We start from the raw sequence: 144179 nt of genomic DNA on the forward strand, positions 1-144179 counted from the left end.
GTTTAGAAAAGCGTTTTTGTCAACACTTCCCAAATCCCCTATATTTATAGGCCCAGTAGATATGGTTACGGATGTCCCTAAAATTGCATTTTCTGAGCTTTCTTCGATTGTAATGACATTGCCAGCTGCTGCTCCTGGCCCTGATGGAGCAACGTCAAAAATGTTAAAGATCCTGTTTGAGGTGTCTCCAAATTCATTGTTAGAGTTAGTAAATTACTCAATTATTCATTCTTGGATACCTGGTGACTGGACACTAGCCAAAGTGATTCCTTTGCTGAAGCATAATGGTGGTGGCTATACTTTGTACAATATCAGGCCAATATCTTTAACATCAAACTTGGTAAAATTAATTGAAAGGGTCGTACTCCAACGGGTTACACAGTTTGTGGAACAAGAACATATTCTTAGTCCCTGTCAAATCGGATTTCGCGCAAAATGTTCAATATGGAATGCGCATACTGACCTTGAGAGTCGAACTCTTCTTGCACGGCGCAAGAAAATGCATGCTGCACTGGTGACTCTCGATATAGAGAAGGCTTATGATAGTGTAGAGCCCCGAATTTTATTGCAAAGATTACAAACTCTACGTTTTCCACAATATTTATTTGAGTGGATATCTACATTCCTACAAAACAGACAATTTTACTGTTCATTGAACGGTGTGCATTCTGGCAGATATCAACACACCAGCGGTGTTCCTCAAGGGGCAGTTCTCTCGCCCGTGCTCTTTAACATTTTAATGAGTTCTATTCCCATTCATCAAGACGTTCGCACGTATGTCTATGCGGATGACATCGCGTTCTTTACGGCTGCTCCTGACATTCAATCCCTCAATAGGCGCCTGCAATCGTACCTAAGCTTTCTTCAGAATTGGTTATGTCACTTAAGATTTGCATTAAACGTAAAAAAGTGCGCTTTCTTTGTTTTCCAAATTAAGCATCCGGTAAATCTTTCTCTGAGGTTAAGAAGTTCGCAGGGGTCAAGTGGATGCAGCTAGCACAGAACCGGGTAATTGGAGAAAAATTTGGAGGACGCTTTAGCTTCGCCTTCAAGAGTGGAACGCGATAGCGTTATTGCACCTCGTCGAGAAAACATATTAAACGCAAGGGTATTGGGGCATCCCCGCACCGGTACCCGCGCGGCCCGAAGGGGAGAAGCGGGTGAGCGAAGATAGTGATCTAAAGAAAGGAAAGCCGCTTGATTCTACAACCCGTGAGGGTGCACGACGAAACGTCAGGGGCGAGTGGCGCGCCACGTGTCGGGGCAGCGCCGCACATTGCGAGGAGGGGTTCTTCTGTGTTTGCCGCAAGATGGCTCTGCATGTGCGCAGAGCGCAGAAGAAATGTAGCGGAAACGTACTTCGCTACTCGTGTAACTGCGACTTCTGTAAGTAACATGCTCATAATTACCGATATACACCGCAGTATAACGTTCTACGGCAAGTTTCTAAGGCAACACCGCATTTACTAGAAGCGCTTTTGTACCGCTTTCAAGCACCGAACTCGTGGCTGAATGGTAGCGTCTCCGTCTCACACTCCGGAGGCCCTGGTTCGGTTCCCACCCAGCCCATCCTGGAAGTTGCTTTTTATTTATGAAGTGCATGTTTATTTATGAAGTGCATGCCGGGATTTATCGCTCACGGCCAACGCCGCCGACGGCACCGGCTTTTCTGCGACACGAGCTCCTTAACGCTACCGCGTTAATATGGGAAAGGCCTTCGCCTGCAGTGTGTATAGTCAGGCTGCTGCAGCTGCAGCTTACAAAATTCGTCTGCTTGTTCTTGTAGAGCTGGAAGCGCTTAGATCATGCCTTCGGCTCCCCAAATTTGTGGATAACAATGTATTATACCTTGAAGCCAGAATACCGCCGTTCTTAGCTAGATTGCAATTCTTGACTGTCCAGACATATCTAAAAATATATGAATCACAATTTCATCGCTCCCTATCAATATTTTGTAGCGAGCCAGACTCGTTTTTTGGAGTCAGATGGCCTCGGTTTCATACCCCGCAGGTAATACTAGTGCAAAATATGTTACAACCTTTGCACGTAGTCCTTTCTAACATCCTTCCAACAAAAGTAAGTGGATCTTCGGCACAAATTGTCTATGATGACATTTCCCCAAATAATGCAAAACACTTATCACCTCGAATTTTAAATGGATTGTTAGAAAATCATTTACAAAGTCTTCACGTTAGCATAATGGGAGCAATTCTGATGCTTCTCAATTTCATGAAAAAGCCGGCGTTGGAATATACTGTCCGCTTTTAGACTGGGCTTTTTCAGTCCGTCTCCCGGATTTTACCCCAATTTTCCAGGCAGAGTTGGCGGTGGTGCTTGCTTTGCATAAACTAGACCCTCCATACTCAACAGTAGCTGTAATTACAGACTCTTATTCCTAGTGCTTGTCGCTTTCTTCGAATATGGATTCGCCAATATTAAACACCTTTCTTTCATTGTTCCCCTCACATTTGAGCCTTATACATATAGTGTGGGTGCCAGGCCACAGTAATGTGACAGCCAATGAGGTAGCTGATAGACTAGCTAAAGAATCTATCCTGCCGGCAACAGCGTACATAACCGCAGCACGATTTCGCAGGCTTCTTTTTTAAGCACGCAATCTGGATCTATTTTATCATCGGATGACTACCTGCATCTCAAGTATTCCTGTAGTAGGAAATCATGTCATTCAAGGCAGACTGAGGTCTCTCAACCAGGCTGCGCTATCGTATTCTATATGCACAGATCTGGTTTGGCGTTTTCTCCCGTCTGCGCATTCTGCGGGGCACCGGAAACAACAGACCATTTGTTATTTTGCCGCCGTTTTACTAGGATGAGAAAACGGTATTTGGAAAAGCCGTTACAACAGCTGGGTCTTAATTTGAGCAGCCAGATTTTATTATCGTTCGGTGCCACCATGCTTGGGTACAGCCACAGGTCTGTTGTTAACGCCATTCAAAATTTCTTAATAGAAACAAAAGGTCCGCCTTGCTAATATGCTTTGAATTTTTAATCTCTACATTTAAATCTCAGTATTCTCCTACTGCGTGCGTTAGTAATTACCTCTTCTTATTTTGGTTTTTAATACTTAAATTTCCTTCTTTATATTTCCTATCATTAATTTCTACTTTTTGTTTGGCGATGTAATTATGCATCTCAAAATCTAATATCTCTGCACCCCAATTCTTGGCCTATCCCCCTGTGTGGGTATGTGACATCAAATTAGAGGAGAACAACAACAACAACGATGATTCCGGATGAACCTTGGTCCAGGACACTCTCAGGCCACACGTTGCCACGACTCGATGGCGGAGGCCAAGGCACGCACCGCATATATATAGGCAGGGGAGGATGCCTACAAGTGTAGCGGTGTTTTGGGGTCTTTGGTCGGTACATTTGGTCTGTGGGGTCACATATGGTCGTTAATTCGGGCCTCTCCTTGTGTCTTGTGGTCATGTGCGGCGTCTCAGGTCGGTCTCTCCTTGGTCGTGTCTTGTGATCGGGGCGGGGGGACGGGGCGGAGGAACGGCAAGGTCTTGCTGGGTCCGGCAGGCTCGGGAACAGCGATGCGATGCCTCCTAACCTTCAGCTGACGGCGCAAGACGTCGCAGGGCGCCGAAGCTCTGGATCAGGATGAGGGGGTGAGGTTGAAGAACCCCGCACCTCCAACCAAATGTTCATCATCATCATCATCATCATCATCATCACCATCAGCAGCAGCAGCAGCAGCAGCAGCAGCAGCAGCAGCAGCAGCAGCAGCAGCAGCAGCCTGACTATACCCACTGCAGGACGAAGGCCTCTCCCATATTTCTCCCCTTAACCCGGTTATGTGCTAGCTGCATCCACTTGACCCCTGCGAACTTCTTAACCTCATCCGCCCACCTAACTTTCTGCCGCCCCCTGCTACGCTTTCCTTCCCTTGGAATCCAGTTTGATACCCTAAGCGACCATCGGTTATCCTCTCTTCGCACTACATGTCCTGCCCATGCCCATTTCTTCTTCTTAATTTCCACTACAATCTCGGTAACTTGAGTTATTTCTCTGACCCACTCTGCACGCAATTCCTATCTCTTAATGTTACCCCTACCATTTTTCGTTTCATAGCCCTCTGCGTTGTCCTCAACTTAAGTAGAACTCTCTTGGTTAGCCTCCACGTTTCAGCCCCATAGGTGAGTACAGGTAAGATGCAACTGTTGTATACTTTCCTCTTGAGCGATACCGGTAAGCTGCTAGTCATAATCTGCGAGTGCTTGCCAAATGCGCTCCATCCCAATCTCATTCTTCTTGTTATTTCCTTTTCATGGTCCTGATCTGCGGTTACTACCTGTCCTAAGGAGATATATTCGCCTACTACTTCCAGTACTTCGCTACCTAATGTAAACTGCTGTTCCTTCCCGAGGCTGTTGAACATTACCTTAGTCTAAGTAGTCAAGGGTTCGACGAAAGTTCGTCTGGTCAGGCATGGTAGTTGAGTAAAAAGAGTTTCAGTCACTGACCAAGTCAATATGAAAAAAGAATACGTTTCGGAACCCCTACGGGTTCCTTGATCACAATGAGGCGGACAAGGCGAGGGAATTACCTTAGTCTTCTGCATATTGATTTTCAAGCCTACCTTTCTACTTTTTCTGTCTAGATCATCAATCATTATTTGCAGCTCATCCCCCGAGTTGCTTAGCAAGGCAATGTCATCAGCAAATCGCAGATTACTGAGTCATTCTCCATCAACTCTTATCCCTAACTGCTCCCATTCCAAGTTTCTGAATACTTCCTCTAAGCAAGTTGTGAATAGTACTAGGGAGATAGCGTCTCCTTGCCTAGCACCTTTCTTTATGGGAATTTTGTTGCTTTTTTTATGCAGAACTATGGTTGCTGTGCAGCCACTATATATATCTTCCAGCACTTTCACGTACGGCTCGTCTACCCCCTGATTTCGCAATGCCTGCATCACCGCCGATGTTTCAACTGAGTCAAAGGCTTTTTTGTAATCAATGAATGCTATGTATAAGGGCTGGTTATATTCCGAGCATTTTTCTATCACCTGATTGATGGTATGGATATGATCGATAGTAGAGTACCGTTTCCGAAAACCTGCTTGATCCTTTGCTTGATTGCAGTCTAAGGTTGTCCTAATTCTATTAGCGATTACCTTAGTAAATACCTTATACGTAACAGACAGTAGGCTGATTGGTCTGTAATTTTTAAGGTCCTTAGAGTCCCCTTTCTTATGAATGAGGTTAATGTTTGCATTCTTCCATGATTCCGGTACCGTCGATGACACCAGGCACTGCGTATACAAGGTGGCCAGTTTTTCTAACACGATATCCCCCCCGTCCTTGAGCATTATTTAGAATCAATTAATTAGCTAATTAGGTTTTATTATTCTCAATTACCGAATATTCACTTTAGAAAATAAATTGAATATGCAAAGTTAGAGAGAACCTTCTGAGGCTTGCATTATCTGCGATAAGGAAAACCTTGTGTGCAACTTTTTCCCCATTTCTGAAAAAACCCGCTAAATATAAAAGAAATCACGTGACTGCCGCCTTCGCGCGTCAAGACTGCTCTGCTCTCAACTGTGGTTTGAGCAAACGAAATCAGCGGCGGCCGTGACTCGACGGCCCGGTTGCAACGGCAGGCCGATATATGTGGCGATGGTGTCCTCGCCTGCGTAGTCAGCCAAGCTGGCCAAGCCACGAAACGTAGATATATTTTATTGCTTTGTTTACAGCTGACAGACGAAGCTTCTCTCATTTCTATCCTTGAAACACCGTGCCTTGAAGCTTAGTCGTCTTTAGCGTGACCAAAGCATGGCACGCTCGCTGCAATTTTCATCCGTCACGCGCTCTAACTGGCTGACGCGGGTGAAGAAACCATCGCCAGCTTATTGGCCATGCTACTGCAAGTGGCCATCGACTGATGGCCGTTGCTAATTTCATACGCTCCAACCACAGTTTGAGCATCACGATCGTGGCGCGCGAATGCGCTAGCGTCGTGATGTTCTTTTTTATTATTATTATTATTTCGCGCGCTTTGTTTTGAGCAAAGAGAAAAGATGCATGCATGTACCATGTCGCAAATGATGAAACAGGGGTTCTTGACGTTGCTTTCCAACTTTGCAAATCACATTTCTTGCCTGAAGTCAATATTTAATAATTTAAATAAATTTAATATTAAATAAAATAAATGAGAAAGTAAAAATAATCTGTGGTGCACAAAACGGCTACCAGAATTACGCAAATTGGTTTCCCTCACTTGCCTTAATTTTATGTTTAGCCCTTGGCTCAAGGGAACTGGGACACCCGGCATACGCGAGGTTACTCCGTATACTCAAGACATTGGTAAGCGAAAGACATGGCTCATCACACCAGGCAGGTAACCCAGACAACCATCGATAGTATTCCCTGACGTTCTCTCCATTTTTAGCTTTGCGAACTATCGAAATTTTGGTAGCTGTCAGAGCATTATTTTGTGTTAGCAGTACAGTATAAGATTTGGCAGCAAAAGGTTCCGTGCCTTAGACCGATGATCGCAGCAACAACGGAACATAGCTGCAACAATTTTACTGAATAAGTAAAGTTCGGGAGCCTACTGCGGTTCCTTACGGAAAGTAATTTACACGAGTTTCTATATATGCCTTAAGCCAAGCTTACGCAAAAAAAAAAAAAAAGTACGGTTCGATAAGGCAACGTTCATGGTTCCGGCGTGATTTGTTCTGGGTTGCACAAACGCTGTAAGTAAACGTCAACAAAACAAAGTACGTTATATCTAAACCAACCCTCTACCCTTATCCCTAACTGCTCCCATTCCAAGTCTCTGAATACTTCCTGGCAAGCTGTGAATAGTACTGGGGAGATTGTGTCTTCCAGTATTATTGTGACTCCAGTCTTAGTTTTACGTTAATCGTCAGTGTATCATGAGATATCAGTGGCGCGGCGATCGATGTCTTTCTCGAAATGCTCGAAACGACCTATCGAAACATGGAAACTCTAGAAAAAAAGATATTGCCTTTGTTTTGTCACAGGTGCGCAGCGACTTCGTAGTAAAAATGTGCTTACTTGAACCATATTTTTCATATGCGCATCATTTCTCGCCTCCCAGTTTTCGGACTTCCGACTATTTCCAAAGCGATACTGGGACCAGTGCGGCCTCAGCGCACATACAGCACTTCTCCCAGTTCATCGCGAATACCAGCGACACCGTCAAAAGGTTAATTCGAGCACGTAGTATGCAAATTCAGCAACATAGCATGCAGGTTTTGTCCACCGAGCCAGAAACACATTCTCTGCACCTGAGACGCGCGACGAAAGAGGCGGGAAGGGAGACCAGGGATCAAGTGAACAGTTCGTCTTCCCGTTCCTCCTCTTTTTCGAACCAGGACTAAACATCAATCCTCCAAATTGCACACGGCACGCTTCTCGCCGCAGTTGCTCTTCTCGCAGAGAAATTAACAGCCCTCTTTGAGGTCCAATGTGGACGTTACTCCCCACTTCAGCCGGTTTTTTCTTAGAGTGTATATCAGTTCAGTTCAGTCGTTCAGTCGTGTCCGACTCTTCGTGACCCTATTGACCATGTCACGCCACGCTTTCCGGTCTCTCACTATCTTCCTAACATCACATAACTTCATCTGCAGTGCCTCGAGGATGCCATCTAACCATCGCGTTCGCTGCCTACCTCTTCTCCGGCGACCCTCAACCTTTCCCAACATCAAATCTTTCTCCAGCGACTCCTCTCTTCTCATCAGATGACCAAAGTTAGAGTGTATATAGTAGACATATATGTTTTATAGCATTCGATGCAAAGTTCTTGCATACACCAAGTGTCCTTGCTAAATGTAACCAAGGTTTAAAAATAAAACTCTCCTATCACAATGAAACTGCTTGAGGCCGTTTGGGAGCTGCATGGCCTAGTCTAGGTGTCGTATATCTTTTTTTTTTTCCAAGCTCCATTGATTAATAAGCAAGAATTCGCTACATCTTCTTAATTTCTGGCTTCAAAACAAATTGTCAGTACAGAAGTTGCACATCGTCTTGATGAACAGATGACTGGAGTATTTGCATCAAGCTACTGTTGACGTGAACTTGATTTTTTTTTTACCTGCCTAAAATGATAACTGGCATGATAAAAACACCTTCCGCGTGACAGCCGGGTCACTTCAGCATCAGGCCTTGATCCGTCTCAGGAAGTAACAGCCGTTTTCTGGAGCTCGTTTCTCGCTGGGGCTTTGCGTGTGCAGTGGGCGAAAGAAATGCGCCCGCACTTTGCGACTTTGTAATTGACAGTTTCTTCCTCAAGTTAAAATTGCACATAGGCTAATTAGTCTACTTATTATACGCTTTTATGAGCGAAAATACTACAGACTAGGCCAGGCGACTCTCAACAGTTTGTTTCACTGGGCTAGGACACGCTGGCCTTCTTTTTTTTTTTTTTTTACTTCTTGGTTGCGTTTAGTATATGCGGGCATGAATGTCCAAGTGGTCAGTAAGTAATCATACAGTACTCAACTTAGATCTATAAAATTTCTGTTTATCGAATTTAACCTTTTTTTTTTCAGAGGTTTTACATACTGGGAATTAATATTTGTCACCACATTTAGTCACAACCCTGCCGTTGAGGTGCAGTAAAAAAAAAAAAAAAAAAAAAAAGAAAAAAAAAAAAAAAAAAACGCCGTGATGGAGGCGAAAACAAGGCGTCCATGTGCTGCGCAATGTCAGTGTACGCTGAAGAACCCCAAGTGGTCGAAAATTCCGGAGCCCTCCACTACGGCGTCTTTCATAGCCTGAGTCGCTTTGAGACGTAGAACCCCACAAACCAAAACCAACAATTAGACAAACGTTGTTTTCGCAGCAAATTTATTGGAGGACTCATTTCTACATCCGCGAAGGTATACAGGCAGCATTACGTGTTTTCTTCTTCTTTTTATTAGGATTACAGTCATCAACTCCAAAAGTGAGTTTGATGAGTTTTCATAATTAACGCGATCAGCACTTTATACGGAAGCCTTTTACGTCGATCGTTCACTCTTTCGCACCGACTATAGGCATAGAATCTAGGAAGCAGTCAATGAACAAGTACTCTGTTTGCCTATACTCTTGCGAATTTCTTCTTGACGCCGCTGCATGGCTTCTCTATCCCTCGGACGACGCGTGAAGCCTATTTAAAGATCACCAAATCGAATAAACCTAGTGCACCGATTTGGCCACTCCATTAAGTAAACCCATCACTTTTTCCACCAATATCTGACAGGCGTAGAAGAGTGATTCGTGTCATCGCTCTGCTTAAAAACATAACAATAATAATTGGTTCGCTGGAAAGAAAAGACGCAGTATTTGTCACACTTGTCCCGTGGACACCTGAACCGCGCCGTAAGGGAAGGGAGGAAGGGCAGTGAAAGTGGATAGAGAGAAAGAGAAGCCGTATTGGAGGGCAATTTCGACCACCTGGGGATCTTTAACGCGCGCTGACATCGCACAGCACACGGACGCCTCTTCGTTTCGCCTCCATCGAAACGCAACCGCCGGCGGTTGGGATCAAACCCGGGAACTCCGACACAGTAGTCGGCCGTCTTACCACTGCACAACCGCGGCTGGGCTGAAAACATATCCAAAGCTCGAATTCTTGCGCGTCTATGGAAATATAGCTTTTCCAACAATTTCCTGACCATCGTCCATGCTTATTTTATCTCGATTTCGGCGGCACACACCAACTTCATGAGAATATACTCAGCCGCTTGCCGTAACGAATCCTATAATTTCCACGAGGAAAGAACTTCGATTCCTCCATCGAAATCGCTCTTTTCCATTCGTTCCCTACCCGCACCAAGTGTTCATTTTCCTGTATCATCCTGAAAGCTGGCTTTTTTTTTCTCGTGTACACTGATATCGAGCTGCAGGCTCCAGTTATTTAGCTCAACTAACGGCACATGACTTTGCGCAGTAAGTGGGACCAATTAGATGTTTATACCAAAGAAAACCCGCCATAGATGTCGATAACAGTAATTCGAGTGTTTTTTCGACTCGCGCGAACAATCTTCTATTTATCGACATCTTGCCTTGCTGATCAGGCCCCTCCAGGTGTGCATCTAATTCAAAGCCTCCTCTGAATAGGCTCCGTACTGTGAAATTTGCGAGCGACGCCTGCGCCACCTACCGCAGCTCCAACGAAACTCCAAGGCGGCGCTGCGGCTCCAGCGCATGCTTTCAGACGCAGTTCAAAGACGGCAAGCAGTAGTGGTTGTGGTAGTTTCGGCAAAAAATGCTAGCAGAACAAAAGGAAATTGTGAATATTGATGTGCCATGGATTTTCATGGATTGCATTAGGCGCGAAGGGTAGTTGGGCATTGAATTCTTGATTCTCATGCAGGCCGTACGAGAGACGGCACTGCCTTCAGGAGGTCTTTCCCATCAAAGTACGGATGAATGTTGGCTGAACGAAAATATGCAGGCGCATTAGCAGAATTAAAGCTGCAGATGGAGCACAATTTGTAGGACCTTTAAATGGAAAGTACAAAACTTATCTTTCTACCTCCGATTACCTTATAGATTACATGAGAAAAATTATTTCCTTAGCCATTACACCGCAAAATGCTAGGCAATAGGTAGCATCGCGATCAAAACCTTGCGCTTCGCGAGTCCACTGAAAATCTTATTTACGGCGGAGTTACGCAATCTAGTCGTCTGAAATACGTCAGAATTAAAGAGAGGTTCATTTTTTTCCGCTAGTAGAACTACCACATCTCTCGGTCAGTCGAGATTGGACCTGCAATAAGCAGTTTTTTTTTTTTTTTTTTTTTTGAGAACACGCGTCCCGTAAGCACACATTTGTTCAGCGTCGAACACCTTTCTGCTCGTCAGAGATTATTCAACTCTTCTTCAAGGATCTCAAATACGCGATGCGTGGTCCCTGGAGCTGCGTGCTGCAGACCAGCGCCTCTAAACATTTTAGCCTATAGGCTAAAATGTTGGTGGTTGGTGGTACTGCTTTCGAAACATATATGTTTCTAAAGCAGTACCACCAGCCTTGATCTGCAACTAAAATAAACTCAAAGGCTTTGGACCCAGCCGGCAAACTTTTTTTTTTTTTTTTCATGAAAAGAGCCATTCACCGCTTAATAGCAGTGAACTTTCGATGGCACATCACTCATGCCTCAAAGAGCAAGGCACCAGACTAACTGCCCTTTCTTCCATTTTCAACTAGGTATTTTTTTTTTTTCTTGTTGAGGGTAAGTGCAGTATTTATTAGCTGGTGTATCATTAGTACCTGTCATCGAGTGACGCGGAAACGGCTTTTGTCCGGCTTTCAAACTAGCCTGAGAATCGCGCCGCTTTTCTTTTCCACTAAAAATGGGAGGGCGTGTTATGGCAACAAGTAGTTTTTTTTTTTTATTATTATATTTATTGTACTTAGCTTCCTGTTATGTTTTTTTTTTCTTATTTTCTTATTTTTCGTCTCCAGGCCTGCGAAGATTCTTATGCTTATACTGTTGCCGCAGTTGCGGAATCGGAGCTGTATCAAGGCTAAACTAGCCTCTAAAAAACGCGCAATAAATGATATGCTGCAGCGTTCCATGGCCTGCAGTGGACGCAGGGAAAAGGCAACGCAGCGTTGTGAATTTACCGCCAGCTTTACCACATATAGCTTCATTTTTGCGCCTTCTTTTTTACGTTCATTTTTCTTTTGTCGTAACTACTCTGATTTTACGCGTGTTACCCACATGCGTTCCGTTCCGAAATATAAATTCCGTTGTTATTGAGCGCTTGTGTCCCTCTCTTCGTTCGGGTTTGGTGCTTGTTCCTGGCGCTGTTTCCTTATATGCGGCCTTAACTTGCCACCTCGCTCTTGCGTCCATAATTCACTTTTATTCGCCGCTAAAATTATTATCGCTGTTCATCTATTTGTCTCTTACCGTATAAGCAGCTTAATTACGACGACGCAGTGGATACTGTCGCAAGTCTTACCTTTCTTCTTTTTGTTAAGTATACCAGGGAAGAACAAAAGAAGCGAAAATAAAGAAAGGTAATTCGGCCACTTCACTGACATAATATATAAGTATTAGTAGCCCACACTGTGCACATACATAGAGCATATAAGATAGGAAGCATAGCTCTACCACGTATAGTATTTACACATTTTAGAAGTTACAGCGCCAATAGCATTCTCTCAAGGTTCAAGAAGTGCTTCATAGCATAATGGGGGTTAGCGAAGGTGTGTCTACTTAAAACGCCTGCTATATCGATAAGAAGCGACCCGGCACATCCGCTGCGACGTTAGGTCTAAAAGAAAGAAAAATGGTTCAAACGCATAAAAAAGAAATATCAAAATTGCGCCAATGTTTCACCATGGCCTAACTTTTAAAGCATTTACACGCTAAGACTCGCGGGATCACGAGCTAAAACAACTCAACATAGCCGCTCCCGAGCGCCAGTTTAATCGCGATCGGGATGTGCTTCGGAGCAACGCGGCGTTCTTGACGCGGTGCAGGTGGGTGTCCCGCAATCTCGGCGAGGAGCTTTCGCCATGTGCGCGGTGGGGCATTAAAACGTTATTAACTTATTACACTGTCTCGCAGCGGAGTGCTTTCGATTCACGCTGGCCGCGTAGCTGTTGAGGACGACAGGAGAGCGCGCCGTTGTCATCGGTAGCCGTCTAAATCTGGGACCTGCTGCGCTGACCCCTCATGCGTGCCGCAGTGGGCGTTGTGCACAGCGAAGAGCGCGGGTCGCAGCGCGCGCGTGACGCACACGCGAGGCTTCGATCGCGGACCGCATGCGGTGATTTCTTGCGCCTGTCGGCATCTCTCCGTCGGATCGCTGTTCCAGAAGGCGAAATCGAAGAAAAAAAAAATAAAATAAAGCAGCGGTGGAAGGCGAGCACGGCGGCGGACGCTATACCAGTCGCTACAGCTCCCCGAGGCCGGCCTGTATGGTATTGATAAAGTGAAACGGAAACTGGCTACCTTACACGACATGCAAACACAGCCTCGCGATCTGGGTCGGCCGCCGCCACCGTCCCAGCGCACTGTGGCGCATGCAGATGAGGGCCGCTAGTGGCGTGCTCGGCTTCGCCCATGGAAAAGGCCCCTCGGTGACAGCGATAAAAGCGCGCCGCTCGACCCAAGGCTGCGGATGCGACCTGCGCGCCCAGCCACAGAAAAAGAAAGCGCCCCCGGCGCACCGCAGGCGCTTAGACCATAGGCTACCCGTGACGGATGCGCCCTTTCACGGAATTTCACGGCGAGCGACAGCGCCCCGCTCGCCACCGGATACCAGCGGTTGTCTCCCTTTTGTCCCGCGCGCCACGAGCAGGGAGCTTCGCCGCTACTGTGCGCGACGGACCGGAGGAAAGAGAGCGAGGAGGACACTTGACGAGGACAGAAAAGTTACGAATCGTACTTAAAAACCGAACGGTATGCGCTCCTTGGAAATACTTTATGCCGCAATTGGAGACAGTCGCTTGGTCTCCATTTCTCTCTAGGTCGCGGCCTTGAGAAAGAAAGTTCAGTCGGCACTACAGCCTGCGCTTAGCAACAAGGTTCCAGGCGGTGGTCGTGAAAAGTCAATGTGCCGCAGAGATTTTACTGTGCCCGGGCGTATGCGATCGTGCCAGCATCCGCTTTTCCCTCGTCTAGTTTCCGCCGGACAACATCGAAATGCAATTGCCGCTTTGGAGCTAAAAAGGGGTGTGTGTGTGTTTGTTTGCTCGACATATTATTTGCTACCTGGCCACTCTACAAGATCGTCTGAGTCAGTCGCAGTTTCGTTTACTTCTGCTTTTCTCTCCTCGCGGAAGCTGCATTGCGAAATCGTGCGGTGTCAGCGTCGTACCCACTCTCAACCTCTCCTGGCTTCCGTCTTTTTGAAAGCTTCGCGTCCTCTACCGCCACTGCTTTCTTTCCCCCTTAAATCTGCCTCTTTCAACGCTTTGAAAAACTGCGTAATGTGTCGCTTGTTTTTCAATTCGAACCTTCGTTACAAATGCATAAAGCCACAAAAAACTTAATCTCATTTTAAATACCTATTGGTGTGTTTAATTGGGTCACCCTTTGCAAGCTCATTGTTGGCGGCCAAAGAGTCCTTGAGATGCATATATAATGCCATTTATTCAGCTTCGAAGTTCATTGTCTTCACGAAGTAAAAACGTGGGTCTTTAACGCTTCACTGTGTAAAATTGAGCAAATTAATGTAATTCCTTTAGCGTGGAACGTTATAAATACAATTTCGTATCAAAGTATCGTTCTCTGTGGATGTTGACTAAATATATAAAACGTTTAGTGTTAAAGCAATTACTGCGTGATGCACGATTGCATTACAATCCAAGTAGTTGCGGCCTATACGTTATACGTTTTAAAGATTATGCATGCGAAATATATTCTTAATGTGACTAGAATCAATGATGCAATATGCACCAAAGCCATGTTGAGTCCAAAGCAAAAAGTTCAAAATTCTATTAAAGTTGTGAGAAGTTTCAGTGAAGGGCCTTGACTTTGGTGGTAAAAATTTGTATTTTTGTTACTATGTTTTATAGGGAACGTGAAGCGGCGAAGCTAGCCTCGGGGAGAAAAAGCATAGAACTACCGCGGCTTGCACAAGGCCGATAGCGGGCGATGACAAGATTTGAAACTTCACGCGTTTGAAAATCGGTCAGACCTGCGCCGCTCATAACCGCCAGGAGAGATTTAACACAGCCCATAATTATTTCACGATAATTCCTGGCCCTAATTTATCAATGCAATGAAGAGGAATGATCAAGGTGGCTTAAATTTTCAATATACCAAAGCTCTATTTAAAACAAAAACGACTTTTTAGGCGTACGCCTCCGTAACAAAGTCACCTAAACCATACAGGCTTGCAGCTAACCGGTTATTAAGTTAGGCGGATGTTTTTGCCACATTGTTTGCCACCTGTGGACAACACCCTCGCGGGACTGAACGCTGCAGTGACTGTGCGACATTTCTGCTTCCCTCACATCGCAGAAGGATAATGAATTGATTAAAACGACTTCTTTTTGGGCGACTAGATAAAGATAACGATCGAAACGGGGTCAGCTTCAGCTTGCGCGTCAACTGTAGTTTTTAGAGTTCATATTTGTGAGCACTGTCATTTGATTTCTTTGGCGTTTATAAAAATTCTCTGCAAACATAATGGTTTTTATGGTGTCGTTACGCGGATTAGAAGAGCTTTATGCGTTACAAGAAATGAGAATTCAAAATTCAACAACAGATGAAGACGGATTACAAATCTCTTCGCTCTTTTTTCATGCGCATCACAGGGTGGTCTTTTTGCATCTCTTTAAAATGGTCGAATTCAGAATCTATCAGAGAGAAGCATTGAGGCACTTTCTTTTTATGGTGTTCTTGCGCGGGTTCTGCACAAAAGACAGGAAGTAAAAATAAGCACACCCCGCGTCACTTGCCGCCTTCCCGGTTACTTCATTGTAGTTACCAGCTTTGGCAGAGTTTCGCAGTACGTGGAGCGTGAACGTCCGGCTGGTCTGATTCGAAGGTCATCGATTGTTTCCTGCCACTTGGAGACACCGCGCTTTTGTTGTTGTTGTGCTGCTCTCTCTTTTTGTGCTTGTGTGCGTATCATGGGGGCGGAAAGGGCGAGGGTGAAATACTGCTTTAAAACTTTTGGAACACTCAGAGTGCGCTGTTTCTATGCCTTGGTGGGATGAGAAGGTGTGCTGGCGAAAAAGAATGGCCTTCCCTACCATTCTGCGCTTGAGTGGGAGAAAAAAAAAAAAAGACAGTCGGTACAAAGATAGATGCAGGCATTAAATTCTATCGCATTCGCATCAAACAGTGTTTACGTTGGAAAACATAGCATGAGCTGCAAAGTATGAAGAGGAAAATGTCGAGCTGGAAGAGAAAAAGGAAATGCAAATAAAAACGACTGACTCGGAAAGTTCGGCTGTTTTCGGCTTTCCTTCTTGCGCCCTTTTTTAACGAGTACTGTAACCTGGTAGCGAGGGAAAAAAAAATAAAAGAGGGGGGGGGGGGGGGGGGTCTAAGAGATAGTGCAAATTGAGCATTCATAAAGTTGATAATGACGTGCCGAATTGCTTAAAATGTAAATGATAATCGGAATTGAAGAACAAAGGGAAAGGAAACTCACTGCTCATTCGAGCCACGACGAGCTGCTTCGCAAGAGCGCCGCCCACGCCTTCTGAATGGCGATCGATAGCGCGCATGCACGATGAAAGAGCAGCGCAACGAGTAAACAGCGAAACTGCGACATTACGCGCCGTCGCGCACATACATATGGACTCTTGGCGAAGCATTACCGAAGAGATACACGCCACTGCTGCGCAGCATTTGTTTCGGGCCCCGCCGGGGTGGCGCAGTGGTTACGGCGCTCGACTACTGTTCCCAAGGACGCGGGATCGAATCCCGGCCTCGGCGGCAGCTTTTCGGTGGAGGCGAAAAGCAAGACGCCCGTGTGCTGTGCGATGTCAGTGCACGTTAAAGAACCCCAGGTGGTAGAAATTACCGGAGTCCTCCACTACGGCGTCTCTCATAGCCTGAGTTGCTTTGGGACGTTAAACCCCACAAACCAAAACCAAACCAACCATTTGTTTCGGGCGAGCGGAACTACAGGATTCATGACACAAAATCTTTAGTGAATGGGTCGCGCATTGGCCTAAGTCACTGCTTTTGAGGTTTTCCTTCTTCAAGGAACCGCAGCGCAAGCGTAATTTGGAAGCATCTTAACATTGTCAATTCCAACATTGTGTGCAAGTCCACAGTAAACATGAATATAAAATCAGTATTCATGCCGACTGCTCTTGAAGATACGTGATAGGTATTTGATGAGCTCGGGAATTTCCTGGAAAGGGCACTTTTTTTTTTTTTTTGTCTCATCTATTGACGACTGAAAAGCAGCAATTGCAACGAACAGGCAAAAGAAAATTAAAGACGGAAAGAAACGTTAATAGGATACCTCTGAACTCGACTAGCACGCTTAGAATTAAATTATGATAGCCTGCACGACGCTCGAAAAAAGACATTTGATTGAATATTTTTCAGTAACAAACATCGGAGAAAAAAAGCATGTTTTCGCTTTCGGATGGCCACACAAAGGTACGGCGCAGACACGCTCTCATTCGGTTATAATGCTTCGCTCTAACTTAATAGGTCTTTGTACGCTGAAAGGAACGGCCACGGCAAGCCGCTACGTGGATTCGCTAGGGCGTAGTGTATCACAGTTCTGAAAAACGTTTTATTGCAAGGCACGGAGCAAACAACCGGAAAGGCGGCCATCTTTCTCTGTCCGAGACATCGTGATGGACTGCCGCATAGATTTTTCCATTCATTGTGGTTGTTGTGGCTCGTATGCCTGTGCATGAGCGCCGAAAAGGACGTTGCACACTGGCACAACGCTGCGTACTTGGCGACCATTCCGCTAACTGAGGAAACAGAGAAGTGTACCGTTCTTCTCTTTGCCCCAGTGACACCAAAAATACCGATAACTGGGATCGGGCTACACCTCGACCGGAAATTGGATGCTTTGCTTCTGACTTGCTGCATGCCAGCGTCTGTACGCAAAATACTGACGTGAGTGACATCGTTCATGTCTATGGATGGATTATTCAAAGTGTTTTTACCGCGTGGCAACACGAGATAAGGAAACTCAAGCCGTGCGCCGTACCGCGGTTATTCGACAGCCTCCCGACGTGTCTTCGAAATCCCGACGTGTCTTCGAAATCCCGACGTGTTTGTCGAAATCGAAATGAGGCCAGGACCTCGGACGAAAACACAACTAAAGTGTGAAAAATGTCGCCGTTATGTGTTATGGGACAAGAAGTCATACGGTGTCTCCTGTGTTTCCTGCTCGCCGTCACAGCTAGCGGCTGCTGAAAAGGGTGCCACAGTTGAAGATACGTATCCTGCATGGCACCTGATCATTTTACACGTGATTATTGCCCAACGAAGGTCATCGGGAAAACATGCAAACTCAACGAGCTGGATATTTGCCTCTTAAGTTTTTATCTTCCGCAGATACTGAGATGATTGCAAGGAAACATTTAGAAGCCTATGTCAAACGTTAAGAGCTCTCTATGTTACGCTTCTAAATTAGACTTAAAATAGACTATGGGGACTCTTATTGCAACAGTATTACAAGCGCAGCGTTGCTGCTACAAGTTGGTCGTTGCAAGGTTACGTCCTCGTTGACGCTCCTTTTATTGCTTTTCTTCCATTTTCTTAGCAATTACAGTAGGTTATCGATCCAACCTACTAGCACAGCTCTCGTCAATATCACGTGGCCAGCGAATCTGGCAACTGGTAGAGCTCCTGTCACGTGTTCTCTGGCGACCAATCAGCGCTGGGGCCATGTTTCGTGACCTTCTGATGTCATCAATCTCTCGACCAGTCAGCCGGGTTTCCGCTCATGTGGATTCTAATGCTATCGCAATAATGTAGAAGGGACGCTTTGACAAGCTTTGCGACAGAGCGCATGCCCGTCCTTCATAGAACAGAAATAACATTGCTACATATGCTGCTGTAATTAGCAGCGGCCAGTCATGCGACCAACGCCAACAAGAAGTCAACAAAGCTAATAATAAAGCGACAGTCATGTGACAACACTTGACTCTTATGGACGCTACAGACAGCAGCTTAGTTGCTGTTTAATACGAGGTAAGAATTAGGAAGTAGGGAATGAAGGCGGAAGGGCCAGAGCAGTATATATATTCATAAAATCGCTTTCGCCGGGGTGGCGCAGCGGTTACGGCGCTCGACTACTGCTCCCAAGGACGCGGGATCGGATCCCGGCCTCGGCGGCCGCTTTTCGGTGGAGGCGAAAAGCAAGGCACCCGTGTGCTGTGCGATGTCAGTGCACGTTAAAGAACCCCCCAGGTGGTCGAAATTTCCGGAGTCCTCCACTACGGCGTCTCTCATAGCCTGAGTTGCTTTGGGACGTTAAACCCCACAAACAAACAAACAAACTTTCAACGAAAGCTGGTGCGATGCTTACTGGCACACACACACACACACACACACACACACACACACACACACACACACACACACACACACACACACACACACACACACACACACACACACACACACACACACACACACACACACACACACACACACATTATAAATATATATATATATATATATATATATATATATATATATATATATATATATATATATATATGAAGGAAAGAAGTCTACAGTCGGCGAGGCCAAGGGAAGCATTGCCTTTTTTTTTAATGTTTACTTGGATAATCACAGAAATTAGTAATGTAGACTGTTTAGGGGAAATATAATTAAACAAAAAGCAGAAGAAAAGACAACGTGCCGATCGTGCCTCGTTCTGCGATCGCCTTGTGTCAACAGTCGCCGTCTCCATTCCTCTGAATAACTCCCAATATACCCATCTGCACATATATATATATATATATATATATATATATATATATATATATATATATATATATATATATATATATATATATATATATATATATATATATATATATATATATATATATATATATATATATATATATATATATATAAACAGGATGTCACACAACAGCAGTTAATTAGGTCGTATCAGTGACTACCTGCATGGCCAGACTAAACGGTGAAAGCAAATGCATCAAAGCCCGCGAGGATAAAGTCCACTGATGTTACGTCTAAAGCGGTACTAGTGAACTGTCGGACGTAGCCCTGCCCACAGGACAGAGAAACAGAGCACAATGGCGCCGCGAAGCCGTGCACTATACTCGAGGCAGGTAACGCAACAGTTAATTATGATTGACATCCTGCTATACCTATCGCTTCAGAAATGCCCGCTTTGAAAAGCGACGGGTGTGGTATTTGGTTTCACGAATTACGACCGCTGTGTTCCCATGCAGCATATAGAGTATACGTCACACGTTTGCATCTTCGATGCGAGCCTCGTAATTTTCTCGATTGCCAAGCTGAAACGAAATTTGCAGCATGTCACAAACTGCTTTCTGACTGCAGTTTCTTGTTGACCATATTTTTTTTTATAGGATGTTTCATCTGCTCATTCTTGCGCGAATGTAGAACAGCACCGAGGCAGCTGTCGAACGCCGTATTTGAGCGTGGGCGCTGAGGCTTCAAGTTTAACTCGGGCGCCTCAAAATTATCTGGCGAAATCTCTTGTAAAAAGAAAAAAGCCGGAAGGAAGTTATTTTGCTACCGCCACTATATATTGTACTGGAACCTTGCGTCTATTCACTGCAACCAAGCGTTCTTGGAAGTTTTTATTTTGCCATGTACTCATACTGAAATATCTGCTCTCCACAAAAGCCTTGAAAATAACCTTGTCGTAAAACGCTATCATTCCCTGCAGATAAAAGTAAGAAGCTTGTCTCGCATCGACGTGTGTCCTAAAGTGGGAGTGCCAGCGCCGCTCCGAAGTCCTTAGACGGCTAGTAAAGCCCCAACTGCAGCTCCTGTCGCCACACATACCATTCTCTACATGAAACTTGGGGGAAATCTTCATTACCACGATTCTGAGATGAGGGACGGGGCACGTTCGTTAAGTAGCGAAACGTGCGCTTATGCCCAACGCACGCTGTTTTGCACATCAAGCAATGGCAGAGAAAATCCCCAAACAATTATGTGTAGCTCGTATTAGCAGTCACTCTGCAGCAGGACAGACGGTTGCCCAAGTTTGCAGCAATAACCTGACGAGCTCGTTTAATCTTCGGCTAGTTGCATCTTGACTATAGTGCTTGACTATAACTCTTGTCGGAGGCCCCACAAGTGTGAGCGCGTAATTTGAATTTTGCACTTGTGCGCTACTACGTGCTTGCAATGTGCCAATGCCGCTTCGGTATTGTCTTCGCAGTCTCAGAGAGCATCTGGCAACGTTCCTTTTGCCGTTGCACCGTGTCATGCAAGACCCTTGCGTTAGTTTCCGGCGAACGTGGATTCATTCGCTACGGGGTGGCTGCACGCTGTGAATCACTTTCTTTTTTCTGTCATGAACTCTTATAGGCACACGTTTGCGAGCAAGTTCTTATATATATGGTTCGTCCATGTTTGGTGGATGCTATAGTGAACTAGAGGATGCCGACGAATGCGTATAACATTTAACAGTGAAAAGCTAAAAATAGAACATTTAAATATGTGGGAAGCGATTAAATTTAAAGACATTTTGAGAAATTTTCCTATTCACAATGTTGTTGTTCTCGTGTTACGGAAAGTTTTCTTACGCTTAGCAACGGGAGCTAATGTCGGTTTCTTTGTCCAATAACGTAGACAAGACCACGCTTCTAAAATTGAGTTTGCTGAAAATGGCGCGTTTAAATTTGCACTATTCGCTGGTTAGCGATGATGACGTGGAACAGCTCTTAGCTAAAATCAATAAGCCTTGCAGCTTAGGACTTCATTGGGAGAAACCATGCTATTTAGAATAACTAGTCTGGAAGATAACAAACTGCGCTTACTATTGCCCAGAACTTATGTCCCATGGGATCTCCCGCACATGTGAATGACAGTGAAGTGAAATGTGTTACAAAAGTAGGCAAACTTTAAATAAGCGACGTATATGGAAATGATGAAACTTTAGAGCCGTTTGGGTGAAAAACAAAATAATGTTTCAGGATATAAAGCCGCAATAGCTTTTGTTTCAGTAAGCTTCAAGTTGTAGAGCGCCGTTGAGAGAAAGGCCGGATTCGTCAAATGTAGACTAAACCAAAGGTTTTTTTTTTCTTTTTACTTTTTTAAGAGACAATTGCTCAATTTCTCAACTTGTGCAACACTGGCTAATCATTGAGAATGCTTCATTGTCCGCGTTGAAGATTCTCCGTGGCTGAACTTGGATTCTAGTTTAAGAATACCTGATATTTAAAGACTAAAGCAATTATTCACGTCGACCTGAGCGCAGCCATGCGGCTGCTATGAAAAGCTGCCTTAGCCTTACATACGCACTCATTCGCCCACACGTCTACACCAGCCCAGTATCACCAAAAGCTATGCTCTAAAGACTCCTTTATGCAATGTCAGTCGCAAGATCATGTTTAAAAATCGGATCCATCGTGGTCTGCAAACCTCAACTGATGTCAAGTAGACTTCCTTCCATCGTAAGGAATTGGCACACGGCGTAGAATGACAACTCACTGCCCTTGCACACCTCCACTCCCCCGCCTTTGTTATGGAGAATTGAAGAGATTACATTTATAAAGTGAATTTATCATTCACTCGAGAAAGAAATATCCTTTATAAGGTGGAATGTGCAATATTTAGCAGGCTTATGCTAAAGAAACACAAGGATACCATCGTAAATAAGCCATTTTATAGTGGCGATGATAATCGAGGTCTTGATTTTCCAGGGCACTCTCGATGATTAACCTCCTGGATTATCAGGGAAGTTCTACGTGTAGGAAGGTGAAAAACTTTTCTTTTGAGTGGGGAAAAAAAACTCGGAAGTTGAGCGCCTACAGTGCAGAGAAAGAGAGAAAGAGAGACAGGGGAAGATTTACTAACTGAAAACGCTACCATGTTTCGCAGAAGCTTTATCGCTAGTTCTGATTAGGTAGACAACCCCGAGCCCTTGGCAGCCTTCAATATATTACAACAGCCCTTCGAGTGCAACTTATGACATTTTGCGGTATGGAATCCAGAGCAACTTTCTTGCTCAACGAAACCGAAGAGCATTTTCAATTGGTGATTTAGACGTACTGGTTGGACCGCGACAATAAAGTCCTTAGACTCCTTCGAGAATTCCGAGGGCTGTTCCCTGGTCGCCGACTGCGATCCGTCATTGGTGATTTAGCATTGCTAAGTTTGTAAATGTGTTCGTCTTATGCGGTGCTACGTTATGCCCAAAGGCAGTGATTCTTCTAATGAAATTGTGCAAGTAGAAGCAAATACATAGCAATAGAGGTCTTGCTGGCAATTGGAGAATATCGATTCTTGCTCCTTGCTTCGAGAGGGACAAAATGGCCCTAGGAAAGGCTTTATTCATCTAAATGTTCCGAGGCGCGTCCCTTCCGAGTAGGGAAAGCAGAGCTTGGTGCTTTTATTGCGAAAGCAATACTACGACCGCCAAAGCGACACCTCGGGTGGCCGCTGCTACGACTTCAAGAGGCTTAGCTACGGTCTCCTCATTAAAAAATCAGCCTGCCATGACATTTGAATTCACGTTACCCCTATGCCACGGGCAGGAGCTGCCAACTCGGGTCGCTCCTTTCATATGGGAGGGTGATATCACAATCAGCCTGACAGAAACGTTTGTATTCTCGTCACCCCTACTATACGCAGGCACGTCCATACGGCTTAGTTGAAGTGTGACTTTTTATGTGGCCTGGTAGATTACGCTCTCTCACCTTACACTGATAGAGCGTGATAGGAGAATAATGTAGCAGGCAAAAGAAGCTTCCGCCGTTGCTCAACTAGGGTTAACTAGAGCTAAACCGCAACTATTTTTTTTTTAATTATGCATGCGATGTACCTGGGGGAACAGCATTACACACAACGACGGTTTATGAAACCGTGCCGATTTGGTATTGCGTGCTGAATCGCTCACATGTTGCACGTATAGGCACTGTGTGTGCACCTTCCAGGTGACATTGCGCCCCGACTAGAGTCACTATACTGGCACGCCCCATTCTCGCGCCAGGCCGAGGTGATTCTTGTGCCACGCTCGCACGCTGGTCAGTACTGGGAAAGCCTATTAAACGAGCATAGAATTTAGATCAGTGCCCTTTCTAGTACATCCTTGGTTCGTTTTTTGCCCTCACTGCCAAGAAAATTCTGGCATGAGGTGGCACATCGCGTGCCCTTTGCTCCGCCTCGACTGGCACAGTGAACGCGAGTTCGTTGGAACGAACCTTCGACCTCCTAGCGCTCTTTCAGAAACCTGAGCCTCCGGATGCACGATTTCCAAGTAACACGCAAGCCCTCGCTTTGTATGCTATCGGTAGCGTAGTGGCAGCAATTCTTCTATCTGATTTCATGCATTTAGCGAGGCTTCCTTCCTTGCATAGGTTATAACGAAATCCCTCATCTGCGACCTTTCGCTCTACTGGAGCGCTCTTTTCAAAGCACTTCAGCACCGAGAGCGAACCATTTTGCATGGCTTAAGATTAGCCCTGCGGCGACATTCGAGCTCCAGCAGCCATACGCTCGTTGTTGATATGAGAGAGAAATTAGACCCCTTGAAAGACTGCTCTCCAGCGTAGTCTCATGTACACTTCCTGGGATCATGGTGAATGGGAGGAAAATCAATGTAGGGTCCCCTGTATAACGAAGTAATTATTTGCTAAGCTTCGAACTTCATCCTGGCTTTCTGATATAGTTTTGTCCTCCCGCACTGTGGATAATGAGGCACCACTAAATCGGACCGTTTGCCTAACTGGTGATTTTGATTAAACATCGAAAATAATTTAACATTTCGCGACTGTGAAGTCGTGGCTTCGAGCAGACAAAAACGGCGAAGCCGCTTTTTTTTTTTTTTTCACTAAAACGTGCAAATTTGCGTGAATTAGCCCAGGTTTCAAGTAACTCGTAGCCACCTTCACGAGGTCTACAATAAAAAACTGGGAGTCTGAAGGCATTGCCTCGCTCTCCAAGACGCGCTGTTCTATCAAGCATCTAGATAGCGCAAGACGCACAGGCGATATCGAACTGTGATGTGGTGCAAGGATGGCAACACTTCAGCGAATATTCGAAATCTTCAAATACCGAGCCTTATACTGCCCTTCCGACTCCCTGAAATAATAAAAAGGGCAGGCTCAAAAACTTAGGCAGGTTTAATCCAAGTTAACCCAATGGAAGAGCGAACACTAGGCTCGCAGCTCGTTATTTTGTGGTGTTTCCGCAGATCGTGGCACCTTCAGCCTCTATACTCTCTTCAGCTGTTCTTGTCGCTTAGCTTTTTCATATCCAGAGTTGACTGTTTTCATTACCTGCGTCGTCATTGTCATCGCTACTGTCATCATCATTATCAACTAGATGTGTCGTCATTGTCACCTCTGCTATCATTATCACGTTAGACAAGCAGAATTAAGATCTGTTTACCTCGAGGATCTTATGATGTGGGTTTCCCGCTTTCTATTCCGGGCACACAATATTAATACCCAAAAGCAAAGATACTAATCGGTTGAAAACTGTTGAAGGATATCGTCCCATTTTCCTCTGTAATGTTGATTACAAAAAAAAAAATTGTCAAGGTTCTTTGCTGTCGTCTGCAGCTGGTCATTATGAACTTGATAGATTCGCATCAGGTATGTGGCATTAGAGGCCGCAGTATTCAAGCACAGATCCATATTGCACGTTCAGTATTGGAAACAGTATCAGATGAGACGGGCCAAGTATCTCTGATTCAAATTGACCTGGCGAAGGCGTTTTATAAAGTTCGACACGATTTCTGGTTCGCGGTCTTGGAGGATGTAAATATTTGTGACATTTTGCTCAAGGGCATAAGGATGTGCTATAAGAACTCCTATACAAGGCTAATTGTTAATCAGGAGTTAACGAAACCAATACCACTGGAATCATCTGTTCGTCAATGATGTCCACTGTCTCCATTGTTTGCCCTATATCTGGAACCCCTCTGTCTTAGTATAATTAGTAGCGCAGCTATCCGTGGTTTCTCTCTGGCTCAATGTGAAGTTAAGATTTTAGCCTACGCTGATGATGTCGCACTCTTTTGTTCAGACAAAAAGAGTGTACTTGAGGCATTACATTTTACAAAAATGTTCTGCGATGTATCAGACGCGGCCCTTAATTTAAATAAATCCGAAGACGTTTGGTTGGGTCATTGGGGCACTAGGTAAAGCCAGTTTGGTGGCATATGAAGGGACTGTAGCACTCTTCAGTACCATAGGGGTTCCGCTACACCAAGTTCGCAACAGTGCAGTCTACTGGGATTCACAAATCGTACCTATGCGGCGACAAATACAGGCTTGGATGGGTAGGGAACTCTCAGAGTTTGTTAGGGCGCAAGTCTGTAACATATTTTTGATTGCAAACCAGTGCGTATGTCCTTCAAGTACGGCATTGTGCGAGGAGGAAGGTGCAAGTAATAAACAGAATATTTGCAACATTCGTGTGGCGCTCTCATTGGGAGCCCATGCGGCGTGACAGCTTGTTCCTTCCCTTAGAGTCTGGTGAAGTGGGCCTTCTTGTTTCACCTGTTTGTGCATCAACTTGTCTCTGGTTTTTTTCTTTTTCAAATCGGCAAAACACCTGTTTCTTGTAACTGTGCTCATTAGGCGTCTCAGTCGTCATTTTCCTGACTTACTCGCACCGACTGAGCGGACTTGTGAGGGGGCTTTATGGGGATTCCTTAAGGAGGTTGCTGACACTTTCAATTTCCTGACTGTGAGCTTCTTTTGAAATCACCTGCATAGCCTCTCGAGAACGCAGTTGACCCAGGTTCTCACTGAGTCTTTGTTCCCTACACCGTTGTATCGGCAGCCTTATCTGGGGTTTTTGGGTACCAGTGTTCCAAAGCGTGTTAGGTGAATGTGCATTCAGGCAGCCGCAAAAAAGTTCTTTTACACATTACACACAGCCACACTGGCTGTCAAGGCATTTCTTCATGATAAAGAAATGTTTGTGCCCTGGACGGTAATTGACGTCTGTGTAACTTGCCTGAGACAATTTATCATTGCTTTATTCTGTGCCGAGATGCTATGTTCTTTTGGCACATACTACAATGAACTTTTAAGAAGAACATTGAAATTACACCATATACTATCAGATTTTTGCCTGTTGACAAAAAATCTGTTGTGCCTTATGATCTGTTTGCGTTGATGGGACTATTCAAATTTTATAAAATGCAGCACGATGAACAGACATGCCGAGCTCCCAAAGTCGTCCGAATCCGTGTTTCGTGAGTAGTATGCTTTGGTGAGGAGTGTGTAACTAGCTGCCGTACCTAGATGCATGTGTGTGCATCCCTGAATTATGATGTTTTGATGGTGGTGGAGTGTCGGATTAGGGATATGGCAGGCTCGTATTAAGCAGCCCGGTAACTTCAGGCATGAACAAGTTTGGCTTAATAAAGTTTCTCTTTTACGCAAGTTTTCCCATGCAATAAAGAAAAAAGAACGCCCGGCGTGGATTAGTGGTTTGCGCGCTCAGCTGCGGATCGGAAGCATAATGGTTCAATTCTCGACGGAAACCGATTTTCTTTCTTATAGCCAAACTTTCTTCGCTGGCTCCTTGAAGGTCAAAAGTGAACTGTTGCTGAGCTTGGCCCGAGGTGTCGTAGTGAAGCTTTCGCTTAAAATTATAGAGGACAATTAAGTTCCGCCTTTAAAGGTACACTGCAGCACTTTTACCAAAAATCGGGCTTTCAGCAGAAACCCATAGTTTTTCATGCTGCGAACTCGAATATCAGGTTAATATTAGACATAAAAATGTAGAAAAATACTTTTTTCTGCAGAAATACGCAGCCTGTGCGACGGGGCTCACCGTGAGTCGCGCCGCCGGCTGTGATTAGCCAAGACGCCGCATGACGACATTTTAAAGACAGGGGAAGCTGCCGATGTGGCTCCGTCGTTGCGCTGCGCGGGACAGCAGCTTTCTGCGGCTTTGTGAATGTCACTATGGCCATTTCCACTCGAATGGTCATCGGGTTTTTCACCGCATGCATCCGACGCACCCACAAACGGTCAGCACTTCTGTTGTGGGGAGCGTAGGGTTCGCATGAAAACTTTCTGTGGTATAGAGTAAGGCATTTTGAAAACTGCGTGTGTGTGTTTGTGTTTGTGTGTGTGTTTGTGTGTGTGTGTCTGTGTGTGTGTCTGTGTGTGCGCGCGTGTGTTTGTGTGTGTATGTGTGTGTGTGTGTGTTTGTGTTTGTGTGTGTTTGTTTGTTTGTGTGTGTGTGTGCGCGCGCGCGCGTGTGTGTGTGTGTGTGTGTGTGTGTGTGTGTGTGTGTGTGTGTGTGTGTGTGTGTGTGTGTGTGTGTGTGTGTGTGTGTGTGTGTGTGTGTGTGTGTGTGTGTGTGTGTGTGTGTGTGTGTGTGTGTGTGTGTGTGTGTGTGTGTGTGTGTGTGTGTGTGTGTGTGTGTGTGTGTGTGTGTGTGTGTGTGTGTGTGTGTGTGTGTGTGTGTGTGTGTGTGTGTGTGTGTGTGTGTGTGTGTGTGTGTGTGTGTGTGTGTGTGTGTGTGTGTGTGTGTGTGTGTGTGTGTGTGTGTGTGTGTGTGGCAACGTGAAATAACCAAGCAATCATAGAGATAATAGAGAACACATTTAAAGTATTACGAGGCATGCCTGTTTTCGAATGGTCGGTGCGAATTTGAATAAGGCGCGCATATAGCCTTCGACGGATGTCTGAAAAAAAAAGAAAAAAAAAAGAGCCCCCTCCGACGCCACACATCATGCTTCCGTGACCCGACTGCGAGGGATGGAGGTTGCTGCTTCTCGACGCGTTCGATTCGTACAGCGTCGTCTGTAGCTCACACGCAGCCTCCGTGGCGACGCGGCAGTCCTCAAGCAGGCTTAGCAGCTACGCCGTGAAGCACTACCTCGGAGACCAATGCCTGCGTATACGTCGACGTCGTCTCCCTCGTCTTATGATGATGATTATGATTAGCGATGTTTATTGGCACAAGGGCATCTGAGGCCAAAGAGCACCGGAGACTGATATTGGATGATTGCTATCTGAAAGAGCAAAACGTCATGAAATCCTGGGAATGTGAAAAAAAAGAAAAAAAAATGCACTGTAATTGGCTGGAAATATAATGAGAAATCTAAATGTGATAGACATAAAACGATGTAATCTCCCGGTGAAGGAAGAGGTCACATGATTAAATTGTAGGAAGTTATTGTCATGAGCCAGAAGGTTTGGTTTGGTTTGTGGGGTTTAACTTCCCAAAGCAACTGAACTCAGCAAAGAAACTCATGAGCAAGAGGGCGGAGAAATTCTCACCTTGCACGGTTAAGGAGCCCGAGCTCTTGTCTATGCAAAGGTACTCTCGCCTACTGATATGTTGGTTGGTTGGTTGGTTGGTTTGTGAGGTTTAACGTCCCAAACCGACTCAGGCTATGAGGCACGCCGTAGTGGAGGGCTCCGGAAATGACGACCACCTGGGGTTCTTTAACGTGCACTAACATCGCACAGCACACGGGCGCCTTGCGTTTCGCTGCTATCGAGAAGCGGCCACCAAGGCCGGGATTCGACCCGCGTCCTTGGGAACAGTAGCCGAGCGCCGTCACCACTGCGCCACCCCGGCGGGGTGCCTACAGATATGTTGCTCCGCGTCACTTTATCCGCTGCCATCATCAGCAGGAGGAAATGTCAATTTTCCTCTAAGTATAACATGGCAGTCATGCAATTAACACACTGACTTAGTGTCGCAATCACATGGCGGATATCAATTTCGAATGTTTTGAGACCAATATATAGCTCTACTCCATAAGATATGGGGCCGTATCAAGCGTCATCGATATTTCTTCGCTTATTTCCCGTTTTACATAAAGATATTCATTAGTAGCGAGTAAAAGTAAATATGTTCATTCCATTCGTATTCGATTCAATCTTACAAATCCTACAATACGCACACCTAAGAAGAACTTCCTGCTCGGCCTCTTTACTCGTCGTCCGCGCGCGTGTTGTCATCGTGATAAGACGATGGTCACCATGAACACATTGTGCTGTACTTTTGTGCCCATTACGGCTAATGACAAATTGCGGAAAGCCAAAGAAAAGCAACCAGATTGCGCACGATCAGCACCTCCTTTCTAGCATATCACATGAAAGTGAAAACGAAGGCTTAAAAATACGGTCTACTGGTCGGCTGTTTTGCACTTATTGGTACTTAACCAGGTGAAGCATGTATAAGCGACCTCGACTACCTGGTGGTGACACTGCTTGAAATACGTATTTGCAAAGTATTGATACAAGGTTAGTGGTAGTGTGTGCACTTGCCCCGCACATTCATCCGTGATATAACCCGCAAAAATGTACGTTTAGAGAGACTTGTGAGTGGTTACGTGAAAGCTACATTTATGCTTAAAGACGACGTCAGGTACAGGCGTGAGCAAACGTGGTATACAACACTAAGCCGGTGACGGAGCTCGGAAAAACGGCATAAAAATGTCATATAGAGTACGACAGGGACAGCGACTGTGACATGAACATGTGGATAAAATGGGGCACCGCACTACTGTCTCGAGCCCAGATAGCTGTTGTTAAATGAAGTAGCAATGCAGTTTTCCCGAGCTGTGCCACCGGCTCTGTGTTGAATACCACTTTTGCTCACAACTGTATACTAGGGAGCATGTACTATTATCACAAGTCAGCAATATTTTGATACTGCCAATAACTGTGCAGAAACTAGAGAGAGAAAAAAAAGCTTCCATGCAATTACAGTTAAAAGAGTAGTTCTTTCTACGCTAAACACAGGAATATAACTTGCAGCCTTTGTGGTGACTTCAGCGAAGCGCTTACGGCTGATGTCTTGGTTGTTGAGACTATGGAACAATATGCATTTTTGGAAACCGAAGAAGAATCTTGAGAAAAAAAAACGCCATCTCCCTAACTGTCATGAACTTCTAGCAGTACTTTGTTCACTTACTTGCGAAACCAAGAAAGTTTCCTTTTAACACTCAGCAGAACACGGGAAAATGCGACTTATAGTTTAGCCGAGTGGTGTTTGCCAACGACGGGTTTTTTTCCTCCGCAAAAAAACTAAAACCGAAACCCTCGATTTCGCATTGCGGAGGTGCTACTTTTGTATTCTGAAGTCGCGAAAACTGCTTTCCATTCGTGAAGGCTCGTACGCCCACATTGCTTGATAAGCCGGCCGATCGAGGACGTGATGGCGTAACGTTTCTCTTACGCGGGGTCAAAAAAAGATTGCGTGCGTACGGCACACACACACAAAAAGAACTATGCAGGCAGGAGGTTAACCGGGCCAGACTTCGGTTAGGTTCCGTTCCCTCTACAGAGAAAGGGAAGGAAACGTACGCAGGATATCGAAAAATTCCTTGGTGAAAAAAGTTAAGGGGCGCACGCCCCTCCGTGCTCCGTGGGCTCTTGGAAGCGCGGATAGAACCACGATGTAAGTCCCGCGCTACACTCGCGAGAAACTGTCCGATGCGTGCGCCTCCTGTGCTACTCACGGCCGAGTGCGCGAACTGCTCTCTCTAAGCGACAGCGGTTTGATATCTTGGTACGGCGAACGAAGTGCCGTCGTGGCGCTCGATGACCTCGGCATCAGAGAGAAAACAATTCCTCCGCCTTTTTTTTTTTTTTTTTTATGCAGCTCAAAGAGCCCTTGCTGAAATGGGAACGCCGACATCGTGGATACGGCGCGTTAAGTCAGTTATCTTTGATCGTAGGCCCGTTACTCCCACTACAGACCGGTGACACTTCATTGTCGTGATAGTTAGCGTTCACTCGACGTATAGAGAAGTGGTGTCTCGCGATGGATCGAGATTGAACTGAGGCGTTGTGGTCCTTTGATGCCATTTGAACGGAGTTACGCCGGAGGTCGATCAAAGAGAGGCAGTCATCGTAGCAAGATCGACAGACGGCCGTTACTGCAGTTTACTAACATGATCGATGCGCAGGCCAGCCACTCAAGCCTTCTTCATTCGTTCCCCGGCCTAGTGTCTCTTTGTTCATTTATTTCACTTTTTTTTTCACATAATTTCGTCAGACCGAGGCTGTGCTTACTCTGAAAGCAGAAGGGACTAAACCGTATACCGCGCGCTCCCCAGACAGTCGTTAGGATTACGTTTCGTTCTAGTCTTGCAGGTCCTCATAATGCGTGGCACTCTAATGGTCTTGGAATGGCTGCATGACGGTGGCCCTCAGCAATCTTCCATCGACATGCGGGTCATCCGACTTTCTGCGCGATGTGGATTTCACAGCGGCTCAGTTTCCCGTGTTCTCTCGGTTTGTCCCAAATTGTGGGCGCTCGCGCGGAGCGACTTGAATGTTCAGCAGCTATTTTGCTCGTACCTCTAATTGGCATGTCTAATGGCTTCCTCTTAAGTGGGCCGCCTTTCGTATCGCCGGTGGTCCTTGGGCTTCATGTCGATCCCAGGGCTGACCTCTGCGAATGACAACACAGCCTTCGGCCCTGTCAAATTGAAACCGGTCATGGCTGGAATCACGCTAGCCGGAATGTCCAGGGCCGCGTGCATGGCGTGACAGCAGTCTAGTATACACATTGCTCGGCGGTGACCGGATGCCCGGTTCGAGGGCTGCATACCACGGTGCCTCAGTGCATGTGACATTTTGCTGGGTACCGAGCACGCTGCCCCGGTTACACTGCAGAGGAAATGCAAAAAGCGCTAACGCACTCAGATCTCAAGGGTCGTCAAAAGCACTGGGTAGTCGGCATTCACCCAGAACCATTTGCGGTGTGTCTCATACCAGCTTCTCTGGCTGCTGTGACACGCAAAAAAAAAAAAAGCGATAAATGTCAAGTATGCAGGAAGTCGCAGACCGAACACACGTCGAAGTTGCGGTCCCATCACGTTTCTAATCCCTCTAAAGGAAGAAGTATTCTTTTATGTGGCATTGGTGTTATTTGGGACCCGTACTTGGGACTGTGAGCGTAATCTCTCGGTCCAGAGACTACACTCTGGGACTTGCGGCTGTGTTTCCTTTCCATCAACAGAGCAAGACTCTCAACTCTACTTCTTCTGTCATCCTTGCATTGCCTGTCTCGTTGCATTGTTTCGCACTAGAAAGCGTCGTATCTGCACCTCTGCGCTGGGTGAATTTAGGGCTATAGTACAATTTTGGGGAATTGCACTCAATGATCGTTTTAACGCGTCCGCAGCAAATGGCCCTCGCTGGTTTTGAGCATTCTTCGCTATAAGCGAGCAAAGACGTATCTAATTCCAACAAAGAAAGTGTTCGTAAAGCAATGATCAAGTTTTCAATAAACACTGTTCAAACTTATACTGGCTGATGTCTGTCTTTCACACCCTTTGTCTTTTCACGGCTTTAATGGCCGAGAATACGTAAACGGGTAAACTGCGTACATATCGGCGTTAAAGAAGGAGTAATATATTGCGAGCAGCATATATATGCCGTTAGCCACCAAAATTGCATAGTTGTGGTTAGTGAAAAAAAAAAAATAATAAACTGACCAGCGTAAATCTCATTCATAAACACATGAGCACCTGAAATAAATACATAAAATATAAATACAAAAATAAATGTCCGCACTCGTGCCACTCGTCCCGAAAGCGAACAATCGTCACACGGGACGTCACAGTCACCCTTTCCTTGTGCATAAATTAAATCTATAATAAGGCCGCCATAACTGCAGAAATTGCCCTTCAGATGTATATGCCTAGAGACATGGAGTCCCGCTGAAGAAATAATAAACGTGCATTCAAAGGTAAGGCGGAAGAAAACTAATATACGACGTTTGAGCACGGGCTGTAAGCGCCTGTAGAGACAATCGCATGAAATTTTTCCGCTCTTAATGCAAGCTGATTAACTTTAAGGAGCCTGCTCTAAATCGCAGAATCACCTTAGTATGGGACGCGTTCTTTCAGTTTGTGTAACGTCTTCGCGCATAAGACTGAAAAGATTAGAGTCCACCAGCCTTTCATATGTCATTCATGTATACTTGAATAGTGCACGGGCACTGACTGACGTGTAGCTGCTTGTAGAATGCCAATAACTTTATATCCGAGAGAGCATTTTGGCAAGCTAGTTGGGCGGGCTAGTTGGTGCATAATAGAGGTGAAGAAAAACAGCACGAAAACGAAGACGAGACCACACAACACAACCACGCAACACAGCGCCTGTGTTGTGTGGTCTCGTCTTCGTTTTCGTGCTGTTTTTCTTCACCTCTAACTTTATAGCAGTATTAAATTCTAAGTGAATTAGAAGTAGCATCCTCTCGCCAGCTAATTTTGTACAGAGCAAGCTGTTTCATATATGTACAGCTACGAATGTCTCGGAGACTGTGTGCGCAAAATGCGAGGCCCCACTCGTTATAAACTGGGAAGAACTAATCATTGTTAGTTCCTCTTGGTAGCGCTTATTCGTTCTCGTCTTCTCATTACGCACTGGAAGAAGAAAAAAAGCAGCTGCTCAGAAAACCCTGCACGCACAAAACACGTCTCAAAGCGGATGTGTCAACATGTTTTCATTGTGTCTTTTTCTCTTTCGTCGCTCTCCCTAGTTATGTGTTCTGTTGGGAGCATCGCTGTTCTGATGGAAATAGGGCTTGTGCCGCGCATAAATTAAACGGTGGCATTCAATAAGTCATCAGTTGAAGTCAAGCCTTCATCTCGTGCGCCTGTTGTTCTCCCTCTACTTTTTGTGTGCTGCGCGTGTGCATGCGCCCGTAATCGCCATGCACGCTACGCGTAAACTGCGGAAACTAAAATAGAGTGAAGCTAAACGTACGACTCTAAAGGAAACTCTAACAAACGGGCGAAGCGCAGTCAGCAAACATTAGGCTTGAAAGTGCGCGCAGGCAGGCGCGCGACGCAGCGAACCCCAGTCACGATAGCTCGTGAGGAAATAATTTAAATTAGGCCATGAGAAAAGAGAAGGCGCGACTGAAAATAAAACACGAAGAAATAGTGCTCTCCTTTTTCAGGAGCGCAGTTTTTTTTTTTTCTTTCATTTCGGTACAACCAATTTGCCGCTGCGTACCGCACTGAACCGTGATCTCCCGGGTCTCCGCCTGCTGACCTGCGCAACTTCGCTCGCTTTCACACGGCCACTCTTGTTCCGAGCCCTTTTACCTCTAGGTCAATTTGCAACCGTCTAGAGGATCTCCATCCGAACAGCGTTTTTACGACTTTGTCGTTGCAACGATCGCGCGTAGTATTGCGCGAGGGACGCTCCACGCGCCTGATGTGACGCCCTTGGCCCCATGTTAACGAGTGCAAGGCTATGCGGGTTTTTACCGATATTATTTGACGCTTGCGGAAGATTCCGCACGCTCTCTTTTTATTTCGCTTTTGCCGGAGGAAACATTTGTCTATACGTAGCTAGGTAAGGCTAACTGAAGGAGATTTCATCCAGGATCGTATGCACGAACGGAACTAATGCACTCGAGCGACACTAATGCACGAGCGTGGTCTTATATGCTATGGGGAGCTACTTCTTCATGTTATCAAGATTTGATGATGTGTGATAGCTCAGGAATAACGTTGGGAACGATGATTGTTTTACGCTGCTGCTCATATGACAAAGATGTCAGTATACTTGTCATTTTAGTTCTCGTGTTTAATAATTGAAGGCAACCCAAGTAAAAAAAAAAAAAAAAAAGGTTTATACTGACGATTAACGGCTTCGTTTACCTGGCTGGAATGAGACGCGCATTTGTCAGTAAGCAAATATCCTACATCACTGACTGGCTGCGCGACTTGGCTCGGCACCCTGTTGCTATGCAGCTGTTATGCAGTTGCTTGGCATAGCAACGCACTGTTATGCAAACTACTCACCAATCGCAGCTGCTCCACTAGCAAGACAAGATTTCGCCAGGGGTCTAATCCCACGGATTAGTATTTTTGCCCTCATAAGAATATAGTTCCAGATGAAAAATTGAAAGCGTAGCCACCTCTATTATAAAGAAAAATCTGGCGCTCGATCTCAACCATTAACAGTTAGACCCTAACTCTCGTTTTTGCAACGTGCAGAAAGGTGCCCAGAAAGGTATCCAGTTCAGTTTCGATCGTGCCTTTAGCCGATTGCAACCCTCTTTCGTACCCACTCAAACGTCATTCGGTCGGTTGGTATATTTTATTGAATTAAATTTTTTTCCAACATATTCACTATTTTTAACAAGCCAGGAAGACTCTTGAACGCTTATCTCAAGCCCAGTGCACGGCGTTCGCGGCCTGCTTCCTCCCCCTTTTTGTTTATATTTTTAATAGGGCTTTTTTCTATGTATGCAGTCTTCTGTTCGCTATAAAAGGCTAATCTCTTAAAATGCTTCTATGTTTTGATTTCTATCACCTTCTGGCAAGAAAAAAGAAAAACAAAAAATCTGCGGCTTAGCTCGGCTAAGCCCGGTTATGCAAAGAAAACAAAAACTCGCCGACGGCGTTGCCGAAAATGGATCGCGAAGCATGAATAATTTTATCATCCGTGTTAGGCAAAGCAATGCGTGCCAGCTGTATTTGCTTTTCCCTTTCCAGTATGACTCCTCAGAGGGCAACAAATTCATGTCACGTTGTCAGGTTAAGACATAAACAAAGACAGAAACGAGAGTTGAGCTCTCCTAATGAATACTCAGAGCGGGACCTATCTACATCTCTCAACCGTCTGGCAGTGTACCGTGACCGGCTGGGTAAAGCACTGTGTAGGGAGGATTTGTACAGCTTTCTCCGCACACCTTATTCTCTTAGCTGCTAAACTTATCAGAGCCAAGGTTGCCCCGGTCAAGGCAACAACCCTCCCAGTGGCATAGAGATTAGCCGCACGGGCACTGTGCTCACCTGCGGCTTCCGATCTTCAAGATGCGAAACCTCGTTCCCAGGGAGGCTGTTTAGGTTTAGGCGGATTCAGTGCGCTTTGCCCGACTGTAGCGAGACTGCGGCACTCGCGTGGGAGCTCCTGACGGCGTTGACAGCCCTGCTATCAACAGGCCTATAGAAGACGCGCTCTGCGAGGTTCGCAAAAAAGGGTCACCGTCGTTGGGACAACTTTCGCTTCAGCTCCCCGACACGGCCCTGAAATACAATGAGAGTCGGCGTGTGCGTCCTTTCTCGTCGTTCGACTCGCCTCGCGAAAGGCACCATACAATCAAATACTGAAGCAGTTACACCAAACTGTTACAGATTCGTTTCTTTCTTTCTTTACAATTATTTTTTTGCTCGCCTTTGGGAAACGAGTTTCCTGAAAGTTTTCTGCACGGCCGAGTCCGCTCCAATCGGTCCCTCTGTTTTGACGGCGCGGGCTTATATTGACGGTTGCTGCATCCGCAGAGGTTGCAGGTGTGGTGTCGAAGGCGAAAGCCTACGTGGCATTTGAAGAAGCACACAGACACGTACGTGCCCTGCCTGCCAACAACGGCCGCATTTCACCTCTTACGTTCCCAGTAAGTGTGGTGTCGAGCCACCCGTTAACGGACTTCGATTGGGCTATCGCATACCAGAACGCGTTTTTTCTCATATAATGCCTGTGCGCAGCATAAGCGGTGGTGCAGAGCCGGCCCACGTTACTGCAGCTTGAAAGAGCAGCAGCACCATAAGCGCAGGGACAAAGCAGGGCTAGCTCGGCTTTTGATCCTATCCAAAGATCTCGCTGTCCCCTGGTCTAGCGCGGCAACCGGTACTCGCTCTGATACTTCAGTTTTTGTTGTCTCAGTCCATCACACGATCATACGTCACTGCATCATAGAAGAGTAATTCTCGCGGCCTCTAAAAATCACAAGCATCCGCTTCTCTGACCACAAAACTATGATTATCCCACAGAGCTCGGGACGTTCACCTGACAAAAAAAAAAGAAATGTGGACGGCAGCAGGACATCCCATGCGCTCTAATCCAACTAAAAGGAAATTGCCGCAGCACGATACATGATTGAAAAAGGAACAAGCCCCCACTATTCCTTTACATGGGATTATGTTAACATAATCCCATAGCATGATGTGAAAACACAACGCTCGCATGTATACCCTGCCACATATGAATATTATTGATCGTCGGTGAATTATCGCCTACCCCGGACCTCAACTGGCGGATAGGAGTCGGTTATCTCAAGTGCCTATACTAACGGCGAGGCTGTATAAGGCGGCCTCCCGTGCAGCGTCTATGCTCCCTGCCTCTCCTTGAATGAGCCTCTTGGTGCAAACAGCCTTGAACTAATCAGCTACGTCGAGGACAGCTCCCTCTTTCACTACCCCATTTTAATTTGTTTCGCGTACACTTGATTAGTAACCGATTGCTTGATTAAACTCAGGATATTGATTCATTTCCTGTAAGTGCTTTTAATTCCTCGAAACTAACAACCAGGGAAGCATTCTAGGCCCTTTATTATTTAATATATACATAAACGATATAGTAAAAATAGGCCCTGAGGTATATTTTGTTATTTACGCAGATGACACTCTTTTTCTTTCAGGCACTGATGTTAACAGTTTTGTCCAGAGGACTAATGAACCTCTGGAGAAACTTTATTCGTGGTCTCGTAGAAATGTATTACCAATCAACACGAAGAAGACTAAGACTGTGATTTTAGGGCAAAAAAGGTGCAGGTCTCCTATTGTACGAGTTTACTTTAGGTGGTAATCGAACTGAAATGCAGTGAAGACGCTGGGAGTTATTTTCAATGAGCATATGCGTTGGGATGACCATACAAACTTACTACGAACTAAATTAGCTCGATCGATAGATATTATCAGGAGATGCCAATGGATGCTTCCTGCCAAAGTAAAGCTTATCCTTTATAATGCTCTATTTCAATCGCATGCCAGATATTGCCACCTGGTGAGGGGTAACACTACATAAAATATTATCCGGAAACATTTTAGTTTACAAAAAAAAAAAGGCCCTCAGAGCTGTAGCTAATGCAGATTACTTATACCCTACGCATACAATATTTTTCAGGTACAGGATTATGCTAATAACCAGTCTACACGAGTTTCGAGTTTTACATACTTTTAAATCACAGCTTCACGACCAAGCCAATCATTTAATAAATATGACACACCTACACGTTAACCCAGTGCCTCGGATAATTACAAGACACCATGAATATTGGTATGTGCCATGTCCGAGAACCAATTAAGGACTTCACTCTATAAGTTATGTGTTGCCATCTCGACTGAATAAATTTGGATATACAAATGATTCCATTCGCTCTGTAACCACCCATTACATCCGAAACCTCTTCCTTTAGTGTGTTGTTTGGCGTGTCTCTGCAGTGCATTTTGTGAAAAGCTTTGCTGTTTATTCACTATCAGATGTCGATTTGTTCTTTTTTTTTTACAATTCATTGAAATCAGTTGTTTGTTTATGAATGGTCCTCGAGTCTGTGCATTGTAAGGAGCATGCTGACTTTTATTTGTTGCGCAATGTCTATTTTTTATTTTATTTAATTTTTTTTTTTCACCCAACCGCTAGCCGAAACAATATAGGGGTCGGGAGCTTCGTCAAGCCGCAATTGTGGCCTTTTTTTTTTTCCCCTTCTCCTAAGCCATGTATTTGACTGGAAGATAAACCTTACTTAACATTACCAAGGTCATAGGATCAGTTTCGCAAAACTTGACTGAGGGCAAAATTCATGGACAGGTCCAGGAAAGGCAGGTAAGGTGGGAAATATTAACAGATGGCCATAAACATTCGAATCAATAGCTATCAAAACAAAAAAAAAAAGACGATGTCACTGCAGCTTTTGTTTCCGCAGCAAATATTTTGCGGCAGGCGAAATGCAGTAAAAATGTCGCCTTCTAGCCTACCCGCTCTAAGCTGCACCCGTTCCTGGAACGACCTTCCAGCTTTGTTCAAACAGGCTTTCACTGCAATAAAGTTTTTCTCCTTTTCTATTAGTCCTGGTTTCATCTTCTCACTACAAAAGCCGTAGAACACGCTTGTCTGATAATGTTGTTTGGTCTACCAAATACTGAGTAAAAGGTCTTTAAATCAGGTGAAGCCCATCGCACATGTCAGTGGACAGCGCTCTCCACTTCTATGCGTGGAATTAAGAAACATCTCGAAATTCACATACTAAGGCTTGCTTGACATTCTCGTTAGCCGCGCAGTATTGTAGTCGTAGAGCACCTTTATATTTCTGTACAATCAAGAGAATCGCTGTGCTAGACTTTCAGTATTTTTTTTTTTTAGTCTTTAGGTAGCCCGTAAGTGCTGGCTACATTGTTCAAAAGGGAACAGTGTGGCCTGAACGCTTTTTACCAAATGTGCTCGCGCTCCTCTTCACGTATTTCATTGGATGAAAAATTAGCAGGGGTTTAGCTTTTTTTAAGCCCGCTGTTCTTTCTTCTTCTTCTTCTTTAGCTGTATCTTTATCTTTTTCTTTTTCCTTCTCTTTTTCTTCTTCTTCTCTTCCTTTTTCTTTCTCCTTTTCTTCTTCCTCTCCATCTCCTTCTTTTTCTTCTTGTTCTTTTTTTTTTCTTCTTCTTCTTCTGCGGCGCGGCTTAGCTACTGACCGGATTTTACCCGACGGCTTAAAGAGGGGCCCCATTTGCGGTCGCTCTAAAGGTCAAACGTGGCTACCGGCCGGGTTTACGCGATGGGATGAAGCGTGGCGCAGTATTGCTTACGCAACAAAAATATTCTCCCCGTTAGTTCCGACTTAAACTTGCAGCTCGCCAGTGACAGAGCTAAACGTCACGGTTCTGAAGCGATGTAAATAATGCTATGCAGAGTTTAGATGTCTTCTTCTTTGCAGTGTATAGCATAAACAGAGAAGTGACCTATAGAGTATAGGGAGCGATTTATTCAGCGTGTAAGGAAACCCTGGGCTACACGATCGGCATCAACGAAGAGATTTAGGTCCTTCTACCGAACTCAGAGTAGCAAGGCCGCTCTGCTATGCATAAATCGTGGGAATGCAAAGGTGACTCGAGATTTAATACTTTAAATTTTACCGCAGGTTTTAAAAATGCATTAATGAGAGCACCCGTAAAAAGCTGAGTGATTTATAATGCGTTAGCACTGATCTCATTTCCGATATTTGCTCTTGTGTATATATGTCAGTCATCTGTGATGGGGAGAATTACACCGCACTTTTAATAGGGTCTTCATCAGTGCTGTTCAAGTCTTGTGCGTTTTCACAGGCTTTCTATCCAGTAAAGCGCGTAATAATGAAATACGAGGCTGAAGGTGAGTCTGAATGTCATTTTACTTTCTTGGAAAGTGCTCTTGCAAATAGGTAAAAAAAAGGAGAGGGGGGGGGGGGGGCTTGCTCAATATGAATAGGAACGATGAGTTTGCACCAAAACTCAAGTATCTTCAAATTTATCTCAAATTAACTCGATGAAGACTTTTGAGCATTAGGCAATATGATTGGTTTGGTTTACAGGTTTATCGTCCCAAAGCGAATCAGGCTATGAGAGATGCTGTAGGGGAGGGCTCCGAAAATTTCGACCACCTGGAGCCCCTTAACATGCACCTACATCTCACAGCACAAGGGCGCCTTGCTTTTCGCCTCCATCGAAAAGCGGCCGCCACGGCCGGGATTCGATCTCACATCTTTGGGCATGGTCAGTGCACGTTAAAGAACCCCAGGTAGTGTCGAAATTTCTAGAGTCCTCTCCTACGGCGTCTCTCATAGCCTGAGTTGCTTTGGGACATTAAACCCCCAAAACCAAACCAATCTTTGGGCATGGTAATCAAGCGCCGTAACCACTGCACCAACGCGGCGGGGCCATTAGGCGTCATCAAGAAGTCTAGTTAGGAAAAACTGAAAAAGTGCGCTTTTGTCATATAATTCCGGATTAATTATTTATTGAATGCTTAAAATTTGTTCTCTTTCGTATTGAGCAATTGTGTAACAAGATGAGCCCGTGCGTCGACGTCAAAACAATTAATGAGCAGAAATACTGGGGATTAAATTGGGCGAGCAGAGCAATCAGGTAAGAGAAAACCTTTCAGCAAAGGAATTGTGTAAATGTCAGGCATGGTAAAAGGTGGCGCTTTTGTCTGCGCAGGTCGGCCGTCATCGTACCCTCTAGGACAGCTAATCGTTTCCTGTGCACAGGGCATTGGGCAGCTGAATCCCGTGATTACTTTTCCCTTGTGTTCGCTCACTAGCACGACAAGCTGTCCTTTTCCCCGGCCATAGCGCCGACTGCAAGGAAGAAGAAATATTTGATTGCCTCTTGCACAGAGCCTCCGTATAAGATCGCGACAAGCGAAGCCCTTGTGTTCGAAGTCCAAAAAAGCCATCACACAGAATTTGCTCGAACAACGCACACTGGCTTGAAGATTCAAGAACTTGCTGGCATTGCAAGGATTACTAATAATATAATTAATTGTCTTTATTCCCAGAACTGGAAGATACAGTACAGAGAGAGAGCATTTAAGTCAAAGACAAAATGGTTTGCCTGGCTGCACGTGACAGCCGTGGCAGGCGACATGAACATAAATGAACAGTACAGTACGACGATGCAGTTTTCTGTGTCAAGTTAATTAATAATCGTAAAATTCACTCCCAATATTTTTTGAATGCTTGTTTTGTCGACATGGAAAAGACATGCCCATCACGAGGAGAGTAAAAAATTAGAAATGAAGAAATCCCTCGCAAAATGACCATAACGTGTGTAACATCATGGAGTTACAACCCTCGTTCATACTTGAATGAACCTACTGCAATTTAAGTAATCCAAAATTCAGGTTCCCAGTTTTTCATCGGTGAGCACGGACACTGTTTGAAAAAAAAAAAAAAAAAGTAGGAAGGGGGGAGGGGGGGGGGGGACATAAACTGTAGTTAAATGAAGAACGCCAAAACAATCTGTAAATATCTGGTTGGGTTTTTATATTGTACAACAGAGATCCAAGGATTTGCTTTAAAATTGAAATTGATTTTGAAATGCCCCGCAAGGGAACAACGCTAAAATAAAGTAATGTCATACCGGGGAATGCTTAAGCAGAACATTCTCAATATGATTTCTGCGCAGAAAACGGGAAGAGAAACCGAGACTTGAACTGAAATGGATATGTCAATACATGTCACTATATTAATCTAAAATATTATACCCTTATTCGAAAAGGATAGGAGCGCAGGAACAAATGCTGCAATAAGAATTATGGAGAAAGAATGGAAGGAGAACAACGTTCTTGTGATAAGTGAGGAAACGTATTAGTTCTCCTTTTGTTTATTAATTGAAATCAGGTTTCCTTACTATAGTCAAAGATAGCCGATGAAACACCCAATTTAAGAAATTGATTAATTTAATCACAAAGCACAGGATGGCCGATAGCGAAAAGTGGCCGATATAAGGAAGTATAACATGGAGAAAATAGAGCATGCTGTAAAGAACGGCGGAAGCCTTAAAGCGGTGAAGAAGAAATTAGGCATAGGAAAAAATCAGATGCATGCGCTAAAGGACCAGGCGGGCAACGTCATCACGAATATGGACAAGATAGTCAACGTAGCCGAGGAGTTCTGTACTGATCTCTACAGTAGCCAAAGTAGTCAGGACCGTAATGAGATTGGCGGCAGGGAAAAACAGTCAGACGTTCCACCAGTGACGAAGGACGAGGTTAAGAAAGCAATAAAAGCTATGAAAAGGAGGAAAGCAGCTGGAGAGGATCAAATAACTATATATTTGTTGAAGGACGGGGGGGGGGGGGGGGGGGGGGGGGATATCGTGCTAGAAAAACTGGCTACCCTATATACGCAGTGCCTGGTGTCATCGACGGTACCGGAACCATGGAAGAACGCAAACATTATCCTCATTCATAAGAAAAGGCCGCAGCTCAAGTGCTTCAGTTTGTTAGATAGCAGTTGCCGCGGCCGGCAATACTCTTTTCCTTCTTTTTGATTATTTAAAAAAAATAATAAATCAACCACTACCACCACCCACGCTAAGGACCTTAAAAATTACAGACCAAACAGCTTACTATCTGTTACGCATAAGGTGTTTACTCAGGTAATTGCTAATAGAATCAGGACAACCTTAGACTTCAATCAAGCAAAGGATCAAGCATGGTTTCGGAAACGGTACTCTACTATCGATCATATCCATACCATCAACCAGGTGATAGAAAAATGCTCGGACTATAACCAGCCCTTATACATAGCATTCATTGATTACGAAAAAACATTTGACTCAGTTGAAACATCGGCGGTGATGCAGGCATTGCGAAATCAGGGGGTAGACGAGCCATACGGGAAAGTGCTGAAAGATATATATAGTGGCTGCTCAGCAACCATAGTTCTGCATAATGAAAGTAACAAAATTCCCATAAAGAAAGGTGTCAGGCAAGGAGAAACGATTTCCCCAGTACTATTCACAGCTTGCTTAGAGAAAGTATTCAGAGACTTGGAATGGGAGCAGTTAGGGATAAGGGTAGATGGAGAATACCTCAGTAATCTGCGATTTGCTGATGATATTGCTCAGGAGGTGAATTGCAAATAATGGTTGGTTATCTAGACAGGAAAAGCAGAACAGTGGACTTGAAAATCAATATGCAGAAGCCTAAGGTAATGCTCAACAGCCTCGGGAAGGAACAGCAGTTTACGTTAGGTAGTGAAGCACTGGAAGTAGTAGGCGAATATGTCTACTTAGGACAGGTAGTAACCGCATATCCAGACCATGAAAAGGTAATAACAAGAAGAATAAGATTGGGATGGAGCGCATTTGGCAAGCACTCGCAGATTATGACTAGCAGCTTACCGGTATCGCTCAAGAGGAAAGTATACAACAATTGCATCTTACCTGTACTCACCTATGAGGCTGAAACATGGAGGCTAACCAAGAGGGTTCTACCTAAGTTGAGGACAACGCAGAGGGCTATATGGAGCAAAAAATGGTAAGGGTAACATTAAGAGATAGGAAGCGTGCAGAGTGATAACTCAAGTTACTGACATTCTAGTGGAAATCAAAAAGAAGGAATGGGCATGGGCAGGACATGTAGTGCGAAGAGAGGATAACCGATAGTTGCTTAGGGTAACAAACTGGATTCCAAGGGAAGGAAAGCGTAGCAGGGGGCGGCAGAAAGTTAGGTGGGTGGATGAGGTTAATTAGTTCGCAAGGGTCAAGTGGATGCAGCTAGCACAGAACCGGATTAATTGGAGAGCTATGAGAGAGGCCTTCGCCCTGCAGTGGGTATAGTCAGGCTGGTGCTGATGATGAGATATATCTATGTTTATATCACCCGTTAAGCAAAGAAGGCAACTGGACGTAAACTGCTGAAGAAATCAGGCTCGCTAAGAAAAGCCTAATAATTTTCAGGTCATGACCTATAAACTGTTAAAAGTGTAACTTTGTTGTGAGACAAATTTTCAAAATTATATTTTTAGCGGGAAAAATTTAATTGCTATGGAATCAACTGAATACCAGTTAAGTATAAATACTGATGCTCCATCACTTGTTCCTAATGGCCGCGTAAAGTAGGAAGTACTGCATCTCAGGATACTTAAAACAGGGACGAAAGCATTATGAACGTTCCTTTCAGACAGCATGAAGTCATCTACTGTATTCCTATAATGTCCGACAAGAGGCGAAAGTTCATTGAAGGATTCTCTAATACTGCTGATATTCATACAAAGAGCCGTGAACGATGTTTCAGCACTAGAGAGTGAGTTGGAGAAATCCCGAATTCCCGTGCATTCTGGGAAAGTTTTACTTTTACACGGCTGTGCTAACATTCCCCGCTACAAGTTGTCTGCTACGGGGGAGAGACGGCGTGCTACCGCTACAGACCAATCCAGTATAGCTGCCAGTCTGTTACAATAAGGCAGGCCACAAAGCGGACGTCTGTCCAGCCCCGGACAGCAAGGTTTGCCGCAACTACGGCTTTCAAGGTGCGCAAAAAAACCAGGAGAGACAATCTCACGGGAGACAAGGCCTGCAAGTAAGCAAAGCCTCTGTGCAAACACCGGATCCAACAACAACAACAACAAAAATAAATATCGAACACAATAGGAGCCTTCCAAAAAACGCGTCAGCAGGAGAAAACAGCAGATCAAGCCGATAGAGAACCTTTGGTTCGCCACAGGGAATAGGGGAGCCAGCTGACGGGGAAACCGGGGCCGAATCCTGGTCGAGTTTTAAGCTCAGATCCAAGGGCAAATTCAGTTCCAAACGCCTGAGGGGACCAGGGCTTCCTGTCTCAACAAAAGAAACATGAGATTAAGTTCGAGGGGCGCCACCATGCCACCTGGGGCGAGGCTACAAAAAGGTAAACTGGGCCGAGGTTGTCTCGACCTACCGCTACTCTAACAGGTATTGCTTCCCTTGTCAGGATTACGCTAAGATCAAAGAGCACTAAAAAAAAAAAAAAAAAAGTAATAAAAAATCTATCAAAAAATTGAAACGCATTGATAAGGTAGAACAACGACTCTTACAAGCGGGTTAGAAGCAGACCATCCTCACAATCTCACCAATAGTATCGATACAGCCAAAAGCAGTACAAAATATAGTCAACAACTATACACTTTCGCCTGAACAGGTCCGTACAGTCGAAGCGCAACGGCAGAAAACCAGAAAACCAACATCCGTACTTTCAACTCAGGGAAGCACACAAAACATTTTTAGTAACATCAAGCAGGTGGTGAATGAAATACAACGGCCCAAAACACAACTCAAAATCTCCAAGACCAGCAGAGGGCCACAGGGGCTCAATATACGGCTGTTCAAGGAAACTTCAGTTCGGAATTACAAATGACAACTCAAGAGGCGCGGGGATGCACAGAAATCACCCCAAGCCCTCTCGTAAAAGCCCAACGAAGGTCCGGTGGCATAACAGATCACAGCGACTGAGAATCAGCGGTTACGGAAACGCTAATGGCTACCTCCTCTAACATTACGGCAGCCAGATCACCCTACAAATATTGCGGTGAAACTGCCGCACTTTCAAGACTAAAAGGAGCTTCCTTCAGCCGTTTACTGGAAACCAACCAGTACGCCAGACGTCATCTGCCACCGAGAAGCGGGATGCTCGCCGTACGTGGAGGAACAGCTCAGTACAATTAAGACACTAGCTACACTATTGCCCCCCGTCAGTAATCATGCCACACGATTTCACCTCCGTGAGATAAATCAGGTCCTCATCAAGACCATCTCGCAAGAAAAAAAAAAAAAAAAAAGAAGGAAGCAGAGTGTGTTCACCCTTAACCTTTACAGTCTTCCGAGCCACACGCATGAAGGTTTTTTTCTATAATGCATACGCATAGCGGGAGACAACTGCCTAATTGTTATGTGGGACTGAAACGCTGGGTGCGCAGTATCGTTTTTAGTCGTGTGTTCCTTGGATGTCGTTTCTTCTTTGCTGCAGTTTATAATAATACACTACAAATTAACTCAACGATTCAGCTTATCAAACGCTGAACACACGGCATGGGGCTATCCAAGAACATCCCGAAGGAAACCAACTTGTTGGAAGCCGTGGAGCAGCTCGATTTTGCCTAATGACGGACACCATGTCTCTCACTAGGGCAAGAGACATTTTTAACATAGACATCTGCCAATGATTATCTTTCCCCAAAAACATGAAACGCTGAAAGTTGGTGAGTCTGAAAAAACAACAGGCAGTGATAACAAAAATTTTACCTTACCCAAGCGAAAGCCCGCATACGGCGGAATATTGCATCTATCAAAATAAAGTGCCGAGGAAAATTCAGGAATAGGTCGCCAAAGTACAGCATTAAAAAAAAAAAAAAAAAAAACATGGAGCATTACGTTAAACCAAAAAAGATGCTCACTCAAAAACGACCAAAGTCATTCAAGCAATGATAGAAAGACTAGAAGCACGCAAACCATTTATATTGGTTGGATGACACAAAAGGCGTATTAAGACTACTAAGCTTCATATGAGGGCCAACCAAACCCCTGTCTGGGCTCTCTGATAGCATTGGTCGATGTCTACGCAGCAGCATGTATCCACACAACAAACGCTGCCCCGGAAGGAGACAAGACTACCAACGCCATAATCAGGAACCTAAGCACCGACCTCTTGTATAAAGGGACCAGGAAAAGATATTACTAAAACTAGAAAACGCGAAAGAACGAATTGTGTTGCACCATGCAGTCTCCCTCACAACGCACACCTTTTTAAGCTAGTTTCACTATCATCAAGGGTACTGGCGATCAAAAACGGTCATTCTCTTCTTCGTCATACAAAATAAGGAAACAGGTCATGACGGCGCCCCACCATGCCCCGTCCTGAACGCGTTAGCTGTGAGCGCCCGGTGGGAGTTGGAACACCCAGAAATTCCAGCTGGTGCCAACGAGGAGGGACGACTGCGAACGCGCGCTTAGGTGTCACCCTAGTCGCCAGGAGCACTGTGTTAATATTTTTTTTTTATTTTTTAAATAAAGGGTTCACGAAGAGCTCACATGATTCGAATACTTACAAAGACCACCTCTAAAGATATGTTGCATTGAAATATTACCATAAATATAGTTTCAGGGTGCTTAACCAAATGCAGTCATTATCAAAAAGATACGGCTCATGGGGTTTGCTTCGAAGCTTTATAATTGACTACCGAAAGCACTCCTGGAATACTTAAGACCCAGAAAGGGTGAAGATAACATTTTCTCATCATCTAATAGATTTCGAAGCTCGAGATGCGAACGGGGTCTTGTTACAGGTTTAGAAGCAAACCCCTCAGACTGTATATTTCGACAAAGTCTGTACATCAACGAAAAATGTTGTGATTAGGGCCAGGTCATGCCAGCTTGCGAACATGCGGACATCATCCCCAAAATCGAAGGCTGGAAAGCGACGGGAGATGGAGTCTCCATATTATGGCCATCCTCTCGCTTTTCTTACCTAGGAAAGATGTATTAAAGAGTAGCCTACCTCTTGATCCAAAATTGCATAAACTGAACAACCTTTTTCTTTCTTCGGTTCATGGTGGGCTGCCACAAAAAACATTCAGGCAAGATGCCTCCTTCTAGATTAGATAAGAGATCATAAACGCCATCCCACAAGACGGCGAAAACCTCCTTCTAGCCCTTGACCTGAAATGAGCAGTGGATAATGTCGGCCGCTGTGCAAAGCGTGCTTCAGTAATTAATCAGACTCAGCGGCCGGGAGAAGTTATTCAACTACGTGAAGACCTTCATCTCGTATCGCAAAATCGGAGAGGTCCGGTCACTCAGAATACCAATGCCCATCAAAGGCACCCCGCATGGCTGCACAGACTCTACAGTCATATTCAACGTAGTAACACAAATCCTAGGCGTACAGATCTTAGCCAGCGAAGACGCCGGCTTCACCTTCTACGTAACGTCACTAAATTGATTACGCAAATTCTTGAGATAAAAGGAAGAAGCGTTGCAAGCACCTATAAAGCTGGTCAACGATTTCGTCGAAGAGGGTGGTTTGCTCCCCGGAGAAATCCGGAGTTTCCCATTACAAATCCTCGGGAGAGATCTGGAACGAAAATTCAAGAAAAATACAAGATCAGAGATTCGAGGGTGTTATTATAAAAAAAATTGAGAACGAATTATACGATCAAGATACCCAAAGACACAGTCAACCAAATTTCAAGAATTATATTAGAAGGGTAACTCCATATCGAAAACGGAAAAGGGATTCCTCCGCTAGGCGTAAGCATAATTACTTACGGGCCACCCTATCAAATGTTTAGAATATTGATGGAAGGGCCGTTGACATCATCATAAGGTGAGCCTGTAAAAGGGCCCTAAACCTCCCATCAACCACATCAACGGAACGTCGGTGGCCGGTCAGGGTACACAACACCTTTGAGGAGCACAGGGAGATGGTTTTGAAGACCCAAAACAACACTTAACGCAAGCGTGTAGGCATAGGTTGTCAAGATTGATTAGGCTATGGCAGGAACTAAGTGCTAGTGAGAGCAACTCACTAATATCGGAAACCTCCAGAAAGGAGTAACACGTAAACCCAATACCCAGATATATGCACTACGAGTAACAGAAAGGTATAGAAGGCTAGCAAGGTCCTTCAACCAGTGGCAAAACAACTACTTAAAGACTCTGATGCGGTCTGCGTGGGCATCAGGGCATATGCCAAGCCAGCAAGTTCTTGATAGCTGCGGTAGACAACTTGAAGAGGTCAATTATAAAAGCTTCGATTTATGTCAAGGATCCTTCGAGGAGGAATCGCTGGTCAAAGTTCAAACCCTCGCCATCAAGACCTAATAACAAGGGAGGAAGACATCGACTTCAAATCAGATCAAATCTTTATACCCACTATGATTTCAACAGATGGAGGATATATACATATAAGGCGTCTGGAAAGCACCAAAGGATACACAATGGTGATAAACAATTAAAGACAATCAATGCAGAAGAAATGCGAAAAGCACCGGCCAGATTAAACAAACACCACGATAAAAAAAAAAAAAAAAAAAACAGGGTTTATGTATATTGAGCAGTACAACAACTAAATAAATCAGAATTAGCTGACTAATAATAGTTTAAAAGTAATGGCAAAGAATAACACAAACGCTCCATGCCAGAATTCAAGAGTGGTATAGCGATCCAGTTTTCTCCACGTCTAGTAGCACAGTAATGCCAATTCTTCTCTAAATGTTCCAGTGCATTCAGGCTGTATATATTCCTTTTCACTTCATATTTAAATCTTGAACACAGACGGTAGCGGTAGAGTTTGTGGGCTGTAATAATACGAGCACTGTGAAAAAAAGTATGTTGCTGTTGCGTTATAACCAGCATTGTGTGCATGGCGTAGATATCGTTTTTTTACATAACAAATATTTTCGTATGTTAGAAAATGTAGTTGTGCCCCAGACAAGTTGGCAGTAATTAACGTGCGAAGAGAAAAGGGAGTTATAGACCAGTATTTTAGTTTTAGCAGAAACAGACGCAGCTACGGCCACTTAACAAGCCAGCAGGGAAGACCTTGCTGGAAGGCGAGCACAACAGTAATTATCTCTCCCTCTGACACATGCTTGAACACCTGGATGAGAAAATTGGGAAGGAAACGAGGGGGCGAATGATTTCGAACCAGCTCTCACAAACCTGGGGAATCCCCTTCACAACCTCCACATTTCCTTGGACCACACGGTGACAGGCTTAGGCTAGGAAGAAGATATTTCTGACCACCACACAACCAACTATCCTCCGTGGACACCATAGACGTGGAGTAGAATACAAAATATATTTTTTTTATCTTCGTATATTACGGAAAATTATTCCCACAAAATACCCAAGCTACTGCCCTTGCTGCAGATCCAGGTTCTATATTATACATGTTGGGGATGGCAGTAAAAACCAGGCAAAAAAATTTAAATCTGCCATACTCGACACACAAGCAGCTGGCGGCGCTTACCAGCGACCACCTGGATTGGCAAGCCGGATCATCGAGCTAGTCCGCAAGTAAGCTGCCACCAGCTAATCCTCGTACTAGTGCAACCAAGCACCAAGTTCCTGACAACTCTCAGCTATATAAAAACTTCCTTAAAAACATGGTAAAAGCATATATGTTCACCTGCAGCTGCGAAGCACTTATGCTCCGTCTCGCGTAAGATATTTTTAGTCCCATGCTGAGGGTGATCTGGGCTAGTCAGGGTAGCGCGCACTACATGTTTCTGCTCAAACCCTCCGTTTCCCAAAGGCAGAAGCAAAGTAGTCACAGCGGCTCGATTTCGTTAGATTTGATCGTCTTGTCTACGGTAGGGACCAGAAAACCTCAAGTGGATTAATTATTTTAGAAAAGCTCCGTTTCTTCTCCTTCTTCAACAGACTAGCACGTGTGTGCTTTCTAGCCAAATCTGAACGCCTTTCTTTAGCGAATAATTTGTTTTATCATTAGGTATCTTCAGGGCATCAAGAATATGCAGCTGCGACCGTTCCTTAATGACTATAGAATAGCTTGCCTTTGTTTAAAGGGGAGCATCACAAAGGCTTCAGTGCTTCCAGGAGATGCTGGTGCGGAAAATTGACAGCTGTCTTTCAAACTCATATACTTGAAAAGCGAAAAGACTGAAACAGCCGCGAACACCCGGGTCAAAAGAAAAATAAAATGGTGCTTTTGCGTTACACCTGACCTCGGTTCTTCAGTGGTTGTGCTTCGGAGCCCTCGCTTCGGTAACCATGCCTGTTACGTCCGCGCGGCCTTCCGAATTGGGATCTGGTTCAAAACGTGGCCTATGCAAAAGCGCTTGTATTCCTCAGCACGTAACTAAATGAACGAATGAGCGATACAGTGAATGCGCCAGGCTGATGCGAGATACACCAATCGTTTCTGGACCGCAATAATTTCGGTGAATTTTTTTCATAGACTTCAGCATGAGTACTAATTGTCATCATATGCGAGTAGCCGGCAAACATTTGAATCAGCCTGGAATAAGTAGTACGAGACACTTAGAATGTGCATGGGTTATACTCGATAAATGTTTGCCGAAATAACTGCCGAAATTCGGCTTAAACCGAAAAAGATCCGTATCCTTGTCATACTCGACAGAGTTAGACCGAGTTAGCTAACTGTCGAGTAAACGTTGCATTGAATGAAATAAGAAAATTGACAAATTACGGGAGCCAGATCAGTGGTAAAGATAATGGCAGCGCCAGGTTAGCGCACTTCTACGCAGTAGGGCATTACATGCGGAACATGTCTTGTTCTCACTATGACCTGTGTGCCGTCGTCTAATGCAAAATGAGCCTACAACCATCCCTAAACAGTGCCAAGTGCCAACAGACAAACCACAAAGCTCCGCGGATGATGTCATCTTTAGCATGTAAACAACAGAGGTTTTCCTGTGGCTTTATTTCCTTTTGTGGTCACCTTTAAGCAATGTAAATAAGCCACAGAAAGATGCAAAGATAAATGTCATACCTATTGGGCCGAAACATGATACTGCGCCTTTTAGCGAGACCCATGCGGAGCATTGCCTTCACGAAAAAAAAAAGAAAAAATAATTGTTATGAGCAATTACCCCCCCCCCCCTCTCTCTCTCTCTCTCTACGGGAGATGCGAGTCACGATTCTGCGCGGCATGTAAGAGCACCGCTTCTCACTTCCAGATCACGACAGGAAACCGCCCGGATTGGCTTCTCATTACCGCACGAGTGCCGTGTACGCCGTGTACGCGTGCCGAGCCCGGCGACACAGATCCGCGGCCAGGGACTGAATGAGTGCGCACGCGCATTTATTCAGCTTCGAGCTGACGCGACGGGTCCATTCCTCTGAGCATCCAAAGCTTGCTCAGAAACTCGCTCCTTTTCCTCGGAAACATATATATACCGGATGTCTCAGCTAACTTGGACCAAGGCTTAAAAAAAATACGGCTTGCCCTAGAGCAGTGAAACAAATTCAGAGATGTTAAGAGTCGACTATGCTAACCTCCAGTATTTTTTTCGTTCACTGCAGTTGATTAATTAGTAAAACCTAATTAGCCGTTTTTTAATTATTGGCTCGGGAGAAAAAGTGTCAATGCAGAAGTTGTAGATGTATAAAAAAACAGCTAGCTACGTTGCTTCCATCAAACTAGAATTACGTAAAGTGATATTTTTACCAGCCGAAAACGACGCCTGGCGCGGTAAGAAAAATTAGAAGGGTTCAACGCTGCTGAACCGAATATGGAACGAAATCATTAGCTGCGGGTGACCGAGCATACTGCTTCTTCTCCTTCCTCTTCTTCTTTTGTTAGGCACAGCGCCGGCTCGGGCACCATGTACACGGGCACGGACACGGGCCACACAGCAACGAGTGGTTAGACCTGGCGTAGTATTGCTTTCGCAATAAAAAACTTCCCCCTGACTGCGGCGTCACATTAAAGCCTCGAGACGCGTCAAAGATAACAAAACCCGCTTTTCTGGCCGTGCTCTCTAAGATTAACCTGGTTGTACGCACTTGGCGAATGATTTAAAATAACAGCTGGACATGTGACAGCATTTTTTTAAGGTCTGTAAGTAGGGCGGCGTAAGTCGAAGCGTGATGAAAACAACGTAGCTATCCGTTTTTCTAGAAGATCTACAACTGTTGCATTTACACTTTATTCTGAATGCACGAATTAAAAAAGCTAATTAGTCTTTACTAATTAATCAACTGAAGTGAACGAAAAATACTGGAGGTTAGCATAGGCGACGTTTGCTTCACTTTGCTAAGGCAACCGTATTTATTTTAAATCTTGGTCCAAGTTAGCTATTATACAGGTATATATATACATACATACATATATATATATATATATATATATATATATATATATATATATATATATATATATATATATATATATATATATATATATATATATATATATATATATATATATATATATTGGAAGGGAGAACAACGCGCCGATAGTGGGAATACATACATACATACATACCTACATACATACATACCTACATACATACATACATACATACATACATACATACATACATACATACATACATACATACATACATACATACATACATACATACATACATACATACATACATACATACATACATACATACATACATACATACATACATACATACAGCTTTGAGGTACCAGTGACGTGCACGTCTCCAAGCGCAGCCTTCGGGACGTCACTTTTACTCCAGACAACCGCCATCGTAGGATAGTGTCACGAAATATTGATGTGAATGGTGTAATCTTGCGACGTATAAAAATCTTGCTTTTAAAATTTGTACCGCGCTCCTGTTGTCAAGACCGCCATAGAAAGCAATGGGATGCAATTTTTGTTCAATAAATTGTATAAAATAAGCACCTCCAAGAGGTGATCTGAGGATGTATTGACTGCAGTCAATACCTCCACAGAACATATCTCTCAGGGGATCGCGCCACGGCATGTCATGAGCCGTCCTATAGTATGCAAAACAAAATTACGTTTGTACACGAGTTTTCATTGAAAACATAAGTTTGTCCTGAATTTTGCGTATGAGGTCCCTGATCGTTCATTTCACAGTGCGACAAACGTGACAGATTTAGAATGTTACGCGGCTTGCTTGAGTCGGATGGCATGGTGCTCAGTCAGGTTTACAGACAACCTTTTTTACTCCTTTTTGTTGCATCCTACGGGCTACCAATAACATTGCCTGGAGTGTGATAAATGACATCTTAGGCCGTCAAAAGGAAAACCTAAATGGTCTCGAAAGAAAGGGCAAATCACTTGCAAATTATTTCAATAACCACGCTGTGAATATTTTCGTTCCTTGTTCCAGCAATGCGAATACAGATAACGAGGTGAGTAGTTTGACTCAAATAACAGAAAGCATATTTTGAGAGCCAAGAGATGAAATTGAAGTTTATAATATATTCCTGGGCTTAAAGAATACCAAGGCTTTGGACATCAATAACATACAGATTACACCAGTAAAACACGTCGCTGACTTACTTTCATCTGTGCTCACTTATATTTGTAACTTGGCGCTTGAGTCTGGAATTTTTCCCACTGGTATGAAATCGGCTAGAGTTTCGGTAATTTACAAGGGTGGTGAACGCAACTTAGCTTCAAGCTATAAACCAATTTCTGTACTTCCGGTCTTTTCGAAGGCACTAGAAAAGCTTATCTACATATGCATAATGAGGTTCCTTGATAAAAAGCATGTTTTAACTGATTCGCATTGTGGCTTTAGAGCTGGTAGGTAAACAGAGACCGCATTGCTAGCACTTAAAGAAAAAAATATTGCAAAATATTGAAAATAATTTTTTCACCGTAGACATTTTCATCGATTTTAGCAAGGCGTTTGATTGTTTAGACCATAATATTCTAATCAATAAGTTATACTCATGTGGGATACGCGGAAAGCCGCTATTATTACTGGAACGTTATCTCAGTTGTAGAACACAATCCGTAACCCTCCATAATTTAACTTCTGAGTTTCTACCTATCCGCTCCGGTGTACCGCAAGGTAGTGTGCTGGGGCCCTTGCTGTTCAATATATTCATTAACGATATTATCAACATGGATAGCACAGTTCAGTTTATAATATACGCTGATGACACCACACTGCTTGCCTCTGGTACAGACTTAAACAATGTCTTAACGAAATGTAACGCTACTCTAAATAAATTATCAGTTTGGTGCCGCTTAAATCGACTTCAAATAAATGCAGCGAAAACTAAAGCAATCATTTTTCGAGCAAAAAAATAAAAGCTTGCACCACAATTATGTGTTAAGTTTTGAAAAACAGGTGATTGACATTGTTGAAGAGCATAAAACATAAGGAGTATATTTTTCATCTAACTTGAGCTGGGAAACGCCCATCAGTTATCTTTGCAAAAAAACTTTATTCTGTTGTAGGTGCACTGTCACGGTGTTGCAGCACTTTGCCCTTAAAATGTAAAATTCAGATTTACTATGCACTCTTCCATTTCCATTTTACTTACTGCAATTTAGTATGGGCTACGACGACAAAGACTAATATGGACAAATTAATTGCACTACAAAAAAGAATCGTTCGCCTGATTGCCAACCTTGAACGATCATTTTCCACAACAAAAGTCTTTCAAACAAATAACATCATTCGCATCATTCATCTTTATGAATTCCGTCTTCTGCAAACAATGCATGTATTTTTATTCCACCAATGTCACAAATCATTTATCAACGTTGGCATCTTTAAAATTGCGCCATGCTTCGGTGGACACAAGGAATCAAGACACATGGACAATACCGTTTTTTCGTAATAACTACGAATTACCGTCTTTAATTCATAACCTCCATCGCATTTAGAATATTTTAACAAACAATGGCTTTAGATCTACTGAGCTATTTTGTAAAATTATGAAATGAATATATATTGCTTTGATTTGTTTATCTATGAATTATTTCCGTATGTATTGTGTTATCTTAGTGCAGATGGCTGTACGGTTCTCTTATTTACTTGATTTGCATTAATATAGCAATCTTCTATTTTCTTTTATTTACCTTACAGCTGTGTTACTTTTGTATGAAACTTTTTTTTATACGTGAGTCTTTCTGATGTTTCTTTTCTGTTTTATATTGCGAGTTTTCATTTTGTTTGTATTATTTCATTGTTACATTTTTGTTTACACGCTTGCTGTGTACACCATGCCTTGCAACGGTTTCCTGGACTTAGTCAAGCTGCTCTAGTAGCTTTTATCCAGGAAACCTTCCAGCAAAACTGGAAAATAAACAAACTAACTGAACTATTTTCCGAAACAGATGTCTTGACTGCATGTTCCTTCTAGAGTTTTTTTTTTTTTTTTTAATCGATATTTATTGCCTTAGGGCATCAGTAGGTTATGAGATGAAGGATGAATAAATGATTAAATGATAAGAAAGCACGCATGGTATGGACCCCTGTCAACAACTTCCTAGTACAGGCTCATCGATTCATGCATGCATTTCGTTTCGGATGTTCGACAGATGAAGATGGGAAGCAGTATAGGGCGCTTTTTTCTCTGTGTGTGACCGCGCACGCCTGTGTTCCTTTCCTCAACTTTCCTTGAACATAGCTTTTGATACCCCATCCGACCGTTCGATCTGCCAGAAAAGTGGGCCACGGGAGCTGTCCAACTCCCCCCCCCCCCCCCCCCCCAAGTCGAGTCGAATACACTTCAAATAGACTTTTCACTCAGGAAAGAAAAAAAAAAAAAAAAAACAAGCAGAAGAAAACAGACGAAGAGTGTCTCCGTCCGCCTCATGGCCGGGCGAGCACGTGGCTCCACTTTCCCCAGAGAGCTGCCCACTTACAAATTGGAGGCCGCCGTAGAAAGCGAAGACAAACGGAGAGAACGAGAGAAGTGGCGCCCCCTCCCTCAACTGCCTCCCGAGTATGCAGCTCTGCGCCAAACAACGCCGCGACCGGGGAAGGGCACGGCACGCCCATCATTAAGGGGCCTAATGCGCCGTCCGCGGGCGCGCTTTTGCTGAATCTCGAGGCGATCGGAGGCCAAGCCGCAATAAAGACAAAACGAAGGAAGGAACTTGAGATTCGATAAAGGGAAGGCGAATCCGGCGTCCGTATCAAAAAAAGCTCCGGAAGCAAACGGGTGGACAGCGATGAAATTTAAGCCAAGGTCTCGTGGTCGCGCCTCACGAATGAAAGCTGCAGCCACAGGAGTGGCGGCAGCGGATCGCGCGTGCCACTCATGCGGCCAATTATTAGCCTCGCGCTGGCGCCCAAAATGAACCGACGCGAGGCGCGAGAGAAGTTCGGTCCATGTCGTCCTCGTAGTGTTCAGGACGCCGGGCTAATAAAGAGCGGAAACCGCGCGTGCGCAGCGAAGCGCGCCTAGCGGAGAGGTCGCCAGGCACCCTGTGGTGTACACAACATAGCGTGACCATCTGGTGGGTGGAAGCACCCGGTTAGAGAAGTTCCGTACCGGCTCGCATGGGCGACCCTGTGACCGGGCTTGGCGAAAACACGGCCAAGGTTTGGCGCAAAAAGCTGCCCACTGAAGCGCCAGCTCTCGGTGGCTGCCGAAACTGCTGCGTACGCTTGCACCGCCGCTCTCTGCCTTCTAGGTTCCCTCGGCCCGCTTCTTCAGCGCGCTAGTTTACGTTAGATGGGATTCAGAAGCAGAGCGGCTACTCATAAAGCAAGCAGAGAAGGCGCGGCGCATTTTTAGGGGGCTTGACGACGCGGCACTAGAGCACTTGTCAGATAACCTTCCCCGCAAAGACATAGTTGCTGAGTCTTTAAGGTTTATTTTTTTCTGCGTGCGTTCCCGATAGGCTCGAAGCAGGTGCAGGCGCCGTCTGAAGAAAGGGAATGGCGGCAGACGCAACGCATAAAAGTGTCCGCCTTTTGTGACCTCAGTTTACGCAAACGGTTAGGATAATTAAAGTTCGCACGTCATGGCTTCCAGGAGGCACCTCCGACAGCTGCGGTCAAAATAACGCTGGCTATTGTGCGTCCTGTTCCGGGTGCTGTTGGGCCGGTGCCAACGCTGAAAAACTGTTTCGTGCAGTTACCTTGGCCCGTACTTGCGTTGTCACAGATGCACCTTGTCCGGTAATTATGCCCTTATAGGAGGAATGTGGCCACGCGGAGCTTCCAGTGGCGAAGCGCAACAGCTCTCTTCGATTCCGTCGAAAGTTGATCGATGGTAAAGCAATGCCACAAAACGACAAATATTAAGACCAGAAAAGTGGACGTGTTGGTACATGATTGATTGATTGATTTTCAGACATTTATTACAAGGCATGTTTGTAGCAGTATCTCGATCCCTAGCAAGAGGCTGTTGGGATCCATGCAAGAAAGTTCTTGTGTTTAGTTTGCAGGCATCAAAAATGTTCAGGCGGTGCAAAATAATAATAATAATAATAATAATAATAATAATAATAATAATAATAATAATAATAATAATAATAATAATAATAATAATAATAATAATAATAATAATAATAATAATAATAATAATAATAATAAGCAGGGACGAGAGGCGCCCCTGATGTGTTGTATATGTTTCTGCCCACGTGTTCGTTCTTTTTTTTTTTTTGCGCTTCATGAACATAGGTTACCAACATGGCGACGTCTTTCGAACGAGCCGTTTCCGAGCAAAAGTTTTAGGAAAAAAGTAAAAATTCGAGAGTAAGCATATATAATGCTGTCTCGATGGAAACACGCTTTTATGAAAATGCCAGGGTACTGGACGCATACGCGTATGCAATATTAATCGAAAAATGAAACCGTTGCGAGCATTCTTCATAGCACCTAAGTTATGCCGCCAGGCGTGCGGTCAAAACTAAGCGGCAGCCCACATCCCTGCGAAAATGAACAAAGACCAACAAGCTGAAATAAACCGCGTACATCGAGTGAAACGGTAAATGCTATGCTGTGCTTCTTCTAGACTTAGAGATTGCGTTGAAAGAAACTCAATGCTTTTTCTTGCGACGACATCTTGTTGCATCACTATAGAAATGACGCACACTATCCGCTAGGATCGCTGTAAAAGGTGCTTCCACAGCGAAATAGGCAACCTTCAATTAGATTCCTTTATTTATTTAAATCTAGGATAACAGATCTTGTCGCTGTCAGAAGGGCCGTCTACTACCCTTCAATGTGTGATTTAGAGATATGGGAAAAATGAATCCAACGTTTGAATACTTCACCACGAAAGCTGTTATTGTAATTGTTAATTTGTTGTTGTTATTGTCGTCGTTGTCATTGATGCTGGGGTTCGTTTTAAGTCATAAGAAGATAAAAAGCTAACTAATTTCTGTCGATGGTATTTTAGATCTGTAAATTGAGATCGACACAAGACCGACCGAAGAAAAGTGAAAACAATAGCAGGTAAATCAATATTGTCGCTTTAGCCATGAATGCGATAAAGAAATAAAGGACATGTATTTGAAAAATTGAAATCTTGGCGGATGTTACGCGGTTCTACGAGAATGCAAACAGTGACGACTCGAGTTATGCATTATTTCCCTCAGTTTCTGAAAATAATCAAAACAGAATCTTTTTAAGTTTCAGCAGTGAAAACTATAAAACGTGAGTGTGCTATCGTAGAGAACCCATAGCGCGGGCTGACAGATATCTAGCGCGCAGAGAAGGTGCAGTATTGTAGTTCGTATAGGCATGATTTGCCAAGACTGCTTTGTAGAAGCAACTCGACTTTCCAGACTACGAGTTCTTGCTCCTTCCCTTGAGAGTAGCGTGCTTCGGAATAGCACGCTACGTCTCTCTAGCTTTCGCAGTACAAGCTCTTGCCAACCACATGCAGATCTGTAAGCTAATTAATGCCTCTAATGCATCCAGTCACCGTCTCTCGGGATTATTATTAAGTGCTATGACGCACGCACAGCTCAAGCCTGCGCCATGGCCTCACGGCTCAGCAGTTCAATTCCAAGCAAGTCGAGCGAAGGGGAGAAAGTGAGGGAAATAAATGGCAAGGAACAGCGATAACAACCCCCCCCCCCCCCCCCCCCCCCCCCCCCGGCCTCACCAGAAAGTACCTCGCACTGGGTGCACAGAATTATCATACGGCCGGCGTTTGATGGACGAGCCCCGGCAAGATTTGTTCAATAAGCGCACAAGCTTTACACCGCGAAGATTCATGCCTAAGTTTGTGGCCGAGCTATGGCAGACGGAGTTGGCCATGACAAGAAGCGCAACGCGGTATAGCTTCGGGCTGAAAGTATATATTGACTTGTTTTTCGAGTGAATTTATTTCCAGGGTATCCCATTTGAAACACTACTATTTTCATTATTAAAGCAAATATGTCAAGATAAGGAGGCCCGAAGAATATATCTAAAAAAGAGACAAAGTCACTCTTGACGAGTCACATGTTCTGCACTTTTCCTCTCCTTGCATCCTGGCCAAGATCGAAAGTGGTCACCTTTCACCGCACGCGGTGAATTAAGGCGGCGGGAAGAGCTGGAGGTTTCTCTTAGCGCACTGTTTCTGCACTCCAGACTATATTGAGGCAAGCGCTACTCCCAGCGAGACGGTTGCCATTTGCCTCCGTTTGTGTCGAAACCATGCATTACAGGTTTAGTTTACGACACAAGAGAAGACGGATGCACAGTCGTCTCTCGTACCCTGCTATTGTGCGGAGTCTGCGTCGGCCTACAGTTACTAAGCCCTGAAAAGAGTGTTTACGACAGAGTGCAGAAAACTTTTACTGAGCCGTGTACGTGTATGCCCCCGAAGAGTAGTAGGGGCTTCGTTCGCCATGTACTGAAAAAATTAAAAGCAGGCTTTTCACCCCTTTGTTTCCAGGGATGCTTTGCATAGCGCGTCTCTGATGAAACTGCGCACGAAGTTGGCTTTCTAAGATTCCTGGCATGCCCTTTAAACGGAGCGGGGATTGCGGATGTTCTCGTCGAACGTGAACCAGGTCAGGTGTCTACGCGGATAAAGCATGTCACCGACGCATGCGAGTGTAGACATCTCCCTGGCCGAAAATAGTTTATGCCGCTATTATTCTCTTGCATTGAACAGGGCGGTAACGCTTGCTGCTCGCTTTTCTTAGTCGCAATCAGCTCTTCTTTTTTTTTTTTTTTTTCAGTTACGGGAAATTTTGGCCGTGTTAACAAGCAAGACAAAATAAAAGACTTTGTGAAACTCTTGTAAGTTGGCTGAAATGATAATTTTATAGTGCACAGGGATCTCGCGCGAGTTCCAAGGTGATTCAAATCGACACATGTTGCAATCCGTTCAACCAGCGGAGCACCGTCAAAGCACTGCGTTGAATGGAATCACTGTTGCTGTTATACAGCTGTATCGCCCTAAGAAAAGAACATGAATATTTTTTTTTTCCAAGAAGCTCTCGACTGAAACTTTGGAGGAGCCAGCCATGCACCCCGATGAGACGGGCAAGCTCAGTGTCTACTTTGAGGAAGTGCACTTTGTTTCGTAAAACGCGGTGATAGGGAATGACATCCGCGATTCAGAAGGGTTGGTAAAAACGAAAAAACTTACACAATGCCTATGATGTACGCAAACGTTCGCCACAACTTTTTAACATAGATACTTGGAGCTGAGTTAAGCGTGAGTAAGATCCAGCACCAGTATACAAAAAAACAAAAACTATTAAAGAATGCGTTTCTACGCTTAGCGAGCGCATCATTCACTTAAATGCTACGCCTTACGTTGAAATGTTTTGATGCACTTGTGGCGCACCCACACCTGCCTTTTTTGGCGGTGTTTAATTAACACTGGTACTGTTGATGTCCAGGCTACGCACCTCTGAGAACGCCTGGAATTATCCTCCAAAGTTACATTTAGGCGAATGCGTCCTGCCAAAAAAGGCGCTAAACATTCCGCCACAACAGCCTCTCCGTGACATTGACTTCCTTCAAGCATGCTTCGCCTTATCTTTCTCACAACGGTATGAAAACGCCCAGAGTTGAACAAGGACGAAGCTTGCTGTCATCTCGAGAAGGGAAAACAGACACGCTCACACGCTCGATAACTCGCTCACATGTATCACTTGGGTACCTTACATCCCCATACCCTCCCTTTTTTTTATATTAGTATAGGCGCTCTAGTAGTCAGTGTTTTGTCCAAATAAGTCAGCTATGACGCCGCAATGAGGCTCGGACACCGCGCCCATCCTGCATGTGTTCCGCGCGCGCTGCGCAGGACAACCCGCCCCGGGCGTTCCGCCACCTCGCCCCACTGAGCGGGTGCGGGACCGTTCCCTCGCGTCTGCGCATTCGCTTAGCCTACTGACTGTGGGGGTGCGCTGGGCCGCGCGGGTGTAGCGACCTTGACCTTAGCGCCACGCTGCGCTCGATAACCGTAATTATTCGCCACGGAAACGGGCATGCGCCGGCCAGCCCCTGCAGGCAGCAGCGCCGCGACGCTGGAAGCGGCTGGAACTGCTCCAGCAGGGGCGGATTGCGGACGCGGCGAGAGGCGGAAGATCCGCTTGCGACCAAAGGGTTTCTGCCCGCGCTTCTGCCCGGGGACGAGGGTCCCCTCACCTACGGTTTCCCGAATCCCGCCAATTATTCCAGTCGTGGCAGCCGAGGCATTCAATATACCAGCTGACGTATTGTTGGTATGAGAAAGAAAAAAAGAGTTGTGTGCGGATGCCGAACGCAGGTGCGTACATGTATTATATACGAGATGAGGTTCTGGATACCAACACTCCTTGCGGCAGTAAAGGTCGTGACCACAGAAGGTATACCGCCATGACGAAGTCTAGCTCAACTCCGCATGAGTCGGATTTTGATAGCTGCCTATCAAGCGACGGGAATAAACGGAGGAACGCGGTGTAATTTTATTCGTTTTTTTTTTTTTCTGGTTTTAAGGAACCTAAAACCTTTTTTCATGAAAATGGAATGTTTTCTCATGGAATCTTTCCTCATGGATCCACAAAATAACAAAAGACTACAAGGCATCATTGACGTTCTCTTTTTTTTTTTCTTTTTCTTCCCTCTAATGTGCTTGTTTTACGAGAACCTGAAACACAAATTTCACTTTTTCGTATCGGCTTATTTTTGCAGCTCTGCCATAGCAGTCTTACGCACCAACGTATCGTGCGTTTCACTGTGAAGGGGAAGGCCAGGAAAGACAACAGCAAGCCTAATACGTTCAAGCCTGCAGAGGCAAACTATTCTGCTGACTGGAAAATACTCGGAAGCATTCTACTATATACACGTGAACTATGCACGTCTTTAACTATAATAAAGTCAAAAGCACTTCGCCAGAGCGTTCTTTTTTTTTTTTTTTTAATGCTCAGGAGCCACAAGAATCATGAAACCGGCAACGAGATGTGACGCCAAGGTAGGGTGTTAAACTCGCCCTACAAAGTGTAGTGGTAAAGATTTTCTTGTAAATGTAGCGGACAACGTATGCCAGTACAACTTCTGTCAGTAAGAGTGCATAAATGTTCTTAAATTCATAAATAAAAGCGTCAAGATTTTCCCACAGTATTGTTGGCTATCTTCAGTTACCAGCACAACCAATGTTTTTTTTTTTTTTTTCTTTTGCCATTGCAGCCACATGATCACGTTATGCAGCGTTTTTCTAGTGCTTAATATATATATATATATATATATATATATATATATATATATATATATATATATATATATATATATATATATATATATATATATATATATATATATATATATATATATATATATATATATATATATATATATATATATATATATATATATATATATATATATATATATATATATATATATATATATATATATATAATGTTGAAAATTCTAGGGGAAGCAGCCCCCCCCCCCCCTTCTTTCCCTCCGGATCGCTCGTCGGAAAATGACGGAAGGAAAGATAGACAGCAAACATAAAAACCCAAATTCTGTTTAGAGTAAATAGGCCGAGATTGTTCTTATCCGTCCGGATGCGTGGGTATACCAGCCTTAACGTTGACATCTAACAGTGTACGACTGCATTGGTAGATCATTTGCGATAAATTTGCTATCTTCCCTTTTGTCATTGTCGGATATGACTGATGCTGGCTTCACAGCGCATGCTCTGTTAGCCTTCCAGGAGGAGGTATTGTCATCAGCAAGGATCTATCGATAGTCCAGTCATCGTTGTGCGCATTCCTTTCTGCTTGTCCTTCGCCTATTTGGCTGGCGCCATGTTAGGTATGTATACCAATGGGCTCAGATTTCAACCCTCCTGGCAGAAGTTCACTTCTAATTGTTTCTTTATTTTGAGTGCACTTACGCGTGCTTACGCGTCGAAAAAGTTATTACACTAAAGTTGCACAAAAAAGTCAGCTATCCAGATCATTGAATTGTAAACAATGGAATGGAGGCCTCGGTCCAGTTACGCTGTAATTAAGCAGATTGTTGTCTAATTACCCATTCTAGATTGTACGTACGCTTGAGAAAAAACTACTTGTAAACGAAATTTCGTTGACATAAAAGGTCATGAAATCATATCTTAAATGTCCCTCTCCTCAATAAAAGCAGCTGTGCGAGTTATTAAATATTGGTGTTAATATCTTTGGTGGGATTTTGGGTGGGGAATAATGGGCTTGAGGCAATTTTTTGGAGCAATTGTTACCAATGAACAGGTGGCCTCCTTCGGAATATTTCTCACTGGGATATTTCGGAAGCTCTTGGAGGCCTTTATACCAATGAAATGAAGACTTAATCAACCATCAAGGAAACAATACCCAGAACTGCGGCGCAGCGAAGATAAACGCTATGGGAGAAGCACAACACAGGCGCACACAGCGAACTGTGATACGGTCATGCAGTGGTGACAAGCCCATGGTAGCCACAAATGAAGACATTGGCGTTGTACTTGAATGGAACTCCTTATTGGGCTGACTGAATCGACGGCGGCGATAACAACAAACGTGCTCGTCGGTCGTCGAATGAAGTTTCACTCGCTAGCGCTCAATTTAAAGGCAGCGAAGAAAGATCTAGATAAAACCGCGAATGGTGACTAGCATACCCTGGAACATTGCAGAATCACACGTGCGTGGCTGGAATCTTTCCGTATACATCTCGATTCTCGAAGCATCTTCGGCGACAAGGGAAATGATAAAGCCGCGTCTCGCGACAGTGAGAATGAACAAACAATACAGGAATCGATCTGCGCGCTATAGAATCACAATAATAAGGCCTCATGCGGGCGGCTCTCGAAAAACAAATAAAAACGAATGGTTTGCGGCATTACAAAATGGAACCTGAACTTCCTCTTTCACACCCAAGCAAAACTTCCTCCTGTACTCACCAGTACATACATCACACTCGCACAGCTCTTCTTTCCCAAGCAGCTAGCAGAAGAGGTGTGCGAGTGTGATGTACTTTATCAAAAGTTTACAGCCCAGAGGGTTTGCTTTTAAGCCATATAATATGACTTCTGTAATAATCATGGAAATCCTAGCCATTGGAGAGGGTAGGACGAAAAATCTTCTTGCCTTCATCAAGTATGGAAACCTGGGAATGCATTGCGAGCCACATAATATCGCTTATAAGTAGACCCCCTGGGCTGTAAACTTTTGATAAAGGCTGTACGTGTGGGTGTAGAGGAGGAAGTGTTACTTGGATGTGAAAGAGCAAGTTCGGGTTCCTTTGTTTGTACTAGAGTTGGTAGTGTGCGCCTGTGTTGTGTTTCTCTCTTCGTGTTTGTCTTCGTTGTGATGCTGTTCTGGGTATTATATACCAACTCACCCGACAAGCTGTTATTAAGGAGGTATATATACCCGGCGTTGAGCTTGGTGTACTTCTTGGCGTTCCCGAACAATTTACTTCTCTTATTTCTCCACTTGTCCAATTCCGTCAGTGAAGTGAAATGTTGGGGAGCACCGAGAAATGCGGCAAGCTCAACGCTGCTAAAGGAACATTGCGGGTGAGCAGCGGAAGCTTTTCCTCTGTCTCACTTCCCTTAAATTCGTAATTAAGATGGTCAGTGTAGAGGATGTACTACATGATGAAAGGCTTCTTTCACATGTGATCAGTAACAATCACACTGAAGTATGCAGACAAACGCTGAAACACTGTTCACAAAGGGGGCTGACAGAAGTTGGTGAGGAACAAACCCTGTTCTTCATGAGAAATTGCCGGGCAACTGGCTCTACACAGAGAGGCGAGAAGAGCCTACCTGCCACCTCAAAACAGCACTAACTAAAGTCGAGCACATACAAGCACACTTCCTACACCGACAAAATTACATCAATGGTATCCCACGCTATACATCTCTCAGAGCAGGCGCTGGAACCTAATCTCAGACATGTACCCCATGATATGAGAATGCCAGAGTGCACCTTAGGTAGACCCTATCCGCAACCCTTCTATAGAGCAATGGGAGGTTATTTTGTGCAGCGATGACTCACAAGACCAGCAACGACTGGCGAACAGGGCTGAAGCTGCGCTGAAGGCAGATGGACTGCAGGATCAGGAGGTCCACCCATCACGGCCCTGCACTAGTCTTTTGGAAGCTAATAAAGAGTTTTATCCATCCAACCATAATATCAAGCTCCACGTCCTCTGCCTACCTGTGTTGTCTTTATTGAAGCGAGTGACACTGCCGTGTTGCCTTAAGGTCGGCAGTGGACTTTCACGAATTAACAATTCTTCCTTTCAGGCTGCAATGGCTGACAGCACTGCTTACGTCGTCAATGAGTGCAAAAGGAACAACGAGTGGAACCCTCATCGTTATGCACGTATTCATGTACCAGGACGTCCAAGATCCAAGGGGTTACTACGCACAACTGACAGCAGCTTCGTTTTCGAAAGTAACGTCCCCTAGAACTGGCGTCGGTCGTTCTTGGGGCATTTCAAAATGCCTATTGCTGTAGCCACATGAACGTGCACATCAATGGTCTGTCTCCTCTTCCACTTACTTTACGTCATTATGTTTCTTTATCCAGCTCTCTCGCTCTTAGGTAGCCTTCCCGAGAACCTTCTGGTCAACCTTGCTGTCTACACGCTGCGCTTATTTTTCATATTTCTCATTTCATTTTTCTTTTCAACAATTTTCGTCTTTGTTCCACTCCTGATTATGTCGCTTTAAAAGCAGAATTTGTGAACGGAGCCGCGTTTGATGTTGTCGCAAATATCACAGGGCGGAAGCACTGAAGTAGGCGCCGGCGGCAAAACTGAGAGAAGCGCCTGTCACCTGGCCTCGTTGTAAACGGCGGGCGCGTTGGTTCCCGGTAGCTATAAGCAGGCGCAAAAGCTAAGCCGCGTTCCTAGTCGGCACACTGCATTCCGCGTCTGGCGTCTCGCATTCCGATGTATCGTTTTGCTTCTGAATTGGGTAATTTTCCTCCAGCTGGTTGGACGAAACGGTCGACCAACGACGACTAGAAATGCTATACATATATACATACACGGAAATGTGGACATTTTCTGAGAAAAAAAAAAAAACCTTTCTGAAGTAATTTTTCGCGCATTCTTTGCCAGCGTGATAACAGTCAATGTCCTTAGATATTTCCTCGACAGGTTTCCAGTTACTTGTTATTAATTTTGAAAAACGCGTCCCTATTAATTGTCTGACATATTTGTTGTGAGCGCAGGACCAATATCAGAAGCGAAATTTTAGTACGCATCAGAAGCTTGGGCTAGTCCTGTCAATATGCTCATAAAAGAATCTTTATGAACGTAATAATAGCAATGCCCGTGATTCTTCGCTCACAGTGCCTACGGCGAATGTTCTTTGTAACAGGACATTTAAAGCTATAGAGTTAAAATATCCGCGTATGAGGAGGGTTCCAGCTGGAAATGGGCTACTTTCTTCGTCTTCGGGTGGGTCGCGCTCAACCGTGATCACGTGACTACCTCGTGCTCTCACCCCGAACCTCGCACTGTGGGTAACGTTTGTCGTCGTCAAATCGAAAGCGGGGTCCAAAAAAAAAAAAAAAAAAAAAAAAGACGGGCGCTAACTTTTTGAAACGGCTAATAAGAGCCTGCAAACATGCGGCGGGTGGAAAAAAGAAGAAAAGACGGGCAAAAAAAAAAAGCGCTACGACCACTACCAGCAAACGCGTTGAGCAAAATCGTCGACAAGTCTGCGTCTCCTCATTTCTATTGGAAAATAAAACACTGGAAGTTGTAAATAAAGTCCACGCAGCGCACACATGCAGCACCTTGTTCAGCGCATTGTGCGACATAGCGCAAGCGTTGCATAATTTGTGTACGGCAGTCTTAGTTTTGAGGCGATTACACTAAGCTTTCATGTGCACTTCTAAGGCTGCCAGCACTCACAAATATGTTAAATATATTCAGCGGCGCAGACCTTTTTTTTTTTTTTTACTTTATATTCTTAGCTGATAGCATTGCCTAAACACATCGCATTACTGTCCGCGTTAACCGAAATAACCCTCTGTTAAGGTCGGAACAAAACTGTTTTCTGCACGCAGCTCTGCCGAAAGAAGGGGCTTTGTAATAGTCGAGAATACAGGTGAAAAGGTAAACGAAACTGGCCGACATTTCGAGCGCAAAACAATAATAATAAAAATAATAAACTGAGCGTTTTAGGCGGCTGTGTAATAAAGTTTAATTAACAGCGGGTCTGGTAATCAATTCACATTAAAGGAAGAGCGTTTTTTATCTGCATACGAAGAAGGTTTCGTCGGCAAGCGTTGAATTCGCTTCAAGCACATACTTGATTTGCACGCCTAAAATAATGCCCCAGAAGTACACGCACTTTATTCTAGCTTGCCTTTTTCAGCGTGCTTAAGCAGGGGCTCCAAACTCTGGAGAAGAGTGGGAAACTGGGAACGATTGCGAACTCGGCTGAGCGATGGCGGTTTCATGCACTACGGAGCGCCCTGGTATAGGGCAACAAAAGACTCCTGCGCAGTGCAGATACGTTCAATTTGCATTCTACAAAAAAAAAAAAAAAAAAAAAAGGTGCCTGCGCCAAGTGGCGGAGAACCATAAATCCACTTCAACAAACCAAATAAAAAGAAGACAAATGAAGGAGTTTGTTCAAAAATTTAGAGTTCGGACACCTAATTTCACATTCTCCTTTTCCATACAGTTTTCCTTTCTTTCCAACAGCTCAAAACTTCGTTGAATAAACTACAATAGCTATCCAGATAGCACTAAAACCAAATAGCGTTCCTATTCATGCTGAACTTTGCACCGCAGCTGTGGGCGAGAGCGCTCGCCACCGATTCTAAAGAATGCGAGATCAAATACTAGCGACGGCGGCCGCTTTTCAGTGGAAGCGAAAACCAAGGAGCCGTGTACGGTGCTAGGTCACTGCACGTTAATGTACCCCAAGTGGTCGAAATTTCCGGAGCCCTCCACTACGGCCTTCCTCACAGCCTTAATCGCTTTCGGACGTTAAACCCCATAAACGAAAAACCAAATCATGCTGAACTTTCTGTAACAGTCATTCTAGACGGCTTCTTTTCTTTCCGATACCCTTACCTTACTTTAGTAGCAAACCCTGCTTGTTGGTTGACAAGCAGCAGCACATCCTTCGGTTTCTATATCACCGCGTTAGGTGCAGCTCGTTCAGCACGCTCATTCCAAGCTTGCGTCAACACTGTTCAGATGGCGAGATAGCACGCAGTGCAGAAAGGATACTGAGAGAAATGGAGAGCTTTGCGTGATGCATACCGGTCGGCAGGAAGCCTTCGCACAGCGCAATAGTGCGTCTGTGTGGGAGGCCCTCTTGCCACTTACGTGGCATTCGTGAGGAGGTAAAAAAATATATATATTCATACGGACTGTGGGGGGGCCTTCAGCGTTCACCACGTCTCGACCCCATGCCGCTTATAGCATAAACTCGTAAAGCATGGTTATCGGCTGCAGTATACGCGCACAAGAACCGCACCAATTAACGGGGTCACCTTCAGCGACACGTGGACGACGGTTACTTGTGCTAACACGTCCAGCAACGCCCAGGGAAAGTTTCTGAAATAAAATTTCCCTGTTCCACGCGTGATCAAAATTTGGCGCACCTTCATTTTAGAGCGAAAGAGGTTTGAAATGATTTCGTGAAGTGTTTTTGCATCACTTCATATACTACGAAAGAAAATGTAGATCTTTAATCGCGTGACTTATTTCTCGGTGGCTCGACCGAGCAGTCTTGGGTAGCAGGGAAATATGTGACCAAAAAGAACAAAAAGGAAGCCTTTTTGTTGCACATTGTCAAGCCAATATATAACTTTTCACTTTGTCACTTCCTGTGCCCCTGCTTGAAATTTGTGCTAAAAGTTGGGAATTTTTCATCTATCTATGCTACCACCTAATTTAGAGAGAAAATTATCGACTTCAAATTGTTTTTAAAAGGATCATTTCAACCAATCGCTCATTAAACTGAGCAAGAAAATATAATTCGCCACAAATAGTTCGTTCTTACATCAAGCATAAATTTCCCAACCTGCTGATCAATTAAATTAGTCATTTGGAAGGAGCGTCATTGTTTCAGAACACATATATAGGCATCAGATTGCTCAGTTGTAAGCAATTTAAGTGTGTTCGATTGTCAGAACCTAATTTTAAACTAAAATCAGTTGCTAAAGGAAACGAGACAGGGGCTTTGGGCGAAGACAAAGAGTCTAAAGGCTTCAAATTTGGTCACTGCTTTCATTTGGCACTTGAATCTAAGTAACCTTAAGAACACTCCTGCAGTCCTGATCTTCCATGCCTAGGCCCCAGTCTACTTTAGGACGGCCAACAAATATGGATGGAAATAGCGCAAAAATCAGCGAAACAAGTCTTTGCAACAAAATTCCTGCAAATGAGATCTCATATAAATAAGCTCACACAAAAGGTTCAATATGGCGCACAATTATCAGCAAATGCGTCATTAACTGCAATGCGTTGTGGCTTCAAAGAAATCTCTCCATAACCTACCAAATAACAGACAATCTGCGGAACACTAAGCGTGAAAGGCAAAAAAAAAAAAAACAAACACACACACACAGAGAAACATTCGCAATAGAAAAAAAAAAAGCTTATTTATGAAAATAACGAAGGTAAATTTTTAAATTTACGAATAAAATGTGGTGCTTCATTTAGAAATATCAATAATGATCTCTTGTGTCAACAAATTGTTAACGTCAAGTCGTCGCGCGCTTGCTATTATGCACTAATTTGCACCCGCTTTAGCTGCTTTATACACCAGGGATGTTATTTTATTTTTTTTTTTTAGATGAAAGAGATTCTATAAAAAGTTCTAAATAATTTGCCTATGAGACTAAGAACAGTTTAATCTTTCAATCTACAGCTTAGTTGTCAACCACTGGTCAATAACTCTCTCATTTGCTGAATTTAAGGTTCCCATTGCAATGAGCGTTTTGTGCGAAGCCGCTGCAGCGGACTAGAACATTTATGAAAAATTATAAAGAGTGAGCTGTTCTCGAGATACATATGCCAACAATTTCTTCTATTATTTGCCTACAGGTTCAAAATCACGACGACGAAAGAAAGCCGGAAGCCCTGCTCGCATGGTTCTCAGCGAAACGATCCTTTCACGACAATAAATTGTCGCGATGCCACCGACGTGAGCGGCTCGCGTTGTGCCGGGGAATGTGGCTCGTGCCTGCATTTATCCCTCGCCGACACGTCCGCTTCTGGAATGAGGTGCGGGCACCGGTGACGTCGGCGGTCGCCTGCCTGGAGAGGCCAAACGGCATTTTACAGGTCCTGAATGCGGGAAGGCATTCAAGCCATGATTCGCAATCTCAAGTTATGTGTCACTGGCAGTCCCTGTTTCGATCACAGTGGTATGGGCACTGACATCACACAGCACACACATACTTTGTATTTCGCAATCTTCAAAATCCGTTCCATGTCTTCTGGCTTTTGTCTTCTGACTTCAAAATACTGGGGCGCGTCTCAGAGAGCGAAATTCGCATTTCTCTAGGGCGCTGTTCCCAATGAAGTTTAGTGTGCACACTGGGCATGTGATATAAGCTAGCATCTGGTCCCTTAACCTCTTTCTTTCAAGGCTAATTAATAAAGCTACGTAAACCGTAGCTCGATGGAGACCCGTAGCTAGCCGTTTCTCGAGGCGGTCTATAAATTTCGCTTAGAACAAGTGAGCACAAAACAGGACGGACGCAAGATATGAAGAAAGGACGACACGTTTCCTCTCTCCCTGCCCTGGCTTTCTCTCTTGTAACCGTTCTCTTTTGCGCAAACTTGTTTTGACGTAATATGCACATACTAGCGAAGCAACAAGTTTCGCCTCAGTAACTTTCGCTTTGACACTTTATTCCTGAAGTCAAACTTTGAGAATTACATAATTAGTTTTTCCTAAAAAATTTCCGCAAAGAAAAAGCACTATTCTCTCTAGACCAGGCGACTCTCAACAACCATCAACTGGTTCCACTGGGACATATAGGGCACGCCAGCTTATTTAAATGTTTTGTTACATTTAGCTGGGACCTCCGGCATATTCAAATGCTCATTGGTTGGTTGCCCCCTCAGCTTTTCCTAAATATTCGGACTCATATCATTGTAAACTCACTGAATACCCAAACATTATTTGCCAATATTTAAGTTTCATTCATATATTCTTGACTTCGCTACTTCGCACGCTGTTAGTCGCTGCATTCATTCACATCCCAAAACGTTGATGCACCTACCTCTTCATTGGCCCTTCCTTGTTCTAAACTCAAACTTCGCGCCTTTATCTTTCTGCCTCTGCTCATAGAAGAATGGAAATGTGTTCCTCGAGTAGGCTTTTTATGTTGTGTTTTAGTGGCTTATCTTCCATACTGTATGTAGCGAACTCCACATTGAACCGGAGCACGACAGTGCTGTGCACTGGAAAACGGAGAGGCGGACGCAGTACCTACTGCACCGGGGGCAGCTGACCTTATTAACACCACTGTTCAACGAACAAGTTTCTTCTCGAGCTGCCAGGCCCGGACCGAGCCGGTCTGCCCCAAGTCGAGCTTGGCCCGAGCTCGCTACATTATCACCCTAATGAGTCGGGGCCCTGCCTGTCAAGTCATCACTCCTAGACTAGCTAGGTGGTGCTGGCTTGGCAGGCAGGGCTCTGGCTCATTAGAGTGATAATGTAGCGAACATGGGCCGCGCTCAAATTTGGATAGTCACGCCCGTGACACTGCAAGTTCGACGGTACAGCCGCATGAGTATTACAACAAAGTCAGGGCAGGGCGTCAAACCTTACATTAAGTAGCCAAACGTGTTGTCACATCTGTTTTCTTGCGACACTACATCTTCTTGGTGTGGGAGTATATAAGGATTTCTATTAGATTACCATTAAACAAATTGTCCGACCCAGCTTTCCTCTTCAAGAAAACTGCCGACTGGATTCCCGACTTAGACTTTCATTCCTACAGGCAAAGGAAAACTAGGAATATTTTAAGTAAGCTTTAGCCCCTATGTCGAGTCAATGAATGTTTTAGTCCCTCATTAGCCTGAATAAAGATGGCCAGCCAGTGAAAAAACGCTAATCAACACCTAGCCTTCACTTTTTGTCAGCGAACCGAAGAGAAATTACCCGGAGGCCGGGCGGGGGGGGGGGGGGGGGGGGGGGGGGGATTTCGCTTCCATCCATGTTTGTAGGGGCAAGAGCATGAAGTCGTGACAGAAACATTCATGAAGCCGCATCTCCACGCAGGTAGCGAAGGCTCCATTGTGATAGTGATAGCTCGCAAAGACATGTCTTCTATTTGCTTGACACGCAGGAGCAAAACGGCAGCTGCGCCGATCGCTCATACGTATCTCGGTCTTAATCACTGTATGCACCGCTGCATAGCGCAATCATCAAGTAGCGGGAGGGGGGGGAGAGTATGCGTGTGGGAGTGGGGAGGGGAGGTGGCTGTGCAGCCTGGTAGTTTTATTGCCCCCGTCGGGCAATATGCGAGAATCCTGCCGCGCATTTGCGTCACCAGGCGCCACCGTTCGCAAATGAGCACCCATGCATCTGCGATCCATCGTATCCCCAATAACCAACAACTATACCAAGGTATGTTGCCACAGTCCGATATAAAAAGAGAGAGAGAGAGAGAGAGAGAAATCCATTGCAAACAGTCATTCTGACGCATCAGATTGTCTTGCGCTCTGGGTGTTTCCGTAGAGAGCGATCGAGGCACACGTATGGAGCGGCAGCCAAGTGCGCACAAGCAGTGCAGAAATGCGGCGCCCGATTTCATCATCGCTGTACTCTGCGACGCCGTTTCGAGGAATACCGCGATTCGAAATCACGATGGTGAGAAACAAGCAAGAAACGAAAAGCAAAACAGAGCAAATGATTCTAGAGAGAGTAGCGCTCACACCTTTGAAGGAGTGTCGAGGAAAAGCGCTGACGGGTGTCGGGTAGACAGTAATAGAGCCCATTTAACCGAACGGAACTTAACTGTGTAACTCGAAAGTAAACTCGCGGTATCATTTAGATGCGATAAGTCATTACGCCATCGCGTTAGTATTTTCCCTCGACAGTGTGCCGCGTGTGTTTTTTTCAGTGGTATTTATCCTTAAAGACATTCCAGCCGTTTTACGCGCACTCTCTTACACAACCTTGCTTCGGCTAAGAAATTGAGAAGCTGTTATCCTAATATAACGCAATCATTAAGAGGCACATCAGCAAGTAAAAAGTGTACGTATACGATTTCGCATTGCTAAGCGCGCGACATCGTACAGATAGCCTCGCTTGCCATGGTGCAGCATTCCTTTGCTCTGCTGGTCCCAGACATTATATTTAATTGTCTCACACTGTCATCGTCGTCTTGTTCACAGCTGTTTTCGGCGTCAAACACGCCTATAATCTGCGTCAGACAATTTAAACAAGCTCAGCTTAAAAAAAAAAAAAAAAAAAAAAACTCAGAAAGCAGGCGCGCAACCTGTTCAGACACGTATATAGGCTGCCATATGACGCGGGTTTGTCCAAAGCAGCTATGAACAGGGCAGGAAACTCGGGCGTCCACAGAGGAAGCTCGAGCTTAAAGGCCCAACTCCAACGACATATCCTGGGCGTCGGCGCTCAGCGTCGGCGCTGTTGGCGTATGCAGAAACCGGTTTGAGCATGCGCACGGTACGAGACGCCAGCAAACTTGAGCGGAGCGCCGAGATCTGTCCGTGCTAGATTTCGACGTCAGCGTTCACGCAGGCGTCGAGCTGCTCCCCCGCGTAGGTCTCTCATTGGCGCACGTCTAGGCGCCGTACACCAATGAGAGGACAGGGTGGCCGCGACGTCTGAATTTTGAATTTTCGCTCGCGCCGAGTCTTCGCGTGCTTTTTCTTTTTATTGTCATCGCTTTGCGTCGTCGCACGTGGCCGTGATGGCAAAACCCTTCGCCGCCCATCGGTTGATCTGAGCCGTGAAGGAACAAAACTCAAAGACTCGTCTCAGCTACGGTCGCGGAAAACGGGACAAATTGATGTTGCGTCGATGGCGTTGCAGACTGTATTGAAAAGCCGAGAAAAATGTGGAAGATGTATATGTTTATTTGTGCAGAAGTAGAAAGTGTAAACTGTAATTAGGTTCCATGTCTAAATTACATCTCTTAACGCTTTAAAAAGCAGAAATTATTGAGTGAATATTAAAACTGCAACAACGCACCAGCGCGAATACAAGCAATACAAGCGTTAGCAGTGAGCGCCAAGTGCGCCAGCGCCGAGTCCCATGGAGATGCGCACCACCGCTTGTGACGCCCACTGTGGCACGGCGCTGACAGCGCCGACGCTGAGCGCTGACGCCTAGGATACGTCGTTGGAGTTGGGCCTTAAGACACCACGCTCTTAAAACCCCTCTATCATACATGACAAAATTACTTTTTAAAAGGAATTAAATTACAATACTAATTACTTTTCTGAAACTCGCAGACAAGTAGTTAAATTACATTGCTCATTACTGCTCCCAAAAAGTAATGAAATTACATTACAATTACTGCTAGTGAGTAATTCAATTACTTTTAAATTACTTTCTAGTTTCCATCCATGCAAAAACTAAGTAAAGCTAGTAAACAAAAGAACAACTTGTTCTCCATACGCGAAGCACACATTCTTTCGTCTTCCTGCCAAATTCCATCCCAGAGAGCTATTCCTTCCCTCTTTCCTACAGCACTTGCCATTACAAAAACGAAACAACAGCAAAAAAAAAAAAAAAAAGACAACTACAACAAAAGCAGAAGCATGGTCGAACGATCGTGAAATGGCCGGCGAACACAGCGTCTTGTTGGCCCGGAGCTGTTTCCGCCATTTGAAGGGCCAGAAGACGCTAGGTTATTTATTGCTTCCGCAGTCCCAAGAATCGACGTCGGCACCTTGTGCTCACTGCTCAGTAATGCTCAAGCAACGGTGGCTCACGCCGTGGACCCTTCCGCCTATCTCCACCAACCCCAATCCTCCCTTGCCCCGTGGTGACGACTCACGAGTGTAACCAGGCACGAATGTGCCCTAGCCGACGCAGCAGGAAGTGCGTTTTCAACCAGCCTTCTTGCACCATCTCTCCCTTCGGCATCTCCTTGACGGCTTGTATCCTACTGCTTGGAGAATGGTTGCCATAGGATAGCCGCACTAAGTGACCCTGCTACACACGAGGTCTCAGACTCACTGTTCTACTCGATTCTTTTGCCGATTCGTTATGCTGGCTTCGGCTTGCCGCACGTCGTTTCTGCTTTCAAGGCACTCTACTTTCTTGTTTATTGAAGGAGTAGTGGTGCTCTTAAGTAAAAGTAATTTCGAAAGGAATTAATTACTTTTGCTGCGAGATTACTACCAAAACGTAATTCATTACATTACCAAATTACCAAACAGAGAAAGTAATTAATTACGTTACAAATTACCGGGAAAAGTAATTAAATTACAGCAATTTCATTACGTCGGATCTCCCGAAGCTAACGACAGCTGGCGGGCTACCGTAGGAAAGATGGGGAAAAAAACTTTGTTCAAGCACTGCGGATAAGTTTTTGAAGCGAGGTTGTATTCGTCTGGTCTTAATTGGCCTGAATGATGCCTTGTTGAAATTGCACAAAAGGAAATGCAAAAAAAAAAAAGAAAACATTGTTGAAGTTGTTGACGCTCAAGGCATCATCAAGCCTGAGAAGGGAATACTAATGGTTCACACATGATCATCAGGGAAGCTTGTGGACCTATAGCCAGCTCTCACCGAGAAAAATGCGATGAAAGAAAAACTGGACGTGTGGACAGAGTGCACTGCACCGAAAACCCTGATATTTGCGTCATTAAAAGGCGTCAAATGAAATCGCACAACACAAAAGGAAAACATGCAGGAAAACAAGGGTGGAAAGAACTACATTTGAAGGCAAAAGAGCAAGGAGGTTCTACGACCAAACAATTAAAAAGTGGTTTCAAACTTTCAATAGATATGCTTATCACAGTCTGGCATACAGAGGAAGTTTATTGAACGAATGCACATCCACGGAGCTGTCAGCCCCGTACAAGCAATAAAATTCGAAAGAAAAGAAAGCATTAATTGCTGAAACGCATTGCAACAGGTGCACTAATTTCGTCTCGTGGCACTGTGATGCAAACACGGCGAACACAAGTAAATACACGCGATATTAGACAGTTTTCTTCATTATAAAGTAATTGGCAATCAAAAAGCTAGAAATACATATGCATGGAAAATAAAAGCGCTGACATGCTACAACAAATACAAGTCAAGCCAGAAGAACAAAATAGAAATTACATGACAACGCACATCACGGCCCATAGAATGCTAGCCTTGCTAAGCGAATTTACCTCCGAGGTAAGTGAGGTAAGTTCTTCCCCTTGTAATTTACCAAGTGCAGCAGTACGGCATCAGCTTCGTCGCTCTGATCCGAAAATAGCGACCGGAGCGCGCCGGAAAGAGAAAAGTATACGAAAGCGCAACGAGAGATTCCACGTGACACGCACTGGCGAATGAGTGAGTGGATGATTCTGGGGAAACGGGAGGTGACAAGAAGAAAATTTCTTTGGGAGCGGGATGGCGGAAAGGTAAAACAATGGCAGTACTTTCGAAGAATAGAGTTGCTTTATACGCTGTCCTCTTCATGCGCCACCTGGAAGCCACTGTGTCAAAATACAGCCACATATATTCAAAACGAATACCACCTAGAGCTTTACGCCAACTTTGTCGACTGAAAATGGCATATAGCTTAGCACTTATCGACCGGCTGCCGAGATGGCGCAGTGTTCTATGACCAGTGAACCTAACCTGTTCGCCTGAGTCTTGATCCAAAACCCATTTGCGGCAATGTTTTAGAGCACAGTGGTTGGGCCGGTATCGCCGCCGAGCGAAAGATAGTCACGAGCCTCGAGAGAGCCACGAATCAAAGACAATTTCTCAGAATAGAAAGAAGAGACACGAGCTCCGCGTCGTTCGCTCAGCGGACACCAGAGACGGCCTGCCGGGTAGAGTGCGGTCCTCACTGAGGCCGGCATCAAGAAACGCCCTAGACGTTCTCTATCTCTGGCTATCCACTTTGGCGCTCTCTCCTCGGGTTATCTTTCACTATGAAGAAAAACAAAATCGGGACATAGGGGTATGAAAGCGAAAGCTGTCACATGCGCCACACACGCGTAGCCTTCCGAGAAGAAGAATGAGTGTGACATGTTTAAGAAGGCCATGAAGAAGAAGTAAAATAAGGAGACGCAACCACTGAAATGCTTCTTCTGTCGCTGCTTCTAAACGAGCTGCTCGAGAAAAGGCTCAGCGCCGCTGACCCTAGAATCCAGATGTGCTTAGCACCGCCGCCAAGAGACCATTGCCGCTCGCGCCGTCGAAACACGAACTAGGCGTATCCTCCAAAAGAACCTTGTCTTCGAGAACCAGGCATTGATGCATCACATATCTGCATCCATTTCTCCCACCAAAAAACATGTTACCCTTAAGGGTACCGCGTAAAACCTTTACTGGATCCCGTCTGTGGCGCCCCTCGTGAAACCTCGCTCGCGTAGGTGTACACTTTGCTACTCGATTAATAGAGTCGGGACAACCTTAGACTCCATTCAAGCAAAGGATCAAGCAGGTTTTCGGAAATGGTACTCTACTATCGATAATATCCATACCATCAACCAGGTGATAGAAAAATGCTCGGAATATAACCAGCCCTTGTACATAGCATTCATTGATTACGAAAAAGCATTTGACTCGGTAGAAACCTCGGCGGAGATGCAGGTATCGCGAAATCAGGGGGTAGACGAGCCGTACGTGAAAGTGCTGGAAGATATATATAGCGGCTGCACAGCAACCATAGTTCTGCATAAAGAAAGTAACAAAATTCCCATAAAGAAATGCGTTGGGCAAGGAGACACGATCTCTCCAGTACTATTCACAGCTTGCTTAGAGACTTGGAATGGGAGCAGTTAGGGATAAGGGTAGATGGAGAATACCTCAGTAATCAGCGATTTGCTGATGAGATTGCCTTGCTAAGTAACTCAGGGGATGAACTGCAAATAATGATTGATGACCTAGGCAGGAAAAGTAGAAAGGTAGGCTTGAAAATCAATATGCAGAAGGCTAAGGTAATGTTCAACAGCCTCGGGAAGGAACAGCAGTTTACGTTAGGTAGCGAAGCACTGGAACTAGTAGGCGAATATGTCTACTTAGGACAGGTAGTAACCGCAGATCAGGACCATGAAAAGGAAATAACAAGAAGAATGAGATTGGGATGGAGCGCATTTGGCAAGCACTCGCAGATTATGACTAGCAGCTTACCGGTATCGCTCAAGAGGAAAGTATACAACAGCTGCATCTTACCTGTACTCACCTATGGGGCTGAAACGTGGAGGCTAACCAAGAGAGTTCTACTTAAGTTGAGGACAACGCAGAGGGCTATGAAACGAAAAATGGTAGGGGTAACATTAAGAGATAGGAAGCCTGCAGAATGGGTCAGAGAAATAACTCAAGTTACCGACATTCTAGTGGAAATCAAGAAGAAGAAATGGGCATGGGCAGGGCATGTAGTGCGAAGAGAGGATAACCGATGGTCGCTTAGGATAACAAACTGGATTCCAAGGGAAGGAAAGCGTAGCAGGGGGCGGCAGAAAGTTAGGTGGGCGGATGAGGTTAAGAAGTTCGCAGGGGTCAAGTGGATGCAGCTGGCACAGAACCGGGTTAATTGGAGAAATATGGGAGAGGCCTTCGCCCTGCAGTGGGTATAGTCAGGTTGATGATGATGATGGTGACTAGATTAATCGCAAATCCTTTCATTTTTGTGCCTGTTAATTCGGTCATACTCAGCACTAAGTCGGAAGCTGCCACATTATATGTAAGACCAACCGAAGTAAGTCCCACTTTCAACTACACATGAACGTGCCTATGTGGCCTATAGAGGTGGCGTATCTGACTGGAGATACAATAGTTCAGAGCGCGATTCCCATCTCTCGCCAACTCCTGCCAACGTGTCCGTGCCATGTGGTCTCGTGACGTCACATAACCGGCTGGCCAATCAGTGCTCGGTCATGTCACCTGCCAACTAGCCCCTGCCGGAGGCATAAATTGCTCGTCAAATTTCGCTCACAAAGTCAGCGGCGAATTTTCTGCATAACGGGCCCTTAACTCTGCCGCCTTAAAAGCGCCGTGGTTTTTAGCACCAGCCAAAAAAAGCGGCCTGCCTTGCTCCAAAGCCTCTGGCACCTGGCATGAGAGCCGCTTGTCACCTTACACTGTTGGCACATGGAAGAGCCACCTGTAACCTGCCACGGTTTGAGAGGTATATTAGAGATGGAAATCTCCCCTTCCCTCCTGATGGAGAGAGTCGGGAAAAAAGAGACTGATATATCGGAAGGCTCGAAAATAACGAAAGGCTTGCATCAATCAAAGTGATCACCCCAAAATTCATGAATAGTAGTTAGGAAACAAGTGCAAATCACAAATTTAATTGTCCCTACAGTCTAAGGAATTGAACTTTGTACACGCACCATAAGTACATTACTAACCTATACCTCGTTGTATCAATCGTAATCATCGCCCGCGTTCCTTTTTGTTTTTTCTACAGCCGCATAAATGAAGGACGAAGCCGCCTACATTCCCCAAAACTCCTCCCTGCCAATGATGTCGACTAATTGAAATAATGTCGCGATTATGCCCTAGCGTGGCATAGTAGGTGGCCGACAGGTGCATCTATAAAATGGTATTAACCGTGACGTCACGGTAATCGGTCGATGCAATTGTCTGAAGGAACTTCCTTGAAAGGGTTTGCAGCTTCCTTCTTGAGGTCTATGCGAGTATAGAGTCATGTCAGCATCCATGCTAAACGATGATACAAGAGGAGCAAGCAGCGAAGCAGTTTTTGTTTGGGACAGTACTTGCGACCCTTGCTACAAGTAATCACTGATGTGCCCAGGATGCACAAGTGTAGCCGACGCGTAAAAACGCCGCAACTTGAAGCACGTTCCACGTGGTATTGTGATGTACGCATTTCCGCCTCAAACACACTCCGGGTGAGATTCTCAATATCCTGAAGTAGCAGCTAGTCGAGGATTTCTTTTCATATAGCTTGGAATGAGTACCAAACATGAAGCCGATTTTTAATTTATTCTGCCTGCTATAGAAGGTGTCTTGCCGGCTTAAACTTTTTAATCGCTCCAGTCCAACAACATGTCGTCATGTATCGCTGCCTGTTAGATATCATGCGGTCACTGCCTTGCTCCTTGAGCTTGCGCTTTGTTTAGTGCTGTCATGTTTCATGATATTTTTTTATATTTTATTACATGTTTAATATTCGATATAGATGGCCTGTATTTCGGAACCGAAGGAATGAGACCTAGACTAAGATGAAAGATGTCATTTTAATTAAAAACTGGTTTGCGACGCTCAGTGGCACAGATCTTACTGCGCAGTGAAAAGTTCGCACAAATTGCAGGCCACGCAATGCGCAGAAGTTTCGCGAAAACCGAGGCAGCGATTCACCGCAGTGACGCGTCGCGGCATCTGCGTGCCGAGTCCCAACGCGTTATACCGGGAAATTCGCGTGTTGTTTAGAATTATGAGTTTGTCTGTTCTGCCATTGTCTCGCGCCAAGACCGGGTCCACGTTTGCTAATGCAAAGCTTGAACGCGCTCACACTTACACGCACCCACACCTTCTCGCACTTCGCGCTGCATCACAGTAGCCCGCATGCCAACAAGCGACACAGCTGCCGCCTGTCATGTCGCGGTAACAAACGTGCGCAAACAACGGCAGCACGGTCTCTACTTAGTCGCCCACGGCTCTCCTGCAGCAGAGATCTCGAAAGAGCAGTATTTTCTAACCCTTACTCGAACGAGCCAGCATCGATTGAAGATGTCCTCTTTACACAATATCGGCGCAACGCTGGAACGAGTTAGCGTGAGCTATCGTGCTATCTGGTTACTCAATGTAGCGCTGGATAAGGGAAACCGAGCACGTGGCTATTATGCCTGGAATCACAGCAGGAAAATGAATGTATCCTGGAGGGGAATGCTCAAAACAAAATACAAAATGCATGCCATTGATTACACTGCAGCCGGCTCACATTTGAAAGATGGGGACACTTCGGGATAAAAAACTGAAGCACTACTGTTACATCGGCCTGCCAGGGCATCCTGAGAGACTAATTAAAAATTGAAGATATATGCGATATTGGTAAAGCCTCGGGACACGTGGAAAAGTTTCGCTAAAGAGATTCGTCAAAACCGTAAACGAAACTATAAGGTTTGTCGCAAACGTCTTTTTCAAAGCTTATAAAAGCTGCAGGCGCAAGAGGCCGCGTATGGAGCTGCGGTCCCGCCGGCTTGTGTGCGCGATGCGTTATGACAGCAGTCGCACTCTAAGTGCCACCGGCTTGCTCACATCGAAGCATTTTAAAAGCCTTGTACTTGTGGAAATAAATGTTTTCTCTGCTTGCGTCATGCTTTATTCAGAATTTACAACAAAACAAAAACTGTGCACCACCACAGCCACCATCGCGAAACTCGCGCCAATGCAAGTCTCTGGTGATAGTATATACAGCCATAGCCTCAGTTCCAGTTTACTGAGTGAATGTTTTGTTTGCCTAAGGGTATCAAAAGTTTAGCGCAGAAGCACGTCCCGAAGTAGAACACTTTGAGCAACCTCTTCCTCAAAATAATGTAGTGTCATTAGGGAAAATGAGAACAAGAATTTTCTCAAATAGAAGTGGAAATACCATAATTATCGCATGATGCACGAATACAATGGCACACCAATTAAAACATATTATACGATGTTAGCAAGTCACTGAGACAAAGACAGAAACGTCCACTCTGGTTTTGATGTTGAAGTCAAATGTCTGGTCAGTGTAACTTCATGCGTCGTTTAGACAAATATTTCAGTCCAGATGTTTTAATAAATATGGGCAGTGCATTACAAAATAACGCAGCGCTAAACTGTGCCGTATATCTGCAATAATTTGGGTTTATCTTTGGTACAAGAAGTTTAGTGTGCACAGCAAATCATGCTATTACTGCTTTGGAGCTGCGATGCCGTGAATGTACTTATGCTTCTGGCTTTATCGCGTGTTCTAGGCAAGAGCACAAAGAATAATGGCAAGATATGAAGGCCTTGATAAATGGGAAGAGAAGGTATGGGCTGAATGTAAGCATCCTAAGAGCTTGGTTTTGAAGGTGCCTGAGGAATTCTATTTGTGAAATTTATGTACATCCTGATGATATGAAATAATTATTGCGGTTATGAAAAAGCATAATACAACATGAGTATATGCAGTGGAAAGGAGGTCCTTGTAGGAGCTACCAAATGGTTTCAAAAAGAAAACAACTTTTGAATTAACACCGCGACATGCTCCTTGAACTTGAAACGTGAATCCAGCTCAATTTCTTGGAAGATTACAATTAGAAGGATAAATTACACGAATGCCAAGATAAATGTTTTGTATAGATTACGCGGCGTGTGTGCAGAGAGGGAAATGTAATGGAAATGGTTGTTGTGCTCCTTCGCTATTAGTAATTGGGTACAATAAAGAGTTTTCAAAGTTCACAACTTCTGTTTGGTTAGGGAAGTACCTGTGAATGAGGAGTGCCGCTGTTTCCACAAATTCGCCTTGTACCCAACTTCGAAAAGGATACGCTGTACACGACCCTGTCGAATGCTTTAGTGCAAACAATCAACAACAGCCGCTGCTTCTATAGCCCTTTGTCAAGAGTCGGCTTAATATTAGTGTATTACTGATAAATGCTACTGCGACGAGAAATTAAGTCGAAATCCGCATTGCTGAGGCATAGCATTAAATTTGTGACGATATCTAAATTGACGTGCTATAAAGTTAGCTGCAAAATGTTAGCATTGCGGTAGGGCGGTATTTAGCTGCACTACTGGGATGTCTTTAAGAAAAGAGATTATTTTTCCTGGAGCCAACGCTTATTTGACACGGTTCGGTTTACGTATCTTAAAATCTTAAGGCCTCCCAGGTTTAATGAATCCTGGTCGGTTAATCCTGATATATATATATATATATATATATATATATATATATATATATATATATATATATATATATAAACTCAGATCAGAGAGCGCGCAAGATTGCAGTTTGTCACAAGACCAGCTTTATTGGGCAGCAAATTCCACTCGTGCGGCTAAAGTGGAATGTGTAAGATACCGTTATGAAGACATGGAAGGTATGGTAATCTTCCGATGCTCAGATCTGCATTTCTATTGAGGTGTGTCTTGTACTGGCACTGATCAGTTAATACTGCCATCAAAAACAAATCAGGTTAGGAGCTTAGAGGTTAGAGGCTACGATGGAAGTGTTTTGGCGTAGTTAAACCGAGCGGGACGTGCGAAAGCTTTTACGCCCAGACAAAAGTTGATGGAGACGACGACGTGCAATGCATAGCGCGAGAGCGTGTTACAGCCTGTACCCGTGGTGATCGAGCGCAACGATATAGCTACGACGTTCTGTACTCGCGAGAATTTGCCGCGTTCGAAAACGTTCCGCCTCGACTTTTCTTTTTTTTTTTTATGTGAAAGCGCTACAAGCGGACATAAAAGCGCTTAAATGATTCTGCTAGGCTTTGAACCTCAGGATTAGTGCTCTCGCACTAATGGCAATACCTCTAAGAGCCTCTCAAGGGAAGATCTGCGGATGTATGAAACACACGATTGTCGAGGATTTTTTGGTTGTATTGTTGGCACTCGCAGAGATGGAAGTTCTTTTAGGTCGATGCTCCTTTCCCTCCGTTTTTCTTCCTTTTGCTTTCTATTTTAGATCCATTTCGCCTCGACGAAACTCTGCAAAGACAAGTTAAGCCGGTTAGTTGCGCTCAATCATACGCGCAGCATTTTGGAAGTGCGAGGGTCTGTATAAAGGACTAATTTTTCAGTAAATCAGTGCGGTCTGTGTAGGTGGGCTGTAAAGCAAGGCGAACGTCATGCGCGTGATAGGACCTGATTTTGTAGATGATTAATAAACTAAAGCTAACAAAGCAACTTTTTGTATGTTATATATTAAGGGGCAAAATTATATTGTGAAATTTAAGACCGTCAGCCCCAGAAGTTGAGCCTTGTTTATCTATTTTCTTAATCGGCAGTGTGGCCCGAATTACCGAATGTCAAAGATGCCCATTTGAAAGGTTGGCTTTCCAGCATTGCAGATTCATAATGTGGCATGTATTGCAATTCTTACACAACAAATACCGAGACGTTAACGTATTTTATAGCGTTAATAACTTAACATACTTTTTGGAGATTGCCACGCGTAACGGCGTCAGTTATGTAATGCGAGAAAGCCAGATTAACGAACTATAAATCGCACATTTTTGACATTCGACATTTCAAGCTACACCGCCGACTAACTGAAATTTAAACGCGGGGCCCACCTTTGGTGTTTACAGCCTTCAAAATCAAAAATAGAAAATTTAGTAGGTAATTTAGGTTAATCAATGATCTAATCACCAAGTTCTATCGAGCAAATAATGTCCGTCTTGCTATAAAACCCACCTGCACCCTTCGCATAGGCGTATCCCTTGTAGATTGTAGATTTTTTTTGTTAATACCCGTTCGTAAACGGTTAATAAAATCACCCGGTAAAGCGCTGGCGGCTAGCACCTTTCGAGGATCACGTTTTCCCACAGGTGCGCCAGCCGACTTGCGTCGAGAAGGTGCAACGCCTGTACATTTAATCATTACCCAGTCTAGCGCATGCGTTGCCGTCTTGATCCCTGCCCATCAATCACGACAGGCGAGGTCGATTACTATGGAGGGGGAAGGCGGAGGGGGGTAGGGGGGGGAGGGGAGGGGAGGGGGGCTTTTTTGCACTCACGGTTGCGACATCATGCTCGCGTTATGGATAGTTTTGATTCTCGTTGCTCTTAAAGTGTTACAAAATGAAGCCAAATGCTTTCAAGGAGTGTTGACGCTACCGAGATTAACAAGAGACTAGAAAGCTAACTTAAAAAAAAAAGTAAAGGATGCTTACAGTGAGAAAGGCAACAGGTGGGGGGGGGGGAAGTGGGAGGGGGGGGGACGAGAGACATAATGCGAGATAGACGAGAGAAAATGATTTCCGCGTCTGAGATCTACCTGCGTGTCTGTTCTCCCCGTGTGGGGAGGTGCGTCCCCACGTGAGGCGGCATGGCTACGCGGGGAGCTTTCATGCATATTCAATCCGCCGGCGCAGCTCAATAGAGATGGCCCCTTACTGCTGAGCTCGAAGGCGCGGGTTCGATCCTTCGGCCGCGCAGGGCCACTTTTCGGTGAAGGTGAAACGAAAGGCTCCCGTGTATACTATGCGATGTCAGTGCACGTTAAAGGAACCCTAGCTGGTCGAAACTGTCTGGAGCCCTCCACTATGGCGCCCCATATTACCGATGCCACTTTGGGACTTTAAGCTGCATATACCACAGGCCGTAACCATCCATTTCGTGCTCCGTGGCATATTTCTGTGTGTTTATCGGTAGCCTTATGCGGGTTTGTAGTTCTGTTAAAGATCGGACTTGAGCAACCACTTACAAAATACTATCTTTAGGTACAGGCAAAGCCACGGAGAAGCAAGGCGTTTCGGAATCCGTGCGGACTTCTTGATTACAGTGGGGCAGTCAAGACGAGTGAGGAACATTCTTAATCGCAGTTTGTAACGCTACTACTATTCCGGCAATGTCCGGCAAAATGAAGTTTCGCTGAACCTTTCAATTCAAGCACGAGTTATTTACTTTCAAACCGTACAGTAAAGGAACCAAGCGGGAAAAGGTGGCCCGACCGCCTGCAGCTTTTGAGGTTGAGCTTCGCCCAAAGGCACTGCCGATTCGATACTTCTCGTTACAATATCGTGATCTAGACGTTTTACGTCCTGAGCAAATTTACGGAAACGTCGAAGGTGTAAACAAGAGGAGGGTTTGACCTTATAGCTTGCACACTAAATGTCCACGCGTACGTCCGCGTTCGGACGTTTGTACACTTAACAGCCCTCAAAAAGGATCGTTTTCCATACTCTCATAAGTGCAGTTGTGTGTCCACATCTTCGCTTGACCTCTGTGTGTGGCTTTACTTTGGACGCGGCAGCGGCTTTCACACCACCCTTTGATGTAAAGCCTACTACCATGCAAGCTTAAGGAAGACAATTGAAAACCTAGTAAAAATGTAATGACCTGGGAAAATCTGGGTGAAAGAAAAGTTGGTTCGTTGGTTTGTGGGGTTTAACGTCCCAATCGACTCAGGCTATGAGAGACGCCGTAGTGGAGGACTCCGGAAATTTCGACCACCTGGGGTTCTTTAACATGCACCGACATCACGCAGCACACGGCCACCTAGCTTTTCGTCTACTATAATCTACTACCTATGTGTATGCTACTGACACCTACATGAAAGATATCTACGTGACCGCCCATTTGAACTCACAGCCCATTCTGAACGTAATCACTTATAGTTACGACATTTTGTCGTTGTACTCAAAATGTCGTAAATGACTACGCAATTACTATAGGCTACTCTAACAGCCCATACGAAACGAGCCGTGCCTCATGTGTTTTGCTGTTATGAATTCGAGAACATCTAGAAGTGACAAGGCGAGATATATTCAACACGTATTTCTTAGTAGATTTATTCTTACTAATTTGTTTGTGGCTTATTTTCGCCATATTTCGTTTTCTGTGTTTTTTTTTTTTAATACGTTGATTCATGTAAAACCGTCTCTTAAGGCACACAGCCATTCATACTATGGTATCATACGGGGGGTGAAACGTCTAGAAGCGGCACATCTGGTTTATAAGCGACGTCGTAATGGACGGCTCATCGATAATTTCGACCACCTGGAGTTTTTAACGTACACTGTCATCGCACATCATGCGGGCTTTATTGCATGTTGCTTCCTTCGAAACGCGGTTGTCGCGGCCGAGATACGACCCCGCAAACTTCAGATCGCCAACCAAAAGCCAAACACTCAAAGACGAAGCGGCGGCTACGCAGGCGTGTAGTCATTGTTCATCTGCGAATGTCGAAATAGAAATCTATATGAAAATGAGCGCATGCATTAATGCCTAGTAAAATACAGTTTTATTAAACGAGACTAAGTAAACAAGGCTACGGCTTAGTTAAAACATTATCAGAGAGTCATGGTGTCCATCCATTGCCCCATTCTTTATACCCCCCCCCTCCCTTTTTTTTTAACTTCCTTGATCTTTTTCTTCTGTTTTCTTTTCATCTTCATCTTTGTTCTTTCCCTTCCTCTTTACCATTTGCTTTTTCTCTTGACTTTGCATGCCTGATATCCAAGTGAATCAGTGTCAATACAAGGCAATACATGCCAAACCCAGTCTTATTAGGGGAAATCTTCCCCTTTTTGCATGGCTGGGTTTTGATTGTCTTGTGCATTTCTACGGCAGCACCAACACGACCACTCGGGGTGAGGCCAGTAACAGGTCTTGTCGTAAAGAATAACTGATACCCGGTTAAAATGTCAGGCTCCTCAATGACAAAAAAAAAAGGGGGGGGGGGGGGGATACCGTCACCACTGGGCAAGCACTTCGAATCTCAGTGTGTTACTGCTTCTGTTAAAATTACTTACTGCTCCTGCATATTATAAAAGAAATCACCAACCTTCTGGATTCATTATCATCATCATCAGACTGACTATACTCACTGCAGGGTGAAGGCATCTCTCATATTTCTCCAATTAACCCGGTCCTGTGCTGGCTGCATTCACTTGACCCCTGCGAACTTCTTAACCTCATCCGTCCAACTAACTTTCTGCCGCCCCCTGCTAGGCTTTCCTTCCCTTGGAATCCAGTTTGTAACCCTAAGCGATCATCCGTTATCCTTTCTTCGCCCTACATGTCCTGCTCATGCCCATTTCTTCTTCTTCATTTTCACTAGAATGTCAGTGACGTGAGTTATTTTTCTGACCCACTCTGCACATTTCCTATCCATTAACGTTATCCCTACCATTCTTCTTTCCATAGCCCTCTGCGTTGTCCTCAACTTAAGTAGAACCCTTGGTTAGCCTCCACGTTTCAGCCCATAGGTGAGTACAGGTAAGATGGAACTGTTGTATACTTTCCTCTTGAGCGATACCGGTAAGCTGCTAGTCATAATATGCGACTGCTTGCCAAATGCGCCCCATCCCAATCTTATTCTTCTTGTTATTTCCTTTTCATGGTCCGGTTCTGCGGTTACTACCTGTCCTAAGTAGACATATTCGCCTACTACTTCCAGTGTTTCGCTACCTAACGTAAACTGCTGTTCCTTCGCTAGATTCCCTTTCTGGATTAACACGCGCCAAAATAAATGGAACAGTCCGACCTTACCCGTGAAAAAGTGTCGTGGAGATGGAAGGCGTCCACTGCAGATGTTTCTTCAGCGTAGAGTTATGACGGTACGAGTTGCTGTCATACCGACGAGAACCCCTTTAGGGCGTCATGCATTTGCGTGAAGGCCAAAGAAGAGCGCTTAAACGCAACAGTACTTCATCGCCCGTGTCTCCCTCGCATGCAGTACAAACAGACCGCCTCCAGACGACCGCCAGTAAATCAGACGTAGCAGCGTTGATGCCGTGATTGATATCGGCGGCTATGCAAATGGCTTGCCGGCGGCCTTGGGAGAGCCGACTGACGCATGCGCACGCGCAGCGTAATAAGGATCGGCGAAGGAGGAGAATTGTTCTGCGGGTGATTCGAGGACAGCGTGTCTCCAACCTCTAGTTTGTGTCGCGCGCGTCGAGGAAGCCCCGATAAAGGCAGGTGGGCGGCGATCAGCTGTTCAATGATCAAAATCGGCCAGCCGCCGCTGTCCCCGCTTTTGCGTTCGGCGGGGTCCGCTGTGAATGCGTCTTCATTTCGCTATCGCAAAGCCGCACGCAGCTAACGACATTGAGGTCACCGGTCAGCTGGCGGGGGAGGCCGCGACGGTGTCGACGCACCACACTACGATGGGCTGCCGCCGAGGCCACTCTTTCCTCCCTAAGCAGCCCCCACCACCCTCCCACCTCCACCTTCCCGTTCCTCGACCGAAGCGCGTATTCGTGGCAGGATTGCCGTTCGGACACCGTAATTCGGATTCTGCTCTTTTGTGATGGGCGCTCGGCGCGGCGGCCGTGTCCTTCCTGTCTGGCAGACCGCGCGAGGACCGGCTCTTCGCTTTCGCTCGCCCTGGTCACGACTGCTATTGTGAGGACGACATTCTTCTGGAGTACCCCTCCTTGGAGAGCCGTTTCTTTCCTTTTGCCCCTCTTTCCTCGACCGGCCCTGGTTGTCTTATTCAGCCTCTCAATCCTCCTTTGCATTGGCACCCACATTCCTACGCCCTCAAGACAAATTGGTCCAGCGTGCGGCCACGCTACCTCGGATCAGCGCGGGTGGGCGGATTTGTCAGATGCTTCCTGCCTCCAGCCTCGTGGCGATAAATGCGGTAGTCAGCTGGATGCAAGGAAAAGTAAATACCCTCGAGCAGTGGACTAGCTCATCGCAGGTAGAAATGTTCGCCTTTGTACGACCAGTTAAGCCTCAAGCTGTTGGAAATAGAGAGTGAGCCATCTTTTACTCTCACGAGGCAGCACTGAAGAAGAATAGTTCGCTGAGCGAAAATTGAGAGAATTTCCATGCTGGACGGTTTTATTTTAATATTTCACTCAGCCAAGCTACCAGATAAGATTTTGGCACTAATTCATTTTTCTTAAACGTGATAAGGCAAGACAGAAACGAAAACAAGAAGTGCATTCTAGACAGAAAAGGGAAGTAAAGTGACACTGCTGCTGTTGCAAAGATTGCGGCCAAACATGCGACGCTCTGGGCATTTTCTAAGAGACCAGCGAACCGATTCTCACTGAGAAAATTGGCATTGGTGTCGTATATAATAAACCATGTCAAATATCAGCTCGAGGAAGATAACCGAAACTGAAGACGGGTTTCGCTTCCCAGACCTACATTATCGAAATATACCGAGTATCGAATCATGAGGGCCGATAATCCCGCGTAATTAGCTTCTCGGACATGTTTGTACCAAGATAGCCCGGTTCCTAACATATTTGCGCCGCGTCCTTTATAGTGAGCTATCTCCAGAGGCGAGTTCGCTCGAGTGTCGACTGCTAGCAGGCACAACCCCGTCCGTTCCTCGTTACATGGGTGCCAACGTAGAGTCAACCTCGCTTCCTGACGCGGACGCATGCGCACGCTCCGGCGAATGTCACGGCCTCGACCTTGTTTTCATAGCTTGTCGATTCGCGAACAGCAATCTCACAGGCTCGGAGATGTGGCGTTCCCGCGTTTCTTTCTCTCGGTGTCGTCGGAACAGATTGCGGTTGCCTCACCTGGTTTTCACGGGAACCTGTCGATCCGGGCGTTGAGCGCATGCTCCGATGCTATCGCGGTTGCCACTGACCTCAAGCGCGGCTGGCGCGCAGATGCGGCTGTCACTTATGCACGCCAATTGCATTGAATACGTACTTGTCTGAGTGACTCTTGAGAGGAGCCCAGCGACTTTATTTGATATCGTGAATTTGACAACAAAATAACAATCGCATCGACCAAAAGAGAAATTCAATAATTGTTTGCTTCTACGAAAAGAGCCTTAAGAGCCTTGTTGTGAACAAGACTTCTGTGTTAGGTCAGTGGTTGGTAGGGTTTAACGTCCCAAAGCGACTTAGGCTATGAGAGACGCCGTAGTGGAGGACTCCGGAAATTTCGACCCCCTGGGGTTCTTTAACGTGCACTGACATCGTACAGCACACGGGCGCCTTGCTTTTCGCCTCCATCGAAAAGCTGCCGCCGAGGCCGGGATTCTATCCCGTGTCCTTGGGAACAGTAGTCGAGCGCCGTAACCACTGCGCCACCCCGGCGGGGCTATATGTTAGGCCAGTACTATCTTGAGAGAGGGTATCAGTAAAAGACACATTTTTGCTTTTTTTATTATATGACAGACACACAATGCGCTCTTTAGTGATGCAGTGTTAAGGACAAAACAAAATAAGGCAACCATGTTTTATTCTTTTTTTTTTCTTGGCTCTTCCTGGCGTTCATGCCCCTATTTCTTCTCGATTGTAAGCATAGAGTAATAGAACTAGCACGAGTAACTGCGTGAGAACTTTTCAGCAATCTCTCAAACTTTATCGTGTGCCAACAAAACAAAGCGAAGAACGTACAACGAAGAGACTACACGAAAACAACCCAGAGAGAAGGCTATCAGTTTGCACCAACATCCAAAAAAGAGGGCTCGTCAGGCGAGCTCTTCTTCCCTTGTGACCACTCATCTTTTACCCGACGCCCTCACGCCCATATTACGGCGTATAGCGCAGCAGCAAAGTTGGCGTAGTAGGAGGGCGATAAATTAGGTCTAGAGTTTATTAGAATAAGCCGTACTCTCATTAGTTATGCCTGCATCATAAAAATGCGGTGTCTGCTTATGCAAGGTGTACTGAGTTTTGAAGGAAAAAAAAAAATCGAATTTCACACGTGTGAAGCTTAGCTTCGGCCTTAATTTCGATGGTTATCTAGTGCATGCAACAGGATTTCCGATTTTACTTCCCACTAGTAAGGCTTTGAGAGTGCTCGAAATTTTCGAATAGCGAATCGAAAATTATTCCTTTCGATTTGCGACCCGAATAATAATGTTTTATCCAAATTATGTCGAACGGACCGATTACCTTCTCAAGCTGTCGAATAATTTTCGAATAACTATAGCACTAATTTCGTAGTTTTCTTCGACTGTTCCGAAGCCGCATAGTAACGCTCCCGCGATCAGTCTGCGCAAGAGGGAGGGTTGGGTACGACAAGTCGGTCCATTGGTGCGCGTGTTTATAATGCTCGTATATATGGCATTTAAGTGGGGAGGACTCGGCAAGTTTTAGATATCGGAGTTCGTAGCTCAGAACATTGTTCCTCTCATCAGTTAAGATTTAGGGCTCTTTTATTCACACTTGTCATGAATAGTCGAAGTTGATTTGTCCTACGCGTATGACATAACGATCACAGAGTCAATACACTGACTTCGTATTGCATGCCCAAGGGAACTGTGGTGCTGCACCTATCGGCACCTACTCTATGAATTGTAAAGCCACCTTCAGCGCTTTGCTCTTTCGTATTGATGTTAATTTTTTGTGCTACATCTCCATCAGCGTAAAAGCCGCAGCGACAATAATAAAAAAAAAAAAATTATCTGTGGTTTAACTTGTGGTTAAACCTGGAGTAACGCGATGGCTATCTGCGTGGCTACGCTTGGGCTCGGCTGGAAAGTAAAGATATGGATTTGGCACATGGTAGTTTTACTCTGTGGTTTCGGCTTTATTTATGCCATAGGGGGCATTTTTGACCACTAAAGTGAGATGAGGCGAAAACCTCTATCTCGCGGTGGTCCGAAGCCCTCTAATACAGCACCTCTTTCTCTCTGTTTTCACTGCCACCTTCGCGATGACGCGATAGCGTAAGCTGCCAGCCAACATATAAAGCCCCGCTTTAACCGAACCGTATGAACGTGCCTGCGTGGCCTAGGGGTAACGTGAATACAAGAGTCTTGGCAGGCTGTTTGTGATATCACCCTCCCATATATAAGGAGAGGCCCGAGTTGGCAGCTCCTGCCAAACGTAATGTCAGGAAGCCCTACGTCCAGTTAGTGCTCGGCCATGTCAGCTGCCGGCTACAGCCTCCCACGACTTCTTCTTTCTTCGCTCTTCGGACTGGCACGGGCAAGCACCGGACAGGCACGGACAGGCGCGGCGAAATGGCGAGACTGCGACCAATGTAGCCCTCGCTACAAAAGAATGTTGCATTTTTCCCGGATAGCTGAGGCAGCCTGATTGCACGTTAGATCGAAGTTTTTATTGACCGTAAATCGCATTTGATTCATTCTATCGCTACACGATTCGTATTCGAGTAAGCTTTTAATTAGTCTGGGTAGAAAAAATAGCCTTTTCGTATTCGATATAGTTTCCGGTAAGTATACTATTCGTACACTTTTACACTTAATAAACTGAGATTGACTGAAACATGCCGCATTGAAATTGCTCGTAAAGATTTTACGACGACTTTCTGAATCGGGAAGTGAAGCTGCGGTTACAGCAATCCACACATCCACTGTATGCTCTGTACGTCACAGAAGTGAATAAAATGCCCGAAACTGCAGCAGCGTACATACAGGCTCGAGTAAAATGACTAGCACGATGAGGTCTCGTCTCGCAGCGGCGAAAACCGCACCGTGAGGCTAGCGCGGCTCCCTTCTTTGCAAACAGGCCTGACACTTTCGTTATAGGCGTATTCGCAATCGCAGCGCCCAGCTTTGTTATCTGCTGCTCCAGAAACACGTCATTATAGTGCTGTCTTAATTTTTTTTTTCCCGCGACTCTACGTGGTGGCGACTGTCCAGGCGCCTTAATTCCTGCTGTGGTTTCGCCAACTTGAGCACGCCATGTCAGCAGCGGCAAGTATGCGAAAGCTGCCGAACGCAAGGACTTTCGAAACAGTAGCGGCTGCCACAAAACAAAAGCCTAAAAAGAGTATAAAACATTTTCCCCGCGTGATCCGCTGCGAGAAACCTCTTTACGACGTTCTCTCCAGTTGTCTGTACTCATTCTCCCAGTTCTTTTACTCCAAGTAATGCCTGAAATTTCAAGTGTCTAGCTGTGCTTCCTGCTTGGCATTTACGACGTGGGTGCAGAATTTTCCTTTCACCACAACCAGGCCAATGCCGCATTAGCTTGCACACTTTATGAGACGAAAGCTACCAAGAAGAAGCGAGGCTTAATAAAATAATCAATCATTTGCAGGATCAATAGCTGAAAACACGAAACGAAACACGGCCCGTCCCCCTGTGCGGTGTTATGAGTTTTCTTGAGAGACACTTCACTATTATGGTCAAATTTAACCCAGCGAGGCAGGCTATTTGAAGCGACGGAGAACACTCGCGTAGAATGTAAGTAAGCAAAATTCATGAGCGTTATACTTTTTTTTTTCTCACTAAATCTGCATCAGGCTTAGCGTTGTTTGGCAGTTCCCTTCTTTAGGTGTGTGTGATGGGTAGGCCGTATCGTGTTGACGAGCCGAGCAGGGCGAAAGACGCAATTGGATTATGTAAAAATTCTAGGTGTACTTTGACCACTAAAATACTATGAGGCGAAAGCGTTTGTTGCGAAGTGGTCCGAAGCCTTCCATTAATGTACCGTCTTTGCCAAAAGTAACCAGGCTGCGTGTTTTGCTTTTCGCTTGAATTCTAAAGTCAACATGGAATCCCACAGTATCAAAGCTTGTTAAAAAGTGAGGACAGGAGCTCATCTTTACTTTGCATATGTTTAGAGCTTCAGAAGTTGTACGAATTCTCTACTACCGGACTGAGAAGTGGAGCACGCAGCCTGGTTACTTTTGGCAAAGACGGTACATTTTTCTCTTCACTGCCACCCTCCTTTTCTTTACAGCTCGGTTAAGGTGTCCGCGGAGAATTGTGATTGATACTGTGCCTTTTATTTGCTGTCAAACAATTTGAAACGCCGCTGATGCATGCTGTACTGCATCTATTTCTATATGCTCTGGGGTGCAGCGTTCTAGGAAGCGGCAAATGAAAGGCGCCGCACGGAAGCCTGGATAGAACGCCCGGCGGGTCAGCTTCGTACATGTGTGACTGGCCTGATGACGTCATCACTAGTCCTGACGGTATGACCGGATGTGACGTCATTACCACTTCCGGTTATTAGACATGACCGAGTGTGACGTCATGATGACGTCACATCATATAATGTCACGGCCGATAACGTCATCACGACGTCGTAGCCAGTCGTCATTACTCATGACTATTTATCATTACTAATGTATAATTGGAACTAACTAGTGACTAGTTATTAATCACCTAGTACTGGTTAGTGACTAGTTAAGCGAAGGTGAGCGCAACGATTAGGCAAGCGATGTGACGTCATACCAAACGGCCGCGGCGGCTCCGCGCTGAGCGCGCGGCGTCCGCCAGCTACGCCGGTTGCTAGGCAATGGCTCAAGATCATTCTGTGCCTCATCGAAGCACCGCCACGGCGAAATCGCAAGTTCGTGGCCAATGTAGCTTTCGCTGCAAAAAAACATCAAACGCGGCAATCATTTTCCCACATTGCCTTAAATAAATTTGAACATAGTGGTCACCCAGCATGGTCACCCCATGCTCAGCAAAGTAGTTGAGGGCTAACAGCGCGGAGACGAAGGACAAGGAAGAAGACAACACCTGCGCTGGTCCTTCGTCTCCGCGCTGTTATTCCTTAAACATGTACCAACTAGCTCAACTCTCCGTTTTATTTTAGTTGAGGGCCTATACCAGGTGTCCCAGCTAAACAGCCTAGGTTTTAAAAAAAGTTTGACTGCTTTCGCCCAGTGTAAACAACTAAGGCTTGTTCAGAGGCGCATGGCCTAGCAACAGTATTTTTCTGTCTCTAAGAATAACGTATCAATCGCAGATGATTTTTAAAAGCAGCGGGTGCCAGGAATTTCATCAATGGACCCTTTACATAGCTCTATTCATTGGCCTTAAAAGAATTCTACCACGTACACTGCTGTTGCTCGCACCTATCTAGTTCTCTCTCTCTCTCAATGTGCACGCAAACGTCCATCGTGAAGGACGCTCCAGAAAAAAAAAATGCGGATTTTGTTCTTTGATAAGCATTATCGGTCGTCCGGTAGCACCGCAGTTGTTTTTTTTTTACTTATTCCAGTAATTTTAAGGCCAGCCAGAAGGCCTGCTTTACTCAAGTTCCCATTCATCACCTGCAACTTTCTCGCTTACACCTTTTTGTGAAGTCAATAATTAAAAATTAGACTAATTAGACGTTGCCCATTAACCTTGATGAGCGAAAAATACTGTACCCCAGGTCATGGCAATCTCGAAAATGCTGTTTTATTGCTTTTTTACTGGGGCTAAGACAGGTAATTATTCTTGAAAGCTTGGTTATATTTTAGCTATGACGCCCATTGTACTGAGAACGGGAAACCTCAACGGTCGTCTTAGACATAACATTCGCATTTTTTTTTCTTTCTTTTTTTTTTTTTTAAGGCGTTGCATTACCTCTCATAATGCGTTCCCTTAGGCGTACGTATTTTTCAAACAGTAGCGCTTTTTTTAAGGTAGGGCGTGACTTGGAAAGTGGTTTCGAAAGACTGGCTCTAGAGTAATCGCAATCCAACCTTTTATATAGCTACAGCTTTCATCAGTCTCAAAACAAGTTTAAATTTTGTCTAGTAAAGGTTTTTTTTTTTTTATCTCACTAATGCACGTTTCTGCAAACCTACAAGATGCAGAGAGCTGAAATGTTGTATAAGAATATAAACGGTTCTGTTAAACAACGTTTACATGAAATTATACTCTTTGAGTCAAAAAGAAATGTCCTCTTCTTCGATGGTGCGAAATTGCCAAGCATGAATTTTTTTTTTTTTTGTTCTTACAGAAATACCAGCTGACTTAAGCCGTTGGTGATATTTCTCTTGATTTAAAGTTCATCGATTAAAATCTTCGGTAAACTATGTTTGATTACGTCTGTAAGTTTCTGTGGAGAAGATACCGTCGCCAGCACGCTTACCACGAAACACTCGAGCGCGTGACCTCGACGAAACATTGGTAGTGATTATCTCCGTTAAGCCAGCTAAAGTGCGAAAGCGCGGGCTTATTCTTTTTTTCTTTTTTTTTTTTTTTTCATCTTACTGTTTTCTTTTTCTTTTTTTTTTTTTTGCAGGATGATTACCTGATACAAACTTTCTGGGGCTATGGGCCTGGGGGGCCCCAGTTTCCCAGCTGGAAAATTCGACAGATCCGTCGGGGAGACTTGCACGTTGAAGCCACAGTACCGCACTTAGTTCGAAATAAACACTCGAGGTCACGTGGTTGTGTTCCCACGAAACAGCTTAGCCAATCACAAATCACAGCAACGACACACAGAGAAAAGAACGACCGGACAAGCCTTCTTGGTCGGTGATGGTGAGCGTATGAGTGCTTTAGCCCTAATATTATCATCGCTCGGCGCTTGCCCCTGGGCTCTACATCATGCTGGACGGTGTGTTTGGGGCGCCGATGGTGACAGCGGGTATCCTGTATAGCTGCTTAGGCACAATGTCGGACCTATACCGCCCAGCTCTGAGCGGCGCTAATATTCGTCCAGGCCACGCAATCGAACGTTCATGTTAAGTGTGCTGGCAGCGGCATATAAGCATCCGCAAATTCCGTTTTGAGAAAAGTGGCCAGAAAACCTCTTAAAACACTGACTTTCTCTGTGACCACGAAAAAAAGATCAGAAAAGTAGTTTTATGCGTCACTTTGAGAAGGACGTCACTGCGAAAAAAGAACATAAAAAACGGGGTTGGCCATCCCACACGTGTAAATGGGGAGAAAAGGCCAAAGTAAGTCATGCGAGCCTTCCGTCGCAGTCAGATTCTGATTTGAAGAACTACTAGCATTTACTTATTTAGGTATATACCCCTAAAAAAAAAGCCACCAATCATGCCCGGTGAGGTGGTTTGTGACCAAAGATCGGGCTGGTGGGTCTACGCCGTAAACGCATCGTTCACTAGTAAAACGATCGCCTTAGCAGAAACTTGCTGTCTCCCTGCACTTTATAGCACTGGAAATTAAAGTCTGTTGCCCCTGGCTGCCGAGAAGCAGACGTAAGGCGCATAGGTCGAATAGTTCCCGAGTATGCGCTAAGCGTATAGCGTCGAAAATGGTTTTAGTCGCTATCGTAAAAAAAAAAAATGCACATTCACGCGGCAAATAACTGCTATGTACCCACATAAATATTTGCGAGAACTTCAAAGTGGGCTTAACGCCAGGTACACTCGTGGACCCCCTCAAAGAAGAGCTTTATTTAAGAGCTAGAAACAGTGAGTTCCGCCTTTAAGGACATCATGCGACTAAGTAATTGGCTCCAGTTTGCCGGCTCTTCCTGCGGATCCCCTTTCGGGTATATGTCCTTAAATTATCGCTTAATAACTAATGTTTTAATCCCGCCGCGATGATGCTGTGGTTGGGCGCTTGACTGCTTCACGCAAGGATGCGGGATCGAAAACCGACAACGGCGGCCGCCCCGTGCAACCCCAGGTGGTCGAAATTTCGGAAGCCCTCCCCTAGACGTCTCTCATAGTCTGGGTTGATTTGGGACACTAAACCCCATAACCGAAACCAAACTATAGACTTCTTTAAATGTCACCCCTATTATTCCGAATATTCTCCTCCGCATACCGTCGTAAGCTATCTCATTACATGAAACACTGCTCGCTATATATATGAGCAAAAGACTGAAAGGGAAATGAGGGACTCGTTATCATACACGAATGTTACACGGAAGCGGTGACATTGGACGTCTTCCACGTCCGCCACTATGAATGAGGGTGACGCTGGTAAACTCTATCAAGGTTCGATTACAGGCAACATTAATGCTCAACAAAGTAGGTTACTGTCGATGTAGCTCAGTTGGTAAGAGCACCGGACGCAGTAATCTGGGGCAGTGGGTTCGGTTCCCTCCATCGGCGTGCTGCTTTTCCTTCTATTTTGCATATAGTTATCTGTCTCCCTAAAATTATTGCTGTACTAATTCAGTTCAGTAGCAAAAATAGTGTTTAAAAATCTCCTACGCTTTCCTTGGCCTCGCCAACTGCTGGCTTCTTGCATTCGTAAATATGTATATAATAATGTATATAGAACTAAGCTCCAAGCCGTGCGAACGGGGCTGCGTAGCTAAAGGGGAACGTGTTTAACTCGGAATCGAGATCCAATAAAGGGTCCTAGAGTGCTGGATTGCGATCTTAACCTTCTATTTCAAAGACGAAACCCGACAACACGAGCATGTCATGTTGTTCCCTGACGTCACACAACCCGACAACCATGCAGTGCACGGTCACGTCAACTGCCACCTGCCAGAGTCATGCCCCGAGGTTTTTCGCTCACGGCGACAACACAGACAAGAGATTTTCTGGAGAACAGGGCCTTAAACGCTATTGCATTTACTTCACATACACGCGTTCAGTGACTACATTCGCTTGCAGGGGCTCATTCATATAAAGACGAAAGTCTTTAAAGCCTCATCGTTGTCAGCGGGAACTGTCGGCAGAGGCTGTCTGCAGAGGGTGTCACACTTTCTAGGGACATAATAAATAAATAAATAAACCTTGTCTCCACCGGGAATCGAACCTACATCCCTTTGATCATCAGCCCAGCGCTTTACCAACTGCGCCACGTCCCGGATTGTTTTTCTTTTTTAAGCATGGTATTTTTTACATGCTTTTAAATTGAGCGTACGGCTATATACATTATTTGCAAAGTAATCAGCCTATAGGCGAAAGGTTCAATTGAAACATACAACACAACACCACACAACTAGAATACGACTTAGCACGCCCCGGATCATGAAATGTTCATCATAATTCCCGTTGTCTACCGTGAGGACAGCGGGACTCCGCGAGTGAGAGATACTGCGGCTTTAATTTCCTGCAAACGAATTATAGAACGCCGCTGAACTTTGATGCGTTCAATGGAACGCTGGTTGTGTTCGACAAGGGGCGCTCCATGTACAGTCCCAACTGGTCATGACGTCACCAGGCGATTCATGCATACATGAAGCTGACACCGCCGGGCATCCCATCCAGGCGCCTTTCATTTGCCGCTTCCTCGAACGCCGAACCACACAACAAACAAAAGCAGACCGAGATGCCTAGGCGGCCTTAGTACAGCAGGCATCAGCGGCATTTCAAACTGATTTACATGATTAAAAAGGCGCAGTATGTGTCACAATTCTCCGTGGACACCTGTACCACGCCGTGAAGGAAGGGAGGGAGGTGGAAGTGGCGTCAGGTGGACGTCATTGCCTGGTGGACCGATGAAGAGACAGGGGCTCATTGGGAGGCGACTACGCCAGAGCGGGGTTCGCAATGTCGTCTGGCTCGGGTGAGGTTTAGTTAGGGGTGTCGGGTGCTGTGGCTCAAGCTAGCGGCTTCGTATCGGAGCCCTTGGGTTTGCGCGATCGCAGTTGATCCGCATGACGACATTGCTCGCCGTTCGGCGAAGACACAGTGGCCATCCGAGTCCCTTGCGTGCTTACGACCACTCCAAGCAACCACTCCAGGCAACCACATCGGCCGGTGGTGAAAACTTCTGAGCCACAGTGTCTGTCCAGCAAAGAACGGCATGGCAGACGCACGCGTTTCAAATTGCGGTTCACCGTCCGCAGTTCACTGTCCGCACTAAGAAGGCAACAGTCAAGTCTGGTCCGGACCGGTAACCCAACAGCAGCTCAGATGGAGACTTTCCATCTAACGAGGATGCCCCCCCCCCCCCCCCCCCCCTCCATTCCCCCGAGTCTTTTGAAGGCCTTTCTTGATCGTGCGCACAGCGCGTTTCGCAAAGCCATTCGACTGCGGGTGGTAAGGCGCAGTCGTCACGTGGTTGATCCCGTCCATTTTCACGAAGTTCTTGAACACTGCAGGGACAAATTGTGACCCATCATCGGAAACCAGTGTATGGGGCAGTCAAAACCTGGCAAAGGTGGCTCTTAACGCTTCCGCGATAGACCCAGACGTCGTGCTTCTCATCGGAATGGCCTCCAGCCACTTGATCTCGGCATCCACCACCCCTAGCAGCATGTGTCCCTCGATGGGGCCTGCGAAGTCAATGTGCACTCGAGACCACTTCTGGCCTATTTCTGTCGGTATACTTGGGCCGGAGGCATCGCACTGGCTTGTGCACATGACTCACATCCGTGTACTACCCTGTCAATATCGGCAACCAGCCCTCGGTACCAGGAAAATAGTTCGCGCAAGGTTTTTCATCGCAGCCATTCCTGGGTGCGTTTCATGAAGGAGCCTTAGAAGACCTGCTGCGGCCACTGACAGCACAACTATATATTATATGCCCCTAGTAAATGAGGTCATGACTAACAGTCAAATCACTTTTCTCTTGACAGAACGGCCGGAACCGCCCCTCTGTCCCTGCCGGATAGGTCGGCCAGCCATGCAGAATCCATTTCCGCACTTGCTGTAACAGAGGCTCACGGAGAGTAGCCAACTCTTTGGCACTGATGGGTGCCGCATTCACAGCTGCAATACATAATATACTCGGGCGCGTCGTATCGTTCATTAGGCTGCTCCCGCATAATAGGGAGAGGGAGACGGCTGAAGGCATCGGCGTTCACGTTTTCGGACGCCTTACGGTATGACATGCTGTACCGATATCCTCACAAGAGCAGGGCCCAACGCTGAATACGGGCAGCGGCCATCGGCGGAATCGCCTTTTCTGGGCTGAGCAGTCCCGTCAATTGTTTGTGATCATTTACTAGCTCGAAGCGGTTTCCATAAAGATGTCCTCTAAACCGGGTTACGCCGTACACGGGAGCCAGGGCCTCCTTTTCTAGCTGGAGATAGTTCTCGTCTTTCGTTAGCATTCGCGATCTGAATCCTATGGGATAAACCACGCCGCCGACTCGATGGGACAATATACGGCTCCCAGACCCATTGCAGATGCTAAACGAAGGGGCTTGTTTGGGTCGAAATACACCAGAAGTTTAGAATTCTTTAGTGCCTCCTTAGCTGCTTCGAAAGCCATCTGCTGCTATTTACCCCAGAACCACATCACGCCCTTCGCCAACAACGCGTATAAGGGCGCCAGTAGAGTTGACACGTGTGGCAAAAACTTGCCGTAGTAATTTAAAAGACCCAAAAGAACTTTCAGCTCACTCACTCAGGTAGGTCTTGAGGCGTCAAGCAGTGCTGTTATGCTATCGCTTTTAGGACGTAAGCCGTTGGTATCAATGGAGTGCCCAAGAAACGTAACTTGCTCTTGTCTGAACTTGCATTCCTCAGGCTTTAGACGCAGGCCGTGTTCCCTCAGTCGTTGCGGCACTTGCTCCAGGACCGTGTAGTCATTCTCCTTTTTAGCCACAATAAAATCGTCCAGATAGAACTGTACTCCGGGAATACCGCTAAGCACTGCTTCCGTGCGTCTCTAATATTGCCGGCGCTGAAGGTACCCCGAAGGCTATTCTGTTGAAGCAGTATAGGCCCTTGTGTGTGTTCAGAACAGCTAGCTTCTTCAAGTCTTCGTCCAGGCGCAGCTGATTGTAGGCGTTACGCAGGTCCAGGGCGCTGAAAACTTCTCCGCCGTTGAGATTCGCAAATATATCAACCCCTGGCAACGGATATTGCTCCATCAGGGTCGAGGGATTCACCGCGAGACGAAGTCGCCGCACAACCGTAGCCACCCATCGTTCTTGAGTACGGGCACGATGGGTGTGGCCCATTCCTAAGACGTCACTGGAGATAACACCCCTCCACGGACTAGCCTATCTAGCTCTTCTGACACCGTTTGCTTGAGCGTGTACGGCACCGTCCGAGCTTTACAAAACCGGGGCCTGGCATCTTGTATGACGGACAGGAGGACCGGTGGCCCTTTGAACAATCCAAGTCCCGGAGCGAAAACGTCGCGGTATCCTGAAAGCAGGGTTCCAACCTTCTGTCTGAGGCTTGTACACACGCCACAGCGTTGACAGTGATTACTGGCACGCCAGCCGTATTGAAGCTTCGGAAAGTGCCACGGCCGCAAAGCGTCGGTTCTGGAGAATCAACAACAACCAGCTCAGACTGTATAGTCGCGCCACCCAGGATCACAGCGAGTTGCAAATTTCCAACGATAGGAAGTGGACCCTTGAAACAAGACAGCTGCATAGTTGTGTCTGCAGTCGTGGCCACTTATTCCGGTGTTCTTCAAACGCTGCCCGCGGAATCACACTCACTGGTGACCCCGTGTCTACAAGCATAGTGAGCGGAACTCCTCTCCAACTTATTCGGCGAATAGGCTGGACGTGAACGCAGTTTGTTGCTTGAGGCGGAATCAGTGTGCATAAAATTTCGCAGTCCTCAGGACTATCTTGCTGACTTTGAGAAAGTAGGTATGCTGCCCGCCTACTATCAGTGACTTCGTCCGACTCTCTACACACTTGTGCTAAGTAGCCGCGTTTCCGGCAACGATGACACTGTTCTGAGATGGCGGCAATCATCTGCTTAATGCGAGGAAGCGTCACATCAAGTGCACGGCCAGAGCTCATCGTGAGGCAGCCCGCTGGGTTTACTAAACTTAGTACGTGAGCGAGCCGATCGGACGAAATTGGTTGTCGCTAACTCAAGAGAGGGTAATCTCCGCATGTGCTGCACGTTTCCTGCAGCGGCCTCAGCAGAAATGACGAAGTCTTCTGTTTCCTTTTACGAAAGTGGGCCGCTGATCAACAGTTGACGCCTGGCGTATTCATCCCGACTACCGCATATTATACGTTCGCGCAGAATGCGGTCCAGCATCGCTCCAAAATTGAAGTCTTCGGCCAAGCGCCGAAGTGCGGCTGTGAAATCCCGAACACTCTCACCTTCTGTTTGGGTGCGCGTGAAAAACCGGTAACTCGCCGCTGTTTCTTTGTCTTGCAGCTCATGACATCGATGCTCGATGACATCGCTGTATTGGAGGTGGTTGACGCTCTTGGGATGGCACCGTCCTTGGAGAACCTTGACAGCGCTGTTGGATAGAGCGGCGACAAAAGAGCTCGTTGCTTTGCCGTATCCGTGATTTTTTTAGCTTCAAAATATGCTTCCAAGCGCACTCTGTAGGCGAACCAGCCCCTTTCCCCCTCGGTAAAGGCAGGCGCTTGCCCCGGAGTCATCGGATCGCCTTTGTTCTCTGCTCTCAGTAGCAGATCTTCAAGGGCACCGTTAGAAGAAGAAGAAGATGATGATGATGAAGAAGATGAAGAATAACAGAAGAAGAACAAGAAGGAAAGAAGAAGAAGAAAGAGACGGCGGAGGCAGGAGGAGGAGGCCGTCGTCGTAGGAGGCGGTATCTGGCAGCTGATATGGCCTAGCACTGTACTGGACGTAGAGCATCCTGACATTACGTTAGGCAGGAGCCGCCAACTCGGGCCTCTCCTTTCATATGGGAGGGCGATATCACAATCAGCCTGCCAACCCTTGCATTCACGTTATTTCTAGGCCACGCAGGCGCGATTATTCAGTTCAGTTCAGTCGCTCAGTCGTGTCCGACTCTTCGTGGCACGATTATACGGCTCGGTTAAAGCGGGGCTTTATATGAGAAGGACTTTTTGCTGGGCCAGTTGGTGCATCATTTTTTCAAAAATGGACGAAGCGCTAACAACACAGTCACATGAAAGAAGACACGGACAAGCGCCTGCGAGCGCTTGTCCGTGTCTTCTTTCATGTGAATGTGTTGTTAGCGCTTCGCCCATTTTTTTTTTTTTTTTGAAAAAAAAAAAAGAAGGGGGCTTTATATGTTGGTTGGTAGCTTACGTTATCGCATCATCGCGAAGGTGAGAGTGAAAACAGAGAGAAAGAGGTGCGGTAGTGGAGGGATTCGGACCACCACGCGATAGAGGCTTTCGCCTCATCGCAGTTCAGTGATCCAATGTGCCCCATAAAATTCTTTTTTTATTATTTTATTTTTTTCCTTTCTTCTTTTGGGTAATTTGAACTACTGCATTTTGCATGACGACCCTGGGCCTGGGACGACAATTTACAACCATTGGTGATGAACTCTCCTAGCTCCATCTTTTAACAATTATACAAAAGTCTAGTCGGGAACAAATGAAAGCTCATGCTATTGGCTATAATGGGCTTCAAAATGAAATTATGAATGTTATGTTGGCAGCTTTGCGTAATGTCATGTTTCTTCCCATGTAAAGACGCAAGGTGACGCTTTTTGTGCGAATACTCTGCTCTAAAACCGAGCGCAGGTGGGACTGGAGTCAAAACGCTCCTACATTTGATGCGTCGGCACTGTAAGCCGCATCGGGAAAAAATGTGTGTGTCAATGTATGTCACGACGTGACACCGCCTTCCACCTTCCATGGTTGTCAGGCACCAAAAAGAGAGAGAGGATAGTTCCCCTTTCCAGTTGTAGGAGAGAGGAGGAGGGTGAGGCCGGTTGGTGACTGGCACGGGCAAAACCCAAAGGATGGATACCGTGGGCGGAAGAGGATCTGACGCGTGCGGAGGAATGTGCTACCTGAGTGTGGTTGCGACCAGGAGACCGGTGGCTCAAGTGGGATATGGGAGGGAAATTGAACAATGGCATCTAGCTTTCGCTGTTTTAGGATTAAATGCTCTGAGATGGTAACCTGAGCTGTTCAAGCAAGAAGATAATGCTAACGCACTGTCATCACATAATGATAACTAAGCGCCCTCGTAACTTGAATGCGTCAGCATTAGAGCTGGCATGCCGCGCTGAACGCAGTAAATAAACACACACGAGGTGAAGCCCCAGCATCGATTTCCTCTCCAAGCAACGCAACTCTACCCCAGGCCACGCAGTCAGATAATAAGGGAGGATATGTGTATACGAAATCCCAAGAATGCCACTGACAGGTAACAGGTGGCATGTCCGGACATTGGTAGGCCGGTGGCTTGTGTGGCGTCACGAGGACATGCGACATAGCAGGTGCTACAAACCTGGGCAGATACTTAGAGATGCGAGGTTGAGATGGCTACCGAACCCACAGGGAGCCTTTGGCAATAAGTCAAGCAAGCTACTGCTGGGTCATGTAGGCACGTTCGCAAAGTTTGGTCAAGCAAGGCTCTAAATCTGTACAGGATATTCTTTCCCGTGTAATGTGTGAATGGATCCAGTATCGCAGCACTACGTGTACTCTGCAGCAAAATGGGTTCAAAGCCAAACAATGATACAATGATACAATGATTGAAACATGGGTCATTTCGTATGAGAGCAATTCCGACTGCATGTCACGCTGAGATCGAATAAAATGGCGCGAGTTGAAACGGTTGTTGTGAGTACACTACCAGAGGAACTATCCGCACCATCTGAAAAATGGAAGAAAAGAAAGCGAGATCTGAATATCCATAATGTTCGTATGAGTCCCTAAGAACCTTATAACCAGGCCGGAACGAAGCCTGCTCGCTCATTTCCGTTGAGTCACCAAAACACGAGTGTCATAGATTTTTTTTTTTTCTACACATTTTGGCGTGGACGTTCTGTTCGATGGCGAATGCACACGTTCAAGGTCAAGGGAATAGCACCTATAGGCTTAATTGTTACGCCTACGGGCATAATGTCTTAAAGTATTTGGCCGTGCACAGATAGATGATCATGGCAAAATGTTTCACCTCTGTAAAAAGTTCATGAAAATGAACACGGTTCTTACCGGCCAGTACCACACTCATTTGCATGCACAAAATCTTGCATCAGACCAGCAACGCCTACGGAACCTATCGCTTATTGCCATCCCCTCTGTTCAGGCGACGATACGCATGCCGAACAGCGCAGTGCGGGCAACAATGCGTGACTTCGTGTCACGTCCTGTGGAAATCACCGGCGCCCCAACCAAACCTTTCTTGTGTGTCTGGTTTATCCCGCGTACGTGCTTTCGCGTTATTCTTTTCTTTTTTTGCTCTTTTCCTTGTCCTGGGTCATTTTTTGCCGCTGAAGCACAGCACTATGAGTGCGCGAGGAGCTTCTTAAATATAGTGGTTCCGCAGGACGCGCTCACATGAAATCGAATTCTAAATGTTCTGTATCTGGCAAAACGCTCATATGCAGCACGGCACGCCTCCGCCGAATATCTTCGCTGACGTCGACAGATCTGCATCTTAGCCTCTCCGGAATTACGTCAGCCGCCCGCGTATCATTTCCACACAAAGCCCGCACTGATACAACGGCGGTTGACGGAAATAGCCGAAAGCGCTGAGTGGGAAAGAATGCCCCAGCACTCACTTCGAAGTAATTTGCATGCCTTCTGTGATTCCTGATGTGCGTCTAGCCGGCACGCGATGAATAGATTGCAGTCGTCATCGCCAGTTGCAATCGTAGAAGTGTCTGATAGCCTTGTACACGGGGAACTCTTTAGTCTGTAACGAAATGTTCTCAGATTTCATCAAACGCTTCGGTTACCCTTGGTCATTATTTCTTTCACTTATTTCAGAGAGTACGTTCGCCGTGCAGAAAACTCGTGTGCTCTTTCTTCTTTTCGGCGCTTTCGCCTCCGCAGGTAGTTACAGATCAAAAGGTAGAGACGGCTAATGCGCGCAGGGAAAGAGTGCGGGCACTGCAATATTGAGGCGCATCCGCATAAGCTAAAAAAAAAAAAAAGTATAACTAGGCACAACGTTCATTTCCTTGTACTTCTGGTATGCGAGAGTCGCTAAGGTGGTAGTCATAATGCACGCGGTAGAGATCTTAGACACGTCGTAAACTGTGAGTAAAAATATTCGGCATATTATACGGAGACTTTCATACTCGATCCGAAATTAAATATTTATAATTTTTTATCGCACCAGCGCTCGCGGTTGCCATCAGTGAGTTTTCAGGACAACCATCTTTTGCGACGTCTGGAGCTAAAGTGGCTGCGGTTTGAACGACCTCAATACAAGAGAACCGAAATCTCAAGCGTTTAGTGTTCCCCGCGGTACGTTTAGCTAAGGTGCAGAAAAACTTCGCTTTTTATGAAGATTTCGTCAGAGCTGTTATCAGGCCGAGATACACATACTGTGTACGGCCCCTCAGATAGCACTTCACCGCACAAGGAAAATTCTGGCGTGGCCAGGTTGATGACCCGATCTTCGTGCGTACATTAATAACAAAAAAGTGGGCTAAGCGCACAGAGTTGTATAGGCAATACGGCGTACGTCAGTAAGCGACGATGCATACGCGACGGCGGTGACCTTCGACAACGCTTCAAAATCAGACTGAGACAAAACTGGGCCTTTGCAAAGGTAAAATGTTAAAGCAGTGCGAAACTATCAACAGGTGTATATGGCTTGTTTGTTGTAAGGAGTGATCGTGTTCTCCCAGAGTGCAGACGCTACAGCAATACTTTTTCTTTTTTACTTTTTGACAATCCCAGCTCATGACACGGAGCTTAAAGCATAAACAAGGGCATGTTCTAAGTGGCTTTTGCAAACTTGTCGCATTCTCTCGCCGCAACAGAATTAGCGCTTCATAGTGCTCCGCTTGTAGACTTGCTTCCGCCATTCACATATAGTGCTAAAATATTTCGTGAAACAGCAATCGGCGGAAGTAAAATTATTTGGGCTTCACTACAAAGGTAAAATGCGTTAAAGATTAAACATATGATTTGGGCTCCCCCAAGTGTAGGTCTTGGAGATCACAGTTGGTTAAGTTTATCTCCTTTCGTATTTCTTGATATCTATCACTACATCCTACCTCGGCTTAGAACACTGAACGGTACTCGCCATGTCTACCGTAATTACACCACTTCGCCTTGCGCGCCCGGGAAGTGAATATTGCCTATAATCGCCACGCTCAGCACTCTTTCGTGGTTGCACGGACCATAGTGGTTTATTTCTTTTCAACTAGTATTTTTCCGCTAAGACTAACTACCCCGGTCTTTCCGTGCGCAAGGTACCTCGTCAGCTGCGGTGATGCGAGCCCATTCCGGGACCGGACGATAAATGGTCCCGGAGGCGCGCGCCTATTGCAACGCGTCGGGCGACTCCCCGACCTCACAGCCGTTGTCTCGACCGTACGCCCGGCACGTGCCAAAGGAGGCCCCAGGAATTCGTTTCGCCTTTTGTCGTCCAGCTCGCCTTGCTCCAGTGGTTTTCGGCGTGCGAACGAAGTCGGCCCAAGGAAGGAAGGCAGCCTCCCCGAACACGCAAACCGGTAACGACATCCTGCAATTAATGGCTTCAAGGCAGCCTATCTCCGCCTGGCGAGGGACAAGCCCTGGCTGTCCTCTCGGCGACATTACGCGCCCGCTGCCTCCTGTGTCCCCTCGTTTCGACTGGGCACTCTGGCCTCGCGACTGCCGCGCTATAGGTTTCTGCATCGTCGCTATAGTGTGCGGGGGGATGCTGTCGCACCGTTGAGCACTAGAGAAGCTGCCCTCCGTGCCCCTCCATTTTCTTGGGTCGCTTTCGGCGCGCGCGTGCTGTGGGCGGGGTTGATCGCGTAGGCACGCGGAATCATCGCGGTGGGCGCGCGCAGCCGATTGGAAACCCCGCGGCCATGACTTGCCGAGCAGGTCCTTGCGTGCCCATGGAAGCGGAACCGATCAAGGGGTTCTGCGGGCAGGCGCCAAGCAGTTCGTCTCAAGCCAAGGCGTGCGTATGTGGCAGTTCTGTCGTGCCTCATCGCTCATATTTTGATCGTCTCCTGTTTGATTTGGAGGGTATATACGGGGACCGTTGCTTGAGACATTGTGAGGGTAATAATAGCGGCTGCTCAGCTTCGATCGCGTCTTTGTTGAACGAATGCGCATGGGATGTCTGTAGCGCAAACAAACTGAAATTGAACGCACGGCATTCGTGTGCTAAATAATTCCCCGCAAGAAATGAGCACTTCGGCATGGTGGATAGATATAAGCAAGAAAGCGGCCTTTTGCTGAAAAAGTCGCTAGATTTAAACACCAACGCTGCCGTGTAACGGAGCTGAGAAGCTAAAGTTTTATCGTGACATTTTATAGCCGCCCTATAATACTAACACGGAAAGATGCTTTATGAAGCAATATCCTGCAGTTTCGTGACGCGAGCAAAGCAAGTTACTGAACAAAATCAATAAAGTACTATAAGCACCCTGTATTGCCTATACCTATAAGAGCGAACCAAAGGCATGGAAAAGCACTGGCGATAAACGTAAAAAAATGATTGCTCCTCTAGCGGCGCTGTGTGTTACGGCGCGGCGATCTGCATGGCAAAATTTATGGCAGGTTGCCTATATCCGAGGCGCATTGCTCAGGACTCCTGTTGCTAAAACTGTGTCTATTGGCGCGATGATAGTGTTGTCAGACTGCGGCACGAGCAATTTTATTTACTTTTTGTCTGCGACGGAAGCAGCCGTTCTAATTCCACTTAATTCCTCTGTGTGGCTTTTTTGTACAGTTGTTAAAGAAAGGGGGAATTTTTGCTTAGTTTACTATTTAACAACAGCTATTTAACATCACTACTCCACTAAGTCGCCACAGCGCTAAGTGGCTTTGGTGCTCTGCGGGTAAACCTGCAAGGTTGCGCCATCGACACACGTATTTCGATAAAGCCGAAGAACGCAAAAAAAAAAAAAAAGATGAAGAAGAAGAAGCCCGTCTGCGTGCTATGTAAGCGCGCGTTAATGAATAACACTGGGAGGTCGTAACTATTTCAGTTCTCAGTAAACGCCACGTATACTGTATCTAGAAGGGCGCAGTAAATTCAGGTAAGTAAGCGTACCCTTAAAATCGGCCCAATAGCTGCAATGTATACGCAAATGAGCAAAACGTTCCCTTGCGTACAGCTACCTCTTTGGATACCCGAAGAGCCTACAAACACATTTATTCCCGTCATCCGTTTCAGCACCAAGTAAATGTCTGCGTGCTGATTTAAACGCGCACTGTAATAAATCCATTCGGAATGCGGGTTTAGACTTACGCAGTCGTGGGGATGATCTCTGCATCCACCACAACTGCATAGTTCTTATTTTATAGAGTTCTCATGCTTCCGAGACGAGCGTGAATGTTGCCGGTCCACTTCAGGAGGGGGAATGTGTCCCTTAACGATGCTGGCATTGCGTCGTCCATTCAAGGTTCGCGAAATGTGGCGCTCAAGCTAGCAAAATTACTCTATAAAATATTAGAGGACAAGTCCTCTGGAACAGTCAGCTGCAGGTACGCATCTTCTTATTACGAGTCAAAGCTGCAAAGGTTGCCGACATACTGCAAGCAACGTTAATCGCGCCTGCATCCTGACACCGCGACCATCACCTACGTTCATGCGTGCAACGCATAAATGTTGCTTGCACAAACAACCGTCTTCCTTCTCCGTAGGACGATAGCAAATTCTTCTGAGTCGGCATCGTCACTAGCAGAGCGCCCAGCCCACCAATAATTCGTCATACCGCGAGGGCTCCACTTTCTGTGTGCAGTTCCATTGTTTCGGTGGACAGCAGTCCACACGTAGCCCGCCATTTCTGCAACGCCGATGTGTGCCTTTACGCTAAAATTAAAATCGCGGATTTAACCTGATGATTTAATTAACTTGTAGGGGAGGAGAGCTATAGCAAACTTCGTACTAGCCAGACTATATAATATGCTTTGATACGTGTCTCTCAGTTACCGGCGTGGAGCGGCCATCTGAATAGCGATAACTCGTGTCTGGTCAACCGTCGCGAGCTCAACATGCATGAGTGTGTATGACAATGGAGTTGAGGCGGCGTTTCCTGCTCGCTGCTTCGCCGGCACCACGGGGCGTCTAGTGACGTATTCCAATTGTCGATCCGGATCAGCTCTCCGAATCCGTAAAGTATCAAGATAGATGGGGGGCCTATAGGCCATACCGTCGCGATGCAATCAGATGTCAGGATCTAAATCTAAACCGTAGATATTAACGCGCTCTTCGATTTTGCAGAGAAAAGGAACTTTCTGTGGATCACTGATTGAAATACATCATAATTGGATTTTAGGGAAGTTTCATGCGGATTATACCTGAATTTCTAGCTACAGGGAAGAATCGCGGAAGTTATCTATATTATAACAAATGTATTCCCTTTTTGAAAGGCGGAAGGCATGCGTATGCACTTCTATTTCTCGCGAATGAGTCGCGGAGCGTCACCACTGCAGTGACTTCGTGCAGAGGAACAAGAAAATAATTTGAATAAAACGTATACGGTTGCGAAATGTCGGCGTGCTCCAAGATTTGCTCGCTCGTCAAATGAACACCTTGGCAGTTGTACTTGGTTCAGAGCTGTGGCATGTAAGAAGCGGTACGAGAAATAATTATGCCACTTTGCCTCCTAGCCCTTTGCAGTGCTAAGGGCCCTCGACTGCTGAGCCGGACGACGCAGGGTCGAGGCGAATCTCAAGACGCTGGTGCGTGGTGCAAAGCGGGCCTCAGCTGGTCGAAGAAATAAATCCGGAGTTCTCCTGTGCAGCATTCCTGAAAGAAAATGCTGATTCTGAAGCATTTGGTTGTATATACCATACCATATTTTCTTTTTTCTTTTTTAAACGCCGAAATAGTTAAGGGCCCCGTTAAGAACCCAACGACGCCGGCGGTGTGTCGAGCAAATTCTAATTGGTCGAAAAGGACAGACGTCAGACGCGGAGCGGAGGAACTAAAAAGTGATTAGAAAATCACATAAATTGAAGCTACCTGCTCTTAACATGACTAAAACGTCATTGTGATATGTAAGGATGTCAACTAAGTTTATTCCACTGAAAATAAAATTAAGATGACAGGGGTATAGAACCCGAGGTTAATGGGTTGCTAGTCGTACACGCCACGCGCAGGTCACAAAAGCACCTTTTTTTTTTACACGCTATTTAATACAATAAAACAATGTGATATGTACATGTGCTATTTACGAAGTAGGCGGTATTGCAATCATACCAGTGCTGAATGCTCCTGGACGAGGGTGAGCATGCCATCAAGTAGTGACAATTAGGCTCATGCGATAAATAAAAATGTGAAATAAAGAACGAATCGGAATTCATGTCTACGGAAGAACATGCATAGACGACGACCCCAGGCCACTGGAGGTACTCGCCAAAGCTTTCTCGTCTTAGTCTTAAGCGATCGCATTAAAGGCTCCAGTCGACAAAAGATCGGGCACCGCCGGTGTCATGAGGATAAAGTCGCGAGCATGGCTCTGAAAGGTGGCAGTTAGCAGGTGACATGGTTGTATAGAGCACCTGATCGGCGGATTTTGTGACGTCATAAGGTCACGTGACAATACAGGAGCTAACAATTCAGGATTGTCATCCGAGATGGGAATTGAACTCAGCGGGGTTCTTGGATTTCGAGTCAGACAAGATACTTCTGTGCTACGCAGGCCTTTTCGTGTAGCTCGATTTAAGAGGGGCTTTATACTTACGTTCACTTAACTGGGTAGCTTACGACTGCATGATAATAAATATGTACGCGATAACACAGGCGCAAATTAAGGGGTGAGTGATTGAAGTGAATTTGCAGAGGGCATATGCGCGAACCAGGATGCTTTTGGGGGAGCCGCAGACCTTTACGCGTCATACCCAGGCCAGTACATTACCCAAAATAGACCTCCAGTGTTGGCTAAATGGTCATTGCCTTGGTAGAATCGCGTTTTTAACAAGATATATATATACGCACAGTAATAAACAAAAAGACGGGAATATTCAGTTTTTATTTCTTTTTTTGTACAATCTCAAAAATTCCAAGAAACGGAGTACCTATTTCCAATTTCTTAGTGCATTTTGATATAATAATGTTCTCCTCTTCAGCCGACACATGCTTCTGCGTATATTTAATTTCTGCCTTTCCAAAGGCGCATCCCATTGCGTTCATCTTGCAGCCATTGCAGCTAACATTGCATGGCTGTCATTTTCAAGTGACTTATTCTGCGGGTGCACGTATTACTGTACATTTCATTAGCGATGGCGGAGTGCAGGTGCATGTAACGCCATCAAGACTGTTCAAGTGGCAGTTAATTATCCGCAGCCACAATACTGGAATTAAGTTCCAGCGGCTTGCAGGGCATAATTCAGTGTGTAATCATCGGATTCACAAGTTTTTAAAGATATACATTTAGGGGAGATTTTGTGTTCCTCTCTACACTCGGACATGCTAAAGAAACCAAGTTGCCGACAAAGACATTGTTTGCGCGAAGCGCCAAGTTCTGACTGTATTTGATCAATATTTTCAAACATATTGCATTGGTATCAGGCTCCGCAGTGGTTCCATGGAGCGTGATACGCTATGTGCTATGTGCGGAGCTAAACAACGAGAGCACAGCGCAAAACTTTCACATATGCGAAATGGATTGGGGCTTTTAGGGTGGTACAGGCAAACGAACACGTTGTTTTGTCAGAACAATCTAACGTCTTCAGGTGGAACTAATCTAACATCTTGTCAGGTGGGAACGTTGGGATACGTCGCCTAAAAGGTCGTTTATATGAACCTCGTTGCCACCTTCTCAAGTTAAACCGTATAGGCGGGAAACATAACGTCACGGTGCTGGTTCTCCGCTTTTGGAGTTGGCCATCTTCAAAGGTTTCAAGGTTCAACAAGCAAATAAGTTTATCAGAGAATTCTTGAAAAGGTTACGGATCCATGCATGCTCAAGAATATGGACATTGGATACGTGTTTCGGTAGAACACCGACCTATAGCACTCTTTTACATTTCTGCTAAACTGATTGAAAAAGAAGAAAGTGGGCCTTATAGAAACAGTATAATATAGGGACCTTATACATAGGCTAACTACTGAGGGTATTTCAGCTGCGAAGGTTTAGACAGGTTTCGCGCGTTTTAGGAGGGACGAGAGCAGCGCTGAGGCGATATTTGACGAGCCGTCACAAGAGTGGCGAAACATTGATTCGGCATTCATTGACAGCTTCTTAGTCTCTGAGTATTGGCGGTGTCAAGCAGCGATTCACAAAGAAGCTTTTGCTTGTGTTCCAGTACTAAGAGCGCTAGTTTGTTGTGAGAAGGCATTCTTGAAATTGATGGCACATAATAACTCCTACTCCTTCACACAATGCAGAAAGCAGTTCTTCAAAATTTGCAAAGGAAATAAATTTTAGCAGCTCAGTACGTTAACAAATACTATTTACTATTTTGTAAAATGTTTCAACTTCACATCAAGCTCCCGGGTAAAAACGGTCAAAAAAAAAGTTAAATATTAAAAATTGAAATATCATATTTTGTGCACGTTATACATGGCATATGAGCCATGACCCGTGTTTCCTGAGTGGCTGTATTCTCATCGGAGGGATTTATGAAAGTGTAAATGTTCTCCCCCTGCTTCCCGCCGACGCTGTGATCTCTGACGGTGGCATAGAGAGTCGTAGATTCACGACTCTGCGCGGCGCTGGGTGGTGATGTCAGGCACTTAGTACGTTTGTGCGCCTCTGCAAGCAAACCCCTACGCTCGCGGTGTATGCACATACAGTGGCATGCAAAGTCGTACACGCATGGACAGGCTCGTTCTGAGAAGACGCAGCGCTTCGATTACTCATCGGGCCTCTAATGGCAGCGCATAGAGAGAGAGAGAGGCTGGCCGCAAAGCCCATCGGAAACCGTTTGGATGCCGAAGGCGCGCGCAAGCCGGCAAACCAGCAGGACGACACTTTTCGCGGGCTGAACCGCTGAACCTTATCATTTCCCCTACTTGTGCATGTGTCCACAACAGCGAAAACATGACGGCAGCACCGCAGGAACACGGAAGGCGCGTCACGCGCCCAACGTAATTTGTGGTGTAAAAGCGCGCATGCTCTTTTGCGGCGCCACGAGGCCTTGGCGTGTGCGCGGCGTTACGAGTCAACAATGGGCGCCGCGTACGCGGATGCCGCAACGGCGCGCATGATTTCAGCGCATCCTTCAATGGTGAGTTTCTTTTCGTGCGCGCAACCAGCTATTTATCATACGCGGCCGATCGTGAGTCCTCTTGTGCAGCTGGACTGTTGGGAGCCATAGGGTTTGCGCGCGGTTTCAGCGCGGAACTCCCCGCGATAGATGACTCTGAAGTCAGCGGGGATCTGGGAGGCGGTCCTTCATCATCATTCTTTCCTCACGCTTTCCCTCTCCCGGCAATCAAAGTTCGCAGAAACTAATTTTGACGTGCCATGTCTACAATAGTGCTGTCGCCGCGGTTGTGCCCGCTTGCATCTATGTTGCACCCGTAAATGCCGCGCTGCAACTCGACGCATGCGACGACTCTCAGCTCTCGTGGAGTATATGCGTAACGCGGCATAATTTACCACGCTTCGGAAGTCCCCTCGCATTGCGTCACATAGGAACGAAAATGTTCTCCCCGCAAATGGCGCTGAAACGCCTGGAACGGCTGGTTCAACTACAACGTTTGATGTTCACATCGCAGATAACCGCGTTTTATGCGAGCTCGGGTAACATATCAGGGAGTGTATGGGCACGGCGGGCTCTCGGGATATCTAAAATGAGCACCACCTTCAGTCGCGGGCTGTAGCTTAGTCGATAGCTAACGCAGCTTTATCTCTGCATCTGCAACTGAACCAGACAGTCTAGTCTATTCCAGCAATAGGGATCTGGGCGTGGCTCGCCGCAACCTGTCCGCCCGGGGAAGGCATTCGGAGCAGAGCTGCTGCATGACGTAACTTACAAGCAGGCTGGTAACAAGCGGTGTCAAAGTAGGCCACTAACGAGATCAATGCATAAAGGTCGGGCAAACCATGTGTGGTTTTTCTGCAGTGTGGCAAGCATGGATCAAGGGGATGCAGCCACCGCGGATAGCGAAAAAGGAATCGAATGTGGGGAAGAAGGACTTTCCCTTCAACACTTTGTTTTATCTGTATTCTGAAAGTCATTATTCTGAAAGTCTGTATTCTGAAAGGCAAAAAAAAAAAGCGAAGCAAAAGCAAAATATAGGGCTTCACACGTTTAAGGAAGCGGAAAAGCGTGGAAGTATAACAGCTGAACATACTATTAATATTCGCTCTAAATTAGATTCCTAACCTTATCGCGCGAAGGCTTTTTTTTTTATATCATGCAGGAACCCCAATTCCGGCAAAGCTTCTCCGTAAACAGTCATGTCACATACACCTGCCACTGATAAGCCACACTAATCGTCGCGCAAGAAAATGCTTGGAGGAGACTAGGCCCTCTGGACGGAAAAATCTCGCGGCCACGTTGGCCCGGCCTATCGTCGTCAAAACGACTCATTTGAATTGCTTCTCTTTTTTTACTTGCCGCTCAGCGGTAGCTGAAGGCGACAGCTGTCGGCTTAACGCGACGGAAAGCGCTGTTGAAGCAGCGCGGTGTTCGGCCGGCGCTAAGCCGCCGTAGACGTCGGCACGACAGGTTTGCGGGCCGAAGAAAGCAGTGCTCCCGGGACGACGCCGCGTGGGTCGACCACGCCACTGCGCGCCGGCCTCGGTCAGCGCGTGCCATGCGCACACTCGCCGGTTGCGCTGGAAGCCATCCGTTTTTCTTTCTGGCGCCGCCAAGGTCAACTAGGCTGAGCTGGCAAGCTTGTTCTGCTGCCGTGTGTCGACACCCCCCTTCGCCACAGGACCGCCCGATCGTGCTCCTCGCCTCACCCACCCATAGATCGGCCTCCCGGCCACCCAAGGCAGCCCCGGCGTTTTTTCCTTTTTTTTTTTTTTTTGTACCTTCAACTAACCTAATGTGACGTTGCGGTCGCGGCTTCGGTCTCCTGTCCTGCGCCCGTGCAGGAAATTTGCCGCTGGCGGAAGCCAGATTTATAGATGCTCCCAGACACTGCCGCCGCCGGAGCAGCAGCGGCAGCTACACGCTAGCGCTCAGTAGGCTATTCGCAAAACACCGACCGATATATAGGTTTCTCGAGACGTTGCCGGCTACGACTTTTCGAAGGGACGGTGATTAACTGGGTTTCTGTGTTCAGACACGACTGCTGCAATTACAATATTATCAGCGCTTCAATCTGAAAAGAAAGAAAAACTATAACACTGAGAAATGCGCGAACTAACTGCACACCTGAACTGTCCTGTGTAACTGGAAATATACTGCAATGGAGAATCAATACTTCCCTAGTATCTTTCTTCATTGCCACCACAGACTACCTTCAGAGAGTTGGGCATTCGCTAAGTTGAAAGTTATTAAGTTCATAGACATATGCAGAGTGGAGGGGGTGATAGAACAACTACACGAGAAAAAAATTCACTTGAGCGTTTTGAGACCTCGCGTTTCTTAAATACATCGGCTCAACATATTAGCAACAGCAGAAAAAAAAAAGTGAGAAAAATGACTAATAAATTAACAAAAATATGTCATCTCTGTTAGATCTGAATTTCTACGCTGTTTCCATGGCTGGGGTTTCTTATACTGCCGAGCAAGGCACCGTCACGTACGAGACCCATATTTATAGACGTTGCGCCTTGATGCGGATGCAGACTCGTTTTAAGAGTTGTTTCTTAATGAACATGTACCAACGATTTGTGATATCTTGTTTCTTCACCTGGATTCATGTCTGAGGGCCACCGTTCTCGGCATTGCTGGACGCCGCGCCAGTAACAAAGCGCGCAACTTCTCTCTCTGATAGAGGAGGGCCTGCCTGAGATTTAAATCAAAAGTTAATTTGTAAACCATGTGTAGTGTGCTGGTTTTAAAAACTACGCAGCAAAACTTTTCCATTCGAGTCTACGTGCGACGTGCCTACACTTGCGGAAACGTCGCGGGGGTCTTTTTTTTTTTTTTTTTTTTTTTTAATGGCTTGGCGCTGATCTTCCTTTCTTTAGCTTTATTGCAGCTACAGTTTACAGAAGGAATGGCTGTATGCATTGTGCAGTAGCTGCTAAATAACTGAAGGTTTGGTGCTCCCCTTCAGCTTTGACAAACTAGGACAGCCTCTTGGGCATGTTGGTTATGCTTATGTTACCGAACATCTCAGAACAACGGGAGAAGTAGGAGACAAAGGGCAAAGAGACAAAAAAAGAAGCCCTTGACGTTTTCTTGACCCGTTTTAGTGGACCCGATGTTCTGCGCTGTCGGGGCGCAAATTTGACATACTGCCGCCGTGAAGCAGTTGGGAGGTAAGCTTTGGTGACTGCAGCGCCTTGTGTTATTCGAAACAGGCTTACTTGCAGGACATGCAAGTCACAGGCTCTAAATAAAAAGTGTGAACTTAGCAAAAGTAAGATGAAAACGAAATTGTTTTCGCCGTGTCCTTACAAATATTCAGAGGCTGATCAGAACTTCACTGCATTAGTGACAGCGAGATAATTCCCAAGCTACACCAGTGCCATGAGCAACATTATAGTGGAAGATACAAAGTAGTCAGGACCGTAATGAGATTGGCGGTATGGAAAAACAGTCAGATGTTCCACCAGTGACGAAGGACGAGGTCAAGAAAGCACTAGAAACTATGAAAAGGAGGAAATCAGCTGGAGAGGATCAGATAACTACAGATTTGCTGAAGGACGGGGGGGATATCGTGCTAGAAAAACTGGCCAGCCTGTATACGCAGTGCCTGGTGTCATCGACGGTACCGGAACCATAGAAGAATGCAAACATTATCCTCATTCATAAGAAAGGGGACTCTAAGGACCTTAAAAATTACAGACCAATCAACTTACTGTCTGTTACGTATAAGGTATTTACTAAGGTAATCGCTAATAGAATCAGGACAACCTTAGACTGCAATCAAGCAAAGGATCAAGCAGGGTTTAGGAAACGGTACTCTACTATTGATCATATTCATACCATCAATCCGGCGATAGAAAAATGCTCCGAATATAACCAGCCCTTGTACATATCATTCACTGATTACGAAAAAGCATTTGACTCAGTTGAAACCTCGGCGGCGATGCAGGCATTGCGAAATCAGGGGGACGAGCCGTACGTGAAAGTGCTGGAAGGTATATATAGTGGCTGCACAGCAACCATAGTTCTGCACAAAGAAATTAACAAAATTCTCATAAAGAAAGGTGTCAGGCAAGAAGACACAATCTCCCCCAGTACTATTCACAGCTTGCTTAGAGGAAGTATTCGAGAGACTTGGAATGCTGAGGACATTGCCTTGCTAAGCAACTCGGGGGATGAACTGCAAATAATGATTGATGACCTAGACAGGAAAAGTAGAAAGGTAGGCTTGAAAATCTATATGCCGAAGACTAAGGTAATGCTCAACAGCCTCAGGAAGGAACGGCAGTTTACATTAGGTAGCGAACTACTGGAAGTAGTAGGCGAATATGTCTACTTAGGACAGGCAGTAACCTTAGATTCGGACCATGAAAAGGAAATAACAAGAAGAATAAGATTGGGATGGAGCGCATTTGGCAAGCACTCGCAGATTATGTCTAGCAGCTTACCGGTATCGCTAAAGAGGAAAGTATATAACAGTTGCATCTTACCTGTACTCACCTATGGCGCTGAAACGTGGAGGCTAACCAAGAGAGTTCTGTTGAGGACAACCCAGAGGGCTATGGAACGAAAAATGGTAGGGGTAACATTAAGAGATAGGAAGCGTGCAAAGTGGGTCAGAGAAATAACTCAAGTTACCGACATTCTAGTGGAAATTAAGAAGAAGAAATGGACATGGGCAGGACATGTAGTGCGAAGAGAAGATAACCGATGGTCGCTTAGGGTAACAAACTGGATTCCAAGGGAAGGAAAGCGTAGCAAGGGGCGGCAGAAAGTTAGGTGGGCAGATGTGGTTAAGAAGTTCGCAGGGGTCAAGTGGATGTAGCTAGCACAGAACCGGGTGAAGTGGAGAAATATTGGAGAGGCCTTCGCCCTGCAGTGGGTATAGTCAGGCTAATGATGATGATGATGATGATGATGATGATGACTGAGCCTATGTCTCACACTGGCAGCTCTTATCGTGCTCCTAAATTATGATAGTAAAGTATTTTAAACCCTTACTTGTTAGTACAACGATACCCATAAATTGAATCTATGGCATCATGCTCACATGAAAGGCTTCTGATAGCCACTGGACACATGATGTGGGCTACAGCAGAGTCCTGTACCTGGCCTTCCTACAAGCAGTGGTGGTGGTAGTGGTTGATTTATTATTATTTTTTTAAATAATCAAAAAGAAGGAAAAGAGTATTGCCGGCCGCGGCAACTGCTATCTAACAAACTGAAGCACTTGAGCTGCGGCCGGCGGGAAGGAAAAGAGGATAGGGAGAGGATAGCAAGGGGAAGTAGAGAGGGGAGCGATAGGAAGAAAGGACAGGGGAGCTTTGTACATTACAAGCAGTTGTGCAATATGTACTTTTAGTGCTTTTCTCATTGAATCCTAATATGTGGCTTCATTAAATTGTTTGAGATGCCATTTTCAGTAGCCGACTTCGTAGGCCAACATGAAGCAGTACTGTGAACATGTGGGCAAACGTTCCGTTGGCTGAACTGTTATGCATGGGGAAAAATAAAAAGCAGCATCCCTTTGCATTCTCATTTCTTTGGCATCACTAAAGGTGAGTATTGCATCATTATCTATATTATTAATATTCCCGCGAATCATTCGAACCTTTGTTCTTTCTAGACAGCCGATTGCATGCGGCTTTATCACTGTGAATCTAGATCGCGGATCAATTCTGTATTGTTTGTTTATTCATGCCTGTTGTCCCGAGACGATGCTGTATCATTTTCTTTGTCGTGAAGATCCAAGAGAAGATTCTAGCCAGTATCTTGCGTTTCTACAATGTTCCAGGATATGCTAATTACTGGCTGTGTTTTTATCTCGATCTTTCGTCGCAGCGTGTAACGGGCATTCTTTGTTCGACGACCGCCGAGCATGATTGTTGCTATCACCGCCGCCGAATCAATTTGTTCTTTAGCGGGAGCAAGTAAGCTCAATAAAGAGTTTCTTAGTGCACTCCCAGACTCTTCATTTGTATCATCAGCCTTGTCACCACCACGTGACATCTGGTGGTGTTGAATCCCGGTCAACGTGACCATGCCGCTGAAAACAGAACCTGCCGGGCAGGCACAGCTTCTTGCTTTCGTCCAGCCCCGTGAGCCCCCAGCTTCCAAGGCCGACCGGATGAGGATGCGGAAGACTGGCTCGAGCTGTTCGAACGCGTGTCAACGTACAACGCTGGGAGGACGAAACGAAGCTCAGGCAAGTCTACTTTGCACTCCGAAGGTCTGCTCGAATATGCTTTGAAAATTATGAGCCTTATTTGAAGGAATGGGACACATTCAAGACGGAAATTTTGAACGCTTTAATGGGTATAATGAGAAAAGAAATAGCCGAGTCCCTCCTTCAATCAAGGATCCAGATGCCTAATGAGGCAGTCTTGGCTTACGTTGAAGAGATGAAGCGTCTCTTCCGCCGCGCCAATCCCAAAATGAACGAGGACACCAACGTGAACTTGCTCATGTGCGGTGTGAAAGATCAGTCATTTGCAGGTCTTCTACGCCAGCCGCCAAAGACTGTGGCGGAGTTCTGCCAGGAAGCAGCAACAGCTGAGAAGACTTTGAACATTAAGATGCGTCAGTACAACCAGCCACTTACCATTATTACATGCCAATGTGACGCTGCAGCTACAAGCGCAGATAGCCTGCGGGACCTCATCCGCGATCTCGTCCGTGAAGAACTTCGCTGGCTCCTGCCAAAGCCCATGTAACCTCAAGTGGCGTTGCTGGCAGACGTCGTCCGTGAAGAAGTCCAGCAGACACTTGGCGTTCCTCAAACGACGGCTCCGGCAGCTCCGACACAAGAGCCAACATTTATGAGCTGCGCCGCTGCTGCACTCCGTCCTGCACCCCGACGCGATCCACCAAACCCTCCTCGACGCGAACAAGCTCCTCCTGAACGCCACTTCTTGGCCCCCGCCCGCCAAGCCTACGAAAGACCTTCAGCCTCAGGAAATGCGACACATAGAGGACGTCCAACAACCGCCCACTGTGCTTCCATTGCGGTGAGGCAGGCCACATTTTACGCCACTGCCCATACAGGCGTATCGACCTGCGCAGCTTTGCCATCGACGCCCCACGACCCCGTCCTGGTGGACAACTGCAGGACATCGACGTCTACTTGCGTACGGCAGTCCCCAAATCATCCGCATACCGCTCCCCATCACTACAGCGCCCGATTTAGTTCGCCGGGCCACAGTTACGTTCGAGGAAGGTCCCCTAGCCCCCGTAGGGAAAACTAAAGGTAGCAGCCTTTGGAGGTCAGGTTGCTTCACGGCGAAAACACGAAGATCCTTCACTGCCGACGAGGAGTGACGATGCTTCAACCAGTACACGACCATGCGATCACAAGTTAAACTAACACCACCGCCCAGTGAAATGACAACGTTGTGCCCTGGCCGCGACCTGAGCAAACAACGAAGTAGAGATCGAACACCGAAGCTAACATGCAATGCGAGGACACGAACAAGTGACCTCACCGTTGCTGTCGACGGTCGCATGGTTACCGCTTTAGTGGACACCGATGCTGACTATTCTTTGATCAGTGAAACTTTCGCCGCCCAACTCAAGAAAGTGATCATCTTCGCCTCGCTTTTCTTTTCACGCGGCTTTCATTGCAATCACGCGAACATTTGGGATGATCCGCTAATCTGCACCGCTGATGGTAACCTTATTACGCCGTCTGGGCGATGCACCACAATAGTGTCAGTGAATGGGCGTACTTATCCTACGAGTTCCGTGGTCCTACAGAACTACTCGCGAGACGTGATTCTAGGTATGTATTTTCTCAGTGAGCATCGGGCAGTCGTGCACCTCCGCTCAAAACTCATCAAGCTCTCGACAGACAACTTCATATCTTCCATGACGATATCGACGCACCACATCGTTCTAAACGTCCTCGACGGAGACGACCATTCCGCCCCGATAAAGTGTCGTCGTCAGCGTGGGCAACGCAGACATCGTAACTACCGAAGGCGTCGTAGAAGGAAATACCCAGTTGCTCTGGAGCGTGGACTAGGAATCGCAAGAGACGTCGCCCATTTCCGTCACGGACAAGCTCAAGTGCTGGTCACGAATTTCACCTAAACAAGGGCAAGACGATCGCTTTCCTCGACGAGCTAGCGGACACCAGATATGTCTTCGCCCTCTCTAGTCAACCTGAAGACCATGCACCAAACGAAGTAAAACAGCCCACGTCTAAGACATTAACGCAGCACTACCCCGTGAATGGCAGGACCGGATTGGCAATCTTCTTGAAAGCTACAGCGAGTGCTTTTCTTCAGCGTCGAAGGTGCGGCAAACTCCGTTGGCAAAGCACCGCATCATCACGGACGAACACGCTCGGCTACTACGTCAAAGCCCCTACCGTGTATCGCAGCAAGAATGGCAGGCCATATGGGATTAAGTTGAGAAAATGCTTCGCGATGACGTGATTCAGCCATCGAAGAGCCCCTGGGCGGCACCAGTCGTTCTGGTGAAAAAGAAAGACGGCACACTTCGCTTCTGCGTTGATTACCGCCGCTTGAATATCGTAACGAAAAAGGATGTCTACCCACTTCACCGCATCGACGACACTCGGGACCGGCTCTGTAACGCTAAGTACTTCTTGTAGATGGACCTGAACAACGGGAATTGGCAAATTGAGGTCGACGAAAGAGATCGCGAGAAGACCGCGTTCATCATGCCAGACGGCCTTTTCGAATTTAAGGTAATGCCATTCGGCCTCTTCTCCGCATCAGTGAAATTCCAGCGAGTAACGGATACGGTAATGGCTGGCTTGAAATGGCAAATTTGTCTGGTATACTTAGACGACGTTGTTGTCTTCTCTTCGAAGTTAGAAGACCATCTGAGAAGGCTTCGAACAGTACTTAATGCAATCAAGTCCTCAAGTTTAACGTTTAAAGCAGAGAAGTGTCACTTCACCTACGAAGAGATTTTGTTTTGGGTCATATCGTCAGCAAGGAAGGATTCCGCCCCGACCCACAGAAAACAGCTGCAATCGCACAGTTCCCACAGCCCGGTGACAAGAAAGCTGTGCACCGATTCCTCGGACTGTGTGCGTATATATTACCGACGATTCGTTAAGAACATTTAGCTCCTCGCCGAACCTTTGCCACAGCTTACAAAGGCAGACGTGCCATCTCAATAGGAAGCACCGCAAGGTGAAGCCTGCAAGGAACTTAAGCGGCGCCTACAGTCCCCTCCTGTACTAGGCCACTTTGATGAGAACGCCGAGACTGTGCTACAATACCGACGCGAGCAGTCTGGGCCTAGGCGCCATTCTCATTCAGAAGAATGCCGGAGAGGAGAACGTCATTGCCTACGCTAGCAGATACCCTCTCGAAAGCAGAAGTTAACCGCCGATCAGACCAGCTGGGCTGCTGATCCCACCCCCGACCATGCCATTTCAACAAATTGGGATTGATCTCTTCGGCCCCTTTTCATCCTCATCTACGGGTAACAAGTGGATCATCGTGGCCACCAACTACCTTGCACGCTACGCCGAAGCGAAAGCACTGCCCAGTAGTGCCGCGGTAGAAGTCGCCAAATTTTTTGTCGAACGAATTCTCTTATGACACGCCGCCCCAGAAGTGCTCATCACGGACAGGGGAACGGCATTTACGGCAGAGGTAACGCATGCCATCCTGGAATACAGTCATACAAGCCATCGACAAACAACTGCGTACCATCTCCAAACCAACGGACTTACGGAGCGCCTGAACAAAACGATCGCGGATATGATCGCCATGTAGTACGTCGACGCCGAACACAAGACCTGGGACGCCATCTTGCCGTACGTGATTTTTGCGTATCACACGGCCATCCAGGAGATAATCATGCTTGTGCACGGCAGGGAGCTCACGACAACGTTCGACGCGATGCTGTCGCACGTGACAGAAGACAATCCCGACGTCGCCGACTATACCAGCAGTATTCAGAGGATGCCCGAAGACTCGCCCGGCTGCCCATCAAATACCAGAAACATACCGACGCCCGGCGGTACAACTTGCGACGACGCGACGCAGAGTACAGTCCGGGATGGAGACCAAGTGGGGGTTTGGATGCTAGTATGCCGCCACGGATTGAGTGAAAAACTCTTGGGGCGGTACTTCAGCCCATACGAAGTCCTTCGGCGCATCGGATCGCTTAATTATGAAATCATCCCCGACGGCACGACCACATCTCAGCGGCGCAGGAGGCGCCCAGAAATCGTCCATGTTGTGCGTCTGAAGCCTTATTACGTGCGCTGAAGGCCCTAGCTATTTTAATTTCTGCTATTTTATTTACTTTTTTCTGTTTGTTTTGTAAGCATCGGGGGGGGGGGGGGGGCAATGCCGCGAATTATTCGAATCTTTGTTCTTTTTAGACAGCCGCTGGCATGCGGCCTTATCACTGTGAATCTAGCACGCGGATCGATTCTGTATTCTCTGTTTATTTATGCCGGTTGTCCCGAGACGATGCTGTATCAAAATGCGTTGAGCTGTGTCTCGAAGATTTCAGCCAGTATCGTGCATTTCTACAACGTTCCAGGCTATGCTAGTCACCCTTTGCGGCTTTATCTAGACATTTCTTCGTCGCCTATAAATTGAGCGTTGACGGGCGCGACAGGAATTATTTGTTCGATGAGCGCCGAGCACGACAGTTGCTATCGCCGCCGCCGAATCACTTAGTTCTTTTGCGGGCGCAAGTCAGCTCAATAAAGTGTTCTTCAGTGCACTCCAAGACACTTTATTTGTGTCATCAGCCTTGTCACTACGACGTGACAATATTCAGTCATGATTGTCAGTGTTGAAGTTGTCTGAACATCATTAAATTTTAAAAAACACGTAGGACTTCCCTAGAACAGTAATGTTTATAACTTGCTTACATGTAGGATGTAGCACTGGCTTAAACAATCCTTATAGAGCAAAGTGTTTTCACATTGTCCACCATGTTACACGCATCGAGGCAAAGTGGCTTATGCGTAGAGGGACCAGGAGCTGCTGATTCATGTCGTCTGCCTCGGAGCTTATGCGTAGAGGAGCCAGGAGCTTCTGCTTCACATCTGCTACGGTGCGCAACCGCGCATCGAGACAACGTCACTTACGTGTAGAGGGACTAGGAGGTGCTGCTTCACGCTGTCTGCCATTTGGGTGCGGTGCGCGGCTGCGATGGACGCAATGACACCTCTAAGAGCGCATGCCACACGCTCGCGTGTTCATCCTAAGAGTGGACGACCGTGTACATACTATATCTTTGTTATTCATGGCATGAAGATAGGCCAAGTTGAATAAATTATAGTGCACCTCATATCTGGGCAGCGAAGAAAATCCACTCCATAAAAGGAGATGCATTCAATGTCATAGGATCCTTATTATTCATATACATATTATTGATAAGTCAGATTCTTCACTCTCAGAAATGTCAGCCAAGCATAACCAAGGGTGTATCAGTAATACCCTAGCTTTCTCTTTCTCTTTTAAGGAGCTTATCATAGGAGGTTGCGGCCAATTACTGCACCAGGGTGGCCAACTCCTGTTCTGGTGAGGGAGTGCGTTGCCGGCGGTGTTCACCGGCATCAGGTCGCACCCCAAACCTGTTTATGCAATTCCATCGAGACGCGATTTGTTTGTTTTTTTCTTTTTTTTTTTTTTTTTTTTTTTTACAGACCCTTTAAAACAGACTTGAGTCAGATGTATATTACATTGCTATGAGTGGGATAGGCAGGAACTTTGGGATTTCAGTTTGCTACAAGTATGGCATTCTAGATTAAAAGCAAAATGTTACTAATAACCGTTGCCTTATCACCTTATAATAGTTTACCACACACTGAATTATTAGTTTACTCTGCATTGTTTCTGTCTAGTTTATGTGTAGAGATGTGCACATACTTATATGACTTGGAGTGGTAAACTTTGTACTTTGAAACATGGTAGCATTTTCTGATGTCTTGTTTTGATTCCTTTAATGATTTTTATTTGTATATAAATGTTAGGTGCCTTTCTGAAGATGGTTACCTCCTTTGTCTAATCCTGCAAGAAAGCAGCAAAGGGCTCCAGAATCCTTCACAAAACTGCGAGATACCTTTGATGCTAAATGAGGATTGATATCGCAAAAACAATATGTAATACTATCTGTTGAAATAGCTTTATATTGCTCCTCCCCCCTTTCCTTTTGTTCAAAGGAGGCCCAGCGAAGACAAACTCTTGGATATGTAATGCCCTAGGCCCTGCCCTAAGGCACTGCTCGAATTTCAATGCCATTTTTATAGCTATGGCTTTGGCACATCACTCATGTCCTTTATACACTTCTTATTACTAATATCTCAACGAAGTGCTAGCTCATACATAGGGTCAAATGTACGGCCATCCTTGGACAGGGGCAGTTCAGGCAGCTTCATTACCATCCCTCTTAAATCTGCCCCTGCCTTTACAGTGTTTCTTGTGAACAACTAGCAGCAACCATACAGACTATAACTTTTTTCTAATTTGTGGTGCGCTGTTGAGAAATCCATAGCATGCACACATAGATGGTCGCAAAAATTATGCAGCCATATTTCAGTACCTGACATTCATACTGCATACTCCCGGTAATGTATGTTGTCGGCTTTCTTTTTGTGTTTTGTGTAACTATAAGCCTTGCCATTGTAATGTCACATGTAGCACTATCGGTAAAGAAATAATTTGCTTTTAAATCTAGTAGAAACCTGAAAACTGTACAATTACTGCGGCGTGCCATACTTCCACATTGAGCTTTAGTCACATGTTAAATCTCTACATTCTGGTGCTACGGCTTGCGTATTAATCAGTTAAATTAACAAAATTTACTTCCTCGCAGCTGTTCCAAGGAGACGCTTTCCTGCCAGCCTGCATGCTGATGTAGATATATCCCTGACATGCACCTAGAGTGTCCTCGGGAAGGAGACAAGAAAATCAGCAAAACATTTTGTAGTTTACAGAATAAAAAGTTGACAATTTTAAATGATGTTATTTATAATGATCACTTCCTTTTAGAGCTGTAACAATTACTTTATAAAATTGCCTGTTAATCCACTTGAAATGCAGTTCTCTATTTCCAATGCATGCCTGTGTAATACTGCAATTCTGTGGCTGTGATTTATGCTAGCATACACTATACTTCATGCTTAGTTCCTCTGCATGTGTACTCCATGTCTTGGTCATTGCCGAGGGCTCATATAGCCACAAACATAATATGTTATGTTTGGTCAGAGGGGCATGCTAAAAAAGACATAAAAACATTAAAATACTGAATGTCAGGTTGTGGTCAAAGTATGTAAGTATCTCTTGGTATTCTGCATTGGGTTTGCTGTTGCTATTTACGTATATGACCTTTCTGAATGGAGATGCACACGTGCAGTGCCATCTGGAAAGAGCTATTGAGGGAAACTGGCAGTTGTCCTTGGATCTAATCACTGTTTAGCACAGATAACTTAAATTTTACTCTTCCTTCTTTTGCAGGAGGAGCCCAGCCTGCTTTGTCCAGTTTAGACCTGCAAGACCAGCAACGACTGATCGAGCGAATGCGCAGGATAGCAGCGGCTCCCGGCCTCTCGTCCTGAGGAGGCCGGCCTCAGAGGATTCGATCATCTCCTCACCAGTTCCATTAGGTTTCAATAAATACCTTTTTCTCCTTCACCTCCCCAAGGAAAGAGCTGTCACGGCAAAGGATATCTTTAGAAATTATTCAAGTAGATTCTTAGTACTCCAGTTGGCCTGCTTTTTACCATGCCACTGTCTATTTTTGCATGCAGCTTTGACAAAGATATTTTAGTGTAGACTATTTATGCAATTTTTACAATTAGAACCTAAAAGGAATCGAAAAAGCTGTTTTTACAACCGTGCATGCTGCTGTGCTTATGCACTTTGCATGTTTTGAGATAGAAATTCAAGACGCACAGAAGGTTCAGCAAGACGGCAGCGAGGTAATCTCAGCGCTCTACACCAGCACGTGTGTAGAAAGTCTGAGGGAATGCTTTGCACTGCATCCTTCGGGTTAAAAAAAAAAAAAAAAAAGAAAGGGTGAGTGTGTGTGTGTGTGTGGGGGGGGGGGGGGAGAGAGGTCATTGTTTTGCTTAAAAGGTCCCTATAGCGGCGCCAAAGAGTGGCACGTATCATGCCTCCACGAGCGAAGTGGCGGTAAATAAGAAAACTTGTGATTTCAGAGTTAACACGTTGATGTATTTCCGTTCCTTCCTCTGGTGCTGTATACGAAGCATCGGACTCCAGAACGCAATCCTATGGGCCTATCTTCGGATACATCTTAGCCGAGAAGTCATCCTAAACGATAAACGGCGGAATAAATTCTGATGCAGTGCTTTTCCAGAAACCTTTTTCGGCCGAGGCCGCTTTGTGAAATCTGCTTTTTGCATCCTTAAGGACAGCAGAAGGCGAAACCTGGTTGCCCCTCGACCGCCGCCAAACGACGTTCTCATGCACAGAGGAAGCAGTTATAGAGCGACGTTGCCGAAAGCACAGCATCTCTCTGAGCCGTGGTTTCTCTTGTGGCATTACTTTAGTCTTCCAGCGACGACAAGGAAGGGCGCTCGCGGGGCACTTCACAGCGCGTGTCTGGCTCGTCATATTTGCCGGCGGCGCGCGCTTCGGCGGGCACGAAGGTTAGCAGCAGCCAGTATAATGCGAAATACAGCAGGAGCGCGGCACCGCTTTCTTAGCCTTCTGGGCACGCACAATGCAACCTGTGTTTCCCTTCGTGCCGGGAACAAATTCTTGCGCGCCGCATAGGGGAACGCAATATCTTGCTACTGTGCAGTACACAAAGAAAGCGTTTGTCTGTTTTTTTTTTTTCGCTTGCGTTTAGAATACAACCTTGAATATTTTTTTCTCCCCCCCCCCCCCCCCCCCCCCTGTTTCTTCCGCTCGCAATGTTCGCCGTTCGGGAGACGTCTGGCTGCGTTAGCTCTATGGTAGCATGGAGAATAGGAAAATACACGGACTACATGTAAAATTAAAGGTCCAAGAGGTTCGCACTTGCTGATAATGTATTAGGAGTCACACCGTAATGCCGTTGTTGCCCTTGAGCTGAAAGAGTGAATCGCCGGAGCACTTTCTGTCCAATCGGCGTACAGCCACCCACACAACACCCACCTTGCGCCTTCTCGTATATGCAAGGCCTTCAAAAGAGGCTTGTTGGTAATCAATTGCAAGTATCAAAATAATTTCGACCTGTAGTTTTTACACTATTTTGATACTCTGAAATAAGTTTACCTTACATTCTGACGGCACTCTTCGGCATAGGCAGCTGCGTAAGAAACAGGCGTCAATTCGGAGGTGTCGGGACGGTAGGGTAGGATGGTGTCTATTGTACAAAAAGGTTCCCGGCCGTACAGAAGGAAATAAGGCAAGAAACCGGTAGCCGCTTGCGTAGCAGAATTGTAGGCGTAGGTTATGAATGGTAACACATGGTCCCAATTTGAATGGCTGGATGAAACATACACAGCCATCATGTCTCCGAGGGTCCGATTAAATCGCTCGACCATTCCATTTGTCTGGGGATGGTAGGGAGACGTCGTACAATGAACAACACTGCACGCCTGAGGAAGGGCTTCTACGACATCAGACAAAAACACGCGACCACGGTCACTAAGTGATTCCTGTGGCGCACCGTGACGCAGGATAAGGTTCTCAAGGATGAAACCAGCTACGTCACGAGAAGTTGCAGCTGATAAAGCAGCAGTTTCAGCATATCTGGTCAGGTGTTCGATGACAACAATTACCTGTTGCCGGCGGAAGAGCAGGGAAGAGGCCCGTAAAGGTTCATTCCAACACGTGCAAATTGCTGAAGTGGACATAATAGAGGCTGCAGGGGGGCTGGAGGGCGTGGTGAGTTCTTGCGACGCTGACAGTTGATACAAGAGCGGACGTACTGGCGAACAAAACGATACATACCCTGCCGGTAGTAGCGATGACGTAGGCGGGTATATGTCTTCAGGAATCCAGCATGGGGCGCACTGTGAGTCATCGTGAAAGCTCGCGCAAATGACTGATCGAAGATGTCGGGGAATAACAAGCAGCCATTTTCGACCATAAGGGAGGTAGTTTCTGCGGTAAAGGAGGTCGTCACGGATTTTAAAGTGATGGGCTTGGCGTCGGAGAGCTTGAGAAGGGTGGCATTGTGATTGGTTGGCCAGAACGTTCATGAGTGAAACAATCCGGGGATATTTGGGCTGCTCAGATGCCATATCCATGGTTTCAAGGGAGAAAGGCGTGAGGCCGGCGACAGCGTCTGGTCCAGGGTCAGAGGTCACAGGGGAGCGCGAAAGGGCGTCTGCGTGGAAGTGCTTGCGACCAGAGCGATAAAGGACACGAATGCCATAGTCTTGTAAATGAGCCCAGCGGGTGAGGTGTCTGGACGGATCTTTGAGGGACGACAGCCAGCACAGAGCATGTGATCGGTGATGACATCGAATGGCCGACCATAGAAGTAAGGACGAAATTTAGTGATAGCCCAAACAATCGCCAGACATTCTTTTTCTGTTACTGTATAGTTCTCTGCTTTGGTCAGGGTACGACTAGCGTAAGCTACGACGTACTCAGGGAAACCAGGTTTGCGCTGAGCGAGAACAGCACCGATACTGATGCCGCTGGCGTCCGTGTGGAGCTCGGTAAGAGCGCACGGGTCGAAGGGACGTAGTATCGGTGGGGATGTCAGAAGTCGGCGGAGCGTAGTGAAAGCTGCATCACATTCAGGTGACCAGGCCGACAAGTCGGGGCGTCCCGCAAGAAGCTGGGTTAAGGGGGCAACAATTCCGGCAAAATTTTAACGAAGCGGGGGAAATACGAGCAAAGCTCTATAAAGCTGTGCAGGTCTTTCAGTGAGGTGGGCCTGAGAAATTCCGCCACTGCACGAAGTTTGGCAGGGTCCGGCAGGATTCCGTCCTTGGACACGACGTGGCCGAGTATCACCAGCTGTCGAGCACCAAACCGAAACTTCTTCAAGTTTAGCTGCAAGCCTGCATCGCTCAGACATCGAAGAATACTCTCGAGGCGAAGAAGATGAGATGGAAAGTCCTTCGAGAAGATGACAACATCATCTAGGTAGCAGAGACATATCTGTCATTTTAGCCCGCGGAGGATGTTGTACATCATGCGCTCAAATGTGGCTGGAGCGTTGCACAAACCAAAAGGCATGGCATTAAATTCATGTAGACCGTCTGACGTTATGAATGCGGTTTTCTGACGGTCGGCTTCAGCCGTTGGCACCTGCCAATACCCAGAACGGATGTCCAGCCAAGAAAAGTATTCAGCTCCCTGCAGTCAAAGGCGTCGTCGATGAATGGGAGGGGATAAACGTCCTTACGAGTGATCTTGTTGAGCCGACGGTAGTCGACGCAGAACCGCATGGAGCCGTCCTTTCTATTTACTAGAACGACGGGTGAAGCCCACGGGCTGTGAGAAGGCTGGATCACTCCGCGCTAGAGCATATCACTCACTTGGTCGTCGATGACATGGCGTTCAGCGTCTGAGACTCGGTAGGGGCACTGGCGCAGTGGTGTGTGGAGGCCGGTGTCGATATGATGGCGAACCGCGGTTGTACGTCCCAACAAAGTTTGGTGAGAGCCGAAGGAGGCGCTGAATTGTTGAAGCAAGGCAACGAGCTCGTCGCGTTGAGTAGGCGGCAAAGATGCGTCGACAGAACGGTCGAAAATATCAGATGTGACTCCAGTGGGAGGAGTGAGGGCGGTAATGTGATGCACTGTAGGGTCTGCAATAACACTATAGGCGTCGGCGGGATCAATTATATCGACAGTGCCAAGCGATTCTTCTCGAAGTAACGTCGTTGGAAAAGACAATGAGTTGGCGACGTAGAGAACGCTGATACCACCAGAAATGTTTAGCATGGCATGCGGGAGCAGCACATATTTTCGATGAGCACAACGGACGGACAGTGTGTACATTACTGTAGCGTCATTGAGGGCGTTACATTTCAAAGGCACAAGAGCAAAAGAGTAAGCAGGGACAGCGATGTCGTCGGCAGCGAAAATGGTCGCAACTGGAGCGGGGGTTGTGTCCACGAGAGTGTCACAAAGCGGCAACAAATCAATTTGAGCACGCGCCCAGTCGATGATGGCGTGATGCTTGGGCAAAACGTCCCATTCGAGGGTGATTTCATGAGAAGAGTGAGCGAGGACCGTTTTCAGCAAGTCACAAAGAGCTGAACCTACCAAGAAGCAGCAGATGGACCGAAGTATACGGCCGAAGCTTGGTGCTCTCGTCCTGAGAAACAAAGGCATACTACTTTGATTCTACGTCATCCCTACACTCTGTCAACAATAGATGTGTAAAAGTAACTATGCATGCTTAGAATATACTTTGAACTTATGAACTACAAAAGGGGACAAAGGTGCGCATTTACACGGAGATGAAATAGAACCTCAATTTCGCGCGCACGGGTGAAATTAATTTGTGCCTCTACACATCGAGCTTGAGAAAGTATTTAAGAGATCATTCGTCTACAGCCCACCATCTAAGAGCTAAAAAAAATGTCTGCGTTTACTATTCGAAACTAGAAAGTAATGCTTGGCTGCATACCTAAGAGATGTTCCTGTCATTTATGCAGGCCGGTTCGGTATATGAAAGGGAAGAAAGTTTGAGAACTTGCTTAATGAGTACTCTGCAAATACCGTTTAGAGAAAAAAAAAAACACTTTCCTGGTCTTTTAACCAGTTTTCCTCTTGATACAAACGTATTACCCAAAAGTCGCTTCCGACATTAGTACAGAAAGAGCCAAACTATTGGTATTTCTTTTTTTCTTATGCGAAATACATGATATCCTTAACATTGTAGGAGCCTGTGCGTACATTCATACGCCGCTTGCAATGTCAACGAGCGGCAGATCGTAGCTACAAGACAGCACACATACGTTCTCGGTCCGCAGTTAAAGGTCGGCAGAAGCAAGGCTGCAGGAAACGCAGTCAAAGCACTGCTCCTCATGCTCTTTCCTGAAGCGAACATCGACGCGCGAGTCAGGACGAAACGAATGAAACGCAGTGCGAGCGCGTTCACGTTGCTTTTTTTTATTATTATTTTGCTCTGCCGTCGCGCGTTTGCTTTTATTTTTTTATTCACCCGCCGCGTTTCCTGAAGCACGCTATTCCACTTTCGCCCACTCGGGTCGTCTTCTTACTCGTGTGCGGCAGGCAGGTTCGCAAGCCGCCACACACAGACATTTAGGAAGCGAACTCACTCGTTAATAAATGGCCGCAGCAAAGGCACAGAAATAACACGCCACGGACAATACGGAGAAAACTAGGAAAAGCCGCAGCAGTTGTTAAAGTCACAAGCGAAGCGCGCACCGTATCCTGCAAGCGCGCACCCACCGCCTCCTTACATCTCCGTTCTCCCCGACGTGGAGCAGCTTCGGTGTCGGGTTTCTGCGGCTGGCCACCGCTCAACAATCGCCGGAGACATGCGCGTGCCTCTGCAGTGCACACACGCGAGGGAAAAAAAAAAAAAATGTAAGGCGGCCTGAAGGGGAAAATACAGTATACGAAAAATAATTGCTCGCTACGCTATCGTGGGCCACCTGGGCTGACCGGCGTGGACTGACTGTGGTCCCTGCCGTGTGTTTTCTGGTTTCATGTGGCCCCTGTGTTTGATGCTACGAACACTTCCTCGTTCCCTCAGGGGCTGTCAAGGCATAAGAAAACCAAGGAAGGGTAGCGAGAGGGGGCCATAGTAGACTGCGGAGCATATGGAACCTGGCTAGAGCTCATACAATCTCTACTACGTAACAAACAATGAGGGAGAGTTAAATATAAGAGTGAAGGTTACGTTACTCAGGATGACATATACTTAGACGTTTTGCCGCAGCTTGCCGCGTCTGTCAGTATACCCGATAACTTTCATCAGTTGCGCAACGAACTGTAAAACGAAGGTCATTGGAGGATGAAACGAGAATATCGTGCAGCAATTTGTGCGATTATTCAGGTTTAGGCAACACGGCAAAAAAAAAAAAAAAATGACCACAATGTTCAAATTTTCACGAGTCCTTTTCTTCACAAGTCCTCCGAGGTGATACGACATTTTCCGTTCTTTAGAGCCATCCACGAGAAACACCCTGCTAAGGCAGGTGGAATAAAGAAGACCGCTGATAACAGACGCAACTAAAAAAAAAAAAATCAATCGATACTTTATGCAGTCTAAAATATTGGCTTTTTTTTTTTTTTTTTTCTGCGCCTTGAGGTTAGATTCGTTGCCAGCTTGTTAGAATGGTGAACGACAGCTCTTAACGCGCGTTCTTTGTCGGTGCTTTGCTGCTCACAGCAGAGACGGCCGTGACGCGGACAGATATGCGTTCATAATTCGCTTAATTTCGCCAAGGTGGCAAATTATTCCCGCCGTGATATGATAAGCTTTCAGGGTAATACACCCTGGTTAATACTAAACATTCAGCGTCGTTGGACGCGCCTGACCGTTACATGTTCGCAAGAGCAGCCGTCAATTAATGCTCAAGTTCACAATAAGCATCAGCCCAATTTTCTTCTCCCAGGCTTGATGCATGACTCGTAAGCCGAAAAAGGCTCATTAGTCTGCCCTAGGAAGGCTTCCCTAAGGCTTAGCTTAAGTATCCTTTGTCACGTTTTTATCGTCTCTCTTCTATTTTTTTTTTCCTTCACTACTTTTGACGGCATCCAAGCCTTGCCCGTCGGAAGAAAAACGTTCCTGAGGCAGCTAAGCCTCTTAGTTTTTCGTTTAAGTTCCTCTTTCACTTTTCAGCAAAGAACAACTTATATAACCTTGGGAGGCTCATTTTTACTGCTTACGCGATTACTACCAGCTCTTCAAGCAAATATTAGTGCCCTGGTTAACATGAATGCATTTATGCACGCGAGCAGGACTTCGGCTGTGTTTCTGCACCGCTACGGAATTGGTGCACTTGGCCGTAATGAGGTAGATTAACTATTCAGATCAGCCACGTCGTCAGGGGCTACATAAAATCTTCTGTCAGCCTTCATTACGTAAATGGACTGGGGATCAAGCTGTCTTCTTCAGCTAGTAGTGCGTGCCGCTCGTTCGGAGCAGGTGCGACGCTCTTAAACCTGGTGTTTTGGACTAGGCACTTTTCTTTTCAACATAGACATGAAATTTAGCTCATGGTAGCCATTTTAGTCTCAGGCACATCCACACATCGCTGTATTCATGGGCATATATTTTATTTTATTGTCTATTATATTTATTCTTCTTCTGTTGTTTTTTTATTTTAATTTATTTCTTTTTTATTTTTTTATTTTTATTTTTTTTTTTTTTTTTTTGCGCGCGGGGATTCAGTTCCCTTTGGTGTCCGGCGTTGTCCCAGTGCGGTCGATAGTGAAAGGCTGACGACTGAAAATCCCATTGAAGCGTCAACGTCGAGACACTTGTTCACTGGAAACGGACAAAGAAAGTGTTATGTTACTTCTACACTAATTCGCAAGGACACATATTTCCCCAGTCTCTGCCCTGTCAAATATTTATCAGGTAAAGAATGTTTTGTTTTCTAGCATCTAGCAGTTCAAAGCAGGCTACAGCAGAAATGAGACAACGCGTATGAGTAAGTGTCGGCCCCCACACATGCTGAGCCTTGCGCGGCCAAAACAGATGCCCCAAAGTGGACAGTCTTTCGCAGCAACATGGTAAGCGCGCGCGTTCTCGCTCACTTATCGTAATTTGCCGTCTTTACTCAGACACTCGTGCAGGTGGTTTCTTTATTGCCGTCGCTGGGGGTCCGAAATGGGTCGGATGAATATCTGGCACATTGTTTGACGCACATTAGGCAACTTTCTCGGCGTTGCACTAGGCCTATTACTTCTGGCGGTTTTTGTTTCAGTTTAAGAATTTTTTATTTCTTTTTTTATTTTTCGTCAGAACTGAACGTAAGGTGGCTTTCGCTGGGAGGAAGGTTCCCCTCCGCAATAGTAGGTTTCTGCTTCGAGGCTGGCAGCCTTGTTATTAGGGAAGAAAGTGGAACTGGTCCGGATGTCGCGTCGTTGGTGACCCGCTTGTCCGCAGAAAGAACAGGCTGCGGTTACTGACGATAGCTGGGGTGGAGGAGAAAGCAACAAAGACAATGAAGACAAGAATAGAGACGGAGGTTGTCGCAAGCGGCGAAAGTGAGCATAGAGACAGTGCCACCGGTGCCAAGGCTGAATCGCTTTGCCGATAGCGCTGGTGCAAGACAGGAATGGGCAAACTGAGGAGGCGCACTGGTTTGTGACCGCCCCGGACATTATGCATTGTATTTACTTGCCTCAGGCATGTTTGAGGGTGAAAAAGAAGGTGCTCGATTCTAATTATTGTTTCGTGAAGTTGCGCGAAAGCGGGCGTTTTAGACGGCTCAAGTCGATAAGTCACCTACTCTGCTGCGTGGTGCATCATGTCATCAGAAGCTCCTTTTCCTTCAGAATGGTGTCATGAAAATGCATATCTTATATAAAAATCGCTTGAGCGTCAAAATAAAGCTTGGAACACGTAGAAATATCGAGTACCTAAGCAACCTTGGTCAATTATACACTCGGGAATCAGGTTACACTACAAGACCTGCAGAGGTTTGGACTGTGCACTACACTTGGTTTGAATTTAGGCAGAGAGCGTTTGAATTATTTCCTTCCTTTTTTATTAAACTCATACATATGCAATAATTATGGTCTTCTCAGCTCATCTATGCTAATAGCACTGATGCGGACATTCTTTAGTTTATCATTCTGTTCTTTTTTTTTTTTTTTTTCATCGTTATATTTCATACTTCACTGTGCAACTGTCTGGATTCGTCAAGCTGTGTCTCAAAGCTTTTTCTGTAGCTCCTCTTTGTGTATATTTATGCTAGGCAGAAATAAATGAATTTGAATTTGTTTTTGAATTTCAATATGAAGTTCAGATGAGTGTCCTTACTTCTTTCTGCTGGCGGAGAGCTTGGGGTTAATGTTGGGTTAATCGTAGTAAACGCAGTTCCAAAGGATCAGAACTACTTACGAATTTCGTTGCAAATATCATTACACCAACTGTTTAGGAATGCGCGTACTACTGCAGTACTTCAAGCACTCTCAACATACGGGACCGGCTATTACGAGAAAGCAAGCGACGTGTTGTAATCTTTTCTAGTTTCCTGGCTAACTTTCAATTAAATATTGTCGCGTTGGAAAAAAGGCGTGTGAAGGCCGCAGAGCCGGTAACACAAAGAGCCCTGTGTTGGCGAAGTCCAGAGGCGTATGGTCCGAGCGCGAGAGGGAACTTCGTTGTCTTCCGCTTCTCTTCCTTGTCTTCATCACACTGGCATCATTAGCTCACCCGCTGAGGAACCATCGACCCGTTGCTCGAGGCAATTCACGGACTCACAGGGAGGGCGTCCTGGCGTGATAAGGTTTGAGTCGAACGACGTGGACCATTTCTGGACGTGCGGCACGACTTGATCGTGGGGCCTCGTGAGGAAGAACTTCATAGTTGAGAGCGCCAACGCGGCGCAGAACTCGGTAAGGACCGAAGTAGCGACGCAAGAGCTTTTCGCTAAGTCCGCGTCGTCGAGCTGGAGACCAAACCCAGACAAGATCACCCGTCTGATATTCAACCTCGCGGTGCCGCAGGTTGTAGTGTCAGGCATCCTGCACCTGCTGCTCACGGATGCGCAGCTTAGCGAGTTGGTGGGCTTCTTAGCACGTTGCAAAAAGTACGCAACGTCATCATTGGGGTGGTCGTCGACATGGGGTAGCATGGCATCGAGTGTTGCGATGGCTTGGCTGCCATAAACAAGGCTAAGCGGCGTCATATTAGTCGTTTCGTGGATGGCTGTGTTAGACGCGAACGTTATGTAAGGTAGGACTGCATCCCACATTTTGTGCTGAGCGTCCACATACATTGAAAGCATGTCGGCAAGCGTTCTGTTTAAACGTTCGGCTAATCCGTTCATCTGGGGATGGCAGGAAGTACTCCTGCGGTGACTTGTGTGACTTAAGTCAAGCATAAGCTGCATAAGCTCAGCAGAAAAGGCAGCACCTCGGTCCGTAATCACAATCCGAGGAGCACCGTGGTGCAGGACGATTTGCAAATACAAAAAATTTTGCAGCTTCAATAGCAGTTCCCCTTGGAAGAGCCGCTGTCTGCGCGTAACGTGTCAGGTAGTCGGTGCCGACTATTATTCACTTTTGTCCGGAGCTTGAGGCAGGGAATGGTCCTAACAAATCCATGGCGATTTGTTGAAACGGCTGAGAGGGAGGCTCTATGGGTTCTATTTAGGAAGCCAGCTGGCTTGACAGGAGGAATCTTTTGGCGCTGACAGTCACGGCAAGGGTCTTGTACTTTTCGTCGTCGAGCAGTCACACCTCCAGAGGCTGCTGCGTCTAGTTTCCCCTACGGGAATTTCTAGACTGGTCCTGCGGCTCAGAGGAATCGTAGCGGTGGGGCGAAGGTGATCGGTGGCGCTGGACTGATTCCGGGTTAGAAAGGTAGTCGGCAATCTCTCGTCGGCGCTCTCCTGGCTGCGGACAGCGAGCACCGAAGGGGAACCCGCGAAGACCCCTCTCTTTGTATGGGCAGTGACGCCAGACATGCCCAGCTTCACCACAATGGTGGCACAACGGCTGGTAGTCCACGGTTCGCCAGATGTCATTTCAGCGGTGCCTGGGTCGCTGGAGGAAAGTCGACTGGGAAGGTGGCGTTTGGGGAGCGGCCGGCAAAGGCGCTTCGTAACGTGGTGTTGAAGGCGGCAGAAAACGGCTTGCGACGGCGGCGTAACTCGTTGTAGGTGTAGAGCTTGCAAGAAGCGGCGCGGCACCCAAAGCTTGTTGCACTTCTTCGCGAACAACATTGGTGACCGATGCAACTTGCCGCTGCGCCGGCCTAGGCAAGAGTTTCGCCAGCTCTTCGCGCACAATGGCTCGAATGGTCTCACGCAGTGAGTCTCCTGATGACACGGTGGATCTCAGTACATGTGGACAGGATCGACACAGTCGTGCGTTCGTACTTCCATGCCCGCATATCAAGCGCTCTCTCGATGGAAGCAGCTTGCGTGACAAAAGCATCTATGGTTACTGGCGGACTGCGAACGAGGCCGGCGAAGAGCTGTTCTTTCACACCTCACATCAATAATCGTATTTTCCGCTCTTCCGACATGTTTGGATCTGCACGGCGGAACAAGAGCTTCATCTCCTCCGCGTACGCCATCACGCTTTCGTTCGGATGCTGGATGCGATTCTGAAGTAGAATATCAGCCTTTTCTTCACGGAATGTGCTAATAAATGCCTGCAGAAATTCTGCTTTGAACGTATCCCATGTTTGTAGGCGAGATTTATGATTGACATACCAGGTCCTCGCCTTGTCCTCAAGGGCAAAGTAGACATAGTGCATCTTCGCGTTCTCGTCCCAGGCATTAAAAGTGGCCACCCGGTCGAACTGGTCCAGCCAGTCATTGGCGTCTTCATGGGGGAGACTATGAAAGCCAGGGGGGTCTCGCCGGTGAAGCAGGACATTGGCAGCTATCTCTTGAGTATTAATAGTGATAGTCTGTGTGCTTGTAGACTGTACATCAGGAAGCGGACCGAATTCGGGAGATAGGCCACGTAGTCGCCGGCTGAACAGGCGTTTCTACCCTGGGAGTGCGTCCTTGGCTGCAGTCGTGGCTTAAAAGGGGCGTCCGGTACATGAAAGATCTGCCCAGCACTTCTCCATCAGATGTCACGTTGGCAAAAAGGCGTGTGAAGGCCGCAGAGCCGGTAACACGAAGAGCCTGGTGTTGACGAAGTGTTGTTGTTGTTGTTGTTGTTGTTGTCCAAATAACTTATGGCACATACCCACAGAGGGGGATCGGCCAAGAATTGAGTAGCAAAGAATTTTTTTTTAATATACTTGCATAAAAAAAAATGATTTGAGGGGTAGAGCAAAGGAAACAAAACGGGAAATAAGTGAAATATAAAATGAAAAGTGGTAACACTCACGGGAGATTGACACTACAACTGTAGAACAAGTGATGTTTAAATATTTAGCAAGGCAAACGATTTGAGTCCAGTAAAACATTTTGCATGGCGGTAAACACAGACCTGTGACTGTGCCCAAGGATGGTGGCGCCAAATGATAACAATGTCGGGCTGCTTAAACTAAGGCCAAGCTGTTGCAATGGCCTTTCCATCAACTGTTTTCTCAGCGTAGTAGCGGCGGCAAAACAATAAAAAGTGATCTAATGTTTCTTGTTCACCGCAAAATGCGCAGACGGGAGACAGTGCCAAACCAGACCTGTAAAGATAGAAGTGCAGGGACGTATCTTCCACTTCTCTTCCTTGTCTTCATCACACTAGCATCAATATTATACGATATATTTGGTATAGTTCGCGAGCTACCTACCAAAGTCTGTAGCCGGACCAATTTTTTCGCTTCCAAGCGGTGTCGTTGAGATGCACTTTTACGGTATTTCTCAAGATAAAACATACGATGATATTTACATCCGCCGTAATGAGGGTGACCAGCACTACAGTTGATTCACTCTACGCTTTTCCGGTTCCTGCCTTTTCTTTGGGAGCTGCAGAGGAAGAGCAATAGTAGCACCGGCTCGAAATCGGTCCGAACTTTTATCCAACATGGCGACGTAACGGACTCGCTCCGAGTTAGCCGACATGCATAGCCGCCTTTGTTTGTCGACGGTGGCAACCTCGTGCGAGTCGCAGTCTCTCTTCTTAACCCGCTGAAAGCAACGAAGGAGGAAAACGGCAACAAGGATTTGCTTTGTGTTAGAATCCGCACGGAGTGACAGTGAAGTGGTGGATATGGTCGCGACGCGCGCTTTTTGTATAATCTTAAAGATCGGAAGCATCGACGATAAAGGCTGTTGCAAAACGGGCGAATGACAAAGCCAGGAGGGCGGCTAAGCCAGAGCCAGAGATTTTCAATTTCTCCCTCTGCTTTGCAGAAAACAACCCAAAAAAGTCTGCCACCCATTCGCTGGTGTTTCACCTTATAAATGTACGCTTTCCTGCACTCGCCCGTGCTGATTTTAATGTGCATATAGATTCATAATCGCGTCTGCAGTTGGAGAGCGAAAATAATGAAGGAGGTCGCCCTTTCGCGGGCGCTGTTTTCTCGGAGCAATTAGGCTCGTCTTGTCCTCCCAGTTTGCTGGTAAGCAGTTTACAGAATGCAGTCAGTGAAGGTAAGGACGCTATGGGATGCAATTATATTTGCCCGATTCTCTTCGATTCTTGTCATCGGCCTGCC

General features: G+C 46.0%; 1 long non-coding RNA gene across 1 annotated transcript; it reads right to left on the reverse strand.

The window, feature by feature from the left end:
- Nucleotides 1–561: 561 nt before the first annotated feature.
- LOC146204164 (uncharacterized) lies at nt 562–90225 on the reverse strand. The gene is made up of 3 exons (XR_014702695.1): nt 90014–90225; nt 48851–48939; nt 562–3620 (listed from the first exon to the last, which is right to left on the reverse strand). It is a non-coding gene; the product is annotated as an uncharacterized LOC146204164 (long non-coding RNA).
- Between the last annotated feature and the right edge of the window lie 53954 nt (nt 90226–144179).

This window comes from Amblyomma maculatum, chromosome 1, assembly GCF_055883805.1.
Source record: "Amblyomma maculatum isolate TAMU_Amacu chromosome 1, ASM5588380v1, whole genome shotgun sequence".
NCBI classification, from domain to species: Eukaryota; Metazoa; Arthropoda; class Arachnida; order Ixodida; family Ixodidae; genus Amblyomma; species Amblyomma maculatum.